The following is a 144,179-nucleotide window of genomic DNA, read 5'->3' as shown; positions in this document are numbered from 1 at the left end:
TCCATGTCAATTGTAATTGGTGGTGTTCTTACCACTTTTGGAGAGGTTAGGAAGGCTGTAGGGGAGGAGGAGGCCTTAGGTAGTCCTGAATGCAACTAGTAGTTGTGTTCTAAACTACCAACAATGTCATTTTCCCATAACCACAAAAGTTTTTGTTTACAAATTTAATTTGTGGTTTGTTAAGGCAAGGTATGTTCTTGTTGGCAGTTGTCTGAAATTTGAGTATATTTGGCTATGTCAAGCGATTTTGTGGTCCTTTTGAGCATTGGCTCTTATAGGTTTGGTGACAGAACGTCAGACTTAAAATGGATTGAATGAGCTCATTTTTGAGCATTAATTTTTATTTTTGGTGTCTCTTAGCATTGTGTTACATTTTTTTATACCACATTATCCGTGTCAATTGTAATTGGTGGTTTTCTTACCACTTTTGGAGAGGTAAGGAAGGCTATAGGGGAGGAGGAGGCCTTAGGTAGTCCTGAATGCAACTAGTAGTTGTGTTCTAAACTACCAACAATGTCATTTTCCCATAACCACAAAAGTTTTTGTCCATAAATTTCATTTGTGGTTAGTTAAGGCATGATATGCTCTTGCTGGCAGCTGTCTGAGATTAGATTATATTTGGCTATGTCTAGCGATTTTGTGGTCCTTGTGAGCATTGGCTTTTAAAGGTTTAATGACAGAACGTCAGATTTAAAGTGTATTGGATGAGCTCATTTTTGAGTATTAATTTTCAGTTTTAGTGTCTCTTAGCACTGTGTTACATTTTTCTATACCACATTGTCTGTGGCAATTATAATTGGTGGTTTTTCTTACCACTTTTGGAGAGGTTAGGAAGGCTGTAGGGGAGAAGGAGGCCTTAGGTAGTCCTGAATGCAACTAGTAGTTGTGTTCTAAACTACCAACAATGTCATTTTCCCATAACCACAAAAGTTTTTGTCCACAAACTTCATTTGTGGTTAGTTAAGGCATGATATGCTCTTGCTGGCAGCTGTCTGAGATTTGATTATATTTGGCTATGTCTAGCGATTTTGTGGTCCTTGTGAGCATTGGCTCTTAAAGGTTTAATGACAGAACGTCAGATTTAAAGTGTATTGGATGAGCTCATTTTTGAGTATTAATTTTTAAGTTTTGGTGTCTCTTAGCACTGTGTTACATTTTTCTATACCACATTGTCTGTGGCAATTATAATTGGTGGTTTTTCTTACCACTTTTGGAGAGGTTAGGAAGGCTGTAGGGGAGGAGGAGGCCTTAGGTAGTCCTGAATGCAACTAGTAGTTGTGTTCTAAACTACCAACAATGTCATTTTCCCATAACCACAAAAGTTTTTGTCCACAAACTTCATTTGTGGTTAGTTAAGGCATGATATGCTCTTGCTGACAGTTGTCTGAGATTTGATTATATTTGGCTATGTCTAGCGATTTTGTGGTCCTTGTGAGCATTGGCTCTTAAAGGTTTAATGACAGAACGTCAGATTTAAAGTGTATTGGATGAGCTCATTTTTGAGTATTAATTTTCAGTTTTGGTGTCTCTTAGCATTGTGTTACATTTTTTTATACCATATTGTCTGTGGCAATTATAATTGGTGGTTTTTCTTACCACTTTTGGAGAGGTTAGGAAGGCTGTAGGGGAGGAGGCGGCCTTAGGTAGTCCTGAATGCAACTAGTAGTTGTGTTCTAAACTACCAACAATGTCATTTTCCCATAACCACAAAAGTTTTTGTTTACAAATTTAATTTGTGGTTTGTTAAGGCAAGGTATGTTCTTGTTGGCAGTTGTCTGAAATTTGATTATATTTGGCTATGTCAAGCGATTTTGTGGTCCTTTTGAGCATTGGCTCTTATAGGTTTGGTGACAAAACGTCAGACTTAAAATGGATTGAATGAGCTCATTTTTGAGCATTAATTTTTATTTTTGGTGTCTCTTAGCATTGTGTTACATTTTTCTATACCACATTATCCGTGTCATTTGTAATTGGTGGTTTTCTTACCACTTTTGGAGAGGTTAGGAAGGCTATAGGGGAGGAGGAGGCCTTAGGTAGTCCTGAATGCAACTAGTTGTTGTGTTGTAAACTACCAACAATGTCATTTCCCATAATCACAAAAGTTTTTGTTCACAAACTTCATTTGTGGTTTGTTAAGGCATGGTATGCTCTTGCTGGCAGTTGTCTGAGATTTGATTATATTTGGCTATGTCTAGCGATTTTGTGGTCCTTGTGAGCATTGGCTCTTATAGGTTTGGTGACAGAACGTCAGACTTAAAGTGGAGTGGATGAGCCCATTTTTTAGCATTCATTTTCAGTTTTGGTGTCTCTTAGCATTTTGTTACATTTTTTATACCACATTATCCATGTCAATTGTAATTGGTGGTTTTCTTACCACTTTTGGAGAGGTTAGGAAGGCTGTAGGGGAGGAGGAGGCCTTAGGTAGTCCTGAATGCAACTAGTAGTTGTGTTCTAAACTACCAACAATGTCATTTTCCCATAACCACAAAAGTTTTTGTTTACAAATTTAATTTGTGGTTTGTTAAGGCAAGGTATGTTCTTGTTGGCAGTTGTCTGAAATTTGAGTATATTTGGCTATGTCAAGCGATTTTGTGGTCCTTTTGAGCATTGGCTCTTATAGGTTTGGTGACAGAACGTCAGACTTAAAATGGATTGAATGAGCTCATTTTTGAGCATTAATTTTTATTTTTGGTGTCTCTTAGCATTGTGTTACATTTTTTTATACCACATTATCCGTGTCAATTGTAATTGGTGGTTTTCTTACCACTTTTGGAGAGGTAAGGAAGGCTATAGGGGAGGAGGAGGCCTTAGGTAGTCCTGAATGCAACTAGTAGTTGTGTTCTAAACTACCAACAATGTCATTTTCCCATAACCACAAAAGTTTTTGTCCACAATCTTCATTTGTGGTTTAATAAGGCATGGTATGCTTTTTTTCGCAGTTGTATGAGATTTGATTATATTTGGCTATGTCTAGCGATTTTGTGGTCCTTGTGAGCATTGGCTCTTATAGGTTTGGTGACAGAACGTCAGACTTAAAGTGGAGTGGATGAGCTCATTTTTGAGTATTAATTTTCAGTTTTGGTGTCTCTTAGCATTGTGTTACATTTTTCTATACCACATTGTCTGTGGCAATTATAATTGGTGGTTTTTCTTACCACTTTTGGAGAGGTTAGGAAGGCTGTAGGGGAGGAGGAGGCCTTAGGTAGTCCTGAATGCAACTAGTAGTTGTGTTCTAAACTACCAACAATGTCATTTTCCCATAACCACAAAAGTTTTTGTTTACAAATTTAATTTGTGGTTTGTTAAGGCAAGGTATGTTCTTGTTGGCAGTTGTCTGAAATTTGATTATATTTGGCTATGTCAAGCGATTTTGTGGTCCTTTTGAGCATTGGCTCTTATAGGTTTGGTGACAAAACGTCAGACTTAAAATGAATTGAATGAGCTCATTTTTGAGCATTAATTTTTATTTTTGGTGTCTCTTAGCATTGTGTTACATTTTTTTATACCACATTATCCGTGTCAATTGTAATTGGTGGTTTTTTTACCACTTTTGGAGAGGTAAGGAAGGCTATAGGGGAGGAGGAGGCCTTAGGTAGTCCTGAATGCAACTAGTAGTTGTGTTCTAAACTACCAACAATGTCATTTTCCCATAACCACAAAAGTTTTTGTCCACAATCTTCATTTGTGGTTTAATAAGGCATGGTATGCATTTTTTCGCAGTTGTCTAAGATTTGATTATATTTGGCTATGTCTAGCGATTTTGTGGTCCTTGTAAGCATTGGCTCTTATAGGTTTGGTGACAGAACGTCAGACTTAAAGTGGAGTGGATGAGCTCATTTTTGAGTATTAATTTTCAGTCTTGGTGTCTCTTAGCATTGTGTTACATTTTTCTATACCACATTGTCTGTGGCAATTATAATTGTTGGTTTTTCTTACCACTTTTGGAGAGGTTAGGAAGGCTGTAGGGGAGGAGGAGGCCTTAGGTAGTCCTGAATGCAACTAGTAGTTGTGTTCTAAACTACCAACAATGTCATTTTCCATAACCATAAAAGTTTTTATTTACAAACTTCATTTGTGGTTAGTTAAGGCATGATATGCTCTTGCTGGCAGTTGTCTGAGATTTGATTATATTTGGCTATGTCTAGCGATTTTGTGGTCCTTGTGAGCATTGGCTCTTATAGGTTTAATGACAGAACGTCAGACTTAAAGTGGAGTGGATGAGCTCATTTTTGAGCATTAATTTTCAGTTTTGGTGTCTCTTAGCATTGTGTTACATTTTTTTATACCACATTGTCTGTGGCAATTATAATTGTTGGTTTTTCTTACCACTTTTGGAGAGGTTAGGAAGGGTGTAGGGAAGGAGGAGGCCTTAGGTAGTCCTGAATGCAACTAGTTGTTGTGTTCTAAACTACCAACAATGTCATTTCCCATAACCACAAAAGTTTTATTCACAAACTTCATTTGTGGTTAGTTAAGGCATGGTATGCTCTTGTTGGCAGTTGTCTGAGATTTGATTATATTTGGCTATGTCTAGCGATTTTGTGGTCCTTGTGAGCATTGGCTCTTATAGGTTTAATGACAGAACGTCAGATTTAAAGTGTATTGGATTAGATCATTTTTGAGTATTAATTTTCAGTTTTGGTGTCTCTTAGCATTGTGTTACATTTTTCTATACCACATTGTCTGTGGCAATTATAATTGGTGGTTTTTCTTACCACTTTTGGAGAGGTTAGGAAGGCTGTAGGGGAGGAGGAGGCCCTAGGTAGTCCTGAATGCAACTAGTAGTTGTGTTCTAAACTACCAACAATGTCATTTTTCCATAACCACAAAAGTTTTATTCACAAACTTCATTTGTGGTTAGTTAAGGCATGGTATGCTCTTGTTGGCAGTTGTCTGAGATTTGATTATATTTGGCTATGTCTAGCGATTTTGTGGTCCTTGTAAGCATTGGCTCTTATAGGTTTGGTGACAGAACGTCAGACTTAAAGTGGAGTGGATGAGCTCATTTTTGAGTATTAAGTTTCAGTCTTGGTGTCTCTTAGCATTGTGTTACATTTTTCTATACCACATTGTCTGTGGCAATTATAATTGGTGGTTTTTCTTACCACTTTTGGAGAGGTTAGGAAGGCTGTAGGGGAGGAGGAGGCCCTAGGTAGTCCTGAATGCAACTAGTAGTTGTGTTCTAAACTACCAACAATGTCATTTTCCCATAACCACAAAAGTTTTTGTCCACAAACTTCATTTGTAGTTAGTTAAGGCATGATATGCTCTTGCTGGCAGTTGTCTGAGATTTGATTATATTTGGCTATGTCTAGCGATTTTGTGGTCCTTGTGAGCATTGGCTCTTATAGGTTTAATGACAGAACGTCAGATTTAAAGTGTATTGGATGAGCTCATTTTTGAGTATTAATTTTCAGTTTTGGTGTCTCTTAGCATTGTGTTACATTTTTCTATACCACATTGTCTGTGGCAATTATAATTGGTGGTTTTTCTTACCACTTTTGGAGAGGTTAGGAAGGCTGTAGGGGAGGAGGAGGCCTTAGGTAGTCCTGAATGCAACTAGTAGTTGTGTTCTAAACTACCAACAATGTCATTTTCCCATAACCACAAAAGTTTTTGTTTACAAATTTAATTTGTGGTTTGTTAAGGCAAGGTATGTTCTTGTTGGCAGTTGTCTGATATTTGAGTATATTTGGCTATGTCAAGCGATTTTGTGGTCCTTTTGAGCATTGGCTCTTATAGGTTTTGTGACAGAACGTCAGACTTAAAATGGATTGAATGAGCTCATTTTTGAGCATTAATTTTTATTTTTGGTGTCTCTTAGCATTGTTACATTTTTCTATACCACATTATCCATGTCATTTGTAATTGGTGGTTTTCTTACAACTTTTGGAGAGGTTAGGAAGGCTATAGGGGAGGAGGAGGCCTTAGGTAGTGCTGAATGCAACTAGTAGTTGTGTTCTAAACTACCAACAATGTCATTTTCCTATAACCATAAAAGTTTTTGTCCACAATCTTCATTTGTGGTTTAATAAGGCATGGTATGCATTTTTTCGCAGTTGTCTGAGATTTGATTATATTTGGCTATGTCTAGCGATTTTGTGGTCCTTGTAAGCATTGGCTCTTATAGGTTTGGTGACAGAACGTCAGACTTAAAGTGGAGTGGATGAGCTCATTTTTGAGTATTAATTTTCAGTCTTGGTGTCTCTTAGCATTGTGTTACATTTTTCTATACCACATTGTCTGTGGCAATTATAATTGTTGGTTTTTCTTACCACTTTTGGAGAGGTTAGGAAGGCTGTAGGGGAGGAGGAGGCCTTAGGTAGTCCTGAATGCAACTAGTAGTTGTGTTCTAAACTACCAACAATGTCATTTTCCATAACCATAAAACTTTTTATTCACAAACTTCATTTGTGGTTAGTTAAGGCATGATATGCTCTTGCTGGCAGTTGTCTGAGATTTGATTATATTTGGCTATGTCTAGCGATTTTGTGGTCCTTGTGAGCATTGGCTCTTATAGGTTTAATGACAGAACGTCAGACTTAAAGTGGAGTGGATGAGCTCATTTTTGAGCATTAATTTTCAGTTTTGGTGTCTCTTAGCATTGTGTTACATTTTTTTATACCACATTGTCTGTGGCAATTATAATTGTTGGTTTTTCTTACCACTTTTGGAGAGGTTAGGAAGGGTGTAGGTAAGGAGGAGGGCTTAGATAGTCCTGAATGCAACTAGTTGTTGTGTTCTAAACTACCAACAATGTCATTTCCCATAACCACAAAAGTTTTATTCACAAACTTCATTTGTGGTTAGTTAAGGCATGATATGCTCTTGCTGGCAGTTGTCTGAGATTTGATTATATTTGGCTATGTCTAGCGATTTTGTGGTCCTTGTGAGCATTGGCTCTTATAGGTTTAATGACAGAACGTCAGATTTAAAGTGTATTGGATGAGATCATTTTTGAGTATTAATTTTCAGTTTTGGTGTCTCTTAGCATTGTGTTACATTTTTCTATACCACATTGTCTGTGGCAATTATAATTGGTGGTTTTTCTTATGACTTTTGGAGAGGTTAGGAAGGCTGTAGGGGAGGAGGAGGCCTTAGGTAGTCCTGAATGCAACTAGTAGTTGTGTTCTAAACTACCAACAATGTCATTTTCCCATAACCACAAAAGTTTTTGTCCACAATCTTCATTTGTGGTTTAATAAGGCATGGTATGCTTTTTTTCGCAGTTGTCTGATATTTGATTATATTTTGATATGTCTATCGATTTTGTGGTCCTTCTGAACATTGGCTCTTATAGGTTTGGTGACAGAATGTCAGACTTAAAGTGGAGTGGATGAGCTTATTTTTGAGCATTAATTTTCAGTTTTGGTGTTTCTTAGCATTGTGTTACATTTTTCTATACCACATTATCTGTGGCAATTATATTGGTGATTTTTCTTACCACTTTTGGAGAGGTTAGGAAGGCTGTAGGGGAGGAGGAGGCCTTAGGTAGTCCTGAATGCAACTAGTAGTTGTGTTCTAAACTACCAACAATGTAATTTTCCCATAACCACAAAAGTTTTTGTCCACAAACTTCATTTGTGGTTTGTTAAGGCATGGTATGCTCTTGCTGGCAGTTGTCTGAGATTTGATTATATTTGGCTATGTCTAGTGATTTTGTGGTCCTTGTAAGCATTGGCTCTTATAGGTTTGGTGACAGAACGTCAGACTTAAAGTGGAGTGGATGAGCCCATTTTTGAGCATTCATTTTCAGTTTTGGTATCTCTTAGCATTTTGTTACATTTTTTTATACCACATTGTCTGTGGCAATTATAATTGTTGGTTTTTCTTACCACTTTTGGAGAGGTTAGGAAGGCTGTAGGGGAGGAGGAGGCCTTAGGTAGTCCTGAATGCAACTAGTAGTTGTGTTCTAAACTACCAACAATGTAATTTCCCATAACCATAAAAGTTTTTATTCACAAACCTTATTTGTGGTTAGTTAAGGCATAATATGCTCTTGCTGGCAGTTGTCTGAGATTTGATTATATTTGGCTATGTCTAGCGATTTTGTGGTCCTTGTAAGAATTGGCTCTTATAGGTTTGGTGACTGAACGTCAGACTTAAAATGGATTGAATGAGCTCATTTTTGAGCATTAATTTTTATTTTTGGTGTCTCTTAGCATTGTGTTACATTTTTCTATACCACATTATCTGTTTCAATTATAATTGGTGGTTTTTCCACTTTTGGAGAGGTTAGGAATGCTGAAGGGGAGGAGGAGGCCTTAGGTAGTCCTGAATGCAACTAGTTGTGTTCTAAACTACCAACATTGTCATTTTCCCATAACCACAAAAGTTTTTGTCCACAATCTTCATTTGTGGTTTAATAAGGCATGGTATGCTTTTCTTTGCAGTTGTCTGAGATTTGATTATATTTTGATATGTCTATCGATTTTGTGGTCCTTCTGAACATTGGCTCTTATAGGTTTGGTGACAGAACGTCAGATATAAAGTGGAGTGGATGAGCTCATTTTTGAGCATTCATTTTCAGTTTTAGTGTCTCTTAGCATTTTGTTACATTTTTTATACCACATTATCCATGTCAATTGTAATTGGCTCTTATAATGGCTTAAGACTTAAAATGGATTGGATGAGCTCATTTTTGAGCATTAATTTTCAGTTTTGGTGTCTCTTAGCATTGTGTTACATTTTTCTATACCACATTCTCTGTGGCAATTATAATTGTTGGTTTTTCTTACCACTTTTGAAGAGGTTAGGAAGGCTGTAGGGGAGGAGGAGGCCTGAGGTAGGCCTGAATGAAACTAGTTGTTGTGTTCTAAACTACCAACAATGTCATTTCCCATAACCATAAAAGTTTTTATTCACAAACTTCATTTGTGGTTAGTTAAGGCATGATATGCCCTTGCTGGCAGTTTTCTGAGATTTGATTATATTTGGCTATGTCTAGCGATTTTTTGGTCCTTGTAAGCATTGGCTCTTATAGGTTTGGTGACAGAACGTCAGACTTAAAGTGGAGTGGATGAGCTCATTTTTGAGTATTAATTTTCAGTTTTTGTGTCTCTTACCATTGTGTTACATTTTTCTATTCCACATTGTCTGTGGCAATTATAATTAGTGCTTTTTCCTACCACTTTTGGAGAGGTTAGGAAGGCTGTAGGGGAGGAGGAGGCTTTAGGTAGTCCTGAATGCAACTAGTTGTTGTGTTCTAAACTACCAGCAATGTCATTTTCCCATAACCACAAAAGTTTTTGTCCACAATCTTCATTTGTGGTTTAATAAGGCATGGTATGCTTTTCTTCGCAGTTACATAGTAACATAGTAAATAAGGTTGAAAGAAGACAAGAGTCCATCAGGTTCAACCTAGGAGAATCCTACTGTGTTGATCCAGGAAGGCGAAAAAACCCCTATGGGGCAGAAGACAACCGCCCCACCACCTGGAGAAACTCCCCCCCCCCCCCCCCCCCCGACTGCAACGGCAACCAGAACAATCCCCGGATCAACGTATCACCAGAAATCTAATGCCCATAACTTGTAATATTATATTGTTCAAGAAAAGTATCAAGGCCTCCCTTGAACTTATTTAATGAATCGGCCATGACAACCTCATGTGGCAGAGAGTTCCACAGTCTTACCGCTCGTACAGTAAAGAACCCGCGTCGATGCTGATGATGAAATCTTCTTTCCTCTAGACGTAGAGGATGCCCGCTTGTCATTGTTACAGACCTAGGAGTAAAAAGACCACTACAAAGATCTCTGTACTGTCCATTCATATATTTGTACATTGTGAACAGATCGCCCCTAAGACGTCTTTTTTCTACCGTAAATAACCCCAAGCTTGATAACCTGTCTTGGTACTGTAACCCACCCATTCCCTTAATGACCTTTGTTGCCCTCCTCTGCACCCGCTCCAGTTCACCTATGTCCTTCTTATATACCGGTGCCCAAAACTGTACACAGTATTCCATATGTGGTCTGACTAGTGATTTATAAAGAGGCAAAACTATGTTCTCATCTTTAGCATCTATACCTCTTTTGATGCACCCCATTATTTTATTAGCCTTGGCAGCTGCTGCTTGGCACTGATCACTAAAGTTGAGTTTACTGTCCACCAATACCCCCAGGTCCTTTTCGGAAGTAGTTTTACCCAGTGTTTTATTATTTAGCACATAACTGTACTTATTATTTCTATGGCCCAAATGCATAACCTTACATTTATCCACATTAAACTTCATTTGCCATTTCACCGCCCAAGCCTCTAGCTTCTCCAAATCCCTCTGTAATATGATATTATCCTCCTTTGTACTGATTACTTTACCCAGTTTAGTATCATCTGCAAAAATGGAGATTCTACTCTGTAGCCCCTCTACAAGATCATTAATAAAAATATTAAAAAGAAGTGGACCCAACACTGACCCCTGTGGTACCCCACTAGTAACTAAAACCCAATCTGAATATTTTCCATCAATGACCACCCTCTGTTTTCTATCACACAACCAGTTACTTACCCATTTGCATACGTTTTCCCCCAGTCCCAGCATCCTCATTTTGTAAACCAACCTTTCATGCGGCACAGTATCAAATGCCTTTGAAAAGTCCAGATACACAACATCCACAGCCTCCCCCAGGTCCAGTCTATAACTTACCTCTTCATAGAAGCCGATCAGATTAGTCTGACAGGACCGATCCCTCATAAATCCATGCTGGTGCTGCGTCATAAGATTATTTTCATTAAGATACTCCAGTATAGCATCTCTTACAATCCCCTCAAATACTTTACCTACTATAGATGTTAGACTTACGGGCCTGTAGTTTCCAGGATCACTCCTTGACCCCTTCTTGAATATTGGTACCACATTAGCTATGCGCCAGTCCTGTGGAACAATCCCTGTCGTAATAGAATCTTTAAATATTAGGAATAACGGTCTGTCCAACACAGTATTTAATTCTTGCAAAACTCTAGGATGGATACCTTCTGGGCCCGGTGACTTATGGATTTTAATGTTTTTAAGGCGTTTCCCCACTTCTTGTTGTGTTAGGCAGGTGAGATTTATGGGAGGATTAACATTATCCCTAGTCATGTCGTCTGTTATGGGATTCTCCTCTGTGAATACAGTAGAGAAGAATGTATTTAGAAGATTGGCCTTTTCCTCTTCCCCCTCCACCATTTCACCCAGATTATTTTTGAGGGGACCAACATTTTCGGTTTTAAGTCTTTTGTTATTTATATAGGTGAAGAACATTTTGGGATTTGTTTTACTTTCTGTGGCTATCCTTCTTTCTGTTGCTATTTTTGCTTCTTTTATTTGCGTTTTACACATTCTATTCTTCTGTCTATAGTTGCTCAATGCTTCCCCACTACCTTCTTGTTTTAGTTGTCTGAATGCTTGTTTCTTATCATTTATTGCACCCCTTACAGCTGAAGTTAACCACATTGGATTTCTCTTATTTCTACTACGTTTATTCCCATATGGTATGTGTCGTTCACACGATTTACCCAGGATGCTCTTAAATATGTCCCATTTCTCTTGTGTACTTTTATTTCTGAAGGCATTGTCCCAGTCTATGTTCCCAAGGTCCTCTCTTAGTTTTTGGAAATTAGCCTTCCTGAAATTTAATGTTTTTGTAGCCCCTCTACTAATAATTTTATTGAAGGATAATTGAAAACTTACTATGTTATGGTCACTATTACCTAGGTGACCCCCCACCTCTATTTTTGATATTCTGTCGGGCCTATTGGTTAAGATCAGGTCCAGAAGGGCCCCCCCCCCCTCTTGTTGGTTCCTCTACTAGTTGGGAAAGGTAATTATCTTTTACTATTTCCAAAAACACGCTTCCCTTCCTGGAGCTGCAGGTTTCTGCTTTCCAGTTTATATTTGGGTAGTTAAAGTCCCCCATAATAATGACTTCCCCCTGCTTCGCTGCCACATCTATTTGTCTTATAAGAAGATTTTCTGATTCTTCCACTATACTTGGAGGTTTATAACTCACTCCTATAAGAATTTTATTATTCTTCGTCCCTCCCCTTATTTCTACCCAAAGAGACTCCACATTATCATCACATATATCCTCCCGCAGAATAGGCTTAAGGCATGAGATTCGATTATATTTTGATGTGTCTATTGGTTTTGTGGTCCTTCTGAACATTGGCTCTTATAGGTTTGGTGACAGAAAATCAGACTTAGGCTGGGTTCACAATATGTATATTTCAGGCTGTATTTGGTCCTCATGTCAGGTCCTCATAGCAACCAAAACCAGGAGTGGATTGAAAACCCAGAAAGGATCTGTTCACACAATGTTGAAATTGAGTGGATGGCCGCCATATAACGGTAAATAACTTCCATTATTTCAATATAACAGCCGTTGTTTTAAAATAACAGCAAATATTTGCCATTAAATGATGGCCATCCACTCAATTACAACATTATGTGAACATAGCCTTTCTGTGTTTTCAATCCACTCCTTGTTTTGGTTGCTATACAGCCTCAAACATACAGCCTCAAATATACGTAGTGTGAACCCAGCCTTAAAGTGTATTGGATGAGCTCATTTTTGAGCATTAATTTTCAGTTTTGGTGTCTCTTAGCATTGTGTTACATTTTTCTATACCACATTATCTGTGGCAATTATATTGGTGATTTTTCTTACCACTTTTGGAGAGGTTAGGAAGGCTGTAGGGGAGGAGGAGGCCTTAGGTAGTCATGAATGCAACTAGTTGTTGTGTTCTAAACTACCAACAATGTCATTTCCCATAACCACAAAAGTTTTATTCACAAACTTCATTTGTGGTTAGTTAAGGCATGGTATGCCCTTGCTGGCAGTTGTCTGAGATTTGATTATATTTGGCTATGTCTAGCGATTTTGTGGTCCTTGTGAGCATTGGCTCTTATAGGTTTGGTGACAGAACGTCAGACTTAAAGTGTATTGGATGAGCTCATTTTTGAGTATTGATTTTCAGTTTTTGTGTCTCTTACCATTGTGTTACATTTTTCTATACCACATTGTCTGTGGCAATTATAATTAGTGCTTTTTCCTACCACTTTTGGAGAGGTTAGGAAGGCTATAGGGGAGGAGGAGGCCTTAGGTAGTCCTGAATGCAACTAGTAGTTGTGTTCTAAACTACAAACAACGTCATTTTCCCATAACCACAAATGTTTTTGTCCACAAACTTAATTTGTGGATTAATAAGGCATGGTATGCTTTTGTTCACAGTTGTCTGAGATTTGATTATATTTGGCTATGTCTAGCGATTTTGTGGTCCTTGTGAGCATTGGCTCTTATAGGTTTGGTGACAGAATGTCAGGCTTAAAGTATAGTGGATGAGCTCATTTTTGAGCATTCATTTTCAGTTTTAGGCTGGGTTCACACTATGTATATTTGAGGCTGTATTTGGTCCTCATGTCAGGTCCTCATAGCAACCAAAACCAGGAGTGGATTGAAAACACAGAAAGGATCTGTTCACACAATGTTGAAATTGAGTGGATGGCCACCATATAACAGTAAATAACGGCCATTATTTCAATATAACAGCCGTTGTTTTAAAATAACAGCACATATTTGCCATTAAATGACGGCCATCTACTCAATTACAACATTATGTGAACATAGCCTTTCTGTGTTTTCAATCCACTCCTGGTTTTGGTTGCTATACAGCCTCACAAATACAGCCTCAAATATACATAATGTGAACCCAGCCTTAGTGTCTCTTAGCATTGTGTTACATTTTTCTATACCACATTGTCTGTGGCAATTATAATTGTTGGTTTTTATTACCACTTTTGGAGAGGTTAGGAAGGCTGTAGGGGAGGAGGAGGCCTTAGGTAGTCCTGAATGCAACTAGTTGTTGTGTTCTAAACTACCAACAATGTCATTTTATCATAACCACAAAAGTTTTTGTCCACAATCTTCATTTGTGGTTTAATAAGGCATGGTATGCTTTTCTTCGCAGTTGTCTGAGATTTGATTATATTTTGATATGTTTAGCGCATTTGTGGTCCTTGTGAGCATTGGCTCTTATAGGTTTGGTGACAGAACGTCAGACCTAAAGTGGAGTGGATGAGCTCATTTTTGAGTATTTTCAGTTTTGGTGTCTCTTAGCATTGTGTTACATTTTTTTATACCACATTGTCTGTGGCATTTATAATTGTTGGTTTTTATTACCACTTTTGGAGAGGTTAGGAAGGCTATAGGGGAGGAGGAGGCCTTAGGTAGTCCTGAATGCAACTAGTTGTTGTGTTCTAAACTACCAACAAGGTCCATAACCACAAAAGTTTTTGTCCACAAACTACATTTCTAGTTTTTTAAGGCATGGTATGCTTTTGTTGGCAGTTGTCTGAGATTTGATTATACTGTATTTGGCTATGTCTATCGATTTTGTCGTCCTTGTGAACATTGGCTCTTATAGGTTTGGTAACAGAACGTCAGAATTAAAGTGGATTGGATGAGGTCATTTTTGAGCATTAGTTTTCAGCTTTAGTGTCTCTTAGTAGAGATGAGCGAACCAGACGGATTTCTGGTTCGTATGAATCAAAAATCTCATCGGCTGACTCGTGCTGTCTGCCTGCTCCGTGCAGCGGGTGGATACATCGTAAGGATCGCCTGGAAAACTGGGATACAGCCAATGCCAATGGCTGTATTCCAGTTTTCCAGGCGTTCCTCACGATGTATCCACCCACTGCACGCAGCCGGCAGACAGCGGGAGTCAGCCGATGAGATTTCTGATTCATAGGAACCAGAAATCCGGCTGGTTCGCTCATCTCTATCTCTTAGCATTGTATTACATTTTTCTAAACCACATTATCTGTGGCAATTATAATAGGTGGCTTTTCTTACCACTTTTGGAGAGGTTAGAAAGGCTATAGGGGAGGAGGCCTTAGGTAGTCCTGAATGCAACTAGTTGTTGTGTTCTAAACTACCAACAATGTAATTTTCCCATAACCACAAGAGTTTTTCTATGCAAGCGTCATTTGTGGTTTATTAAGGCATTGTATGCTTTTGTTGGCAGTTGTCTGAGATTTGAATATATTTGAATATGCCTAGCGATTTTGTGTTTCTTGTGAGCATTGGCTCTTATAGGTTTGGTGACAGACCGTCAGACTTAAAGTGGATTGAATGAGCTCATTTTTGAGCATTAGTTTTTGGTTCTGGCGTCTCTTAGCATTATGTTACATTTTTCTATACCACATTATTAGTGATGAGCGAATAGTGAATATTCGAATACTCGATATTCATACAAATATCTCCCTAATATTCGACTTTTCTATCTAATATTTGATCCCATTAAAGTCTATTGGAACAAGTATTCAATTATTGAAAAACATCTATTCAACCACTTGGAGCTTCACCAAGTCCACAATGACACCTCATGGAAAGGGAAGGGGGATTTGAACGCTTATCGAATATTTATCGAATATTCGGAGTACTATTCGATAATATTCGATACTATTGAATACCTTACTATTCGATCAAATATTTATTTGATCGAACAGTATTAGCTCATCACTACAGATTATATGTGGCAATTATAATTGGTGGTTTTGCTTACCACTTTTGGAGAGGTTAGGAAAGCTATAGGGGAGGAGGAGGCCTTAAGTAGTCTTGAATGCAACTAGTTGTGTTCTAAACTACCAACAATGTCATTTTCCCAAAACTAAAAAAGTGTTGGTCCACAAACTTCATTTGTGGTTTATTAAGGCATGGTTTGCTTTTGTTGGCAGTTGTCTGAGATTTGATTATATTTGGCTATGTCTAGCGATTTTGTGTTCCTTCTGAGCATTGGCTCTTATAGATTTGGTGACAGAATGTCAGACTTAAAGCAACTCTGTACCCACAATCTGACCCCCCCAAACCACTTGTACCTTCAGATAGCTGCTTTTTATCCAAGATCTGTCCCGGGGTCCGTTCGGCAGGGGATGCAGTTATTGTCATAAAAACAACTTTTAATCCAGCAGCACTGTGTCTAACGGCCGGGGCTTACATTTGTATATGCATTAGGCTGGCACATCCTCTCTGTCCTTCCTCCCCACCCTCCTTATCATTAGGAATGCTCCAGGCAGATTGCTTCCTATTCCCCACCTGAGTGTATAATGAACATGGGCTGGATTGTTAATACACCTGTGCAAAGCTCAAACAGCAATAATTGTTCCTGGATCATTTCTAATGATGAGGAGGGTGGGGAGGAAGGATGGAGAGGTGGTGCCAGCCTAATGCATATACAAATGTAAGCCCCGGCCGTTAGACACAGAGCTGCAGGATTAAAAGTTGCTTTTAGGACAATAACTGCATCCCCTGCTGAATGGACCCCAGGACAGATCTTGGATTAAAAGTAGCTATCTGACGGTACAAATGGTTTGGGGGGGACAGATTGTGGGTACAGAGTCGCTTTAAAGTGGATTGAATGAGCTCATTTTTGAGCATTAGTTTTCAGTTTTGGCGTATCTTAGCATTATGTTACATTTTTCTATACCACATTATCTGTGGCAATTATAATTGGTGGCTTTTCTTACCCCTTTTGGAGAGGTTAGGAAGGCTATAGGGGAGGAGGAGGCCTTAGGTAGCCCAGAATGCAACTAGTTGTTGTGTTCTAAACTACCAACAATGTCTTTTTGCCACTATCCACAAACTTAATTTGTGGTTTATTAAGGCATGGTATGCTTTTGTTGGCAGTTGTCTGAGATTTGATTATATTTGCATATATCTAGTGATTTTGTGTTCCTTGTGAGCATTGGTTCTTATAGGTTTGGTGACAGAACGTCAGACTTAAAGTGGATTGGATAAGCTAATTTTTGAGCTATAGTTTTCAGTTTTGGTGTCTCTTAGCATTTTTAAGACCTGATAATTGAGTGGTCTGGCTTTTTGTTTCTTTGTTTTTAAACTCTTTATTATTTTAGTTTTTCCATTAACAAAGAAAAAAAGTTGGAAAGGCAGTGGTCCTCAACAACAAGGACAACTGTATGACAAACAATTCAGTACATTCCACAAAAATAAGAAGAGATTTTTTTTTTTTTTTAACGGTACTAAACATCCAGCGGCAGAGCTGAGCATCACATCAAAGGGTGATACACCGCCAAGAATCTCATACTCTTGTGCGAGACATAAACACATAAGAGGTATCCCTCCTCTGCTGCTGCCAACATATGTCAGTAAACATCCCCCACCCTCCCCACCCCCGGAGCGGCAGATGTGAGAGGAAAATAAATAAATAAATAAAAAATAAATAAAACACAAAAAGGAAGACAAAAATACACACATCCAGGGTAACGAATTCCATCCTTTTTCCTTTTATACCTCAAAAGTTCTTATTGCTTAATCTGGTAAACTAAATTCTTCCAGGCTTCCAACACTGGAGATTGCTGTGACAGCCACCCCCTCATAATAAACAACCTGGCACAGAATAGACATTTGGTATACAAAGCTCTGTTCTTTGGTATATCCCAGGACCCGCCCAAAATCCCAATTACCGCTAACCTTGGGATGTTCTGCTTGGTTATACAATTTAGAGTATCAAAAACCGCTTTCCAGAAACCCTGGACTTTCCTACATTCCCAGATTATGTGAAAAAAGTCTGCATCATCGCAACCACATCTGGGACAGTTCGCCGACTCTCTTATCCCCATCTTAAACAAAATTAAATGTGAATAGTAGTTATGGTGGAGAATTTTAAATTGAACCAGCTTGTGAGCTTCATTCATGGAAACGTGATCCATATTTGCACACATATTCTTCCATGCCTCCTCCGTGAGATTGCCAACTTCCTGTTCCCACTTTACCTTCTTACTGTTCCCACTTTACCTTCTTACTATCTAGTGCGACATACTTAATTTCATTAGCCAAGATTTTGTAGATCAAAGAGAAACCTCTTCTTGCCTTTCCCATGCCCTGTATCACGGAAAATATTCTGTGCTCATTAATCACGAAATAACTCGCACCATCTGATGCTTTACAAGCGTGCTCTAGTTGTAGAAAAAAAAAACCTGTGCTTATCTTCTAGCCCATAACATTCCTTAACCTCTTGGAAAGTCATGAGCTTGCCACTCTGAAAAAGCTGCAATACCAACTTAATCCCTTTTATGTGCCAAAATTTCCAGTTGTGAATCTTCATAAATTCCAACAAGTGGAAATTGTTCCATAATGGAGAACTCATACTACCCACTATACCACATCTTTGCTTAGTGTAGGACCATACTTTATCATATAAATTACATAGTGAATTGTTAGTTACCCCACCACCCCAGTAACCAGCTTCAATCAATTCAAATACATTGTCATAGTTACTAATCCCAACCTTGTGCTGAAGAGGGGAAATACTTTTCCATCCTGCTAATATACTTAAATGTGAAGAAATAAAATATAATCTAAGATCGGGCATGGAAAAGCCACCTACCCTTTTAGGGCCACTGAAAGCTCTGTATTTAAGTCTCACCTGTTTCCTCCCCCAGATGAGGTTCCCCAGTAGGATCTCAATCTTCCTAATCCACCTATAACTCACCCATACAGGGGAAGCTCCAAAAAAGAAGAGTAGCTGGGGAAGGACGACCATCTTTACAATGGCAAGTCTATCTGCCCATGAAACTGGTAGCCTTTTCCACACATTAATTCTCTTTTCCAGGTTTTTAGCAAATGGCTTAATATTCAACTCACAAAAGTCACTAACGTTGGGCCCTACCTTGATACCCAGATATTCCAGCGGCTCCATGGGCCCTAAAACCCTTAACTTACCCGCGACCGCGGAGGAGGAGGATCCCAAATTTAGTAAGGAAGACTTATCCCAGTTGATGGATAACCCAGACGGGATAATATACTCACTCAGTTCATCTACAATACGCGATAATTTACTGTCAGGGTCCTTAACCAACAATAGAATGTCATCGGCATACAACAGGAGTTTGTTCTTATTACCTTCTATACCGAAACCCTCATAGTCCAACCGTGTCCTGACCCACTGTGCCAAAGGTTCTATATATAGTGAAAATAAAAAAGGGGAGAGTGGACAGCCTTGCCGAGTTCCTCGGCCGAGCGCAAAGGGTTCTGAAGGGTAATGGTAATTAATTAATAAACGGGCTATGGGATCATGATATAGTGTTTTAATCTGCCCCAGAAATACCGTCCCAAAGCCAAACTTAGCTAGGACCTCCCGAAGGTACCCCCCACTCCACCCTGTCAAAGGCCTTAGCTGCGTCCAACGACAGGATGGAGTGGGCCCCCTCCCCACCCTCCAAGATAGCCAATTGGTGCTTAATGATGTTATCTTGCACTGTCTTATTGGGCATGAAACCCCCCTGCTCCTCACCTATCAGCTGGGGAATAACTCTATTAATTTTCTTTGCCAGCACTCTTGCAAAAAGCTTGGCGTCAGTGTTAAGGAGCGAGATGGGGCGGTATGATTCGACCAATTTCAGATCCTTCCCCTTTTCCCCCAGCAAAATTATATGGGCTTCTCTCATAGACTGAGATAACATCCCCCCTTTACAGGATTCATTTAATACCTCGGCAAGTGTGGGCAGGATTACGGTAGAATATTTCCTATATATCTGGAAAGGTAACCCATCTAGACCAGGTGAGGTATTTCCTGATATAGATGCTAGAGCTTCCTCTAAATCTGACAGTGTGATCTCCCCCTCCAAGCGATCCCTGTCCTCCTCCGCCACCACGGGCAGCTCCACCTCTGCAAGCTCATCCCACCCTGAGGACTCGGAACAGTACAGATTCTGAAAAAAACCCTCTAAATTCTTCAGCAATATCTGACTCATCCACCACCAAACTCCCATCTCTACCAACAACTGATGCTATCTCCTGGTTGTCGGCCCTATTTGTCAAAATTCCAGCCAGCAATTTATTGGGTTTTCCCCATGTACAAAATCTATGTTGCACTTTCTCCTTTATAAACTTCCCAAAGTCCTCTTGTGCGACTTTTAAACTGTCCCAGCTCTGCACAGAAGCCCTTTCCGCATGCTCCATGGTTCTCTGGTGTACTGCCTCCTGCAACTCCACTTCCCTAGACGCAAACCCCTTTTTACACCTCTTGATATTTTGGATTAGGATTCCCCTCAAAAAAGCCTTAAAAGTATCCCACACAACTAATAATGATGCAGACCCATTGTTGGAAGACCAAAACCCATTTATTTCCTTAACTATATGTTGTTCTTGGTCGATAATCGACAACCAATGGGGATTAATTTTCATCCTATTATGAGTACCTGACCTCTGATCTTCCCCTAACTCAACAACGAGAGGGGTATTATCAGATATGGATCTAGGAGCATAAAAAATCCTTTTAACCTGCCGCAAAGCTGGAAGATTACACAGTAACAAGTCTATGCGTGAAGCCGCATCATACGAGCTGCTAAAGCATGAATATTCACGCTTATCTGGGTTCAAGATATGCCATACCTCCCACCACCCCATTTCTTCACAAAAGTTCCGTAAAGGGGACCGGCCATAGTCACGAGGTTTACCTGAGCTGTGTCTATCCAACAAGGGGTCCATAATACACTTGAAGTCACCACCCACATATAACTGTGTAAAGGATTTGTCTTTAATAAATTCAGCGACTGCGAATAGGGCATCCATCCGGAAAGCGGTTGCTATATACAGGAATGCTAATATTGTGTTTACACCTTCCAGAGAACCATGAAGCAACACAAATCTACCCCGATCATCAACCTTAACACACCAAGGTTTAAATTTGATTTTTTTTAATGAAAGTAAACAGATACGCCCGAAGAATATGACGACAGAGCCGAGTGATACTCAAACTTAGCCCACTTCTTCTTCATGCTATCCACCTTATCAGGGGCCAGATGTGTTTCTATAAGGACAATTATGGCAGGGAGATATTTACCAATCCTATCTGCTATCGCACACTTCTTAGCTCTGTCGGCCATACCCCGGGTGTTCCAGATCACAATCCTAGTGCACATAGATCAAAATAATTAATAATAATAATAATAATAATAAAATAAAAAAATCCCCTCCCACAAATCTGTCGCTCCTGAACCCTCCCACCCCACCCTTCCCAAACCCTCCCCACCTGTCGCGCATGATACCATGCACCACCCTCTACCAGGCTGCACATTGCTCTTCCCTGCTCCACAGCATAAATGTCATACACCAAAACCATACTATGCTGCCCCTAAGGTTATCCGAACAACTAATTTTCAACACCCTCAGCATCCAACCACTCAGCCAAATCAGAAGCATTGTAAAAGAAAATAAATAAATAAAAAAAATAAAAAAACAGAATTACTGTAAATAAATAAACCAAAAATAGATTATCTAAACATAAATGAAGTATCCTCTCCTCAGGCCTCCAAATAGGAGTTAGTTACTACCCAACAGATAGAAAACCAAAATCCAGGTTTCAATTGCATTTTGTTTAATTGTATGTATTTATTTCAATTTCTTTATATAAAAATACCGGTTATGGAATCTGAAAAGTGTTGGTACTGGAAATTTATTTTCAAATATTGTATTTAGTCATTTGATTCCTATAATATTTGCTTCTCTTGGTGTTTTGAATGTTTGTTGTAAAAAAGTGAAATAACTGAATTACAGGTCCCTGTAATTCATGGCTATGGGAACGTTACATTTTTCCATACCACATTATATGTGGCAACTATAATTGGTGGTTTTCCTTACCACTTTTGGAGAGGTTAGGAAGGCTGTAGGGGAGGAGGAGGCCTTAGGTAGTCCTGAATGCAACTAGTTGTTGTGTTCTAAACTACCAACAATGTCATTTTTAGAGATGAGCGAACCTCAAGCATTCTCGAGTCGATCCGAACCCTAACTTTTGGCATTTGATTAGCGGTGGCTGCTGAACTTGGATAAAGCCCTAAGGCTATGTGGAAAACATGGATATAGTCATTGGCTGTATCCATGTTTTACAGACAACCTTAGAGCTTTATCCAAGTTCAGCAGCCACCGCTTATCAAATACCGAACGTTCGGGTTCGGATCGACTCGAACCCGAACCCGGTTCGCTCATCTCTAGTCATTTTCCCATAAGCACAAACGTTTTTGTCCACAAACTCCATTTGTGGTTTATTAAGGCATGGTATGCTTTTGTTGGCAGTTGTCTGAGATTTGATTATATTTGGCTATGTCTAGCGATTTTGGTTTCCTTGTGAGCATTGGCTCTTATAGGTTTGGTAACAGAACGTCAGACTTAAAGTGGATTGGATGAGCTTATTTTTGAGCATTAGTTTTCAGATTTTGGATTTCTCTTAGCATTTGTAAATTTTTAGCAGTTGGGGGGGGGGGCTGCTTTTAATGATTTCCTGTACTGTGTTTCTTGCCATTAGCGGTGAGCTGTTGCATTTTTTGTGTTTTCGTGTGTTTGCAGTTTCAGCCATAGCAACGTTCTCCTGCCTAGTGTGAATGGAGAGCTGACCAAATTTGTCTTTTTGCCTGTGCTACAGATGGGGAGAGTGGCTGCCTCTTCTTTGTTGTGCACCCCACCCATCCTACCCAGGTTGTTAGTTTTGCCAGTATTAGATAAGTCCTGCATGTTCAGAGCATAGGCTAATTGTTAGCCATGGAGAGGACAAAGAACAGTGTAGGGTCCATCCCGGGCATGAGGCCACCTTATCGTGGTGGGATGGTTCACACTTTTTGCAAATGGTAACCAAGAGCCTCATTATTTTCTTGAATTTTTTTTTAGCAGTTAGTGGGCTGCTTTTAGTGATTTTCATATCTGTTTTGGGTCTGTGTCTTTCCATTAGCGGTTAGTTGTTGCATTTTTTGTGTTTTCTTGTTCCCCACCTATATAGTAAATGTGCCCTGCTTTGCTTCCCCACTCATAGTAATAATGAGCTCCTGTTGTGTACAGCCCCTCCATCCAGCAGGACCCTCCATCTTCTGGGTACAGTGTCTGTCAGCCGGATGGATTCTCCAGCAAGCGTTATGACGTCATATCATTGCGCCTGCTGGAGATATCATGCCCAGGCTGCTCATAGGCTACAGACAAGAAGTGCCCACAGCCTATGACAATGAATAGAGCAGCAGGATGCTGACAGGTCCTGCTGCTCTATTCTCCTCCTTAGGCTTCGTGCACACAGAGCAAAAGCGGCGGAATTGTCCGCCGGGGAATGTCGCCACATGTTCATTCTTCAGTGCGGAGAGATGAGGCGTGCGAGCCTCCCATAGAGTGTCATTATGACAGGGAGGCTGGCGGCATTCCGTCGCTTTTGCTCTGTGTGCACGGGGCCTTATGTTCAGCCCGCTCACCCTGCATTGAGCTTGCTGAACATAGCAGCAGTTTAGGAATTGTAGTTTTGCATCACCTTGATGGCCAAAGGTTGTCTATCCCTGACCTAGAAGAAAGTGCTGTGAGTGGCGGAGTCTGTGGCATTATTAACGGAACAAGAACTACCTCAGAGGTTGTTAGTGCAGATGAACATATTTTCTATAATTTATTTTAGGTCCAATTAATTAGAAAATGTTGCCTGGACTGAACACAGTCTAAAGTCCCAAATAGCCATCCAGGACCCGATTATGTGACCATCATCACTCATGAAAGACAGACAGACCCTCCTCCATAGTGGCAAAACATCCATCTTGGACAGGGTCATGGTTACTTTTGGGGCACAACGTGACCCAATTTACTTGCATGAGTGATGAAGTTGCATGACCAGTAATTGCTGTTTATCCCCAGCCTTAAAGCGAATGTACCACTTTCCTGAATAAAAAATATTTTTATACAACCTTGTCGGCAGTGGCGCGTAGATCCCGGTGGTGCCGTCCATTTTTCTGCTCTCCGGTTACCGCAAACCTCACCAGTTCCTCTATTTGCAAATGGAGTTGCTCATTGCACTGGTGGTGGGCCCAGCGCCCCTCTCCTGTGCGCAGTCTTCTGAATAAAGTCTGGTTTTGCCTGAGAGCGTCTCCCAGGGGAGAAGATATTGGTGTTTTGGGGGCCTTCAGTGTAACAAGCAACCCCATTTGCAAATAGAGAAACCGGTGTCGATCACGGGAACCAGGCATCAGTTTGAAAAATGGCACCACCAGGATGGACGCGACCAAGTACATTTACTTTAAAGGGGTATTCTCATCTGGGCTTGTTAACCGCTATCAATAGGATGGAGGCTAGCAAGCTGATGACTGGGGGTCTAACTGCCCAGACCCCCACCAATCCTGAGAACGAGATGCAGTCCTGCTGTAGTAAGTGGAGTATTTGTTAAATGAGTTCAGCACTGAGAATTAATAGAGCATCAAGTGCTCTATTCACTGTAGGGCTATTGAGTTCCCTTTCTCAGGACTGGTGGGAATAGTGTGACCTCCAGCGATAGGATAGGTGATAACTAGCCCAGATGAGAATACCCTTTAAAGCCTTTTGGGGGAGATTTATCAAACTGTCCTATATGAGTCTCATCATTGCCCATAAAAAAAACAATACAGCTCAGTTTTTATTTTAAATTTTTTCAAGAATGTAAAGTGTTAAACCACGGCCACTGTCTAATAATGCATTATAGGCCCTAGGAGTAGCCCTTTAACTATATTATCTGAGATGGGAATACCACTTTAACTCCCTCCCCCAAAATGACATCCAGGGATGTCATGAAAAGCAGTGCCAGTCTGCCTCATGACGTCCCTGGAAGTCATGCTGTCACTGCCTCCCTCCGCTGCCGCACATTGCCTCCTCCCACTGCCACTGCCTAGAGAGGATCTGTGCTCCCCCCCGTGCAGTTAACCCCCATAGACGCCGTGGTTGATGCGACTGCAGCGTCTATGGGGAGATTTGCTGCGCCACATTTCCTCCTCCCTCCACCACTGCCTGATCCTCCTCCAGGCCCCCCTTACCCTTATGCCTCCCCCCCACTGCCCCTCCTCTCTGTGCTCCCCCCCCCCTGGATCCGGCTCCCTCTCCATGCTTTTCCCCTTGGAGTCGTGCCAGACGCTGCCTGGTGCGTCTTGGTTCACTGGGGCAGGGACCTGATCATTTAAATGAGCTGTCAGCTGTAATGCTGACAGCTCATTCACTATATAATGCATTACAGCACAGATCACGCGCTGTAATGCATTATATATATACCTGCAAAAAGTTAAAGTAAAAAAAACACACACAAATACATAAATAGTTAATTAAAACAAATAAATTAAATAATTAAATAAATACTTAAAATAAATAAATATAAATAAATATACACATTCCCCACCCCCCCTTTATAAATGAACCCACTGTAAATAAGATACATATCAAAATACACATGCACATACACATCAAAATGTCACATGTATCCAAAAGGTGTACCACTAAAAACGCCAGTGTATGCTGCAAAAAAAAAATCCCTCACATAACTCAAGTAAAAAATTTTAATATTAGAGGTCAATATACAATATGCAAGACAAACAGTTTTTATAGTATAAATGCCATAAACTATAACAAAAGCGATAAAATGGATATCACTGTAATCGTACCGACCTGACAAATAAAGATAACATGTCATATAGTAAACAGCGTACAAAAAAAATGATAAAAACAGCTGCTAAATTGTGTGTTTTATTCGTACTACCTAAAAAAATTTTATAAATATTGATCAGGGTGTCAAATGTCCCCCAGAATGGTACAGATGGAAACTGAAATAAAAAAAGACCCCAAAAATACACAAGGCCTCTGTCATGTCAGGTGACGCACTGTGGCCACACATGGGGTATTTCTAAAAACTTTGAAACATGGGGAATAAATATTGATTTGCTCTCAATTAGTATTTGCTTTGTTCAAGGAAGAAAATTAAAATGGAATACCTGCCAAAAAAATGAAAATTTTAAATTCCCCTTTAACTTTCTTAAATTTCTGCAAAACACCTAAAGGGTTAATACACTTATGAAATGTTACTTTGAATACTTTGAGGGGTGCAGTTTTTACAGTAGAGGGATTTATGGGGGTAACGAACATACAGGCCCCACAAATCCACTTCAGAACTGCACTGGTCCCTAAAAAAATCTGAAATTTTCCAGAAAATTTGAAAAATCGCTGCAAAATTTCGAAGCCCTCTAACATCCTAACAAGTAAAAGGACGTTCACAAAATGGGGTTACTATAAAGTAGACATGTTGTAGATGTTGCATTAATAATTAGTTCATGTGGCATAACTATTTTTCTCAGAAAAAAAGAATTTTGAATATAAAGGATTGTAAATTTTTCTAATTTTTGCGCAAATGTGTTTTTTTACAAAAAAAAAAACTACTGAGTATCAAGTATACCACAGACATAAAGAGGAATATGTCATGAAAAAACAAACTCAGAATAACCGCGATAGTTAAAAGTATCGCAGAGTATAACTACATAAAGAGAGACAGGTCAGATTTAGGCCCTGGGCATTAAGGCCAAAACAGACTGCAGAGGCAAGGGGTTAAATACAATTGAAAGCCATACTGGAGCCAAGGAAGCATATCCTATGTCCTGGATTATCCACAAGGTTAAATACAATCTCCTAAAATTATTAGCAGTGGACTTTGAGGGAATGAAGCCTAAATAACGGGGTATTTAGTGCACACCTTGTTCATCTACAAACTATGTTTGATTTCTGTATTTTCATATTATTTCACTTACAATGTTATCCTTTTGTGTAATATGGTTTACCATATTGCTTTCAAAGGAATATTTCTAGGATCAAAAAGCAATTTTTAACATGTTATATTCACTGTTACCACTAGGTGGTGACATTTCACTTTAAAAAAAAAACAGCTAAAGGCCCTTTTATATACAGCATAGATAGGACTAGTGTTTTGCCCATTAGATGATACTTTCAAGCATACATCCACTATTTCCCTGAACACAACAAAAATAACATTAATTGGCTCTGACAAATGAAGTTTACACTTAATAACCAGGAAAAACAACAAAGAAAAAACTGATAAAGGAAACAACAAATAACATCATGCCATGGGTTTTAGTGACTACCATTACACAACTGTAACCTTGTTCCTTATTGTTTTACAGCTGTATTTTATGATCATGACTATGGTACTGATCATGCCATACCATATATGCTACTGATATACTGGTATATCTGGTACTGCAGCTCTCCAGGGCCGATTCTAAGTTTTCTGCTGCCTAAGGTGAAACTTGAAATTCACCCCATCCCCAAATGCCTACACTGCCCTATCACCCCTTCCCCAAGCCTATTGAAGATTAAAAGTAAAGTGTGTACAGAAAACCTGCAGATTATAATAATAAGTGAGTACACACAATCCAGCGACACCATAAATCACCCTGTTCAAGCACTACCTTCCATCCTTGGTGATCACAAGACAAAAAAAAAATAAAAGTTTCCTACTCCACTAGTGTGTAACCAATTCTTTAATCTTTATTGCTTCTCCAAGAATAAAAACACCTTAGGGTGCATTTACACAGAAAGATTTATCTGACAGATTTTGAAAGCCAAAGCCAGGAACGGATTTGAAAAGAGGAGAAATCTCAGTCTTTCCTTTATGACCTGACCCCTGTTTATAGTCTGTGCCTGGTTTTGGCTTCAAAGATCTGTCAGATAAATCTGTCTGTGTAAACGCACCATAACATATATCAGTGAACGCATTGTGACTGCTCATGGTGATCTTATTCATGGTCATACTACCATTACACCTTGTGCTTCATATAAAGAGGTAGTGATCACTTGTAGTGTAATTTAGATATCTGAAGCATATAACAATACCTGCAGAGTGTTACCAGTCCTGACTTCCTTGCGTTCTATGTTTGTGTCCAGCTATCTTTTGGAGGTCGTGGGGGTCAATTAAGTCAGTGGTGTGGAGCACACAGTAAAAGTTATGGACACTCCACAATATCTGCCGCCTGATTAATAAACTAATTCGGCCTCATGGCAGAGACGGCCCTGCAGCTCTCTATAGCTCAGCAGGCAAGAAAATCATGGTCACACCTGCGATACCATTTATTTAAGAGGATTTCTCCTCACTAATACTCCTCTTTCCCTAGCGGCTTGATAAAACTTAACTTTTATTTTGAAAAGGTAATAAAATAAATGATGACCAATGTAAATCAAATATTAAAAATAAAAGCTACGTTTCATCAAGCCGATAGGGAAAGAGGGGTATTAGTGAGGAGAAATCCTCTAAAGTAAATGACAAATTTAACCCCTTAACGACAAAGGGCGTATAGGTACGCCCTATTGCCGGTAAGGGCGTTCAGAGCGGGGCCGCACGGCGACCCCGCTCCGAACCGCGGCGGTCCCGGGTGCCGCTTGTAGCCCGGGACCGTAGGTATTAGCGGACAGGGTCCGATCGCCGTGCCCGCTAATACAGTAATCAGATGCAGCTGTCAAACATGACAGCTGCATCCGATTACCGGATCCAGCGTCTCCCTGGTGTCTAGTGGCGGAGATCGCTCCTCCGGGATGTTATCCCGGAGGAGCGATCTCCGTTTCTAAACCCGGCCGGGGACCGATCCAAGATGGCGCCGTCCCCGGCTCGGCACTCGTTTACTTCCGGCTGCAGCAGCCGAAAGCAAACGAGTGCCGATCTCATGGATCTCTGCAGCATATCTATGCTGCAGAGATCTCTATGAGAGATCAAAGTGTATATACTAGAAGTCCCCTAGGGGGGCTTCTAGTATAAGTGTAAAAAAAATATATATAGTGTTGTTGTCAATAAAAAGCCCCCTCCCCTAATAAAAGTCTGAATCACCCCCCTTTTCCCAGGTTATGAATAAAAGTAAACAAATAAATAAATAAACAAACATGTTTGCTATCGCCGCGCGCGTAATCGCCCGAACTATTAATTAATCACATTCCTGATCTCGTACGGTGAACGGCGTAAGCGCAAAAAAAAAACAAAGTGCAAAATTGCGCATTTTTGGTCGCATCAAATCCAGAAAAATTGTAATAAAAAGCGATCAAAAAGTCGTATATGCGCAATCAAGGTACCGATAGAAAGAACACATCATGGCTCAAAAAATGACACCTGACACAGCCCCATAGACCAAAGGATAAAAGCGCTATAAGCCTGGGAACGGAGCGGTTTTAAGTGACGTATATTTGTTGACAATGGTTTGAATTTTTTACAGGCCATCCGATACAATATAAGTTATACATGTTACATATCGTTTTAATCGTAACGACTTGAGGAACGTGCATAACAAGTCAATTTTACCCCAGGGCGAATGGCGTAAAAACACATTTCCCCCAAATAAACAAAATGCGTTTTTTTTTTCAATTTCACCACACTTTGAATTTTTTTCTGGTTTCGCAGTGCACTTTATGCAAAAATTCAGCCTGTCATTGCAAAGTACAATTAGTGACGCAAAAAATAAGGGCTCATGTGGGTTTCTAGGTGGAAAAATGCAAGTGCTATGGCCTTTGATGCACAAGGAGGAAAAAACGAAAACGCAAAAATCGAAATTGGCTCTGTCCTTAAGGGATTAAAGGGGTTGTCCAGCGAAAAAAAATTTCTTTCAAATCAACTGGTGTCAGAAACTTATATAGATTTGTAATTTACTTCTATTTCAAAATCTCAAGTCTTCCCATACTTATAAGCTGCTGTATATCCTGCAGATGTGTTGTTTATTTACATTCAGACACAGTGCTCTCTGCTGACATCTCTGGCCGAGTCGGGAAGTGTCATGAGCAGGGGAGGTTTTCTATGGGGATTTGCTACTGCTCTGGACAGTTCCTAACTCGGCCAGAGATGTCAGCAGAGAGCACTTTTCTAAATGTAAATAAGAAAAACACTTCCTGCAGGACATACAACAGTTTGTAAGTATGGGAAGACTTGAGATTTTTAAATAGAAGTAAATTACAAATCTATATAACTTTCTGACACCAGTTGATTTAAAAGAATTTTTTTTTTCGCTGTACAACTCCTTTAACGATAAGGCAGAGGTCAAATATGCTTAACACAGCTGCAATACCAGGCTTAACCACAACACTATGTATGGTGCTGTGTAGGGGACATCAAATATTGATGGATTCTGCCTAAGGGTAGACCATCAATACTAAAGTCCCTGAAAACGCATTATATATTAGTTTATCATGATGTCTGTAGCTAGAACATTTGTGATGTCATCTGTCACCTCGGACTGTTTGCCCTTGGATTACATACTGTTGCCCTTGTCACCATTGTCATTTCACACAATAACTTTTGAGAGTTTATTTGTACAAAAAGGAAAATGAATGAGTCAGGGATTAGAAGCAGGGCAGAGACCGCAAACAAAGTAAAAAGACTTCTAAGTAGATGAGAGTGGCAGCCATAGACATGAAAGGGAGGCCGAGGTGTAGTGATGAAAACCTGAAGCTAGGTTAAGAAAAAGTGATTAGTTGAAAATTTCCTGATGTCCCAGCTTTATATACTGTGTAGTGTGAACAGACTGATTCCAACCGCGGTAGAGCTGTATATCAGCATTGTGTACAAAAAAGAAGGTTCCTATTCAAGGTCAGCAAGCACAGATCTTGATAACAGCGAGGACTTGATACAGAGAGCCCTGTATATTGAAAAATTGTAATTCCCTTTAATGGTGCGTTCACACCTACAGGATCTGCAGCTGATTTTCTGCAGCAGATTTCATTTAAATAACTGAACACAGCATCAAATCTGCTGCAGATCCTGTAGGTGTGAACACACCCTGAAGGGGTTATTTGGGATTAGAACAACATGGCCTCTTTCTTCCAGAAACAGCTCCACTCTTGTCTTCAGGTTGGGTGTGGCTTTTGCAGTTGAGTTCCAGTGAACTGAATTGTAATAGCACTGACAACCTGAGGACAGGAATGGTGCTGTTTATGACAGAAAGTAGCTGTGCTCTTTGTAATTCTGGATAAAGGAGAAGTCTGGCTGTGGTAAAATTCTGATTGCTGGCAGGGCCAATTAAGGATTGCTTACCACTCCCCGTGCCCGTGATGACCGGCACCGGGACCCCCATTGGAAGGCATTTTCCCCCTGATGATGTCACGACCCGGGGGGGGGGGATCCAATCCTGGCTGATAGACAGCCCGCTCAGCCATTCAGTGGCACCCAGTCACAATCACTGACTGGCTTAGTGGCCAGTACATCAGCCAAATCATTATGTCAACTCTGCTGGATATACTGGAGCCCGGAAGGGGTTTCGGAGCAGTGATCCAGGGCTGGAAAAGCACGAAGAGAGGTAGGTTCATATTGTTTGTTATGTTCCCCCATGCCCTGCCGTTTGAAAGAAAAAATTGCTGCGGCCAGACTTCTCCTTTAATTTAGGACAATCATCTTGGATTGGCACTTTAAGGACCAAGAACATTTTTTGTTTAAGCCTCTTCAGATTTCATTAGCCATAACTAATGAAGCCCCCTAAGTCTGCCATGAATGTACTCCTAGCCAGGGAGTGACGCAAACCAGTGGTGGAGACATTTAGCGTCTTTTTAGCGTGTCTTGTATTGTGTTTTTTGGCATTTTGTGTGATTCTTTTTGTTTCTCACCCAGTCCCTCCACGCGGTTATGGAGAATATAGACAGGTTGGGGTTGCTTTTATCAGGGCAAGGCAAGCATAAAGGGGTGGCCCTAGTATTTAGGGATAGACCCATTATGCATCCTTACTCCATCATTGTAGGTTGTCTATACCCCATCCTACTCCCTTCCTATAGTATTTTTTTTGTTTTCAGTGTATAGTAACTAGTCATAAATATAGGTTTACGGGGAACTCCAGGTAGCCTTGTTAAAAAAAACTGAAACTTCCAAATAATGCAAGGTTCTTACCCATGTTCCCCCCTGACACTCTTCATGTGGTTTTACAGTAGTCCCGCTCCTGTAATGCAGTTTTCTGCCTGCTCCTTCTCTCTTGCTGTTCCTCTTCCCCTGCACTGCAATCAGACTACATTACCTAGTAGTCTTTGCGGTGCACACTCAGAACGTTTCTCCCACCCCCTTAACCCCACCCCTTCCGCACTCTACCACCCATGTTCTGCTTCCTCTCTGCCCCCTTTCGCGTCTGCATCCTCAGTCTCTGAGGTCGCTGAGCAAACAAACTGAATGTGAGACAGTGGTCACATGATCTTTGTCTCCTGAGGGGGGGGGGGAAGCAGAGGGAGCAGGAGACAGAGTGGATTGCACAGAAGTCAGTGTTCTTCACTTCCTGGAAGTCAATCAACTATAAGTGCAGCAAACATGGTAATACACCATATAGAGACATCTATATAACTATCATGTATGTTTTAATAGAAAATAATGTGCTCTATCTCTTAAGTTTCATTTAATATCAGAGGAATAAATGTTTTAGCAAGGTTATTTCAATGAGGGGAAAAAAAATTTAAATGGAGAAGGAAACCTCAAAGTCAGCGATTGGTTAAGTAGCAGTGGGCTATATAAATGGCAGCTGTGGGGGAAAGCTCCATTTAGATGAATAGGACAAGTGCAAAATCCCCCGCATGTAATCAATGTAAATAAAAACATACAAAATGGTTAAGAAGCATTTAAGCAAAATTCTGCACATTTATTTTATATCATTTTATTCCGCTATAACAAAAAAATAATAAAAAACCCCCACAGTATGGGATATATAGACATTTTCCATGCCTATATGGTAGAAGCAGAGCGGGCAGCCAATGGTCTATAATAATAATAGTCGTAGTGATAATGGATGCATGTGGCCCGCGGTGCTCTGCTATTTCCAGGAACAATCTGCTCCCTCCACTGATGGGATATTTAAAAGGCAATGTTCAGTCAAGGTTCAGATGTAAAACTATTCATAAGGGCTATGCCCTTGAACACCTAAACCTAATCTACTTCTTCTATTACTTTTCTATTGTTCCCAGGACTCTGGCAGTGACTCACAATCACACAATCTGCTTATTAAAGATTACAATGCCATAGACTTTACACATATTAACTATTTTCAGCTACATTTACAAAGGAACGTTAAAATGGATGTTACTCTTACTGGCAGCGTTAATACAAAGCCTGGTCTCAGAGGACAGTAGAAATGGTACAGTGGCGGACATCTTCACCATTAACACCACTATAGTCAATGCTTTTTTTAGCCAAAATTAAAAGAAATTGTGAATATAGGTTTTTAAGTCATCCACTTCAGTCAGGTTGTTACAGTTTTATTGGATGTTTTAGATTTATTTATCAGGAGGATGTAAAGTCGGGTGAAAACCAAGGCATCCTTCACCTCTTCCACTGTTATGCCTTGTCCTGGGTTAAAACAACAAGAATAGCGGCAGCACCGGATCTGTTAATTGACAAACACTCACGGCATGCCAATGGATCCCAACGTCTGTTTTTTCCCCCCCACCCCTTAAAGCACAACTCCTACCAAAATCAATTTTTTATTTTGTTACTTCATAAGCAAAGATAGACAGGACTTCTGGTTGGGCGGCCGGGGGGGGGGGGCTGCAGGGATTTGGGCATGGTTGCTTAACGGCTTCTGACAGGGTGGCTAGCTGAATTTTGTGCCGAGAGAACTGGAAGGGCCCTGTTATTTTTTTCCATATAATTTCTAGATATACTGCGCCCCCTGCTGGACCCTTCAGGTATAGACCGGGTCGTGACATACCTTTTTTTTTAGAGAAATTTAAGACCTGAACTACTAAATTGGGGAAAATTATTTCCCATAATTAGTGTACATTAGGACTTTGTCTAACTTTGCTTAGGAAATGACATATTAAAAATAGATTTTGGTCGGAGTTCTCCTTTAAAGGGGTTGTCCAGGATAATTTTATATTTGCGGATTCTGTCGGGGCTGTTGGGGACACTAACACACTTCCCGCAGCCCCGGCAGGATCGGCAGGTATCAAATTATCTCGGACAACCCCTTTTAACAAAAAAGCCCAGAGTCCAGCCATAAAAAGAAACTAAAATTTGAGGTAGATTTAGGAATTATAAAAAAAATTATTACAGACTAGAGTGCATGGTGGTCACACAACATGAAGAACGTAATGTCACATTTTTACTATGAATATACCGGTCCTATGTGAACCATTGCGCAATTGATCTCAATCTTAATTTATTATAGTAACTTTGTATGTTCTCAAACGACTTCTAAATTAGCTGTTACTTTAGATCTCTAGTCTGGATTACATCCAGTTTTCAGTGAACAAAATTGCAAAGAAGTATTTGGCAGTAATATTACATTTATAAATCTGCTTGCGAAATGGGATAAGTTTTGTTGTTAATGGAAAATGTGCACCTCATTTCCTGTTCATCATGCTAGATATGTGACCTCCTGATTGGATGAAATATTATGGTATCATTGGTGCACAAAGAGTATTGTCTCTGAAAAAGGGAAGAAATGTAATGACACCTGAGGTTGAAAGCATAAAATGGGTGTCATAAAGCAAAGAAGGTAAATTCACACCACCTCCTCTCCTCATCTCCTCACTGTTGGTGTCCCCCAAGGCTCTGTACTCAGACCTCTTCTCTTCTCCATTTATACTTTTGGCCTGGGACACATCATAAAATGCCACAGCTTTAAGTACCACCTCTGTGCTGATGACACTCAGGTCTAGCTCTCTGGTTGGGATGTCCACTTTCTGCTTTCCAGGATCCCAGAGTGTCTATCGGCTGTATCCTCTTTCTTCACATCCCACATTCTAAAACTCAACATGGACAAAACAGAACTAATCTAACTAACATCTTTCCCTCATCTCCTTTCAATCTGTCAATCTCAATCAATGGCCACAATCTGTCCCCCAAGTCTGCTGCCTCGGAGTCACCTTTGACTCTACTTTGTGTTTTAACCCCTTCCCCCAAAATGACGTCAAGAAAAGCAATGCCATTCTGCATTATGACGTCCCTGGATGTCATGCTTTCCCTGCCTCCCCCCTCTGTAATTAGCGGCAGGAGGAGGCTGCCGCACATTGCCTCCTCCCGCTGCCACTCCCTGGAGAGGAGCCGCACTCCCCCCAGTCAGTTAACTCCATAGATGCCGCGGTGGTTGCGACTGCAGCATCTATTGGGGGATCTGCCTCCCGCCAATAGGGCACCGGGAGAAGGCCTCCTCCCGCCGCCACTGCTGTTATCCTCCTACAGGCCCCTCTTCCCCTTCCAGCTCCCTCTTCGGCCCAGGACCTCTGTCTTCCCTGTGTTCGCCCATCCCCCCCTGAACCTGCTAGAGCGATCGCACAACTCTGGGGGGTTACCATAGTAACCCAGATGCTGCCCAGTGCGTCTAGGTTACTATGGTTAGTAAAGATCAGGCCCCTGCACTGAGGCAGGGACCTGTTCGTTTGAATGAGCTGTCACTATATAGTGAGCTTATTCACTATGTAATGCATTACAGCACAGATTATGTGCTGTAATGCATTATATATATATATTCCTGTAAAAGTTAAAAAAAAAACACACACACAAATAACTACATAAATAATTAAAATAAATATAAATAAATATACACATTCCCCATCCACCTTAATAAATGATCCCCTATAAATAAGATACATATATTTGGTATCACCACTTCCGTAATGACCCCGTCTATTAACTCCTATTAACTCTACATTAATTATCTCGCCCGATTAATGCCATTAAAAAAACTAAACTAACCAAAATGACAATTTTTTCTTAATCCCGCCCCCTAAAAAATATAGAAAAAACGTCACATGTACCCAAAAGGTGTACCACTAAAAGCGTCAGCTTATGTCGCAAAAAAAAAAATCCCTCACATAACTCCATTGGCGAAAAAATAAAAATATTACTGCTCTTACAATATGCAAGACACAAACAATTTTTATAGTATAAATGTCATAAACTATAACAAAAGCTATATAAAATGGATATCACTGTAATTGTACCGACCTGATGGATAACGATAACATGTCATATGTAACGTATAGTAATCGGCGTACAAAAAAATGATGAAAAACAGCTGCTAAATTGTATTTTTTATTCGTACCACCTCATAAAAATTTAATAAATATTGATCAGGGTGTCACGTGTTCCCCAGAATGGTACAGATGGAAACGTCAACTTGTCTTGCTAAAATATTTTGGCACCCCAAGGCCTCTGTGACATGGTATAATGGCTATAAAAGACCCCTAATAAAAAACGGCCCCAGGATTCCCCAGGCCTCTGTCATGTCTGCGGACAGTGGTTGAGTCAGGTGGTTGAGTCAGGTTCTCTAGAAACAGGAAAATAAATTAATTGAGTTGCATTGGTAGTGTCACCTGCCGACCCCTGTCTCCGATCTTCAGTCAGTCTTCAGTCTTCTTCGGACGGACGGCGAACAGCTCTGACTGTCCCGAATGTCGGCCGCCCTCTGCAGCGTCATCCGATGCTCAGCCGCAATTGGCTGAGCATAACTGTGCTCAGCCAATCGCGGCTGAGCAGCTGATGACGCGGCCGGGTACACGGGTGGGGGTGGTGGGACACGGGGAAGGGGGCCATTCACAGACATAACATACATTACAAAGTTGTATACCTTTGTAATGTGTGTTATTCTGTGAATAATTCTTTACGGCTGCACTACCCCTTTAAAGACAAAACAGGCTGCAGAGGCAAGGGGTTAAACTGCACATTTAGGCCCTGACCACCTCCTGCCGCCTTCACCTCAAAAAACACCTCCTGAATCTGCTCCTTTCTCACCCCTGACTCCACAAAACTGCTGGTACATGCTCTCAATATCTCCCTCTTGGACTACTGTAACATCCTCATCTCTGGCCTTCCATCAAACACCTTTGCTCCCCTCCAATATATCCTTAACTCTGCCGCCCGACTAATCCACCATTCGCCTCGCCATCTCCCCTCTGCCAATACCTTCATTGACTCCTCATTGCCCGACTAATTTATTTTAAATTGCTGACTATGACGTACAAGGCCATCCACAACCTGCCCACTCCGTACATCTCTGACCTGATATCCCGCTACCGTCCCTCAAGCAACCTCGGATTCTTTAATGACCTCCTTTTGCGCTCCCCCCTTGTTCATAACTCACACAACCTTCTCCAAGATTTTGCCCGAGCCTCCCCCATACTCTAAAACTCACTACCCGGACACATCCGGCTCTAGTCCACCATGAAGACCTTCAAAAGTAACCTGAAAACCCATCTCTTCAAACTAGGCTATAACAATTCTGCTCCACACTTTGGCTGCTCTTTACCTTCCATCTCTCTCTCCCCTTACCTTATAGATTTTAAGCCCCCCCATATATATATATATATATATATATATATATATATATACACTGTTTTTAGTAAAGTAACTTACATCGTTTTCTTGTCCTGGTACACTTTTTGTATGACTTAGGGCTTGGCGTATTTTAAGACCATGTTTCCACCCAGTATTTTTGCTCAGTATTTTGCAACCAAAACCAGGGGTGGATTAAAGACACATACAGTACACACTGTTGAAATTTTGAACGTCTAGTGGCTGGCCGTCATTTAATGGCAAATAACAGTCGTTGTTTTAAAATAACAGTAATTATTTGTCATTAAATGTCGGCCATCCATTCAATTTCAACAGTATGTGAACATAGCCTTTCTGTGTCTATAATCCACTCCTGGTTTTGGTTGCAAAATACTGAGCAAAAATACTGTGTGTGAACATAGCCTCAAGCTAGATAACCCCCTTAACACTGCTCACCCAATTTCTGGATCTGATGGATTCATGGTTATTGATGAGCGCAACTGGAGCATGCTCGAGTCCGATCGTTCAGCATTTGAATACCGCAGGCTGAAGAAGTTGGATGCAGCCCTAGGGTTGTGCTCATCTCTAATTATTGCATTTTCATTTCCAATTGACAAGCAGTGTTCTTGTGTGTTGTATCAGATTAGCAGACATTGTATACATTACATTTTGTTGTATCCCAACCATGACTAATTAAACTAATGTCAATGGATCATTTTTATGTAACCAATATATTCTCGTTTTATCGCTTCCTCCTGTGACAGCTCACTAATCCCAAGCCTTGTATGAAAATCTGAGAGCTGACATTCTGTGATCACTTTCATTGAGCTGTATGTACTTATACCAGGAACAAAGAACAGGATTTATTTCTATACTTTATGAACAGGAACATCATAATGCAAGTTCTTTATTCGTAACATTATTGCTTTTCTTTTGTTGTGCTGTGCAGCCATTACACATTTACAGATGGCTCCAACAAGCAAATACAGCAGCAATAACAATAGTATATTATATTCTAATAGTAAGGCTTTGCTCACACAACCTATTTTTTTATATTTCTACAGCCATTGTTGTTGATTGCAACAACGGCTGTAGTTAATACGAAAAAATACGTTGGCGGGCGTTGGCAAGGATGCGCCCGCATTAGAACTCTGCGGGCCGAAAGATCATCCGGCCGGTACTGCAGTACCAGCTGGGATAATCTTTTTAGAGACCGGACACTCTGTGTCCCGGCCGGGTGACGGAACGGCCGGTCTCTTACACCATGTGAACATGGCCTAAAATTGAATAGTGAAAAAATGTAGCATTTGTAAATTTTCCAAAAGGGAGACTTGATCCATGCATCAAACAAGTCATACAGAGGATGATCTTCACCCTGTCCTTTGTCAAATCCATTAAATTACATACATTGTATAGGACTCCTTAGGGCTGCATCCAACTTCTTCAGCCGCCGGTAATCAAATGCTGAGATTTCAGTTTTGGACAAACTCAAAGATACTAGAAGTTTACTCATCTCTAGTCATCTTCTCCAATGACTACGGTGATGGACAAATAAAGAAGTCGATAAAATGAGGAGCAAGTGCTGGGATATTTCTTCTTTTTAGATAGAAACTATAAAACTTTGGCTCTTTTTCCCCACTGCTGCAAACCTGTAGTACCGACCATCTGTAGACCATGAATGTTCCTTGCTGATCAATCGCCTCATCTTAAGAGGGTAACTCTGCCTGGTTCCCACTGCTCTCCTGTAGACACAAGGAAGTGCCCACTCACTGATTGAGGCAGGTCACCACTGTGACCAGGCTTTTCCTTGTGTCAAGAGGAGACCAGGAAATGGTGAGCAGCGGGGATCAGCAGCAGCAGGGGATCAAAGCAGGTAAGTATAACTTTTTTTTTTATTGCTTTAAGTCCAGCCTGGCCACTTTTCAAACACAATCCCAATCCCTAAGGACTTGGCAATATCCAAAGATCCATATTATAGACCCCTTGGCACCATATTCTCTCCTAGAAAAAATTCTCTAATATAAATATATAGGTGATGGCATAGACCACATGTTTTTATGTGGATTATATGTATAACAAAGATCTGTATTATGGCAATATACATGACATTGTATGTATTAATTTTCTTCTTTATGTCAGAGGGCTACTGCCTTACAAATAATAGCAACACCTTGTTATGTAAATACTGAATCTACCATAGTTGGACAGGTTAAGGGGATAGTATACAGATCCTGCCCTTCACTTTTCTGTTCAGTTTAATATTTGTAATATTTTTGATTGTGTTCAGGTAAGTGACTTTTGCCATGAGAAAACAATGTAAGTGTGAGTAAATACCAAATACAGAACAGGAAGGTGATACAATAAAGAATGTACATTGGTAGTGGCTATTCACAAGTATAAAGGCATACTAAGACATTCTAAGGCATTATAGTGCAGTGTAAATGACAGATCAGAGGAACATCAAAACAAGTTATCAATCGTTTCCCTACTGAAAAGAGAAAAGGGGAATAAAATAGACAAAAACCTGAAAAGACGGAGAAACACAATACATAGACAAACAAAAAGGGGGCTGAATAGCCATACACAGTCACCTCTTAGCCTATGAATGGAACAACCTGCAAAGTCAACGTTAAAAAAACAAAAGTTAGTAATCCCTTGGATCAGCACCCATACCCAAACAGTGAATGCCGCAACCATGGTGTCAGTGACCCTGAAAATAAAACAGTATCTTATATTAATTTTTGCTCCCAAACATGCCTTAGGGGATGCCTTATTTTTCCATGAAGAATTAACACTTTATGTTGACCAAAAAAAATTTAACATTTATTATAGTGTATAGTAGTTGTCATCACAAACCAGCATAACCAGACATCCCCCCACCCCTTAGTGGCAGGTTGGTGGAGGGTGGCAGGGGTCCTACTTTCGGGGGATGCCTTATTTTAAGCTGTCCTGTAAATCTTCCACTATGCCTTATTTTCAGAGGATTTCTTATTTTCAGGGAAACAGGGTAGGAGGACCAAGTGCTAGTAAACAGCAGATTAAGGCCATGGTCCCACACAGTATTTTTGCTCAGTATTTTGCAACCAAAACCAGGAGTGAATTGAAAAAACAGAAAGGCTATGTTCACACACTGTTGAAATTGAGTGGTTGGCTGCCATTTAATTACCCTTTTTTTTTTAAAACAATGGAATTTCAACTCAATTTCAACAAAAAGCCGTTATTTCAAAACAAATTCTATTGTTTTAAAATAAGGGTAATTAAAAGACGTCCAACCGCTCAATTTCAACAGTGTGTGAACATAGCCTTTCTGTGTTTTCAATCCACTCCAGGTTTTGGTTGCAAAACACTGACCAAAATACTGAGGAAAAATACTGTGTGTGAACATTGCCTAAAGAGGTTATCCAGGTTTAGAAAAACATGGCTGTTTTCTTCAAGAAGCATCACCACTCTTGGCCTCATCTTGGTGGAGAACAGGGGTGGCACTGTTTTTGCAAGAAAGTAGCTGTGCTTTATCTAATCCTGGACAACCCCTGTGTGTACGGACAGCTTTATAGACATTAAATAGTGCAGAAAGGCACATGACCAACCACCGCTCACTACAGCCATGCCTATAAGGAGCAAAAGGGGGCACGCTCTGGGGAACAATTTCTCGCTGCGGATCCCTGCCCAGTAAACTCTATAGGCACATAGAGTTTGTCCGCAGCCTGCCCCGTTAACCCCCCGCCGCCGGAGACTATACATCACCTGGTCCCCGCTCCTGCTTGCTTTGGGGCTCCAGGTGTCTTCATGTCCCGCTCAGCCAATCAGTGCGCTGCAGCGGGGCAGTGCACTGATTGGCCGAGTGGGACATGTCGGGAACCCCGGAAGCAAGCCGGAGCGAGGACCAGGTGAGGTATAGTCTCCGGCAACGGGGGGTTAACGGGCAGGCTGCGGACAAACTCACAGCGGGATGTGCATCCTGCTGCGAGTTTGTCTGGCCATAGCGTTTACTGGGCAGGGATCCATAGCAGATACGCAGTGAGAAATCCACTGCGGATCCGGTACGTGTGAATGTTTCCTTAAGTAACAATTATGGCACACTTTTTTTTTTTTTTTTTACAAAGCTGTCCCTCTGTTTTCCTTCTGTAAATATATGGATAAATTGACAACTGGGCATTACCATTCCACTCGTCAATGGAGTGTGTACCCACACAGTCAGTAATGTAACCAAACACCCCATTGACATGGATCATTCTAACTTTAATTTTAACCCCCAATTATCAATTTATTAATATTTTTCAGAAGTGTTAAAAAGTCAAATAAAAAGTAATACATGATACAAAGCATTGATACAAAGGAAATGATCCCACATAGAAGATAAAACGATTCTTTTCATTGTTTCCAGGTTTTTTTTTGTTTTTTTTTTAAAGAAAAAAAAATTTAAACGGAAAATCGCATTTAAATTGCGACATGTGGACCGAGCCTAAACCTATCACCCGCCAAATGTCTCCTAAAAGGATTTCAGCTGTGAGGCTGTATAATGAGGGCAGTATTTCCTGTCCGTCCACTATACTGTCATAACACTTGCACTGCCAAAATGTACTTAGAAAATGTTTTAGCATACATTTGCTTTGACCATTCACACCTCTTTAATGAATAGAAGGCGTCCGCAATGCTTTATTGCAGTTTACTTCTGCTCTTAGAAAAATTACTCCTTGATGATGACTTAAAGGTGGAAACATGTTGATAAGTTATAACATTTTGTGTACAGTGCACCTCCGTAGTCTGTATATTACTTCAAGTTTTGCCTTCTCCCCGTGTTTATGACAGCGCTTAACACTTTGAACTATGGGATATTTTATCTGCAGTAATGGATGATAATGTACTTCCAACAAGGCAGCCATCCTCTCTGAATACATTACACTTCTTGCTTGCAATGAATTCAGATACTTTAGGTGACTGGGAATATGTTATGGATTTATTGTGGTATGAACTGAATTAGTAAGTGCGTGAATGGAGATGAGGTTGGGTAATTACTTGTGTAGCCTGTTGACGGAAGATGATATATAGAAATAGAAGGCTGGGATCACGTGACTAATGAAATGGTAATAAAACAGAGGGATGAAGACAAACAAAACTTTTGGCTTTAGGTTCTAGAACATTTTCAACCTTCAGATTTAAAGGACACTTATATTAACAATACTTTTCAGTAAGCTCTGTTAGATAGGGCCTTGAGATGTCATAAAATCCAGCACCTACCAATGCAATCTGCCTTTACAAACATTTGTGAAAGAATGGGTCGTTCTTAAAGTGTCACTGTCATTATGACTTTCAAAATCTAAATCAACAGTAGATATGATAGAAAGCAAGTTTGCAATATACATTCATTATTTTCTTGGTGTTATCATGCTGTAAAACAAATCTGAACTTACCAGAAATCCAGGTCCAGTTTCCCTAAGGCAGATTTTCTGACTTGTGCTTTTTGAAAGAAACAGACTAAACACAGGAATTCCGGCCAGTACAGAGTCACGGCTCAATGTGTCCATCAGTCACATGACTGCCTTCTCTCTGTGAGCGCTCAGATGGCCTGGGATACACAGGACTTCCTATTGATTTGACGGTTTCCTGATTTTTGAGAAAAAGAGTCAGAAAACTGGAAGTGCTGTGTTCTCCATGATAACTAAAAAAAAAGAAATAATGAATTTATATTGCAAACTTGCTTTATATCATATCTACTGTTGATTTAGATTTTGAAAGTTATAACGACAGGGACACTTCAAGAACCCTGTAATAAGATGCCCCTATAGATAAAATACAGGCTGTATCCAACTTCTTCAGCCACCGGTAATCAAATGCCCAAACTATCAAATTGCACTCATCTCTAGACGTCACCACTATAACATGTCTGTTTATGATTTTTTTTTTCTCACCTGGATCTTGCCGCATCAGCTGTGACTTGTATTCTTGAGAAGTGGAGATATTTAGGAACCGAGGCAACTCAGTGACAAAGTTGAGACCATGTAAAGTTACAAAGCGGGGCCAAGTGCTGATGCACATAGTGCAAAAGTTCGCAACTTCTCACCAGTCTACACTAGGCGAAAAGAGACCTTGATAAATGTCACCCAAAACTGTGCCCCACCAGGAGCTTTATGGCATGGGTTTCATGGTCAAGTAGTGGCATGTACATATGATCGAACAGCGCAAATTTCAGGTTTGTTCAAATTCGAACCATTGGCATTTGACTCCCGCTGCCTTCCCGTTCCGTGGGGAAGGTGGAGACAGCCCGAGTACTGCCTGTCTCCACCTTCCCCATTGAACAAGAAGGCAGCGGGAGTCAAATGCCGATGGTTTGAGTTCGAACGAACCTGAAAATTCGCGCTGTTCGATCATCACTAGCGGCATGCAGGCCTTACATCACCAAGCGTTAAATGGAGTATTGCCACTGAACTCTGAAGCAGAGGAAATTTGTTCTGTGGAGTGACTGATCACACTTCTCTAGCTGGCAGTCTGATAGATGAGTCTGGCTTTGGTGAATGTCAGGAGAACATTAGCTGTCTGACTGCATTGTGCCAGTTTGGTGGAAGAGGGCCCTAACATGGGGCTGTTGTTCAGGGGTCTAGACCATGGGTCTCAAAACTGCGGCCCTCCAACTGTTGCTAAACTACATTTCCCATCATGCCTGGACAGCCAAATCCAAAGCTTTAGCTGTCCAGGCATGATGGGAGTTGTAGTTTCGCAACAGCTGGAGGGCCGCAGTTTGGAGACCCATGGTCTAGACCATGGGTCTCAAACTCGCGGCCCTCCAGCTGTTGCAAAACTACAATTCCCATCATGCCTGGGACAGCCAAAGCAAGCTTTGGCTATCCCAGGCATGATGGGAATTGTAGTTTTGCAACAGCTGGAGGGCCGCGAGTTTGAGACCCCTGGTCTAGACCCTCTACTTCCACTGAAGGTAAATCTTAATGTTGACTCATACCAAGACATTGTGGACAGGTGTAAGCATCTAACTTTGTAGAAGTTCCAACTTTGGCTGCAGAGAGCCCTGACCTTAAAGGGGTTATCCAGCGGAAATCTTTTTTTTTTTTTCATATGAACTGGTGTGAGAAAGTTATTTAGTTATGCAATTTACTTTTATTAAAAAAAATCTCAAGTCTTCCCATACTTATTAGGTACTATATGTCCTGCAGGAAATATTGTTTTATTTTCAGTCTGACACAGTGCTCTCTGCTGACATCTCTGGCCGAGACAGGAACTCTGTCTTGGTTTTCTTTAAATCCCCATAGAAAACCTCTCCTGCTCTGGACAGTTCCTGTCTCGGCCAGAGATGTCAGCAGAGAGCACTGTGTCAGACTGAAAATAAAACATTTCCTGCATGACATATAGGAGCTAATAACTATGAAAAGACTTGAGATTTTTTAATAGAAGTAAATTACAAAACTATATAACTTTCTGACACTGGAAGTTTATGATCTGCCTTACACACATGGCATTTTTTTGGGGTGGAGTTTTTCTCTCCTCTCTGTCATCTTTGAGGCTCTTTGGCATTTTTCCAAAATGCAGTATGCTGAGGGTGTGCCATTTCTTTGGGCAAACTGTGGCGTTTTTTTCTACCATAGACTTCAATAGGATTGTTCTGGTTGTCTCAAAAACGTCATTGCTGTGCATATGGCGTGTTTTTTTTGTTTTGTTTTTTTTTGTCAGCTTTTGTGGTCCAGCAACTAGGTCATGTGATGGCAGAAGAAAAAAAGGGTTAGCACAAAAAAATGCCTAATCAACAAAAAAGATCATTCACACCTTGGCAGAAAAAATGCCAGAAAAACTCCACACAAAAAGCATGTGTGAGGGCACCCTCAAGGGAGGACCAGCTGTATATTAATGCTGTCCTAAAAGGTATAATGCAAAGATGTCATAGTAATTTTTTTCTATATTGTGCACAAAGGTTCCTATCCCCCCCTCCCCTCCCACCACTAAAAAGGGTTTTATAACAAAAAGTACCCTTCCTACCTATAGGCTGTGTGAAGCAGACTAAAACACAGTTCAATTCCCTTTTTTTTTTTAAACTGATTCTGTTGCTTTTGTGAACTTTTGACATGCCTAGAGACAGTCTGGGTCAGACCCCAACCAAATGCTCGAAAGAGCAGAAAGGGAAGTGTGTGGCTTCTCTTTTCTCTAGCGTGTACTACGCCCTGCTCTGTTTAATAATTGGCTAGAGTCTGACCGCTCTATGACACATAGAAACATAGAAGATTGTCGGCAGAAAAAGACCACTGGGTCCATCTAGTCCGCCCTTTTAGTATTTTCTTCCTTATTATCTTAGGATAGATATATGTCTATCCCAGGCGTGTTTAAATTCTGTTATTGTAACGAAAATGCCCATTTAAAGGGGTATTCCAAGAAAAAAGAACTTTTACCCCATCCACAGGATAGGGGAAAAGTAGATTTCGGGGTTCTGACCTCTGTACCCCACGCTGATCTTTGTATCAGGCCCAGCTTCTGTATTATTTATTTCTATGGAGCGACGGAAAGAGCAGAGCACAGTGCTCTTCCAGCGTACTTGTCTCTTTCAGTCGCTTCAAACAAATTAATAGAGTTGCAAGTCACCTGCTGTACGCATAACTTTATTCATAATAAAGAATCTGGGGCCCGATGCGGAGGTCAGAGGGCAGTACAGAGGTCGGAGGCCACCCCGCGATCTCCCACTTTTCTCCTATCCAGTGGATTAATTCTCTTTTTTGATGTTATTAAGGACCAAATAGCTTTAATGGAGGAGCCATTACAGCAGGTTTCCATAAAGTAAAACATCTAGTGGCTGATTGTAAAGCATTGTATTTTATATAGAAAACAGGCCAAAAATAAAGTTAATTGCAAAGATGTAGTATATCACCTCTGCTGCTGATTTAACATTATTTCTTTGTAACCAGGGCTGTGGAGTCAGTGTTGGAGCTAGTTTTGGGGGGAGTCAAAGCTAGTTTTGGTGAGAGTCGGAGCTGGGAAAAATTTACTGACTTACCAACTTTACTGAAAAATTCTTTCAAATGAATTCTATAATTGTTCCTCATTAATGTATTTTATATTCTCTCAATCTAAGGGCCTTTATTAAAACCAGAAAAACACTTTCTCACATACATTACATACATATAGTTAGTTACAAAGGGTGAAGCATTTCCTCCATATAGCAGTAATTAAACACTGGCCCTATTAGATGAGAGTGGCCAGGCAAAAGTTGGCGGTCACTATTTGGCATCTTGTTTCTGAGCTGGAAGAGTCCATAGAGTGGGGGGAGATCTGTGCTGTTCTTTTTCTGGATGACTGTATAAGAGCAGCAGTGTAATATGAAGATTTTCTGTGTAATATAGAGGAGGAGGAAGAGGAGAAGCTGCAGCCATAAGAAGTGCAGTAAGACAACTCCGTCCTCAATGTGGTGTTTTCTCTCTGGGAGACGATTGTGTGTTTTTCTTCAGTGTGCTATGGCAGCAGCAGGCTGTGTGTGTTTGAGAGAGAGGCACAAATAAAAGGAAAAATCTGTGTAACAATGAAAAAACAAGGGGGCGGTGAGAACATAATAAAGAAGTCCTATTTACCCATCCCTGTGCCCCAGCATTGCAGCGTCATGGCTCATGGTCCCCCTCTGGCTTCCCGATCCTGTGATGTAACGGCGCCGCTATGATTCACGGAGAGCTGATAAATCTGGGCCTATGTCTGACTTCTATATCACAGGGATCTGCCATTGTTAGCAGTTTTTCTTTGTGCTTGGTGAATATTTAGATAGAACCATAGAAGACTGTCAGCAGAAAAAGATCACCTGCTCCATCTAGTCTAGTTTTGAGTTCTTTAGGACATGGTGGCTAGAGACTAGCTACATCCAATGTACACACACAGGAGAGTCTGCTTTATATCTTTGCCTTATTCACTCTGAAGTCGCCCCAGGATCATGTAGGACATTATGAAGAAGCTGCTGAGCCAGGTCTACTTTACACTAGTTTGACAAATAACTTCCCTGGTGTCTGATTGGCCATTCATGAAGGAGCTGGAGCCAGAGTCAGACCCAGTCCCTGATAAAATTCAGGAGTCAGAGTTGGAGTCTGAGCTGCGACTTATCGACTCCACAGCCCTGTTTGTAACAATAGTGCCCATTTATAAGGGTATAAGGTCTTACCAAGTACTGTGGGATAAGCGCTGCCCTTTTAGTTTACAACTGACAAATACTGACAGAGCAGATAAGTCTGAAATAATATTTAATAGATGTTACCATATATTCTCCTCCATAGCTATGACAGTGGATTGTACTACATGACAAAAAAAATTATTGATAAAAAAAAACCTGTACAGTAATGTGAACTGAAGCAAAGTAATTTTTGTATATTCACAACTTTATCATAGTCATCATGATGTACATTGTACAGAAGCACTTAAAACCCATAGTCCAGCCTCTCCGTAGGGGTCTTTTAATAGAAAGAAAAAAATAAAATACTAGAAATAACACTTGATGTTGCCAACCAGCGGGGCTGATAGTGAAGGGAACACGATAGACAGAGTTAAAATTCTTGTACTTTTTCTGATGAAGGTAGGATTGGCTGCAATGCGACTCTTCTTTTTTTTTTTTCTCGTTGGCAGAGGTGTCTGTATTCTAGATGATCCGGACCCTGTTTTATGCCTTTATGGTACCAGTCAGCTGGTTGTATGGACATACTGCCAGCTTCTGGAGGTTGTCAACCCAAACAGCACTAAGCCAAGTGATCATCTTTGGTTAATTTTTGCAGACTGGTGACATTATTTGTATAGTGCTTTTATTTCTGGAAAATTGTTTTTAATCAAACAATCATTTTTTTTTTACTTATGAAAGTTGTTGGTAAAATCTCATATCTGCTATTGATGTAATTAAGCCAGGATTCCTGAAACGTCTCCATTTCATGGGGAATTCTATTTAGGCACCAGTTTCCGATCCCACGTTGGAGTTTAAGCCCAACTCAGCTCAATTCAAAGCCAGCAGCACATTCTATAGCATAAAGCAGTTTACTTCTCATAAGATTCTCATCATAAAACTCTGGAAGCTTGAGGAGGTTCATGCAGGTGCTTGCGGTAGGAAGTCGCTCTAGATCAGACCCTCCATTATGGATACAGAAGGCAGGATACAGCTCCTAGAATAGGGAAGATAAGAATGGGATTTTGAAACTCGCTATTAGCACAACTCTGTGTAGGGATGTGCCCCCCACTCTGCACAACTAGACATGGTCTACAAATTATCTTAGTTGTAGGATCTAACTAAAGGTAATAGGTCTATCAAGCAGGCCCTGATCTCATAGAATGAAGCTCGTTTGATAAGCCTTTTTAAAGCCCAATCACAATGCAGGTAGGGCCACATGAACGATCGCTGAACTTTTCTTTATTTGTTGGATACAAATTCTCTATTCTCGATGAACAAGTTTGCTTATTTGTTGGCTGTTTGCTGGCTGGCAGGCAATCGCCCATAGGTAGTGTTTATCTGAAAGGCCTAACTTTTTGGGTTCCATGTTCTCCAGGACTCCCTAGGGAGGCATCCAAACTTTTTAAGCCACAGGGAGTCAAATGCCGAGTGTTCAGGCTTGGAGAACATTACAGAACTCTACTCAACACTACCCACAGGCAATGCTCCATTGGATCAAAATACTGTCTACAACTAAAATCCTCCATAACATATCTCTCACTGAGACTCTTTTGTAATACACAAATCTTTAATGGGTCACCAAAACATCTCTTTAAGCAGTTTATCAGGTTCTCCAGTTTGGCCACCCCCTACAATCACGACCCCCCTACCACCACCATCACCCCCTTACATACTGAGATTAGTCAGTGACTAGTTCACCAACCTTTACTTGCTCTATTTTATTCATAAAAGATAGTCGGACCATTGTAGAAATGTAGCACCTTAGGCCCTCTGCCTTTTGTCTCTTCATAGATTTTAAGCTCTTCCAAGCAGGTCCCTCACTTCTTCCTCATTTTACACTTGATGCTTAAATGTACACATATAAATATCAGTAATGTCATATTGTATCTATATACGTACCCCCAACATTGTAAAATGCCACAGCATGTTGTCACTATGAAAATCGAATTATTAGTGCACTACCTGTAAGACTCAATACATTGAATTTCCCCTAGCCAACCAGTACACCACTCTAGCAAAATTCTTAAAGGGGTTAGTTCATAAAAAATTCTTTCAAAAAATTCTTTCAAATCAACTGGTGCCAGAAAGTCCCAGAGAGTTGTAATTAACTTCTATTAAAAATACTTAACAGCTGCTGTATGTCCTGCAGGAAGTGGTGTATTCTCTCCAGTCTGACAAAGTGCTCTCTGCTGTAAACGTCAGGAACTGTCCAGCACAGTAGTAAATCTTCTTGAGATTTTTAAATAATAAATGACAAATCTCTGCCACTCTCTGGCACTAGTTGATTTGAAAGGGAAAAAAATTGTGTACTACCCCCTTTAAACAGCTGCTTACAGATGGCTGCCAGTTTGCCTAACATGTTTCAAGGCTCTGTTATGGGTTGAATACGGACTTAGAGGGTAACTACCTACAGGTAGCACTAGAGAGACAATTTTCTTGCTTGTGGAGGAGACCTAAGTTGCTTATCTATTTTCCATAAACCCCTGCCTGTTAGGGTGCTTTTACATTAGAAGATCTTCCGCCATCTGCGGTTGCAAACCTCGGCACTCATTTGCATGATGAGAGGTCGGGCCGCAAAAACAATCACTGTATCGTTTGTGTGGCTATATAGTTTCCACATTCTATTGCCATTGGCCGCACATCCCGTTTACACAGGGGGATGTGCAGCCCACAGCGATAGATTTTAAAGCCTGCATAAAAGATGTGAACAGCCATTGCAACAGCCGATACTCCTGGCCAATAATCAGCCCGTGTAAAACTCACTTTGGCTCCAGATGAAACTCTCCTACAAGAACCAATGGTAGGAAAAGACCAAAAAAATTATATATATAATTTTTTTTATGTGCCTAAACCCTTTTAAAGGTGCACTATGCCCTTACAGCAGACTATGTGTTGGAGGCATCCTTCACATTTTGCATCACAATTGTCAGGATGGGAAGTGGAGGGTTACGCTTAATACCTGCCCTTCTTATCCATCAATTATAAAGAGTTATTTATAAGTGCTAGATAATGTCAATACTTAACAGCGATTTTCTGTTACCGGCAATCCAATTTCCCCATTATAAAGTGTTATTTAGTCTAATACTGACCCTATGAAACTTTCACATAAAAGGCAGAGTTTCCGCAAGGTTATTAGCACAGGAGGAGGCAACCATTTCAATACATCCCGCTGCCAAATTGCTGCGTTTCGTGGCCATCTCTACATAGGTTATTGGCTTTTTCCACTTTAAAGGTTTAGTAATGTAACAGGATGAAGTGCTACCGTAAAACGAGCGGCTGGCCAAAGTAAAAACTGCATAATGAAAGACATTACAAGCGGGAGACAACAGTTCACCAGTGGAGAGAAACCATTTATTATTCTGACCCGACTGGAACTTCGCTATCTTACTCACTCGAATACAAATGTAGTTTTTTTTTCCCCCTGTAGCTACGGCAACCTAATTTATTAAAGTTATTAAGCTTTAATTAGTTTTAGAAAATGCTATCTTGTAACATTTAATCTGGCTCCAAATGGGCTCTTAATTTGTTAATGGTCTAACCTTGTGATATCCAGAGTCTACAAACATTAAATAATGTCTGGGATTTGTCAGGGATGCGGCTCTGGATGGCCTTAGAGTAGTCACTACTGCCAGCTGTTTAAGAGGAACACTTAATATTCATTGTACGGAAGGGCTGAGCACCACATAAGTGCCTTACAGTAAGACAAGACCTTTTTTTTTCTTAAATAATCACTCTCAAAGCCGAAAATAACATTTGGTATAACGTAGGACAATTCCAAGACGTTAGGATTTTAATGTCTTTTTAATGCCGACTACATGTCCAATCACTTGCGCCCACATTCCACTTCGTTTGCAGCTTTTTTTTTTTAGGGGCCCCAGTAACCAGACTTCCACCAATCATATAAAAACATTTATTACATGTCTAATCATCATTTCCAAATATCCCCATTTAATATGTATTTGGCAAACATTGTGATTCCTGAAGAACAAATCCATCTTGTGAGGAAGTGATAGATCCTTGCTCCTCGCATCGCTGAATAACTAAACAGATTTAACACTAAGACTAAGAAAGCAATGAAATAAGTAATGATGGTCATCGCCACATTTTATTACATTTTTTTTTTAAAGAAGTCCCATAAAACAAAAAAAAATTAGAGGGGTGCGGGAACATAATAAAGAAAGCATACTTACCCAGCCACATGCCCGCTCAGCCAATCACTGACTGGCTGAACAGGCAATACATAAGTGAGGCCTTGACGTTTCAGCAGCAGGAGCTATGTACGACACATCTGAATGCCTGCTGAAAACGACATAAGGCGGCTGGCACAGGAACAGTTAAGTATACTTTCTTTATTATGTTCCCACACACCTTTTTAACTACTTGTTGTTGGTGATTTTTTTTTTATTTTAAGAGGAACCTTGCTTTAAACAGTATCTGTGACTAGACTGTAAAAGTTTGCCATTGAAAAACTCATTCACACAGTGCCTGAACGGTGGGGGGCCATCTACTGTGATCCCCATCAATCACAATAATAGAAGTCACCCTGGTTAAATGGAGTGGTACACGGACATCTGCACTGCCACTCTGTTCCATTCTATTGGGACGCTTGGCTATCTCCATTGTACACATTGGGGGGGATTTATGAAGATGTCTTACATTAGGCCTCGCCCCCTTTCCCCCGGCAGGATTCACTAAGAGGCGTCCAGCTGGATGGGCGCCCGAACCTGCGAGCAGGCATAAATGATGATAAATGAGGGGGGAGGCCTTGTCACGCCGCCTCAAGCTCCCCCAGCCTGCCCATCGGGCGAGCGGGGAATACGGCAGGCGTACGCCAGGGAGAAGGAGTGAATCTGCACCTTCTCCCTGGTGTACGCCTCAGGCGGACGTTTCATAAATGTCCCCATTGAGTTGGAAGGAGCAGCGCATATGTGCAACCACCCATGATCCCGAACCTCGGCCGCCTTGCTCATCTGTACTGATAATGCAAAATTGGGCAATCCCTATTGATGCTCTTCAGTAGTGTACAACAAACTGCAAATTGCCCATAAATAGATAATAAATAGCGTAGCCACAGACTACAAAAGCCAACACTGCAGGCTATATTGACAGGATATCTCCTGGCAGTCAGTGTGCTGTAAAAAAGCAGAATCTGTTTAGGCAAACAATCCATGAAATAACTAGAGATGATTATAGGGGTAAATAGGCCCAGCAATATATATAGGTCTCCCAAGTGGATATATCATTGGGGAAAAGGGTTTGATATGCTGTGATGGTTCTTCTCTATGGTTTTATGCAATATGTGTTGATTCCAGTTCCAGCTCACACATGGTAAGAAATCGTCCATCAGGCCCTCCACAAGCCCAAACACCTTTCCACACCTTTAAGGAATATTTGTATATGGCGAACAATAATTATTGAAAAATAATGACCATTTTAACAAGGTGACAATAGGCATTAAGATGTCCCCTGTGTGCGCTACAGTACCCATTCATGTGCTTTAGATAAACTGTGTCAATCTTTACACTTGTGATACATATTGTCGGCTATATTTGGCCTGGCTATTATTTATAGGGGCGGCGGGTTAGTCACAGATAACGTTGGGGCTTTATTCACAACTCATTTAAAACTATTTAGACAAATAAGACATCCATAAGGGATTAGAGCAGAACAAACATTCTCACTTCTCTATTTATCCAGCACATAAATAGCCGCTCTTGTCCACACCCCGGGCTGAATGGAAACCGTCTAATTATTCACTAATCACTGTCTAGTGGGCGCTTTCATGTTCAATTTCAATGCTTCCTATAGATCTAATGTGTTCCTTCTGCTCTATTCACATTTATTTATCTGGGGTTAGAGCCAAGCTCCCCCCCTTTTGGTAGTTCCGCTATGACTCAAATTGCCTTTTAATCTTGAAGGTCGTGAACTATAAGGATAACTTGTGGGGTGTGACGATTAGGACGTCTACTGAGGGTCACTACACGTGTCCATGGTAAAATTGCAATGTGCCTTGTAGATTCAGTTTGTTATAGACGTAACATGGCTAAGGGTCCTTTTACACAGGCAGATAAGTACCGTATTTTTTGCTTTATAAGATGAACGCCTGATTTACACAACTGAAAATATTTTTTTAATGTTAATTAAACTTTCCTGGGGAAGGAGTCAAAGTTTACTGAAATGACAGGGCCACTAACACTCAATGACCATACAATATACAGTACACATACACAGCTCTGCTGCATGCACAATACACACACAGCTCTGCTGCATCATACACATCCAGCTCTTCTATATCAAACCACACACACACAGTTCTGCTACATAAACATACTTACAGACACTCACACACACAGCGCTACTACATCAATATACAGACGCACACACCTCTACTACATTACCATACACAAACAGCTCTGCTACATACAAACATACAGACACACACATTTTAATACAGATTGTCCCTACCTACAGTATCTGTACACTCACATGACTGTGACATCACTGAAGGTCCTGCAGGTCCTTCAGCCCCGTTCTTGGTACATTGCTATGGGGCTTCTACATGTGGGAATCTGGATGTGATGCGCATTACTTCTAGATTGGTAGTGACTAAATCCCATACTGTAAAGGGACCTTGCTGGGTGCGCGCACACAGATCTCCAGGCAAGCCCTGCCCCGGACGGATTACATCCACTACTGGATTCCTAGCAGCCAAAATCAGACCCTGCCGGACCCCCGACCCTAATCTGTACGTTTAGTTTTAGGGTTGGGGGTCGGAATAGGGTTACTACCAAACTACTTAACTATCCCCTGCCCACAAAACAACCCTAGCCCTCGGGGTTGGTGCTAATCAGGAAGGTTAGGGTTAAGGTTGGTGCTGTGGGGAGGGTTAGAACATGACAGATCAGTAGAACGTAACCCTAATTCGACCCCTAACCCTAAAACTAAAGGTTCAGATTAGGGTCGGGAGTCGGCAGGGTCCGATTTTGGCTGCTAAGAAGACAGGAGTGGAGCAGCCAATAAAATCCATCCGGGGCGGGGCTTGCCTGGAGAGCCATGTGCGCGCACCCATCAAGGTCCCTTTACGGTATAGGATTTGGCAACTTCCCTTCTAGATTCCTCTTCTACAGGGCATTCATCTTACTGATCAGTGTCCGGAAGGAGAAGGGAGAGGACTGTGCAGCTATGAGACACTGCACAGTTTGCTCAGCAGTCGTACACAGCGCTGAATCAGCGATTTACCCGAACATTAGGGAAGCAGTCAGAGTGGTTAGCAAGATTCCTTTTTTTTTTTTGCTAAAAACTGCATCTTATAAAACAAGAAAAAACAGGACCCAATATGAGCATTGACCAACTATGTACAAGTCAACTGGCATTGGAAGGACCATTGTAATTACTGTGAGCAGCATATTCACTATTCATGGAGATGTGCTACCAAATAACAATGCATTATAGGGAATTGCTAGGACAGAACATCTCTTTTGCAGACCCTACATAGTGGTGCTCCGGCTTTACGTGTCCTTCAACCTGCAGACTAATAAAAAATAAATCTGCTGGCACACAGAAATTAACAGGACTTTAACTTACTTTAAAACCTAATAATGGAGGCCGCGAACAGCTTGTCACAAATTTCAGTAGTTTTCTCTTTTCCTCATCAGTAAAGTTTTCCACGACTCTCCAAAAAATCTTGATCACTGGATGATCTGCAGAGTATCCTCCTGAAATCGAATAGTCAGCAGAGACAATAAACCTGGGCCTAACACATTATACACTTGTATATGTACTTACATAGCATCCACTGGCTGTACCATCACCAGTATTTGCAATAAGATATATTGTATATGTTAACAATACAACATTGAAAGGATATTTAGATTTATGGGGGGGGGGGGGAAACTGTGTTAAACAGGGGTACTCCAGCAAAAATGTTTTCCTTCAAATAAACTGGTGTCAGAATTTTATATAGATTTGTAAATTACTTCTATTAAAACATTTCAAATATTACATTATTTATCAGCTGCTGTATGTCCTGCAGGAAGTGGTGTATTCTTTCCAGTATGACACAGTGCTCTTTGCTGCCACCTCTGTCCATGTCAGGAACTGTCCAGAGCAGTAGAAAATCCCCATAAAAAACCTCTTCTGATCTGAACAGATCCTGACAAGGACAGAGGTGGCAGCAGAGTGCACATTGTCAGATTGGAAAAAATAGACTACTACCTGCAGGACATACAGCAGCTAATAAGTACTGGAAGATTTGACTTTTTTTAATTGAAGTAATATACAAATCTGTATAACTCTCTTTAAGGGTACAAACCCACTTGACGTATTTGCTGCGTGAATCAGTCTTAAAAATAAGCAGGCAAAACGCAGGTTGGCTTTATACAATTGTTCTGCGTTAAAATACGCAGTGAAGCGTGAAGCTACATGCGTTTTTCGCACAGGTTGTTAACAACTGATTCTTTGCTAACAACAAGCTTCACGCTTCAAAAATACGCAATTGCGTATTTTAACGCAGAACAATTGTATAAAGCCAACCTGCGTTTTGCCTGCTTATTTTTAAGACTGATTCATGCAGCAAATACGTCAAGTGGGTTTGTACCCTAAGCAATATTCCATTTGCAAATAGGTATTAAATAAAACCATATATCCCCCAAACTTGCAGAGGGCATTTCTGCCTTATTTAGCAGATAATCACTCTTTGTAATAGGACCTTTAAGGCGACCGATGTGCTTATCTGTATTTTACATCTTAGGTTAAAGTCACTGTTATTATAAATAACTTTTGACATCAGGCTCGTTGCAACACTAAGGGTCCTATATGTCAGAACTAGCAAGCGGCCAGGGAGTCAAGCCCACTGCTGCCCCGCTCTCTCTCTGGCTGTATCTTCGTATCGTAGCAGGTCTCAGCAGTGAGACCCCCTGCAATCAATAACTTTTGATATGTCTCATGACATGTGAAAAGTTATGTATAATGACAGTGACTCCTTAAGGTTGGTTGTCTTTTTTCTTTCTTTTTGTCCTCCATCGAATAAATACCTGAATAATTTGTGAAAGATTTCAGATCATCAAGACAGATTGGAACTTGTGCTCCTGAAATCAAAACCTGGAAACAGAAGAAATTCATTGTCAAGCACATACAGTCACCCAGGAGAGAAAAGAGGGCAAATAAACTGGGAAAGTTAAGGTGTATTGAAATGAGTCCCCTCATCTCAGACAACCCCTTTGATCTGGGAGCTGTTGCGGCGATCAGCTGATCAATACAGGCCTGGCACACAGCTGACAGAAGAAGAGGAGAAACTGTAAACTTTAGCCACGCTCCCCCCACTTCACCAACTTTACTGGAACGTCTTGTGACTGCAGCCCACAGAGTAGACCTTAGGAGGATCAGGCAGCCAGGATTATGTGCTGATCAGTGTAACATGGCTCACACTGACAGCATGGTGCTAAGGGAAAAGAGGGGAGGGGGTCACAAATTCAGGACTGTCCCCCTGGATCAGGGACAATGAGGAGGTTTGACCCCTACAGGCAGATGCATGGATGAGACATGCTGTTACTATCATCTAGGTGGGTTATATCAAGGTCACATTAGGATGTGCTTTAGCAGTCCAAGAAAAAGATTTAATTCCAAACCCCTTCCAAATATTGGGATTATTGGGATTTACCTGTATTACAAACTCACTGCTTCCTCAGATGTAGAAATGGTTACACATATTAATTTACTTTGGCAGCTAAACAGCACACAACTGATACCGTACCTGGATTTCCTGCTGATCAAACATCCTGAGCCATTCCAGATTAACCACATTGGCAAGACCTTGCCTGAATGCCAGACAATGCTGGCGGATCTGCTTGTTTAACCTATAGTCAGCAACAAGATGGATGTATGCAATTCGGTTGGCACTCGTGACAGGGATATCTTTGCCTCCGAGCTTCAGTTCCACCACCTGATAAGAAGGAACATAGCAAATGGATCATGAGATATCTGTATATGTCATATTACAATGGGTAAGAAGAAACTAGAGAACACACAGCCCTAAAGTGAGAGCTGCATGCTTTCTGTCACTAGATGGCGCACTCTTGCAAGTACATTACATACACAGACAGATGTAACCTGCACAGTTTCTGCTCTAGTCCCCATTGCACAACTAGCTCACATGCCCAAAGCTGCCTATAGTGTAAGGTAGGTTCCATAAAAAATATTACTCCAAATATACTAAACTAAATAATAATGTAAAATTTGTATACATTTTAGTAAAGTGCAGCAGGTTGTACGATTTGAGTGTGTATTGAGAGAGATGTCAGTCATGGATTAGAACCGCCCACAAGACTCTTAATCCCAGAATGAGCAGAGATTTGAATGATTAACCCTAAGGGGATACGACACAGCCAGTTTTCAGTTTAGTGCTTTTGCTTTTCCCTTCTTGTGTATATAAGGCCAAAGCACTTGCATTTTTCCACCTAGAGACCCAAATGAGCCCTTATTTTTTGTGCCACCAATTGTACTTTGCAATGACAGATGTAATTTTTGCCTAAAATATGCCGTGAAACCAGAAAAAAAATTATATGTGTTGTGAAATTGAAAAAAAAAAAAAAAAAACGCAATTTTGTTCCTCGAGTTGTTACGACCACAACAATATGTAACTTGTATAAATTTTATTTTATTTGATGGCTTTTAAAAAATTAAAACTTTAAAAATATAAATATATAGCGATATAGTGATATGTTCCTTAAAATTGCTCCATACCATGCTTAAAGCGCTTTTATCCTTTGGTCTATGGGGCTGTGTGAGGTATCATTTTTTGCACCATGATGTGTTCTTTCTATCGGTACCTTGATTGCGCATATGCGACTTTTTGATTACTTTTTATTACAATTTTTCTAGATTTGATGCAACAAAAAATGCCCAATTTTGCACTTTGGAATTTTTTTGTGCTTACGCCGTTTACCGTGCGAGATCAGGGATGTGATCATTTATTAGTTCAGGCGATTACAAACGTGGCGATACCAAACATGTTTATTTATTTATTTTTATTTACAAAATGGGGAAGTACCCCTAGGGTTAGGGTTGTTCCCTCTGGGGGACTTCTAATATCGCTGCTCTGATCTGTCATTGAGATCTATGCAGTATAGATATACTGCATAGGTCAATGAGATCAGTGATCTATTGCTTTCAGCTGCTGCAGCCGGAAGCAATAGAATGCCGAGCCGGGATCAGCGCCACCCCGGCCCTGAGCAGATACGGGGGGGGGGGGGGGGGGGATGTTGGCGATCCAGAGCAGGAGGAACCAAGCTGTTTTTTTATACATCTTTATGGGAAAATATTTAGTATAACTTGTTAATTTATTGAATGAAATCTCTGATGTTTCCATGATAAAAAGTCCAGTCCATTGAGTGACCCCGCCCACTGGGCTCTATAACACAGAATGATCAGGGATTTTAATCAACAAGTTACAAATTATACTGAATATTTTCCCACAAAGATACATATCAATCTACTCAGTACTTTCTTCTCTATAATATGATTAGATTAGACAAGTCTTGGTGACAGGTTCCCTTTTCTTACCCCGATCATCAGCACTATTTTCAGGAAATCTTGACTTTATCAACTATGCAAATGAAGCGGATTGGTGCACTGGGGGTGTTATTTTTTATATCCACCCCCTCCCTGGGAATTTTGAAAAAATAGTTCCCGGACGGAGTTCTTCTTTAAGTGGGTTATACCAATATGGGATCTGAACGGTGAGGCCCCCAGTGATCGTAAGAATAGATGTCCTTCCCCCCCCCCCAAATGAAAGGAGTGCCTGGCAATGTTTGGGAAGCCCATCTGAGAACGACTGGCATGCTGGCCACCTTTGAAGGACAAAGGACATTCATTCTCAGGTCCCAGTGCAAAATTCTAATGCAGAAGCCGTTACTCTCTAATTGTTCTGCGGCCAATAAAGATTTTATTTAGTTATCACTTATTCTATGGATAGGGGATAACCTCTGATCCTGATGTTAGTTGTCACTTATTCTATGGATAGGGGATAACTTCTGATCCTGATGTTAGTTGTCACTTATTCTATGGATAGGGGATAACCTCTGATCCCGATGTTAGTTGTCACTTATTCTATGGATAGGGGATAACCTCTGATCCCGATGTTAGTTGTCACTTATTCTATGGATAGGGGATAACCTCTGATCCCGATGTTAGTTGTCACTTATTCTATGGATAGGGGATAACTTCTGATCCTGATGTTAGTTGTCACTTATTCTGTGGATAGGGGATAACTTCTGATCCTGATGTTAGTTGTCACTTATTCTATAGACAGGGGATAACTTTTGATCTTGGCATAACCCCTTTAGCGCAATGCTCTTCACCCGCTTGGCTACCACACACCACAGAGTCCTTTGATGTAGCTCCAACCATATAAAACTGTTGCTCATTTCATCCAGAAAATCTTTATAATCTATTTTGGCTGCGGAACAATTACAAAGTAACGGCTTCTGCATTAGAATTTTGCTCGTCGCCTCAGCGAAAGTTTTAAGCGTGCGTTAATGCCCTCGACATCCGGGATTATTGCTTTATTATTACCTAGCTAAATACAAATTGAATACAAAAAGGGCTACTTAACGCCAAAAGCAATTTTAGGATAATGGCTCATCTTTACGGTATCTTCTAACTGTAATTATTGTAAGGTTTAGGTCACCCAGGCAGAAAATCTGAGATATATACAATGTCTGCTCAACAGACACTCTCACAAAAGTTGGACACAAGAAATACACGCCGGATAAGGGTCAGGGAACAGATGGGTTTATACATGCGCCAGTCTAATAACACAATCCATCAGAATCGGCATGATGGTTGTCTAAGTGGTAATTACATTTAGTACACGGCGCAGAATAAGAGTGCAGACATACTGTTATCTGCACACCCAAATAATAGGAAGGCGACAATGGAATTAATCATTGGCAGCCGTCCTGAAAACTCACCTGCGCTTCCCCTAGATCGTTGTTCACCACAGTAAAATTTAACCCAAGTTCTTCCACATCACCTTCATAGCTCTTCAGGAACAGTAAGTTCTTGTACATTTCTGGATCCAGAGAAGCCAGGTGGTGGATGTCTACATCAGCGCTGGTGCCCAGTAACTTTGATAGGAAGAAACTGGCAAAGGGCAGTTCCACGAGCATGTTCTCGTACAAGGCCTGCAAGGTGAGGACAAAGAACATTAACACTGGCCTGAAGGAATATTATATTTCTGATTCAGTATTCACTTCATGATTCACTTCAGTATACATGGTATATTAATATAGCCTAAAATACTGCTATGCACCTTCTTCTGCATTAAAACAATAAAACCTGCATATTTACCTTCCCCGGCACCCCCAGGCGCTACAGATGTCATGTCAGGCTTAATGCTGCCCTATCTAAGAGTAGTATAAACTAGTGACACAGAAGCTCAACAGAATGATGTATCACTTACATTGTTTTGTGCAGCTGATTCAGATACAAGTCATCTCCAAAATGTGTGTGTGCTCAGTAGTCCTTGATATTCATAAGCACCAGCTCCCTCTGCCCACCAGCCATTCATTGGCAGTTGTCTATCTATACTGTGTATAGGCAAGACAGCTTTCAATCTGCAGCTAGAGGGTAGACTGAGTGGTGAGCTATGAAGTACATTCTCCTGCATATCAGGAGAACAGCTGACCAGTATGATGAAAGTTATACACTGTTCTGTTCAGTATTTCTGTCACTAGTTTATGCTGCCCTCATTTAAAGGCAGTATAAACCTAGTGACAGGTTTCCTAGTGACACACAGATGCATTAGAACTGACCATGATCATGTCAGGCTGTACCAGGGACATAGAGGAAAAACAAAAAAACCTGTTCACAAAAAAAAATAGAAATTAATCAAATTTTCTACAGGTTTTTTGAAAAGAAAAAAAAAAGTTGCAAATCCATCCAACTTCAGGAACTGAAGGATTACCATAATAAAATAACCAAATTCCTTTACTGCGACTTTGCCAAGATAGGGCTTCTATAGAGAGCAAAGGAGGCGAATCTGTACCATCTATCACCTACAGCACCTCTGTTCTCACATAGCAGGGGATAATACCGAGGTCGATCAGACATTTTTTCTTTTGTGAGCTAGAATTATCATAGTCCACTATTACTGCACTGAAGTCTTTTAGCCAATGGAAGAAAAATGCTTGATAAATAAATAGCTATGTAAAGGTATGACATCCCTCTGTGTGGTGTATATTGCTCTATAGGCTATAATGACAAAAGTGACCATACACAATAGTGACCATAGACAGAAAAGATGATACAGTAGTAATATGCCACCAACTTATCAATGACTACACAGCAGAGCTGTGCATCCATTTTATCTGATCTGTTACTTTCAATGCCTACAACTTACATACAAGACTTCAATAATGTCTGAATTAGCTTAGCAGTTGTTCAGCTATCATTAACCCTGCAAAGATGCCAAGGTCTACACACTCAAGCTGACCCCAGCATGTTTGCACGACTGCAGCCTTGTAGGAAACAAAGCTAATAAGAGCTCATTTATGACCATTGAGATGTTTGGCAATGGGGGCACTCATTACTTCTCTCAACGGGATTTGCTGCAATGGACAAATAGTCATGTATGTGTTCCGACCCAAACCTGTGAAGCCCGAGCGTCCCGAGTTGTGCAGATTTAAGTGAGAAGTATTTAATCTGTAGAGGAATATTAGCAACGGCTATAGTGGTTAAGTGTTATAATGGGAAACCATGTGCCCTATATTCTGCATTGTAATCGGATCGCCCTGTGTAATAGTAGCTGGTGGTAGTATTACAAACAGGACAACCATAAGGAAATCATATTCCCTCCATCCGATCATTACCACAGTCAAACAGTAAACTACTGTAAATTGTGTTCTTCTACACACTCTAAACACACTGCTGCTATAATGTGCCTGCACTAACACTCAGCTATACACACTGCTGTTATAATATGCCTGCACTTACATTCAGCCATTCACACTGATGTATAGATAAGCTTCTGTCACTGTCCTCCTGCACAGCTCTGTGATTTTCACTTCCTGATTGGTCCATGCTGAACACACGCCCCTTCCCTATTGCTGTCATGTGACCACAAACACCTCTGACAGCAGCCCTGCTTCTCTATTCTAGCCTGTTGTACTGCGCTACTGCATTATGGGGATCTGCAGTTCCTTCCCGTATCTACAAACTGCTGCTGTTATTTCATTCTAATGCACTTATTATACACTTCACATGCTGATTGCTATACTGTACAGTGACTTATAATATGACATATTCAGCTGTTTCTAAATGTTTGTTTCATTTGTTTTACATTTACTTAAATTTACTTTGGTTTAAGAGTAATTTGGATTAGAAGCATGGTCCCGGAACAAATTATGCTCGCAATCCAAGGCACCACTGTATAAGAAACTCTGTAGTATATCTTATCAGAAAAAAATGCTTCCATATCTTGATCAGGTTAACTCAGGGTCCTTTTACAAGGCATGATTATTCACATGGCCGGGCTGCACAAACGGTCACTGTATTGTTTGTGCAGCCATTTAAATGTTTAGCTACTGCCTGCACATCCCCTGTTCGCACAAAAGATGTGATCTGCCATTGAGAGGCGTTTTCCAGCTCCTTGGCTGAACGCTTATACTTCTACACATGCCGATTATGAGCCGAAAGGGCGGTTTTAGCAATGCTCTTTGCTGAGAGTGTAAAAGGGCCTTTACTTATCATCAAGTCATGGCATATCCTAGTGAGAAGGGAAAACCCCTTTAAGTAACCACAGTTACCACTGACAAAATATTAGTAATAACAACCAAAGACGAATAAAGCTCCGAGTCGGAAATCACGGTTTATTCAAGGTGTGTTTGCGAAATTCCTGAGTGTGCAAAGACAAATGGGGAGTGTGAAGAAAAATGTCATTCTCCAGCCATCACAAGGTCGCCGTTTGCTATACGGAGAACAAAGCCCTTATTGTAACCAAATGTATATATTCTACATATAAAGCTACCTGGATGAAAACTACAAATTACCTCCATGACTCAGAGTCTAAAAGCAGAAAACAACCCCACGTTGCCCTTCCCTTTCCACCTCGGGGAAGAAAAAAAAAAGTCGGGTTTAAAGATTCAATAAAATAAATGATGGTGTTAAGCGGCATGACCGCATCAGCGAAATGGATTATAAATGAAATTTCCATAATGTATGCAACACAAATATCAGCCCGGGCATAAATCAAGGTAGTTTCTAAACACAGGTTAATTGTACAACTCCGCAAACTGTCTATTTTTTATGCAAAATAATCCACTTAACATTTGTCATATTGGGCTTAATCCGCAGACACTTGCATCAGATGCCCTTACGGGGCCATCAATAACTCGGCTGCCGCGGAGAGAACGCCGTAGGTAGATTGCAGAAACTTGTATGTTATTTTTCAAGTGTCCGTCTCCTGCGAGTGTTTATTGCCAGGGATTGTGCCAAAATGATTTGAAATAAAACGGATTAATTATGGTAGAAGCCTTTTAATATAAGAGAGTGAGCCGCGAATGTGATTAATGCAAATTGTGTTGCTATCACGAGAATGGATGGGGGGACAACATTGCGGGCCGTATCTGCCGCCTGCCAAGTAACTTGGGTAATTTACGGCATTAAGAATCAATAAAAAAAATAATGCTTTTCAAATGCATCACTATCAATCTGGGGGTAGTTACACAGCAAACATTTATATTTCCATCTAATAACTATATAAACTCGCCAAACCCTATTTTACACCAACTTTCCGGAGATTAAGTGTGAAGAGAGTCACTACATTTCCACTTTCAGTAATTTTTATTGGTTTTGATATAAAAATCTAAAAGCCGCACCAATTAGAAACGGGGCTATTAAATGGACACGGACCACAAAATGGATATATGGAGAAATGAACTTAAAGTGCTTAAAGTGAACCGATCTGAGCAGGCGGAAAGAGCGAATACTAAAAGAGGGGCTTGTGCGGAAGGCTGCGGTATGGGGCGCATTGCTTGGGCATTGTGGGTTGTGTCTGAGCCCTGAATTAGGTGTATACACTGGTAAAACCTGCTAGCATATAGTTGATAAGGGTAGAACAAGACAAGAGATGAAAAAGGCAGATGCCAAGATGCCTAACGGATCCCAAAACCAGATATGGAGTCAGAATAAATCCCTGGAACATACTAGCATACTACCATAACCTGTAATATTTTTCTCAAGAAAGACATCCAGACCTTTAAAGGGGTTATCCAGAAAAAGCACAGCTACTTTCTTGCAAAAGAGCACCAACCCTGTTAGTGGGTTGTGCGTGGTTGCAATTCAGCTCCATTCCCTTCAATGGAACAGAGCTGCAAAGCCACACCCAAACTGAGGACATGAGTGGTGCTGTTTCTGGAAGAAAGCGGTCATGTTTTTTTAAGCCTGGACCATTCCTTAAACTTGTTCAGTGAATCAACCACCATAACACTGTGTGGTAGAGATTTTAATACTCTCACTACTCTTACAGTAAAGAATCCCTATCAATGACTGTGGTTGATGACAAGATTTGGATGCCCCCTAGCCATCGTTCAATAACTGTCAGCTAAATGTTCAGCCAACAGTTATCTACCTCTCCACACATAAACTTTTGCCATGGCTGAGCCTTTCTGTGTTCTCTATGATGAGGGGTAAAACGCAGCCAGACTGCTCTGGAGGTGGCTAATCATTCTAAGAACAAAGCGGTCGGGAGGCGATTTTGCAACGTGCCTGAGCCCTATATCCACCAGCATCATCTGTCGGTAGAGAATCCCATACACTGTATACTGACAGCAGAACCCCCCATAATCGATGGGTACGGCCAACAAAAGTATGAAGGGTATGGGGACCTTTACAGGCAAGATTATAAAGATTCCTGTACTGTCCATTCCAATATTGCCCCTAAAATGTCTTTTTTTTTTATAAAATAACCCTAAATATATACACAGAGCTCTATTCACAGCAGTCTGTGCATTCCAAAAAAGCTGGCTAATGCAAAAACATACAGTATAACGTTTATACTAATTCACACACTGGCGTCAAAGGTGCACACTGGTATACCTCTGATGGAAGGCTTGAACACTGTCTACACAAAGCCTTACTTGTGATAAGAGTGCATTTATTACAACAGGACATGTTATCGCAGATAGGGTCTAGTACGCACAGCCAAAAAAATCATTGCCTAAATCAAAAGATACATCTAAACTAGGGAAGTACAGTATGTTTAAAGAGGAGCTGTCACCACTCCTCGTCCGTCTGTAATAACAAATACATGCAATGCCTCTGGCTCTGTGATGTGCCGTTCCTCTTTTAGGGTATGTTCACACTGAGCAAATGTGGTGGAACTCTCCCCTGCGAAATCCCGCCTGCCTCAGTTTGATGCTGTTTTTCTATGGGAGGGCTTGCGCGCCTCTGTGCCCTTTACCCTTAATCTTAAAAGTTAAACAATCGGGTGTTACCAGTTGGGGGCGTGTCCCTGCACAGTGACACTATCCAATCAGAGCTGACAGTGAAAGACTGTGTAGGGACACGCCCCCAATTGGTAACACCCAGTTGGTTATAGGGTTATAGTAGGAATAACAGAGGAACAAGACAACACAGATTTTAAAGAATAGGTGATCCAGAATTGTTATTTCATGGATATTACAGAAGTCAGGTAACTAGTATAGACGTAAATCAACTGGTAACCACTAGAAAGATAAATGCACATATGTAACACTATGGAAATGCCACCATACACAGCACCAAAGAATGATCTGTCACCCTATTTTGTTCACTGTTTATGCCATTTATTTGCTTTACGCTGGGTTTGCTAGTCCCTATCTTTGATAACAGCAGCAGAGCATTGATCTAGACTGCACTGATTATTCTTGTCCTACTTATCTCTGGGTAGGAGTTCCCACATAGAATCAGGGAGGATATGTCTCCAGCTTGTATGTTGACCGTATCAGGGCTGGGCCAGTTCTTAGGGTGAACTAGGCCTTTTTCCTGCCCATGTATGCAGTACAGCTATATGTTAGTTCTAGATAACCTATAGTGATCTGGAAATGTCAACAAACAGAGGACCTATTATCCAATACGTAGTGTTAGATCAGAGGTTCTCCATTCGCAGTAATCCCCAAACCACCTTGCTTCCACCACTCTCCCTATTCTACGTATCCTGAAAAAGTCTCAGTGCCAGATAAGCAGGAAATTACCAGATGATCTTTTTGTCAGATGAAAAGCTTCCAGGAACTCCAGACCATCACGTTCCGGATTAATGGAGTATTACTGTTCACAAAGTGGTAACCAGCCAAGCCCCATCTATCCGCCGTGATTAAGAGCCGCATCATTGCTGTAAAATGACACCGATTTTACTCCGTTACAGTCTGGACAAACAACCCTGGCGTAATGGTCGGCGGATCTGCCCATAAATGTTTCCATAAACATAAAAGAAATTACAAATAAGAAATTACTATTGAATTTCAAGGGAAAAAAAAAACTATGTTTACTGATATTATATGTTAATATTAAATCACAAAAGTCACAGCAAAGCAAAAAGTTCAGCCGGTGCCATAATGGAGGGGAATTAATTCTGATAATACTCTTAAGTTAAGTAGGCAAAGCTTTCTGCAGAAGATTGCGATGTTATTACCGTATACTGTACTTTAACTGTTTATTTATTCGCTGTCCGCGGGTCTGATTTACAGGCAATAAAATGCAATCACTTCACAGGCCTAAAGTAGGAATCATTTGCTAATGGAACTTTTAGCAGATATGGGACCACTGACATGAGGTAATTCTTCTCAGGAAGGGGCCGCGTTCTACTTTATCACGGTAAACATTCCCTAACGTATACATTAAGGAAAAGTTAAATACATTATGACCTCATAAATATTCCAAACAGTCAATAGGCTACTTAGTGTTAAAAGACCAGACTCTATCCGTCATTTAATACTTAGGTAATTATTATATAAATTTAGGCTGCAGGGACGCAGTGATGATCGGAGGTGCCCGGTAAGGGAGGAGGACTCCCATTAACTTCACAGGCAGGTGGTACAGCAGATGCTGCCAATAGGCTTAGTATATAAAAACACAACAGACAACAAAGGTGACAAATCCCACTGAATATAATAGGTTTCTGTCTAGTGCTCCCGTACCCTGCTAGGTGTCCTCCTCTCCCGGTTTCTAGTACGTCACAAGTGGGTGGAATTTAGCCTGGTCCGCCAATCAGTGACTGCAGCGATGTCCCACCAGAGTCAATGACTGGCTGCGTGGGGCATCTGTAACCAGGTCATGACGGCTTAGCCAGAGCTAAGAAGACAGCCGGCTGGGATCCAGGAGCGGGACGCAGCACTACGCAGGCACCGGGACAGGTGAATAACTTATTTTTTATGTTCAACCACTTCCCAGCCCGGAATAATTTTTACACCTGGTGCCGAACCTCTCCTTTAAATGGAACGGAGTTCTAACACAAGTGTGAATACAGCCTAATAATATTGTTGTATATATCTAAAGGGATATGTGTAAATATTTAAAGCGAATTTATTTTTTTCAAATCTGTGTCTATTTTCTCACAGTAATTTTTTTTTCTTCTTTTTCTTCTATCTTGTCTGACCTTTTTGATCAGCATTAAGAGATATGTTTTACAGCAAACCCCAATGAACACAGGAAACCAAAGACAAGAGCTGACATAAAAGAAAAAGGTGTCTAACTGTGCTGTGTGACCTTTGCGGAGGTCATTGCACAGCAAGGGGGCTGAGCTGTGAACATCAGCTATTGTCTTCTCTATCTAGTTGTGTCACCTTTCACTGCAATGCTGTATAGATCACTTTACAGCATACTCTTCCTTATCATCACAGACAGTGATAAGCTTAGCTTTAGGCCTAATAGCATAAATAAGAACTGAAACGAACCCCTCCCACAGACCTGCCTCCTGCCCGGCCTGTCATTACGCTGGGACTTCGGCGCAATGTCAGGATGGGCCGGGCAGGAGGCGGGGCTGTGAGAGAGGCTAGAGGTGTGCCTGAATGAGAAGAGGAGGTGTGTTTCATGACGGGGGGGTTTCTTTGATTGCCCGTGCTGGGCCGACCTCCAGTGTACAACGGACCTCATTAGTATATCGGATTACAGGCAAATATAATGGGAACCAGGTGGCCACAGATTGACCCGACGGCGCACAGGGTGGTATGTAAATCTTATTACCGAGCATGAGGTCATACATTCCCTTTAAATAGAAATTATTTAGAATTTTATTTAACTTTCTGCCACCAGTCAATTTGAAAGAAAATGTCGCCGGACTACCCCTTTATATACCCAGAGTTTGGCACCTTGAAAGTTGTTAAATAGGATATAAAATATTTGTGTGGAAGTTCAAAACTTCCAATAGTCTGGAAAACATCAAGCCAAATCCAGTACATTGAACCTTATTATCAATTCACTACAAATTTCTGGTGTCACGGGCGAGTGTCTAAACCTCCTAGAAATATACAGCGTCTTTATCTCATTTTCTGTCAAGATGAATTCGCAGATTAAGATGGAAGAGGGACATTATGTAGTTCATTGTGATAATTATTATGCAACAAATTTTCTTCCACTTTTGAAGAAAAAGAATTTAATTGTGTAGCTGGAAACAGAAGGGAAGGCAGAAATTTATATTGCTTCAAAAAGAATCCTCTGCCATATATCCAAACGCTCAAGTGACGGCCATTAGCTTTGCACTATATCAAACCTGACTAGATCTGGCTGCAGAGAAATTCATATTTCTGAACTCACTTTAATTATCTTGGGTTCTACTATTTGAATCTCTTTCCCATATACATTTGGCAGAAATTTACTTAAACTCATATATAATGGCCTGTAGTCCAGATATGGATTAAATGTAGATCCTAAAATCAAATCAATTCAAACACAATTTTTTTCACTATTAAATCTTATAACTATGAATCATCCCCGAAACATTAAAATTATGACCTCATCTGAAGCCGTCCAGATTTTCTCAGTTTTAAAGTGAAGCTCATTTGCGCCAAAGCAACGGAAGCTGCTGACTGGTAGCCCTGGCCAGTTATGAGCATCTATCGTCTCACTATGAAACCCAGCCTGATATACTGGCATCCATCAGTCCACCAGCCATTGATGGTAGATGCTGTATTAATAAGTACCACCACTGCACATGGCTGCATCTACCAATGGACGATCAGGTGGTACTTTAGACGACTGTATGATGCTGAAGAAGGAAGGGAGAGGCCTCGAGCTCCATGCAGTTGCCTCGTTGTAAATGCTATCAAACCTGATGGTTGTGTCTTCTGCTATAAGATTCTGTCAGAAGACGCAAGACACAGCCAGGAGCAACAATTGAGAATACTTTATGTAGCACAATAATTATGATTCACTGCAGGTCCATGGATGATTCTAGTGTATAACTTTAAGCTACATTCACACGTTCTATAATGTTGTCCGTTTTTGGGAATTCACAATCAAGGACAAATTTAGGGCTCACTGACTTTAATGGACCGTTTACACTGTCCGTATATTTACAGATACACAATCCACAGAAATCGCATCCACAAAAATTACTGACAAGCTCTATTACAGACTGAATTGTGAAGTCTATGAGAGCATCTGTATTTTTTTTTGTGGATCTGTAACGGATGAAAGGTCCATAACATCAGCAAATAAATATGGAGTAATCATGTTAAACCATTCCCACTTATTTAACTTCCCCTTCTCCTTTTTTGCTGATCTGCAAAAAATATGGGTTACAGATGCATTATGGACAATTTTTTTTGTAGATGATTGCAGACATCATATATGGTCCTGAAAAACTAATGAACATGAGAGTGTAGCCTAAGTATCTGGTCACATGTGTATGTATTTGTTCCTTGCACAGGCACACAATACAAGACACACAAGCTCACCTGTCCCTTACATAGGGTTGCATATTATGATGACAGATTAATGCTGAATTTCTGAAACTGATAAATGAAAGCAGCCTGGCAGTAATGTAGATGAGTTAAATGGCTACAGTGGTACTTTACTGTATTTTTAAGCTGGAAGCCCCATCAGTGCAGATCATTCATCATATATAATTTGACTTGCCAAATCCCACAGTTTCTGCTGTATGGACTGTAAGGGGCCATTCACATGTCCGCTATATACAGTTCCATACTAATTATCTTTTCTGTCTTCTTCCCCCAGCTCTGATCCTGCTACTTTCTGCTGGAGGCACAGAAAACTGTGTGAGAGCTGTTCTCTCCATCTCCACTCCAAACCCTTTCCTCCTTTCCGAGACAGCTCATGTAAGCAGCATCCCTAGCCGGCTTTCTCTGCACTCTGTAAAGTCGGCAGGATCAATCACATTGAGGTCACCAGCAAGTTGACCACAGATTAACGATCCAAGCATTTCAAGGTGCAAAGACAGCTGGCTAGGGATGCTTTTATGAGCCGGCTCAGAAATGGGAGAAGGAGACTGAAAAAATCATAAGTACGGAACGGATTGTTAATCTCCACAAAAGGTGGATGATTCAACATATTTTTTTTTAAGCAGCATACCCCCTTTAAAAAGTTTCGGCGCTCCTAGTATACAGTCTGTGTACAGACCATATATAGCTGACGTGTGAATGGCCGCTAAGTCACATTCACTACTTCACTAATTTTTATAGAGCTGACATCAGGTGTCCCATAGAAATAAATAGTGAAAGTGACTTCTGTCTCCCAATCAGCAATCAGGAAAGTGAGATCGGTGATCACGTGATGTAAGAGTCACAGAGGGGCTGCTAGCTTAAAGATGAAGTCATCAGTAAGTGAAGTGAAGGCCATTTAGCTAATCTGCAGAAAAACCAACTAACTAAATAAAAAAAAAAATAATTGATTTCCCCAGAGTGCTGCTCAACATCCAAAAAGAAATTCGAGCCTGTGACGTAAGTGATTGGTTTCCTTTAATATGTCAATATTCTGTACAGTTGTATTATAATCACTGATGTCATTTATAACCAATGATGTTTCCAGGTTTTACCTTCCATCAGTGATTACCATTTTCTAGCTCAATACTATGTGACAAGTGAGCAACACACAAAGATTGCCATTTACGTCAGCTTTTTAGATCGCTTCTCCTTTGTCAATATTCTGCCGTCAGTTTATAATTTTCGTTTTCTCAATTGCTAATTTGTACATTACCTTCTATGTGCTTCTGGACTAAGCGCCGGAAAGGGAACCAATCAGCCTAATCGGGCTGATATGGTTCTCTGAACTGCTCTTTACAGCTTCTGCAGCAGCCACGGGACATGCCGGCCGCGGCTGCAGCAGTAGCTGTATACCCGAAAAAAAGGACTTTAATCCCCTGGGTGTGTGATAGGCAGTGGCGGGGAAGTAGTCATCTGGGCGGCCGCCCGTATCTAGTCACCACGCTCTGCCTGTCAGTGCGCTCAGAGAGGATGAATGACAGGTAGAGAGGTCCGTTGCTGCGGCTGCTGCAGGAGCTGTATACAGCAGTTCAGGAACCATATCAGCTCGATTGGGCTGATTGGTTCCCTATAAGGGGTTATCCAGGAATAGAAAAAGCAAACAGCTACAAAAACAGCACCACCCCTGTCGACTGTGTGGTATTGTAATTCAGATACCTCAACTTTGTGATAGATATATTGCTGGTTGAGGTGGAGGTATCAGTCCACACAGTAAGGTGAATATTATTCATCATATGACTAAATAAAACAATAGTTGTAATGATATCTGTTACCTTTCCCAGCATCCTGCCTAAGAAATAGTAGTGCCTGGCAAAGGAGTCCCCGACCAGCATCTGCGCTGCAGGATTGGGGTACAGCAAACCTTCGTTAGTAGTCTTAAAAAATCCCTGGTTGGGATTAAATCCAGACTTCAGGAGCTCATTGAGGAACTCCCTAAATATTCCTCCACCGTCAATCCCGGCCTCGTCCAGACCATGCGTGTTTAGTAAATGGACACGGATTCGCTTCTTCAGATCGGGCTCTGCCGAGACAGATAAGGTGGTTGTAATAACAATGTCATATCCACACATAACAATACTGAAACAAGGGCAACTGTAGAAGGAAATTACTTTAATCAAGCAATAATACATCTGGCACCTAAACTGCAAGATAATTTGGAATTAGATGACCGGACAAAGATCAAGCACAGGAAATTTTAATAGGTACAGTCACTTAAAAAAAAACTCCTGACGCGTCCTTGGGATATGTCAAAAGTTTTGATCAGGGTGTTCAGACCCCCAATAATTGTTGGATAGCGCCAGAAGAAGACCACAACTAAGCGCTTCACTCCCCACCTTGTTGGCTTTTTCATATGACTGCATGAGATAATCACCACTGTTAGTGTGTGTGTGCTCTTCTCCCAGCTATGTCTATTATCGCTGGGGATCTGAACACCAAGAACCAAAATAATCTAAATTTTGAATGTCTCTAGGACTCGTGAAAACTTCTTTAAAGTGATTGGGATACTTTAAAGGGAATGTGTTCCCAGAATGGTAAAGTGCTGCGGAATCTGTTGGCGCTTTATAAGTAAAATAAATAAATAAAAATAATAATAATAATTAAATATATATATATATATATATATATATAGATATATAATTATTATTATTAATAATAATAATGTGTCATCAGAAAATCACCTATTGTTTAAATTATGTTAAACATAAACTAAGCTGAGACTTCCTGTTGTATCTGTGGTGATAAGAGGAGGCTGCTGTAAAGTGATCTGTACAGCATTGCAGCATCATGTGACACCATTAGATAGAGGAAACAATAGCAGCTCCCTGTGGAATTACCTCTTCAAACGTCACAGAGCACGCTCAGTAATGTTTTACATTCATCTCAAGGGGGCAAACTCTGTCTATTGTTGTCTATGTCCATGAGTCTTGCTGTAAAGCATATGCTGTTAAGAACAGCCGAGGCAAGATGGCTCCCCCATAATAATGTACAAGAAGTGAAAAACAATGTTACAATCAGAAAACAGAAATAGATTAAAATAAAATAACAATGTTTATTATCTGACTCTAGTCAGTAAAAAAAATGTAAGTGACACATGCCCTATAAAGGAATTTTCATCAATTTGTCATCAGTTTGGGTGTGGGTTTTTCAGCTCAGTTCCATTAAAGTGAAAGGAGCTGAATTGCAGTACCACACACGACCTGAGAACATGGGTGGTGCTATTTTTGCAGGAGACTCACTCCCATCCTGTAAGAGCTGGTGTGTCTACCATAGCAGCAATACAGTGTATGTACCATAACATCTCTCACTCACTCTGTAACAAGGATTAACATTAATAAAACAATGAATAATGACTTCTAAATCAGAAATAAATCTGATACTGACCATTCTCAGGTGATAATTTATCATATGCGTCCTCATATATATAGTTTCTTCTAATGGTAACGTTAATACCATCTAAAAACGGTCCGTCCCCTTGTACCTCCTGCTTGTCCGCATAGATCAGTCTTTGGAAGATCTAGAAATAATGTGCAATATGGGTAATTTATGCTGCTGTGTAGTCTTTCTTTATTCCGCCAGAACAAATAACTTTGTAACATAACCTTATGAAAGAAAACGTAAACCATTTTTTTACATTTTAACATTAAGTAGCAGCAGTAAGGGACAACATGGCCCCTCTGCTGCTGACAATAACTGTGTCAGGAACTGCAGAGCTGCCCAAGCCTGGTTCCCAGCACAGTTACTATATCTTGAAGATACTGAGCGTTCCCCAGATGTCTATACTAATGTATGTTATCATTAAAATACAATTGGGGAAAAAGCCTGTGCTAGAAGCAGCTCCCCTAAGTGCAATGTCTATTACAATGCTAAAATACATGAGAATAAAAATCAAGGGAGACTCTGTATTGTATGCAGCTGAGCTAGCAATATGTAAATGTGCTAAAATCCGGGCTTGCACAGCCCTGCAGTTCCCAGAACAGCCTCTGGGGGCAGCCATGTCACTCCTTGCTACTGCTGCTACTCAATGTAGTAAAAAAAAATATATGCATTGTTTTTGATAGAGATATAGTACAAAGAGCATTAACTTTTTAAAAATAAAAAAAACCTGAATATGCAATAATAAGATGGAATGGTTTCTATCCTTTTCGTAGCCTATGTTTGTTTAGTATAGTTCTATACAAGGTTATGTTAACACTGGCACTGTTTGCCAATTTGTCAGGATTTGCTATGTTTTTGACAAAAAATAAATTACAGTCTCTTCCGCTATGCCTGCCATCAAAAATAGCTGAACCAATGGGTAACATCCAGATCCAGTGCCATTTGTGTGCAAATGGATCCTGAATAACTGCTAGGGCTCAGTTATAATAGAAGCTGTGTGAACAGAGCCCAAATAACACAGGACTCTGATGTTGTCTGCCATGTGATATAAGAATATAAACTGTTCAGTCTGCTATGGCATCAATGAGAGAAGCATAACTACCCATTACCATAATCTATGCTTAATCATTATGTGTATCATTCAATAACCCAAATCAGTATACTGATGTCTACAGGGTCTAATATGCTGCCAATGGTGATATAAACTAGGACTATTACCTTTACTCTTTCTTCAAAAGGAACAACAAAAGGGAGTTCAGTCAATATGGCTAGCTGCCGCTCTTCAGAGACAGACAGGGGTGCCGGCTCCATACCCACTATGAGAGAAGAGAAAGGAGATGTTATGTTCATTAGGAAAAATGACAAACAGATTAATAGCAATTGTATCAAGGTGCCAATGTGATCTGTCAGTGTCGCTAAGGGCCCTATTACACGGAACGATAATCGGCCGAATTGGCCCTATCCGTCCGATTATCGTTCCGTGTAATAAACACAACGATCAGCCGATGACAACGATCATCGGCTGATTGTTGATATAGGTTTGGATCTATAATTGTCAGGCACCGACCGGGCATCGCTACGTGTAAAAGACGATTTGCAAAGTGCATACACTACGTATCCATGGTCCAGGGCTCCTCTTGCGCACTGCTTCTCTCCGGGTCCCATGCGCAGCAGCTTCAGAGCATCCTGTCTCCTGCCGTCCTTCATGCCGGCCCCCCTCTGCCGCGTCATAACTGTGCTCAGCCGCGATTGGCTGAGCATAACTGTGCTCAGCTGCGATTGGCTGAGCATAACTGTGCTCAGCCAATCGCGGCTGAGCAGCTGAAGACGTGTGCCGCGTCATCAGCTGCTCAGTTGCAATTGGCTGAGCATAACTGTGCTCAGCCAATCGCGGCTGAGCATAGTTATGACGCGGCAGAGGGGGGGCAGCATCGAGGACGGCAGGAGCGGGTCGGCTGGCCTCCCGAAGATTACATCACTGTCAGAAGACGGCGGACGGGGGTCGACACGTATCAGGTATGTATAATGCACTACACTTCCGGGTCCACGGGCGGGGGGCGGGGAACACGGGGAAGGGGGCCATTTCCATACATGACATACATTACAAAGTTGTATAACTTTGTAATGTGTGTTGTTTTGTAAATAATTTCTTAGCGCCGCACTACCCCTTTAAGCAAGGGCTGCAAGGACATTAGTATCAATGTCCATGCAGCTCTTGTTAACCGATTATCAGGCCATGTAATAGGCCCAGTCAACGAGTGCTGATCTAGCAGATTTATGGGGCTCCCATCGGGCCGTGTAACAGGACCCTAAGACTACATTCACATTGTGTTTGTTCTGTATGAAGGAGATATACATTACAAGAACTCCCTAACATGTTCCATATGGTCAAACAGGTGCAGTGTACACTATGTCTGAGCTCTAAGAGTAACATTTACAGCGGGAAATGTATTATATGCAGCATATAACTTTATACCATGAAAAATAGCATAAGGCCTGAGCACTGCGAATACAGAGCCTTAGTTACTAGCTTTGTATAGTATACAGAAGGAAAAGGGGAACTGGTCATACCCTCTTAAAATGTAATATTTACTCCATACAGGAAATAAGGTCATTGCTGGGACTACTATCATGGATGATGTTATGAATCGTACATTGATCATGCATGACTAAGAACAATGTTGTTTGATATCTGGCAAGTGCCTAGTAGGCGGGCTCTTCATGCTCGGTGCCCAGAGATCTCTGTAGTGAGAGCTCCCCTGACCCCTCCTCTCGGCTCTGGTGTCAAGGATAGACAACCGCTAGATCATAAAAGGAGGAGCCAAGGAAGTTCTCAAATCTGGGCACCAAAAAAGAACAGCCCGCCTCCTGGGCACTTGACTGAGCATTGAGCATGACATCAAGCATTGTTTTCCTCACTCTTGCAGGTTGCTTGAGGACTCCAAACTGCTGAAATATCCCTTTTACCAGCTTTGATTATAAACACAAAAGATCCTCTTTTAACAAGTGCCCTACAGTAACTCTTTACTGTCTCATCAGCGACGGGGTAAGGGTTAATAGCTGTATAAACACAGAACTGCGTGTACAGCAAAGGTAAGCCTCGATTAGAAAGCTGGAGCTCAATTACTCCGGTCTATTAGTCACGCTGATCTACATTTCACCATCAAGATCTCAATATGTGGAGAGAATGATGGGCAGAAGATGTCAATACACACAGCATTAGAAGGCCCAGGAATTCCACTTAGCCGAATGAGGGGTCACGAGTAAATACGGCCAGCTGTTCTCAGGCTGGACTTTCCATATCAGCGTCTGCACACAAAACCTTTTATGTTACCATTGAAGACGTGGTTTTTTTATAAAAGGAGTCAGCACAAAGTATGGAGCTCAGACAAACAGAGCAACAAAACCAGATGAGGCGAACGATCTGACCGGTCAGAAGACAAATGATATATGTACATGATCTCCACAATGGACACAAGAGATGAATCGGAGAGGAGATGGCTCCTGGAGTACATGTTCCCTCATCTGATTTTACATTCAGCTTCTTCCTTACTGAACTAGTGAATTGTTAACGGAATCCAATCACTTATTGTCACATATAAACTTAGGAGCGGAATCAATCATTGTTCTATACTGTACGTCTGTATATTTGTTGTGAATTTTTGTGCTTGTTTTGGCACAGGACAGCTGAATACTTAGGCCCAATTCCCACATCCGTATCCCAGGAGCAATGCTTAGTCCAGCAGGACTAATGGCTTTCAAAGACGTTCAAAGTTAATATTAGGCCCTCTATTAATATATTAAGCGTATACCAGATTTACAAATCAATGGGATCCATTAGGAAAGTAGTTTCCCTTCATTGTAAGGCAGTGAAAAAAATGTACATGAGTATAAGCAACAGGCAAAACATAATACTGCAACAATTATCCAAGCGTGCCCTCCACTCCTCGTCTATATGCTATGGCTATAAGACTTTTGTCAGTAAATCTGTGTAAATACCATCTAAAGTAGATTGTAGAGGTCCTATCCTCCCCATTCTCCGGTACCTCCATACGTGTCTTGCAGATGGGACATAAAGTTGTGTAACCTGGTAAACAAAAACAGATAATAAGGCATTAGATCATTATACCTATACACCATACACAATCTTATAAAGGGAAAACCCTAATGAGCCTGATATTAGCTCTGTAAAGGCTTTGTGATTTATACATAGTGAGATGACAAGAATTCTGCAGGTATACACAGTAAAAAAAGTAAGTATTGGAAAATGTCAATGTGATATACTTTATTTTTAGAATTTAAAAAGGGTTACTAGGAGAAAAAATAGTTTGGTGTCAGAAAATTATACAGATGCGTACGTTACTGCCTTTTCTTATCATCATGTCATGTTCTACCAAATCAGACCCAGCTCTAGGACAGCATATCAGTTTTGCTGAAAGGTCTCACTCACATCCCATTTGGACTGTAAAAAAAGTGACCCCCTCCTCCCTTTCCAATCAGATAGTTATCCCCTATTGTGTTTATGGGGAATAATATTGATTGGATGGGATGGGAATACCTCTTTAAGAGGCCACAGTGCTCACACAAGCATATCGGTGGGGGTGCACATTGATATCCAAGAAAATCCCTTAAAGGAGAAGTCCGGCGAAAATTTTTATTGAAGTATCGAATTGCTCCCCAAAAGTTGTACAAATCACCAATATACACTTATTACGGGAAATGCTTATAAAGTGCTTCTTTCCCTGCACTTACGACTGGATCAAGGCTTCACTTCCTGGATAACATGGTGATGTCATGACCCGACTCCCAGAGCTGTGCGGGCTGTGGCTGCTGGAGAGGATGATGGAAGGGGGACACTGAGGGAGACAGGGCACTGGAGGGACACTGAGCATCCCTCTGCCATCATCCTCTCCAGTAGCCACAGCCCGCACAACTCTGGGAGTCGGGTCGGACATCACTATTTTATCCAGGAAGTGACATCACCATGTTATCCAGGAAGTGACATCACCATGTTATCCCGGAAGTGACATCACCATGTTATCCAGGAAGTGACATCACCATGTTATCCAGGAAGTGAAGCCTTGATGCAGTAGTAAGTGCAGGGAAAAAGCACTTTAAAGGCATTTCCCGTAATAAGTGTATATTGGTGATTTGTATAAGTTTTGGGGGGCAATACAATACTTTAATAAAATTTTTTACTGGACTTCTCCTTTAAAATGAGATGGATAAGCCAGTTCATGGAATGATTGAACTATTCACATAGATGATATTTCATGCATATCTCTGCCAGCACGGGCACTGTGTAGATACACTACATACTGGCAGTGTAATTATCAGACACCTGTTATATTCCTATTGTGGATACTGGTTACATATTGGAAGTGGAAAAACATATATATGAGGCAGAAACTTACTTTATCAGCTTTAATGTTCTCTTGTTCAGAAAGCCAATGATTGAGGGGGCAAAAGTTCCTCCTGGTGTCCCGAGACTTTAACATCTTTACTAAGTTGGTGATTACCTGCAGAAAACAAGAAGTAAAAAAGCTTAGAACAAAGTGACAAAGCTCATCATCTTACCTTACACACCTGAGCAGCAGACATGGCTCCTAGTGCGTGATGATGCCTAGTGGTGGTTCCTTGGTTTTATCCAGAATTAGAAAAAACATAGCTACTTGAAAAAACAGCACCACCCCTGTGTGGTTTTGTGATCATTTCAATGACACTGAGCAGCAAAACTCACAAATAAACTGAGGACAAGAGTCTTCCTGTTTCTGGAAGAAAGTGGACATGTTTTTAAAGCCTGATAACCCTTTAGGCTAGAAACACACACAGTAGTTAAAAAAAAAAAAAACTACCACTGCAGTTTTTGTGACAAAACCAGAAGTGGATCCTCTAATGCAGGGGTGTCAAACTCAGGCCCTTCAGCTGTTTGAGAACTACAATTCCCATCATGCCTGGACAGCCAAAGCTAAAGCTTGAGGTTCACTCATCTCGATTACTGAACACTCAGACCATGACTGATCACAACATCTTCAAATAACAGAGACACTTCAACAAGGTTTTGTTTTTTTCAGGCAACCTCTGATTCTTTAGGTCTTACTTTTATCTACAGTTTTACAACTATAAGTAAAACAACTACAAGTAATTCCCCATTTAATTCAATAGGAAAAAACTACCACTACCAATGTCTATATTATATATCTATATTATATATTTTACATGTTATGATATAGGCCACGGCTCGCATAGTTTTACTATTATACCATTGCGCTCTGTGTTTGTACCAGAAGATAATACGGTCTTTGATTTTTTACTTTTTTTTGTGTGATTTAAAGAGTAACTGTCTTTTTTTTTTTTTGCAGCAATCAGTAGTATAAGCAATTTTAAGAAACTCTATAATAATTTTTATTAGGCAAACAAGCCTCTTTCTGCTCCAGAAAGCAATATCCCAACCTCCCCCCCCTCACTTCTTATCTGTGCATTATCAGGCAAACCCGTCTTTATTACAGAGAAGCCAGTGAAGACGGGTTCTGCTGTGTCAATTATTACCTATGGAGGGGGGAGGGGCCGAGGGGGATGAGTGAGCAGGAAGAGGAGACATGGGGGTCAGCTGTTTGTAGACTGTCTGGGCACCTAAAACGCTGGATTCAGGGGGAGAAAGGTCAGTGCTTATCTAAGAACTTGCTGAGAGAAGATTGCCGGGTGTTGTGCTGTGCAGGACTGCTCCATGCACGCCTCTTAGCCCCTCCCCTCTCCATAGAGCATAATGGACACAGAAATCTTGCTTCTTCTGAAGTGATGGGGGACCTAGGAAAACTGCTTTTTCAGTACAGAATGAAACTTTTTGGTAAATAAAACCTATTACAGAGTTTCTTAAAAATCAATACTTGACCCTGAAATGACAGTTACGCTTTAAATGCATGATATAGGATGGTGGGTGCCCTAAAATAAGCTGCATGCAAACAATTACATAAAAACCGGCTCTGACTGGAGGCCTTCTGCAACTTGGCTATACCATATAGGATTAATGCTAGTTTCCTATCCTCCCAAACTGCAGACTACAATATGAGACAAATCTGCCAGCTCGGGCTTTTGTCTAACTAGAACATCAGCAGATTATTTGCTCCTATTTTAAACTTTTAAGTGGAACTCAAGCAGCCTGGCAGCAGAAAACCGGAGTATATTATGACACATTAACGCTGTATTCCCCCCTAATGAAAACATTATCATTTAGGCTCAATTCTGTTAATGTTCATCGGGCCCATGCTTGTAAGTGAAATGTGTTGTAAAATCAGGCCGGATGGGCCGGATCGAGGCTATTGTAGGCTTGTTGAATGAATAAGCATTGCTTAATTAGCCCATCAGGTTAAGTGCACGCATTAATGGGTCCTTCTTAAAGTCTAGCGTGACATCTTCCTCCAAACATGGCCAAGAAGAAAGTTCCATTAGCAATATTAATACAAGCTTAGTTGATCATTTTCATTCAATTAACTTCTTTCAATTAAATAGATAGCTTGACAAAAGCAGTGATAAAAGACCTGGAGGGACAGCTGATGACTCAAGCCGAACATTACTGTGCGAGAGGTCGCCGGTATTAAACGGACAGTAAATCTAGCATTCAATTTGGAAAAAGCATTTCTGCTGCTTCTGTGTCTTTAATGTGAAGGGCTTTTTTTTTTATTAGCTGACTGGATCTGTTTGCCTGGGAGAAGACGTGAGCACCACTTCTTTCCCGCACTAGATCCATTTGGGTCCCATACCAATACTAGGCATTGCTCCCACCTAGCCAGAATCCTGCTCCACGCTGATGAGGGGCAACACCCCGAAACAGCTGTATGTGGATGGATACCTGGCCTTGGTTTTTCCCTCGTCATTACATTGACTAATAAGGCCACTTAATATGGTGGTTTCCTTACAGGAGCCACCCCTTGGCTTGGTCCTTTCCGGAGGGATATCTGGCTAGTCCTGTGTTTTCAGACTCTTAAATGAGGCTCCACGGGCTCTTCTTTTGCATGTTCAATTTTTTGGAGAGTGAGACCGGAAGTAAAAGAGAAAAAGACGACAAGAAACAATAGAGAGATGGAAAAGACGCGTCGCAGGTTTGTTGCAGAAAGTTTTGCAGCTTCGAGATCAAATAGGAAAATGTGCAGGGGTTTCTGCAAGTCCTATGGATGCATTGGACAATGGTAGAAGTTTCTGCCAAGTGTGAGAGGAAGAGAGAAGACAGTGCCGGGAGAAGAACAACCAGGGAGAGAAAGGGAAGATTTATACTGGTGTCAACCGAAAAGAGATTTGCCCTCCATTTGGTCCATTAACACCAAAATTATACAAGTCCTGATGAGATACTAATTAAGCGGAATTTTAAGACATTAATGCTTCTTCCTCATCAGAAAAAAGAGCTGAGTATAATCAATCAATCTGAGCGTCTTTCAGCAGTTTTATAAGTCTTTGTGATTTGAAGCCGTTTCCAGGCAAACTTGTTGGTGCACAAAGACTATAAAATTAGAGATGAAAACTTTCCTTAAAGAGAACCAATCACGGAAGAAATTAATTTTTTTTTTATTTTCTAATTCAATGTAATTATTTATTTAATTACATTTGTAAATACTTTTATTTTTTCGGCCGCGTTTTTGTTTTATTAACTTTTCAATTCACTGTCTCGCGCCGGCTCTTTTCAAAAGAGCCGGCTCGAGACAGGAAGCTCCCGTCATCCACAGCGGCAGCAAGGCCGGCCGCCGCCATCTTGATTACGTCATTTGCGTTCCAGTGGTGGAACGCAAGTAACGTAATCAAGATGGCGGCGGCCGGGCCGAACAAGAGGAACAGGTATAGTATAAGATACAGACTGCAACAGCAGTCTGTATCTTCATTTTGTCTATTTATGAAGATACAGACTGCCTTTGCAGTCTGTATCTTATACTTTACCTGATCCTCTTGTCCGTTGCAGTCTGATGCCGGGCGCCGCCATCTTGAATACGTCACTTGCGTTCCAGCGGTGGAACGCAAGCGACGTAATCAAGATGGCGGTGCCGGCCTTGCTGCAGCAAACAAGAGGAACAGGTAAAGTATAAGATATCTTCATAAATAGACTGCCTTTACAGTCTGTAGCTTATACTTTACCTGATGCTCTTGTTCGGTGCTGGAAGGCCGGGCGACGCCATCTTGAATACGTCACTTGCGTTCCAGCGGTGAAACGCAAAGTGACGTCATCAAGATGGCGGCGCCCGGCCTTCGTTCAGCTATCAAGAGAATTGGGTAAAGGGATAAGATACAGACTGCACAGGCAGTCTGTATCTTCATAGATAGACTTAGGGAGAGATTTCCTTTGATAATAGGGACAGTGATTTTTAGGTGATTGGTCCTCTTTAAAGGGTCCTTAAACTGAACGAAGACTTGATAAGGACAAAACGGGGGGAAAAACTAAAATAGCGACAATTATTTTATCTTTACATTAAACATAGGGGTGTACAATGCATAAGTACACATTCTATCAATGGACTTTTAACATTCAGCGATTATGTGCAGTATTCCAAGAGTGTGCACAGTCCTCAACCCATTGTAGGGATCTTAAGGAGTAGTATAAAAGCAACTGTATCCTCCCCAAGAAGGAGATGAGACTTTCTTCAGTCACAGCGGAATAACATATGTTAGTACCTTAAATAGTTGAATCCATCGTTTCTGCTCAGTTTGAATTCGCTGCTGCATCTCTACGTTGGTAGTTACTCCAACGCTTCGAAAAGCCGCCATGTATTCTTCTCGTACTTCTGGTTTTGTCTCTGGGTACGCCAGCTTGATGATTCCTAAACAAGCATCTCGCAAGCAGCGGGAGAGTACGACCAACTCTTCTAACGTGAAAGGCATCATTGAAGATTGTCTCTGGCCAACTACTGTTAAGAAAGAAATACCTTTAGAATTCTCTCTCTTACAGTCACACAGTACAGACAGGCCACAAAACAGATTGAGTGAACATTGTTAGTGATAGGAAAGCGACCCATATGGGGTTTCTGTCATTTATAGGGTTTTTTCCTCTGAACATAACCTTTGACCATTAAATTACTAGAGCATAGTTATATGCTAGATAGCATTCCTTTGTTTGGGGCTAACCTCTTTAAGCCAAAGTGAAGAGCCAGTCTATAATAGTCCAATGCTTGTCTACTGCTGCTGGCTTTCGATACTGGATGCAGCATGGAAAAACATGGTGCTAATGGGCACAGAAACACTTTTTTAAGCCTTTATATTGCAAATCTACCCCATGTTACTTTTACCTATTATTGTTTGTGGAATAACCGCTCTGCAGGTGGTACTGCCAGATCTCTACTGCATATACACTCACCGGCCACTTTATTAGGTACACCTGTCCAACTGCACGTTACCACTTAATTTATATTCAGCCAATCACATAGCGGCAACTCAGTGCATTTAGGCATGTAGACATGGTCAAGACAATCTCCTGCAGTTCAAACCGAGCATCAGTATGGGGAAGAAAGGTGATTTGAGTGCCTTTGAACGTGGCATGGTTGTTGGTGCCAGAAGGGCTGGTCTGAGTATTTCAGAAACTGCTGATCTACTGGGATTTTCCCGCACAACCATCTCTAGGGTTTACAGAGAATGGTCCGAAAAAGAAAAAACATCCAGTGAGCGGCAGTTCTGTGGGCGGAAATGCCTTGTTGATGCCAGAGGTCAGAGGAGAATGGGCAGACTGGTTCAAGCTGATAGAAAGGCAACAGTGACTCAAATAGCCAACCGTTACAACCAAGGTAGGCAGAAGAGCATCTCTGAACGCACAGTACGTCGAACTTTTCACTGTACTCAAATGGCCTCCACAGTCACCAGATCTCAATCCAATAGAGCATCTTTGGGATGTGGTGGAACGGGAGATTCGCATCATGGATGTGCAGCCGCCAAATCTGCAGCAACTGTGTGATGCCATCATGTTAATATGGACCAAAATCTCTGAGGAATGCTTCCAGCACCTTGTTGAATCTATGCCATGAAGAATTGAGGCAGTTCTGAAGGCAAAAGAGGGTCCAACCCGTTACTAGCATGGTGTACCTAATAAAGTGGCTGGTGAGTGTAGATACCAAAGGTGACACTCGCTACTCAGCAGTATAGCTGATGGACCATTATGTTACAAGCTATAAGACTTTACAAGGGACATCCAGACAGAAGCTCTTACTACAACGAGCTTCCTTCTCTGTGCATGGGCAAGAGATGCACTTTATATGTTCCTGTCATTAGAAAAATCTTTTGACATGTCATAGTGTCATCTCAAAAGTTTTGGGCTCTAATTGTTCAGACCACTACAGATCTCTAAATCGAGCCAGGTTTAACTCCCAGCCTTGGTGCCTTCTCCGTCTCACTACAGAAGATGAGCACCATAGACTTAGAATTAAGAGGGATGGAGAGGGCAAGTCAGGGAATAAAGCGCATACCCATGCAGTTTTTCCGGCACGGTTTACAGATTGGTGAGGGTCTCAACACTATTGATATGTCTCTGCAACATCAAGAATAGAAAGTCCAACAGCATCCAGTGGCACAAGATAACTTCAACAAGGTTTTATTACATATCCGGGTGCAAGCAACGTCGGATATGCTGTTGGACTTTATTTTCTTGTTGTCTATTTGCTGGTAATGCAGGATCGCCAACTATCCAGTGTTCATTAGAGATGAGCGAACCTGGAGCATGCTCGAGTGGATCCGAACCCGAACTTTCGGCATTTGATGAGAGGTGGCTGCTGAACTTGGATAAAGCCCTAAGGCTATGTGGAAAACATGGATATAGTCATTGGCTGTATCCATGTTTTCCAGACAACCTTAGAGGTTTATCCAAGTTCAGCAGCCCCAGCTAATCAAATACCGAACGTTCGGGTTCGGATCGACTCGAACCCGGTTCACTCATCTCTAGTGTTCATCCATCTATTCATTTCTCTACAATTCTCTGGTGCTGTTGGACCTTACTTCCTTTGTTGTGTCTCTACGACGAGTCAAAAGATGTTCTTAATGACAGGGACACGATAAGGGAACATTCACACATGTGGATGCAGCATAAAATGTGAAGCATGAAATCCACAGCGGATACAGTACGATGAAATGTGGAAGTTCAATTCCCTTACCTTCGATGGGGTCACCAAAGAATTCATTATCATGTATGGAAATAAGGGAATGACTAAAGAGCGAGCTAAAAAGATAAAAGAGAGGGATGATGCGATTGGAGTCCTCTAGTGACATGGGAGAGCCTCTGGATATAACCTGGAGGAGCGGCACCATTGACCTAAAAGAACAAAACTTAAATCATTACAGACATCCGGGAAACACAGAATTCATTCATTATGAAATGGATAACCTCTATTATACTAGAATATGGATTACATTACAGATATGAGAGGAGACAGGCATTACAGTGGTTTAATATGCAACGGCTTACCCTGTAATCATTTTTGTTGTCATAGAGGAGATTAAGTACCAAAGATGTCGTAAAAATCTTGCATTAAAGGCTAAACTGTACAGGAGCCTGTAAAGAGAAACAGAAGACTATGAAAATCAGCCGCCAACTCTAACTATGGGGGTCTGACACTGGGAACCCACTACCCCTAGAATGAAAGAGTCTCTGCACCTTCAGCACTCTCTGAAGTGAAAGATGTTTGTACTTGCACAACATCTGAACCACCAGGACCCATACAGATTATCAGAATGGAGGTCAATTGTCCTTTGGGTGAATGGAGCAATGAATTTGGCTATGTTCAGAAGTCCCATACAGCACATGACCCAAAGCTTTATTCATCCTCTATGGAACAACAAGAAAGAGAAAAGTACTGTAGTCATCTCTCTCCGGTGGCTCCCTAGAGAATTAATGGAGCCGCCGGAGAGAGCCGAATACAGCACTCTGCTCTTTCCGCCAGCTCCATAGGCATCAAGTTAGTTTTAAGTTGGATCCCTCTTTAAATGTTTTCTAGGCACAGCTTGGTATATTGTCTATTGTCTGTGCCTGGTGCTACAACTCTTTGAATCTTAGTTTTATTAAACTGATATTAATACCAGGTATACCTGCTACTGAATCTCTAAAGCTGTGCTTAGTGAACAATGAAGCACTCGCTGCCTGCTGAAATTCTATGACCCCTTCATTCACCTCAAGGGCTGGGGTCCCCATCTAGCCTTTGTACAGGCCATCAAATTTTGTAGTCCTAAAAAAAAAAAAACTTTAAAATCCTGTCTAGTTTAACCATAATAATCTGATGTGGATTCCTCTCACCAGACACATATCGGGGATTGTAACTGAAATCTTAGCCCATTACTTGAAACTATAATATGACAATTATTTAAAGATTTGCAGAAATACTGGCAGGTTCCTGAGCTGGTCAGTAACAATGGAAAATAAATTCCTTGGATTATGGATAAATGTGTCACATATAGGTAATATAGTATAGGAGGAAGTAATATCTGATGTCTCAGTAGCTATCCTGCAGAATAATTATACGTATGCAAAAATCATTTCTACTGCAGTCACCCATTGAGCCAACTTTTCTTACAAAAGTTTTTTTTTTCTTTGCTGACATTTATTACAAATGAATGAAGAAGAGGATAATCTCACAAATGGGTCTGCCATATGTAACCTCCCAATACACTGGAAGAGTCTGGCCATAGACTTCACAGGAAATGGCTGAGCGACCTCCTGCGATTTCTACTCTCGCCGAAGGTCCTTGGCAGAACGCCTCAGGGTCCCTGGCGACACCTGCCTGAAAAAAAGATCAACTTTGCAAGCGCAATTACAGAACGCCTAGGGTCAACCTGAAGTGGATAAACACTAGGGGCAATAAAACAAGCCATTTCCTTTACTAATGGACCATGGAGCATTTTATCACATCCATAGAGGTAAGAGCTTTTATATGTATATTGGTATTGTTTGCTCACCATTCCAAGATTTTATTCTGTAGCAAAGTGAATGTGGCCAGTCTGTATGTAATAGCTATATATTGTGTATTGAAACAGATGACATAACTGTATATCTCTTGAAAATATACAGGGAACTAATTAACATGGTCTTCGATACAAACACTCGTTCACACTTGGCATGCTATTTGGAATCTAAATTAAAGGGGTTAATCAGGATAAAACTTTCCACAGAATAGGCTATTAATAGTTAATTGTTGGGGTGCAGACACCCAGCACTCCCTCTGATCAGCTGTTCGGCACTAATAATTTATACCAGGTGTTAAAAGAAAAAGTAACAAATGCACAATGTTTAGTTTACATTCACACTCCTGCTAGACTGGGCAGAGCTTGGCGTATAGGGAGTGTGGCTACAGCTGCCCAGCAATTTTCCATCAGTAGACTGGCGTAAATCATAGCTGAAGATAGCAAAGATTGCCAAGTGTGGTGCTGGGATAGCCACTGAAGTCCCAGATATTTTAAGAGGCCTCCAAATGTTAGCAAGTCCTGCAAAATCTACCACAAGTGGGAATTTACTTAAAGGGGTTGTTCAGCGAAAATCTTTTTAGTTTAAATCAACTGGTGTCAGAAAGTTATTTAGATTTGTAATTTACTTCTATTTAAAAATCTCACGTTTTCCCATACTTATTAGCTACTGTATGTCATGCAGGAAGTGTTGTTTTATTTTCAGTCTGACACAGTGCTCTCTGCTGACATCTCTGGTCAGTTTTCTATAAATCCCCATAGAAAACCTCTTCAGCTCTGGACAGTCCCTGTCTCGGCCAGAGATGTCAGCAGAGAGCACTGTGTCAGACTGAAAATAAAACATTTCCTGCAGGACATACAACAGTTGATAAGTATGGGAAGGCTTGAGATTTTTTTAATAGGAGTAAATTACAAATCTATATAAATTTTCTGACCACAGATTTTCGCTGGACAATCCCTTTAAGACTGGCATGTGAAACACTGATATTAGTAATCTCCCCATAGTATTTGGTCCTCATTTTACTCCCAATACTACTTCAACAACTGCTACTACTCCTCCCACTATAGCTACTGCTACTTCCAATACTACTCCCACTCCTGATACTATTTCCATACTACTACGCCCACTACTTATGCTACTAAAAACTCCCACTACAACTACTACTGCTCTACTGATGCTACTACTACTCCCACTCCTGATACAACTACTCCTACCACTCCTGAAGCAACTACTCACACTACTGCTACTCTCCATATCTACTACTACTACACTCTTCATCTACTATGCCTCAACTACTACACCTGCCATCATTAGCAAAAAATAAAAATCGAGATTTAAATTGTGATTCGAGAATAATTATTAAAAAAAAAAAAAAAAGAATTGAGATTTAATTTTTTTGCTATATTGCCCAGCCCTCAAATGTCCATGTCCGGGTAATCTCACTAGCACTTCGCACTCATACACTTTTCTATTAGCAAATGCACATGTGTGTATTATGGCTGTGAACAAACTATGATATAATGATCGTCACAAATACCCAAGTACTTCTACAAGGCCCTACTGTGATCTTCATAGGACTCCGATTGCCCGATGACGAGGAGGTGAAAAGAAAAAAAATCACGCCATGCTTTCGGCCTGTAAACAGAAGAAGTGTGAAATTCCTTCCAGGCAAAGATTAAATGACTCATTAAGCTTTTATTTAGAAGAAACCCCAATAAAACTTCATTAGCTGAAAGCCAGATTCCCCTCCTCATGCCTCCGCCATAAACACCTCCCTGTTTCCCATTACAATCATTGAAGATAATGAATTTAACACAATAGGTTTAGAGAAAGGTGTCACAATATTGTCACCTCTATCAAACTTTACATGACGTCCCTGGCAGAACATGACACCCAATGTTATCCAACCTATTCACGAGTCCCATCACCCAGCAATAAATGAAGGTTGTTCTGGTCAATACAATGCATGCTTGTCATCGCTGATAGTGTTTCACTGATAAACCAAAGAGATAAAAAAAATTAAAATACAATGGTCGATGTGTTGGAAAACACAATCAAAGGGCAATTACAAGGAATACATGGGAATTAGGTTTACTCTTTCATCCTGTGAAAGGAAGGTCACCGAACGCAGTGTTGACACATGAAAGTTGGGAATAGGAATGCACGGTCTTCACATAAAGTCCTGTGTGGTATGTTCAACATCACACCTGGGTGTGAGTATCCCCAGCTTAGTTAAAGGATTAGTAGTGGATAAAGGCATTATCGGTGTTAAACAATAAGACAAAAAAATAGCAAAATTTCAACAATCCAAAAAAAGTCAAGCCGGTGAGGCCAAAAAAGAAAAAGGAGCAAGAATAAGCACTAAAGTGAAGAAACATTAAAGGGGTTGTCCAGCGAAAATCTTTTTCTTTCAAATCAACTGGTGTCAGAAAGTTATATAGATTTGTAATTTACTTCTATTAAAAAATATCAAGTCTCCCCATAGTTATCAGCTGCTGTATGTCCTGCAGGAAGTGGTGTTTTATTTTCAGTCTGACACAGTGCTCTCTGCTGACATCTCTGGCCGAGACAAGAACTGTCCAGAGCAGGAGAGGTTTTCCGTGGGGATTCGTAGAAAACCGAGACAGAGTTCCTGTCTCGGCCAGAGATGTCAGCAGAGAGCACTGTGTCAGACTGAAGATAAAACAACATTTCCTGCATGACTTATAGTAGCTAATAAGTATAGGAAGATTTGAGATTTTTTAATAGAAGTAAATTACAAATCTGTATAACTTTCTGATATCAGTTTATTTGAAAGAAAAAGATTCTCGTTGGATAACCTCTTTAATGGTATTGAAAGTTTACAATTTGTTATTATCTATTCTGGTGTGCACAAAAACTTGTTATAAAAAGTGAAGGAAAAAAAACATACTTACCCTACCTTTGGTCCCCCACTACTCGACTCTTCTGCCTGCTTCTGAGACGAGAGATATTTATGAATAAGAAGGGACACTGCTGCACCCAGTGATTGAGTGGCAGGTCCTGCCCATGACCTCTCATCTCTCAAGCAGGTAAAAAAAATAAAGATGAGCATTGGGGACCAGAAGCAGAAAAATGGAAGCTGCCAGGGGAAGAGGGGAAGGTAAGTATTTTTTTCCCCACAGCCCAACATTATATAAGGTTTTAAGGAAAAGTCAAACTATTCCTTTAACTTCCGTTTTGCAAGAAGGTATCTGTGCTTTTCTAATCCTTTAATTGTTTATCATTCTTATATACAATATGTACAGCATAAGACAAAAGTTCAGACTTGTAAAAGTCCAATGGGGCGCTGGTATTTTTAACAGCAGGTCTAAAAAAAAAAAATTTGAAAAAATCCCTTGCCATCCCATGTATTGAAACACTACTGGATGCTAGTGAAACTTAATTTAGTAAGAACAGAGAAACCTACAGCATCTAAAACTCCAAAAATCCCAGTTAACTCAATGGTGTACGTGGACGACCGCACTGATTCATTAAATGACAAATCCATCTAAATGGATGTAAACGTCAAAATTTTACAGTTATTTTTGTGAAAAAGTCAGGAACAGAGAGTGGCAGCTATAACTTATAAATGAAAAAGTCGATAAAAAAAATAAAGTAAAAAAATCAGTTAATTGCAGACGAGCCAATGAGTGCTCGATGAAGGACTATTAACCCAAGGTAATGGTTGGGTGTGAAGAAGTGCACAAACTATCGATCAATTACCCAAAATGAAACTCTAAATCAGGGGTCCCCAAACTTTTTACACAGGGGGCCAGTTCACTGCCCCTCAGAGCAGTGGAGGGCCGGACTATATGCTACTGCTGTATCTGGTCTGCAGGGAGCCGTTCCTGCTGGAGGATGACACAGTCTCTGCCCATGAGGAGGAGGTGGAGTGGAGGATCATACTGCTCGTTTGTCTCTGGTCTGGAGGAGGAGTATTGGGGGTGGCTTAGGATGGTGGATATGTAGTTCTACCACAGCCACACAGGAGCATGCTGGGAGTTGTAGTTCAACCACAGCCACACAGGAACATGCTGGGAGTTGTAGTTCTACCAAAGCTAAACATGATCATTCTGGGAGTTGTAGTTCTACCTCACCTTTTTGGTGATAGGCAAATCTTGATAAAAGCATCCCTAATGTCTCCCTGTGGTGTCCCCCCATTGTAATAATGTCTCCTTGCATTTCCCCCATAGTAATAAAGTTCCCCTGCATTGCCCCCATATGTCCCCCTGCATTTTTCCTATAGTGATAATGTCCTCCTGCATTGCCCCAACACATAAAAAAACAAAACATTATACTCACCTAATCCTGGCATGGAGCCAGCCTCTCTCTCTTCTGGCTTCTTCTCACCTCTCCAGCCGCTGTAGAGATCCCCCCCAGCAGGCGCAATGACGTCATCACTGCCAGTGTTGGACTGGGGTACCTGGGGCCCACCAGAGGAAATAATCCTTGGGGCCCACAAAAGAAGAATCAGTAAAAAGCGACATACTGACCCGGCCCTATTCTGAATTCATCTGGATCTGCGACAACTCCCTTGTCCCCCCACTCAGAGCAGGCTGTGGCTCAGAGATAGTTCTACTGACTGACTGTATATACTGGTAGTTTGTGCCCATATGATGCAGCTGCACCCCATATAATCATTTTATTACCCCCTTCATCCTCCTGCCCCTCCATCATCATACTACTACCCCTTTCATCCTCTTGCCCCTCCATCATCATACTACTACCCCCTTCATCCTCCTGCCCTCCATCATCATACTACTACCCCCTTATCCTCCTGCCCCTCCATCATCATACTACTACCCCTTCATCCTCCTGCCCCTCCATCATCATACTATTACCCCTTCATCCTCCTGCCCTTCCATCATCATAGTAGTTCCTCTCTCATCCCTTTGCCCCTCATCACCATACTACAGCCTCCATCATTCTCCTGCCCCTCCATCTGTATTTAAAACAAAAAACAGCTATACTTACCTCACCTGTATGGTTGCTCTTGCCCCCCAGCGACTCCTCTCCCTCCTGTATATCAGTGACATCACTCGCGCTGACAGGGGGCGGGGCTTCCCGAAGCGGGGGCGGAGCTTCCCGGGACATACCCAGGACATGGTTGTGACAATAGGGCCTGACAGCTGCTGCAGCATCTAACGCTGGGGCCCACTGAGGACAGACAGCATCACTCTGCTGGATGGTCAGTGGGAGTGGGGGAGGGGCCCAGTCCGACACTGATTACTGTGCCTGCTGGAGGATCCCTTTGCTGAGAGGCTGATGTGAGAGGTGAGATCCAGGGGGAGGGGGGCGGCGCCGAGGAGTGGGGTCCGTGGGGGGGGCGTTGCTGTCGCTGGCTGCGATGATGCTGTGAGTCTGGGTGGCCGGGCACCGCCTATAGGAGGTGGAGAGAGGGAGTTTCTGCTACACTGAGGCGGGGGCCGGATAAATGGCCTCAGAGGGCCGCATGTGGCCCGCGGCCCGTAGTTTGGGGACCCCTGCTCTAAATTTTTGGATTTGCACAAATGCTGAATTTTTGGCAAACCTGGAATGAATATGATTTGTGGAAACTAGATGTGCTATCCCGTAGTCTATTGATAATTTATATTGAGGGACGAAGTAACACTGATTCTGAATACAGTTACATACAAGAAATAAATCAGATGGAGACCATATCCTAAAGTTTTCTGTGGGAAATCAGAAGTGATTTTTTGATTCGGCACTGATGTTCTATAGAATAAATACATACTAAACAAGCTGTAGTACATCCGTAAGCTTCTGTTAATACTATGCGTAGCTGACAGTATCTGGATTCTCCTAACTATTCCGTTATCTGTAGATAGAAATACATTGACAACTCGTGAGCAGCTACTTGACGGACCAATCAAAGGTAAAAAGCCTCTGAATGAAAACCTGCCTCTCAATAAAGCCACAAATTAATAGAGCTGCTAAGTAGCCTTAGACTTGTAATGCACTTTAAAGATTAGTGGAATCAATAGTGCAGACCTGACATGCCCTGGGGAGCCACAACAAATATTGGTTGTTTGTAGCAATGGATAAACCAAGGTTAAATTGACTTCTAAATTGAATCAAACAGTAAATCTTGGTGTTACTTGTAATCCAGAAGGTTTTTTGTTTTGTTTTTTTAAATAACATTTGCCTATGGAGCATGATCATCAGCAAGCTGGGGATCAGGAGGCGATGTGCCGTTCTAGCCTCAAAAAAATAGAAAGAAAAAAAATCAATAAGGGAATAAGTAGAAATAAATGAGCTGAAAGCTGGAACTATTTATTAAACGGAAACATTTCAACATAGCAAATTGTGACAAATAACCTTGACGCTACTCAGCTGCACAAATCCTATTGATTTGTAATGAGTTAATGTGGGGAGGACCAAGCACTTCATACCCCTTCTATACAGAGTCGGTCACGCTCACTCCCATAGTCCATAGCTGCTGTATAGTCAAGCATGCAATTTTTTTTTTATTATAGGGAGTGAATACTGAACAAGAAATAAAGAGGAATGTAAAAATCCTGTATTTTGGATCTTTTAGTATTCTCTGGTTTAATTGAGATTTGTCTGTACCATCATGACTCATCCAATAACATACTGATCAGATTACTGGAGGCCCGGCTATTAGAACTACCACTATCACAAGAGTGGGGGCTCTTTTTACTTTCATGGGAATGAAGCACAAGTCAAGGATTCCCATGGCCACTCCAATGAGATACTATGAAACTGAAGAACATAGCCGTGCACTGTGACCACCAGCTACCTTCGGCAGTCCTATAGCAAGTGAAAGGAGTGGCAGCATACATACTGGACCACTACTCCTTACACACGAGCCCGATGCAGCGCCGCAAATGAGCGAGATTGTCTCTTATTTGCTGAACAAATTGTGTCGAAGATTGCTGCATTGTTTGTGTGGCCTATTAGCTTCATAATAGTTGTCCACACGTAGCCATTAAAACAGGGGGATGTGCTGGTGACGATCAATGTGATCAGCCAACAAACAAGATGAGCTACCGTGAGGGGTTTTGCCTGCTGTTAATCGGCCCGTTCTTGTGACAGTGGGGTTGTACCCCACCAATCAGATAGTTATCACTTATCCTGTGTTTTCATGATTTTATAAGTTATAACCTTGAAATAACCCAGAAATGCAGATAAAGTTTGTAGATATCTGAATTAGCTAAAGAGGCTACCTTAGGGCCCTTTTACACGGGTCGATTATCTTGCAAAAAATCGCCATATCGTTCGAATTTAAACAATAATCGTTCTGTGTAATTGCAGGCAATGATAAAAAAATCGTTCATGTGTCGTTGATCGTTTATTTAGATCTGAACCTAAAATTATTGTTAATTGTTCGCTGTAATTCCATATTCGTTCGCTCAAGTTCCACATTTTTTCACTAATCGTTCAGTGTAAGGGTGCGTTTACACAGAAAGATTTATCTGACAGATTTTGGAAGCCAAAGCCAGGAATGGATTTGAAAAGAGGATAGATCCCAGTCTTTCTTTTATGACCTGATCTCTGTTTATAGTCTGTTCCTGGTTTTGGCTTCAAAGATCTGTCAGATTAATCTGTCTGTGTAAATGCACCATAATTGCACATTGTTCATTGTTTTGCTGGGATCAGAAGGAGTAATGGTGCGTTTACACAGAAAGATTTATCTGACAGATTTTAGAAGCCAAAGCCAGGAACAGACTATAAACAGGGAACGGGTCATAAAGGAAAGATTGAGATTTCTCCTCTTTTCAAATCCATTCCTGCCTTTGGCTTCCAAAATCTGTCAGATAAATCTTTCTGTGTAAACGCACCCTAAACGATTGTTGTAATGATCGCAATAACGATCGTAGTAACGATCATTTCTAACAACCATCGTTCTGTGTAATATGGTGAACGATTTCAGGTTAACGATAAACAATCTTGTTTGCCATCATACATTGCATACATACCATTAGCGATGCCGTGTGATCTGGCATCTTCAGTAAAATCATTCTTTATTGTCAGGCTGACGGTGCCAGAGAGGCGGGTCTGTGACACTCTAAGCCCCCGCCCCACTCTCCAGCCGCCACTTTGTCTTTAGGCCGCCACCCATCTAAGCAACACAGCTGTCAGAGAACAGGGCGGGAGCTGACAGTGTCACTGACGCGGCTCCTTGCTGTCAGCGCAGACTAAAGAACATCTTTACTGAAGATGCCGGATCACACAGCATCACTAAAAGGTATGTTTGTTACCGAGACATTCAACCATCTTGTCCTGTGCCTTCCTGGGTCTAGTAGTGTTGTACTGGTATGTTCTTTTGGTAGAAGATTCCCTAAAGGTATGTATACGATGCTTGTGTGATTCATACCCCTGATGTCAGTTTCCCTTGCAAGGGGTATTACAAAACCAAACATGTGGCAGGCAAGGGGAACCTTTGACCTTCCAACTGTTGCAGAACTACAATTCCCAAAAATGCTTGGACACTCAGTGCTTTAGCTTTGGCTGTCCGAGCATTATGGGGATTGTAGTTCTGCAACAGCTGGAGGGCTGCTGGTTGGACATCCCTGCTGTAAAGGTTTGATAGGGTGAGCGCCTATCACCGCTGCTGTGTAATAGAAGTACTTTTCTTCCTTATAACCCACTGAAAGTATGGAAACAGCTAAGCTTGGGAAAGATCCAGCAATGAAAAATGTTTCTTCTCATGCCCTTTAGGATCTACTATAAAAACATAAGTATGAACATTGCCTTCTCTACACGAGAAGACATGAGACCCATTTTCATCTTTACATTTTATCGACCTGCCGCCGTGTGTACGTTACACAGAGACTCTCAGGAGGATGACCACATGACGTCTATACACGGAGGAATCAATGACACTTCATCTGGCTCAGATATCTCGGTGGTTTGAAGGATCCTGAGATTTTATCAATATTCGGACTTTTAATTAAATATAATGATCTGCATTACTGTTCATTGGGACGATGTTCCAGCTCTCGCCGCCACCTCCACCTGATAAAACCACTAAACTCTCAATTATTTTATTATTTATCTTTTGATTATTTCATATACAGTGGTACCTTGGTTTAAGAGCGTTTTGGTTTAAGAGCTCACAGTTATGACTTGGTTTAAGAGCATTGCTTTGGTTTAAGAGCTCCCTGTACTGGGTGGGAGGGTGAGTGGAGGAGGGGCATGGTCTGCATAGCGGGGTCTACAGCACAGTACTCTGACCCAGGACGTCTCCCTCACCTTCCAAATCATAGCAGATCCACCTCAGGCTGGGGCTTACATCAGGGGACAGGACTGTGGGGGTAATCTCTTCATAGCTGTAACCCCTCTCTCCCCGGACAGAGAGCTGCATGTATGTGCCCACATCTGCCCTGCTCATTCCTCCATGCTCCCTGCAGTCTCTGTCAGTCCTTGTGTTTCCCATCCTCTCCATTACTGTACAGTAACTTATAATATAACATATTCTGCTGTTTCTGAATGTTTGTTTCATTTGTTTTACATGTTATTCAGAATAATAAATCATTATTTTTGGGGTGTGGAACCAATTGTTTGCATTTCAATTATTCCTAATGGTAAAATTTGCTTTGGTTTAAGAGTGGATTTGGATTACAAGCACAGTCCTGGAACGAATTATGCTCATATCACGTGTGTGTATGTGTGTATGTAGCGGGGATATAAGGTTCTTTGTATACCATTACACTACTCTGTGCTTAGCATTTCTGTTTTAATATACAAATAAATACTTGAATTCCTTGCTTTTTTTTTTTTTTTTTGGGGGGGGGGGGATTCAGATGGTCGTGTCTTCCAAAAGTCTGCTTTGTCAGCACTTTCAAAAAGGGAAAATTCTTCACTACAACTGAGGATGAAATGCTGGAACAGGAATCCATATTTCTGCGTCACATATGCGGTGAATGCGGTTGTGAATATGACACTAGGGAAGAAACTTCACCCACTGATCAAACAGTAACAAGGTGAATTTACAGACATTAGCTCACCTTAACCCCATGACCCAGCCCAAAATGGTGTACATGACCAGGCTGATTTTCATGTTTGTCATTTAGCTTTTTCCTTCTCGTCTTCTAAGAGCTATTACACTTTTATTTCTCCATCTACAGGTCCATGTAAGGGGTCCCGATCGGTAAGTGATAAGAGATGCACCTGTCACTTACAATTAAACGCCATTATCAAAGGGTTAATGGCAGGCCGAAGGGTCAGGACACGGCTGCTATGAAGCGAGCTCTGCTCCTGAGCTCACTTCACAGTGCAACAGCAACTCAGGACATATGGGTACGTCCAGGGTTGTCTAGGGGTTAAAGGGGTATTCTCGTGAATTTTTATTTTCTTTCATATCAACTGGTGTCAGAAAGTTATAAAGTTGTAATTTACTTCTATTTAAAAATCCAGTCTTTCAGTACTTATCAGCTGCCGTATGTCCTGCGGGAAAGAAATTGCTGTAGTACCCCTTTAAGTATATTGTCTTCTTCATGGGCTTTACTACACCTTGCTGCTTTATTAGAGAAGGTACAATCAGAAAACAAATACTGACCGCAGCTCTATTTAAACAAATGGGACCATCTGCAGTTCCTTGCAAAGCCAGAAATAGTGAAGGAGCTGAAGAACTGAAGCAGCATTGCAAGGATTTTGGGGGGTCCCAGAGGTTGTTTATTAAATACGAATTCCCCTTTAAGATTACAGTTCTCTACAAATAGAGCAAATTCATGATCATTTATCGCACATCCTGTTAAGCTGTTAAGGACAAGCTAATGGTCCTAATCTTCAGGATGATGGCTTCCCTGACATTTTACTTCCTGACAGCAATAAACGTCAGCGAGCCAAGACGGACTGATGAGACTGCAGTGGCGCTATTTGCACCTCAGTTGACTTGGATTCACATCACTGATTTACAAAAAAAAAACTTGAAGTTGAGTTTTATGGTCTCCTAAAGTAGCGATGATCAGGACATGACTTGTAATCGCTCATGTATAGCTGCTAAAGTGCCAACAATCCACCTGGCTTCTTCACCTCGGGGCCTTAGCGTAAAAAGATCGGAATTACAACCCACTCAGGAAGCCAAATATTGTCATGTTTTCTATTCGCTTTTACTGTCACTGACAATAAGCTATTATGTTATAGCAACAGATTGCTGCAAAAAAAAAAAAACAACAACCAGAAAATCGGACAATTCAGCAACAGAACTAAATATAATATAGAATGTGACAGGACCAGAAACAGAAGACCGAGCAAAACACATGGGAAACTATTCTGATTTAGCGGTTTGCAGTGTATTTTGTGCTTACATTATATATCCGGCTTTGTTCCTGAGAGGAAGAAGGAATTTTGATATTGATGGCCACTTCAGTGCTTAGAAGGCAGCTCAGTTATTGCAGCTCAGTCCTATTCACTTGAGATACCTCAGGACAATCCCTTTAAGGTATTAAAGGAGTCCTACAGCCAAAGTTGAAGAACCCAGGGGGGTCGGGGGGTAACATAGAAAATAAGCTGTACATCCGACGCCCCTGGGCCCCGAGAGCTTAAAGACAGCCACCAAGTTCCTGCAGCTCCTGTCTTCCTGTTTCATCACGGCACCACTGGAACTCCTGCTCAGTCAATCAGTGACTGGAGTGGTGTCCTGCCTCAGTCACTGATTGGCTGAGCGGGCATTTCTGAGTGGGGACCTGACGTCACTAAACCAGGAGCTTTAAGAGACAGGGGCATGGGGATAGGCAAGTAGAGCTTCTTTATTATGTTCCCACATCCTCCTGCTCCCCTGGCCCGGAGTACCCCTTTAAAGGGGTTTCCAGAACTTTAATATCTATGACCTCATTTTGGGCTAGGCCATTAATGTCAGATCTGTGGGGGGTTCAGCCTCTTGGCAAACCGGCTGATCAGCTGACTGAAGAGGCAGCGCATTAGTAAGCCCTATAGCCTTGTCATTAGTTACAAGACACTGCAGCTCAGTCCCATTCACATCTCCTAAGTGCCGCAGTACCAGGCACAGCCACTACAACATGTCTGGAGCTGTGTCTGGTAAAAACAAAACAGCTGGTCGGAAGTTGGTCCCACACATTTCTAAAGCTAGGAAAAGCCCCCTAATCAGCTCCAGATTTCAATTAATTATAATGGATGAGATCGCCATGCTTCTAAGATTATTCTCCAATAAGAATAAGAACAATCGATTCTTGCAGACAACTTGTCAAATTAACAAAATTCTGATCTGATCAATAATGTGATTGATACCTGGCATGGGCTTATTAGCTTTACACAAACCACAACTACTGCTGGCGCTATTGAAGTCTGTGCGAGGAGCTGATGAAATGTGATCAGTGTGTGATTACAGACCTGGCACTGACAGCCCACACATCACTGATGTTCATTTACATTTCCAAAACCCGACATAACTGGTCAGCAAAAATGGCAAACTCTAATGTGAGTTATTGACAGGTCTTCATGCAATCACATAAGATGTGCACTGGACTACCAAAGCTTTGGTGAAAAGCTCATTTGTTTTCCATATTGATTTACTATGAGAAGCCCCAGAGTGTTGGGCAGATGACATACAATTAACTACAGTTCATAAAAGAACCAGCTTCATGTTTTACCAAGATCATAGCAAAACAATTGCAGTTTTGCAGGTTAGAGTTGGTGTCCCCCATTCTGGTTGTCTTTGTGGGCCCCAGTGGTCAGATCACCACTTGTATATAAATGGCCAAGTAATTCAGAGTTTACACCTACCGATAAGGTCCACTAGTAACCAGCTCCGACTTGTGTGTAACAAAGCCCACAAAGTATTCTCAGTACTTACCTTACTTTAGGAACCATCATACGGTGCTGTACCATTAGTGTATGGCAGATGGAGGCCATAAGAGTGAAGACTTCCTCGCTGGCAGAATCTCTCCACACCATATTAAGCAAGGTGTTTGTTTGCTGTTTAGTATCCAGTTTCTTTAGGCACTCTTCTGTGATGTATTGCACAGACATCATGCCATCACCCTATGCACAAGAGTATACCAAATTAATTATAAAATACAACTAACAAACAGTTAGAGATGCTCTATGGGAGTAATGACAGTGATGTGAACGCAGCCTTAGAAATGCTGACAAAGTTTAAAGCTTTTCGTTCATTATAAAATATCCGCTCCTCGAGGTGGCTTGAATTTCCCAATACTGGTCACAATATTACTTAAAGGGTTTGTCTGAACACTGTATAGCAAAGGTGGCACAGCAGTTAAAAAGTATATTTTCTGACCACTGAACAGTACAGAATTAATTGAAAATTCCCCAATGAGCTATTCATCCAAGGGATCAATACAGTTCTCTAGTGCTTTATAGTTTTGAGGCCTCTGTGGATATTCCAGAGATGTGCGGCCCATAGTGTCAGCCATTAGGGAACTCACTTTTATATGAATTATATATTATATATTTACTGTATAATCACTTACCACTGAGGTGACCATTTTGCTGATATCTTCATCATCATCTTCAGAGTCACTTGCAAGCTCCTGATGATTTGCAACAGTGGAGACTGGTAACTGAGAGAGAAAGGCCTGCAGTACTCTCAGGTACACAAGCATCCCTTCTTCTGTCAGAGTGCCTGAAATAAAAGACATGTTGTATACTTGCTGGCCCCTAGGGGTGGGAGAGGGCACCATGACACACATCTGGTGGAGCTGCCCCCGGCTAACGTCACTCTGGTCTGTGCTGCTCAAAACTATTGTAGACATCACTGGTGTGGTGGTGCCCCACACACCCAAAGCTGCCTTGCTTTTTATGTTCCCTATGGCTCAGTCCAAATTCAAAAAGTCCTTGGCCCGCCACCTACTGCAGGCAGCCAAAACCATCATCCCTAGACACTGGAGGTCTGTGGACCCGCCGACCCTTGGGGGGTGTGGTTCGCTGAAGTCACCCATATCCAGCACACGGAGGACCTGCTAGCTTCCTCCCCCCTTGACGTCTCCAAATACATTGCCACCTGGAGCCCTTGGCTCCTTTTCCTATCCTCCCCGCAATACCGCTCCCTTACCTGCTAGGCCTTACTAACCCCCTCCAAGACAACTCTCCCTTTCCTCTCTTCTTTTCTTTTTCGCCCTCCCTCTCCTCCTTTCCCTTTATATTCTGCTGACGTCTGCTACCTAGCCTTTACAGTTAAAACCTCTTTTTGCTCTGCCTCACAGCCGCTGACCTGGCCCCACCCGGCTCAGGATTCACTTATCGCTCATTGATACACATTGTGTTGTATTGTTTATGCAGTTCCAACCAGACCACGCTTCGGGACTAGTGTTGCACTTGCAGTGGGTTTACATCGTTCTCATTACTGTACTCCGATCCCCCTTTTTGTTCACACTCTGTACTGTGTTATACTGTAATTTCAATAAAGCTCTTTGGAATTATAAAAGACATGTCGTGTTCAACTTCTCACACTTTACACTTCCCTCCTGAACCTTATTTAGTCCTTTTGTAAAATAAGTGGATTCGATCATGTCCCCCCTTTCCCTTCTTTCCTCCAGACTAAACAGATTTACATCCTAAGCTCTTTCCCAATATGTTTTATGCCTCACACCCTCCACCATTTTGTAGCCCAACTTTGGACCTGTTCTATTTTATCAATATCCTTTTGTAGGTGAGGTCTTCAGAACTAGACACAGTATTCCAGATGTGATATCACTAGAGCTCTATACAGTGGAATCACAATCTCCCTCTTTCTACTAGTTATACCTCTAGCTAAACAGCCCAGCATACAATTTGCTTTCCCCACCGCCTGGTTGCAGTGTCTCATTTTAAGGCTGTCAGAAATTACTACCCCTAAATCTTTCTCCTCTGAAGTCTTTGCTAACACAGAACTACCAATACGATACTCAAAGATTCATTCTCCCTGTATATGTTATTCTACATTTGAAATAATTAGAAAACTGCCAAAGTAATCTGAAAGTCGCTACGATAAATGAAAAAAAAAAAGATTTACCACTTACTTAAGTACGTTTCCCCAACTGTGAGCACAAAATAAAAGAGCCAAGGGGTCTGGTCATATCTTAGCGGGTTATGAACCTGTTCCCCTAGTAATGCATTTAGAAATAGTTCATATGGGAAAGCGGTGTGTGCGTCCGCCAGTGCTGGAATGATGAAGTGGAAGATTTGATCGGTGTAAGGTGCAGCCAGAAACTCTCTGGTAAAGGCAGAGAAAACCTGTTGCCTGGACATAAAAATAATATATTGTATTCATGGAGAAAGCAGAGAATTAGCCATACATAACTGAAAAGTAAACTACGATGTTCATTATACATTGTAAAGCACAACATTTTCCTTGCACAAGTTTTTACAAACCTATCCTAGTATCTGCACAATACTTAAAGGAGAAGTTCAGAGAAATTTTTTATTAAAGTATTGTTTTGCTAAGACCCCAGCAATTGCTAGAACAAGCAGGGAGAAGCTCATAGATAAGTGCTTGTCCCTCCACTGTCTTCTTGCTGCAAAAGACAGGTGTCAAAAACTTAAAGGAGAAGTCCAGTGAAAATTTTTATTAAATTATTGTATTGCCCCCCAAAAGTTATAGAAATCTCCAATATACACTTATTACGGGAAATGCTTATAAAGTGCTTTTTTTCCCTGCATCAAGGCTTCACTTCCTGTATAAAATGGTGATGTCACTTCCTGGATAACATGGTGATGTCACTTCCTGGATAAAATGGTGATGTCACTTCCTGGATAACATGGGGATGTCACAACCTGACTCCCAGAGCTGTGCGGGCTGTGGCTGCTGGAGAGGATGATGGCAGAGGGATGCTCAGTGTCCCTCCAGTACCCTGTGTCCCTCAGTGTCTCCCTGCCATCATCCTCTCCAGCAGCCACAGCCCCCACAGCTCTGGGAGTCGGGTCGTGACATCACCATGTTATCCAGGAAGTGAAGCTTTGATGCAGTAGTAAGTGCAGGGAAAAAAAGACTTTATAGGCATTTCCAGTAATAAGTGTATATTGGTAATTTGTATAACTTTTGGGGGGCAATACAATACTTTAATAAAAATTTTCGCATGACTTCTCCTTTAAAGGGGTAGTCAAGAGACTAGTTTTTTAAGAACTATGGGTGGAAAATAGAAAAACAAAGTAAATGTACCAGCAGGTACATCGCTTTAAGATTTTAACATCAATAGACCGGCGCCGGGATGGGGATGTTGGTGCTGTGGACCTTTTTTGAACTGCAGCCCGGGTCCCGTGCACAGGAACCGGGCCATGGTTCAAAAAAAGGACCGCGGCACCAGCATCCCTGTGCAAGTGCTGGTCTATTGATGTTAAAATCTTAAAGCGGTGTACCTGCTGGTACATTTGCTTTAAACCGTCATAAGGCTCCTGGTGCCAGATTTATCAGTGTGACCGGTGCAGTCTTAAACTAGTCTTAGTTTAGACCAGGGGTACACAACCAGTGACCCTCCAACTATTGCAAAACTACAATTCCCACCATGTTTGGACACCTTTTGCCTGTTCAGGGGGACACTGCAGTTTTGCAACAACTGAGGGGCTGCATTTTGTACACCCTTGGTTTAAACCAACTACTAGTTGACTTATTTTACACAGAATTGTAGCACATATTTGGCACACAATACCAGACCCAAATCATTTCCTAATAAGCCTCACCCCTTGTTTTACTATTTATTCCAGCATATTTTATTTATTAAACAAAGAGGAAGACAAAATTCTGGCAGCAGCAGCCATAATAAACCTGGGGCATAGACTGCAACATGAAGTACTGTAGATCATAATGACCCCCAGCTATCATTTGTTTTGGGCCAACTCATACGGATTCACTGACCGATTCACCGCTTCGGAAATAGTTGACCGTGTGCAGGGACAGCGCTGGTAAAAATTGCAAATTAAATTAAGGATAATAATTCTCTGGATGAAAATCTCATTGCCAAAAAGCTGCCAGGCCGCTGCCTTAGATACACAGAACGTATGTCTCTTAATCTTCTCCCCTAAAGTAATCAGTATAAATTGTGTAGTGTTTCAGGCGGTGTAAAACATGAGGATTACTCATCATTTATAACTTTCAAGCTAATATTAAAAGGAGGTTCAGGCTCAAGAAAATGCAAATACACAGCATGGCAGCCAGAATTACTTTATAAGTCTATGCAAAGGAGGAGGATAAATCACAGAACTGGGAACTCTGGAAACAAACACCATCTTCAAGGTTAAATTCGAAAATCAATTCCTAATTTACAAGCAGCTTCCTATGTGCAGACTATGCACGCAGAATATAGTCATAAACTGAACTGTTTATGCAAAAGACTCTGCATGCATATTAGACATGTGCAGACTGTGCAATGGTGATAGATGTTAACAGAATGCATGTCTGTGACAAGTATAAAATAATAGTGTATGCGGGTCTCATCCATCAAAAGGGCCCGTTCACATGGAGTAAAACAGGTGGAAATTCCGGTTTCGTCATGGACTCCGCTCGGAATCCCACCTGCCTCAGTGTCTCAATGTAATGTGTTGCGTGCCTCCGCTCAAAGAATTGACATGGCAATTCTTTAAGTGGAGAGCACAACGCGTTACATTGAGACACTGAAGCAGGCAAGATTCCGAGCGGAGTCCGCGGAGGGGGTTCTGCTCGGAATTTCCACCTGTTTTACTTAGTGTGAATGGGCCCTAACAATAGAACTGACCTGCACTTATTTTACATAAAACAATGTATCAAACAGGATAGTTCCTTACCTTGCACCATCAAAGCAGGACTTGTAGGTAAAGTGCAATGGTTTCATAACATTCTCTAATAGAATCTTTGCAATAGGAACTCTGGAGACGTCTGTATATTCAATGCTGGATGGAAGTTTGTTGTTAATCAACAAGAAAAGTGACCTGTAGTAACCTGACAAAATAAAAGTTTGAGATAAACAAAAGTTTTCAAAAGGAAGACTAGTGACTTTCAATTGTGATCTGATTACATCAGGATTTTTTTCTAATCCAAAAACACATCAGTCTCCTACTGTAAAGTTCTGATGCTAAAGACCTTACATGGACTTTAAAACCGGGCCCCTGCCATTTAATAAGGACTGCCTAACTTGAGGACAGGACATGTATTTTTAAAGCTTCGATAATTCCTTCATGCATTCCTGCATTAAAGTGTTCCTGACATTTCATTGTGCCTGGTTTTATCAGATTAACCCTGCAGAACGATGGCCAAATTATTTTAGACAATCACAGGACATCCTCTTTGCTCTGCTGTGACATCATGCTGGTCAAAGTGCACTGAACAGGCCGGCATTGTGCTGTGCTAATGATTCATATTGGAGTAGAAGGGGTTACATGCGAAGAGAAGGGGTTACTGGTGCACTGGGCTTGAAAGGTGTCATGTTAGCATAAATGAAATACGCAGCAGCAGTATCACAATAAGAATACACCCTAAACTGTAAGTCAGTTGCACAGTACGCTATTATAGAAGGCATGTGGGAGAGAAGGGGTTACTGGTGCACAGGAACTCGGGAGTGTTAGATTGGGGGTTTGCGAGCAGGCGTAAATCATGATAAATGAGGCGCGGGAGGAGGCCCCACACCTCCTCCCCGCCTTGTCACGGCCCCTCCAAGCTCCCCCAGTCCACCCATTGGGTGAGCGGGGCGTACGCCAGGGAGAAGGGGTGATTCTGCACCATCTCCCTGGCGTACGCCTCGGGCGGACGCTTTGCAAATGTCCCCTATGAGTAATCCTATGCATACTGTGCTGAGAAAAACTGAATGATTTCGAGGGATCCTGGCAGCTAGATAACCTAGAGAAAGCCATCACTTCCACTGGCTTCTTTATTGCAGAGGAATGGCAAACTGCCCTCCTCATGACAGAAGAGGATGGAAATTGATAGGAAAAAAGCAAGTCATCAAAAAATAACTTCATTCTCAGGACAATAAAAATCTAAAGCTAAAGCTTCGGCTGTCCAGGCATGATGGGAATTGTAGTTTTGCAACAGCTGGAGAGCCGAAGGTTCCCCATCCCTGCTTTAATAGATCCGGCTGTGGGCTGTGGTTTCATTACAACGAAAATCACAGTGCAAGTGTGAGCAGAGCCTATAACCTAGCTGTGTATCAAACCGGAAAATAGAAACCACTTGTGCAGTTTACCAACCTTTCTGAATCATGTAGTGCAAAATTTGTTCAACTAATGAGGCCACAGTCCCGGCATCTTGTAGGACAGGTAAGTAAGTGTTTTCTGATGAAAAAACTTCAACCATTCTCATGGGTAGTGCAACATTGAGGCTGTCATCATGGCAATGCTGTAATAACCTACAAAGCACAGACAATTAAAGTGATGTTAGACATGAACATTTCTTCATGTGACAGGAGATACAGAACCTAAGGAGGAGCAAAAATACAAAGCACACATTTACTATGGATCTCCCTAAAGAACTGAGCTGTACCAAAAAATCCTGCAGAGATCCATAGTTGGTGTCTGATTTCTTCTAAAAGACACAGGACAATTTCCCTACAGACTAGCAGGTTTCTTTTGGAAACTGCTTATGCTACAGACACCCCGTAAGGACATAAGGTGTAAACATATGCCATAGGAGCCTGTCACTTAAGGACCCATGGCACAAATGTACGTCATTAAGTCTAGGGGTCAGCAGCCAGGTCCTCACAGTCAATGATGGGCAGCAGCAATCGCGCTGTCACTTGTCACTAACCCCTTAAGCACCAATGATTTCTAGATTTAAAGGGAAAACCGAAAAATTGAGTGTCGGCAGGGGGTGGGGGAAACATAATAAAGAAAGTATACTTATCGGACCCTGTGCACATGCAGCGCCACATCACTGGGCTCCTAGACCACACCGGATGTCATTTTCTTACAGATTCTGTGTACGTCATGACCTGGAGGAAAAGGGTGGGATATAGCCCACTCAGCAAGTGACTGCAGAAGTGTCCTGATCCAGTCACTAACTGGCTGAACGGTGCATCCATCAGCCGGGTTGTGACGTTGAAGTAGTAAGATGGAGAATGCCGGAGGAGACCTGGAGCAGGACGTGTCGCTGCATGGGCACTGGTAAATATACCTTTTTTATTATGTTCCCCCACCCTCTGCCCAAACTGATTTTTTTTTTCCCCCACTGAACTTCACCTTTAAATGTCAGTGACAGGAGCGGCTCCTGTCACTGTCCGATCGGGACCGCCCCAGCGTAAGTGCGGACGTCGCAATCTGTTTCTCTGTTTACTCGGGTTATAATACTTACCTCCATGAAGTCTGATCAGTGATCTTCTCATAAAGTTTGCCAAAGGAAGGCTCTATGAGATTGAGCACAGATGTCACTGATCAATGCTTTGCAATGGCATAGTATTGACCAGTGTATGCAATCTAATGACTGCATGTAATAGTCCCTTAGGGGGACTTAAAAAAAAAATCTTTAAAAAGAAATCTGACAAAGGCCCTCCCCCAAAAAAAGTTGAAATCCCCTTTTACCGTTATACAAATAAAACATAAAAATAAACATATTTGATATCGCATGCACAGTTTTCTGATCTATTAAGATAATAATATAATATTCCTGTACACCTATATTAAAGGGGTTGTCCGGCGATAAAAAATTATTCACAGAATAACACACATTACAAAGTTATACAACTTTGTAATGTATGTTATGTCTGTGAATGGCCCCCTTCCCCGTGTTTCCCCCCACCCACGCTAGACCCGGAAGTGTGGTGCATTATACTCACCGCATGTCGTGTCGTCCACGGTCTCCGATCGTCAGCAGTGACGTCTTCTTCGTGAGTCCGGCGGATCTTCCCGAGTGCTGGCCGCCCTCTGCAGCGTCATCCGAAGCTCAGCCGCGATTGGCTGAGCATAACTGTGCTCAGCCAATCGCGGCTGAGCGGCTGATGACGCGGCCACGTCATCAGCTGCTCAGCCGCGATTGGCTGAGCACAGTTATGCTCAGCCAATCGCGGCTGAGCTTCGGATGACGCTGCAGAGGGCGGCCAGCACTCGGGAAGATCCGCTGGCCTCCCGAAGAAGACGTCACTGCTGAGGATCGGAGACCGTGGTCGGCACGTGACAGGTAATGTATAGCGCACCACACTTCCGGGTACACGGGTGGGGGTGGTGGGACACGGGGAAGGGGGCCATTCACAGACATAACATACATTACAAAGTTGTATAACTTTGTAATGTGTGTTATTCTGTGAATAATTTTTTTCGCCGGATAACCCCTTTAACTGCCTAAATGAAAAGTGGAAAAAACAAAAATGAAAATTGACCCAGTCCTTAAAGCGAATGCTCCTGAGCTCATCTACCTTCCCCCAAACAAGTTGAAGTGATTTCTGAATAAATGTACTAATAAATGTACTATGTTGCAGTCGGTGAGTGCTAGCTCTTTTTTCTCTTTTATTCATTAATTTGATTTCTGTACTCAGCTTTAGGCACCTGCCTTTTGTTTGCCAGATTGCCCTCACAAGGACTGTCCTAGCTCATGAGTAGTTGGATTTGTCACGCATAAACTCTGGTGCTAGCTCTTTTCTTTTTTGGACACATTAGCTTTAAGTTTTTCACATGGATGGAACGGCGCTGGCGCAGGGAAGCCAGGGAAGCAGGGAAGCTTTTTTTGGATCGCGGCCCAGTTCTCGAATGCGGCACCATTCTATTCCAGGGCACTGGCTGGGGCTAAAGCACTGAAGGCGCTGAATCAATGGAGCCGCATCACAGAAGGGAGGGGGTTTCCTCCCACAGGGAGCGGGCCGGCCCGCCTCCACTGTTTCAGCCCCGGGCAGTGCCTGGGAATTAAACAGCGGCGTATGCAGGAGCAGGACGAGGTTCAAAAAAAGGACTGCGGCATCGGTTTTCCCACGCCATTCTATCCATGTGAAAAACTTAAAGCCAATGTACTGCTAGTTAAGAGGTTAAAATCCAGTAATAGCACTGTATTAGAACTTAAGAAATAAGAAAAGATATAGGTCCTCAAGACAAGACAAGGAATAATGTGATGTAGTGATTATGATAGTAATTGGTAAACAAGATCATTATCACTTTTGCTGTTGAGAAAGATACTAAGAAAGTATCGAAACGCGTCCAGCTATAAAGAATATTCTCATTTATATCCAGCATGCTAAAACTGCAAATTGGCTAACTTCATTGCAAGCCATTCTAACTCTGATTTGGCGCCAACTCAGCCACGAGGTCTCGCGGGCAACACCAACCACTGCGCATGACCGGAGCTCCGATCTTCATTTATACCAGGGCTGAGCGCGGCACACGCTTCCAGCGGCAGGAGCAGCTTACCACACAAGGGACCACCGCTCTGAGGATCCCCAGCTCGCAGGACGGGTGAGAGGTGTATCATACACCATACAAACTTTACCTCCTGCATGCACGTTAATTACACAAGCGTGACAACTAATTCAAGCTAACCCAATCCCGTCAGCCCAACCTGCTGCAAATAGTCCTACACATTGTCGGCTATTCTTTTCCAGCTAGACACAGTGGGCATGGATCATTGATATCCAATATTTTTTATTTTTTATACTGATTATTGATGAACTTTGGTGATCGAGTAAATACACCGCAGTCACGACTAAACCATCAGATGTCGTTACAATTAATACAGGCTGCTGTAGTGTATATACCATATTGATGAATATTGATTGCCAATTAACACAAATTACTGCAGTATATACAGTCTGATAATACGCTATTTATTGATGAACTTTGATACTTGATTGCCAATCAAGCCAATACACCACAGCCACGGATGAACTTTATATTCATGATTTATTCAGTTTTTATATATTGCATGTGTGCTCATTACTGTTTATGATTCGTTTACTACTTCCTATCTCCTATTTTTCCTTCATTTTATTTCTGTATATAATTTTGTTATTACGTACTGTCAACACCTGGTAATCCTTATTACATTTTTCAGAATTAGGGTCTAATGGCTTGTTTTTATACATTAATGAACTGCTTTTATATATGATTCGTATATTAGATTGTTTGATTATTTATACTGACTGGTTATGGTACCATAGTTTTTAATCCCATTTTCAATTTACCTAGTAAAGCGTTTTATATTTCATTATTCTCAGACTACCTCTTGTTTACCAATTACTATCATAATCACTACATCACATTATTCCTTGTCTTGTCTTGAGGACCTATATCTTTTCTTATTTCTTATTTATACCTAGGTCTGTAGGGTACAGACACTCCATAGGTTAACCTCGACAAAACATCAGCAGTTGAACTCACACTTACCATTTTCCTTTACTGTATTAGAACTTGTCTGTTCCCGGATACAGCAGACCAAACCTTCATTGTAAGCACTGTTAAAAACTTTTTTTTAATTGTGATTTACTTACCTACAACATAACCCCAGGAGCCTCTTGATCTGGTACAGACAGGTAAGTCTGTCTGGACCGGTGAGTTGCTTGACAAACTGGGAATTATGTTTTATCAAGTTCTGACATATCCATATCTATAGGGAACAAGAAAAAATACTAACTGTAAATTATTCCAGTAGCGATAACAAAAACCTGTAAATCTAAAATAATTTTTTGTTCATAAAATTTCACAAGTGAATCTAGTGGAAAGTACTTGCCATTACAAACTGATAAAAACTACATTTAGGCTACAAACCCACTTGGCAGGTCTGCAGCGAGCCCCCCCCCCTTAATGGCAGACAAACACGCAGCAGGGATGTACATCCCTGCTGCGAGTTTGTCTGCAGCCCACCCCATTAACCCCCCGGTGCCTGAGCTGATACTTCACCTGATCCCGGCTCCGGCGGTTCCCGATGTCTTCAGCAAGCCGGAGCGGGGACCAGGTGAAGTATATGCTCCAGCCAGCCGCCCGCAGCCCCGGCCGCCCGATCGCCCCCCCCCCCCCCGCAGCACCAATCGCACGCCCCCCCCGCAGCACCGATCGCACGCCCCCCGCAGCACCGATCGCACGCCCCCCCGATCGAGCGGCCGGGGCTGCAGGGGGGCGTGCAAGCGATCGGTGCTGCGGGGGCCGTAAAAATGCTAAATATACATAGGTAGGCTCAATATTATTGATGCTGAATAGTACCTACAAGAAATGAAGTGCAATCATATACATAAGTGAGTGTGTGAGGTGCACATAATACAGTTGTATATGATTACACTTACTCACCAGTGGTTGTATTACTTCCTTCATTGTTTTTATGGGTATATTGCAGCCAATGGGTCCTTGTACGCTAAGTAAAAGAGGCTGAATTTACGAGTCTGCGTGGCAGATTCTGCTAGAAATTCTGCCTGTCCTATTTCTTAAATGGGATTTCTCTTGCGCCTCTGCTCTCTGCTCAAAAGAATAAACGTGATATATGTGATATATATATATACATATATATATATATATATATATATGTATATATATCTATCTATATCTTTTACTCAGTGTACAAGGGCCCAATAGCAGTATGTTTAAGTGAGGCACAAATGATGCAATCAGCCGAGGATCGGGCGCTTTCTCACTTTCCATCTGATCAATGACACTTCTACACACACGTTTCTAGCAAAGCTCCTTGCCGATATTCAGTCTGTATAAAAGGGCCTTTAGTTATACTCTAAAATGCTACAGCATTTCAGAAGGAAAAAAAAACTAAAAAAAAAACAAAAGTAAAAACAAGATGTGGCATTCTGGTAAAGATGGGTGGTCTATCCCTGGCTTCTCTCCTTCCAGCTGTGATATACACTCAATGACAGAAAAAACATGACACAAGAAAGGGGTTTCTGGTGTTGAATAAGAGTCCGCCCAGAGACAGGGCATAATGAAGGGGACACCTAAGTCTATTTCACAGCGATCTGAAATCTCTATGTGAGTGTCCTATCAATGTTTAGAATAAACAACTATAGCAGAAAACTGTGTAAAACCACAATGTTGTACGGATGTACTGCTAACAAAAATGAGTTATTCTTAATGTGACTGAGAATGGACGGCTTTACAATGGCCCTTACCAAACGCTTTGAATCTTCAGTCTGTCTGTAAAAAAAGAGCAGTTTCCGCACGAGAAGTGTAAGGTTTCTTCCATCTGCTGAAGGTACACTGGAAGTAGCTGAGTTAGCATAGAAATCAAACTCGCTTCTTTGGATGGTGTACTGCGAAGGAGAAAGAATTATTAGGACATCAGCATCAATTCTGTCAGAGGGGGTGAATGGTAGACATTACAGGAAGAGGCTTGTGAAACCACAGAAAGCCTTAGAAGTGTCACCTATACTGTCACATCAAGAACTATATTCAGCAATAAGGGGTTCCCTAATCCAAATGTATTTATTGCTGAAAAACCCAATCCGTATGTCACAACCAACGCGTTTCAGGCACACTTAACCCCTTAACCAAGAGTACAGCTGGAAAACAAGCTAAACACAATAAGGCCTGGGAGATAAAGTGATACTGCTTAGGGGGACCGACTGCATCCTCCACAATACCATCACAGTATAGACTCCACAAGGGTGGTGGGGAGGGGACAAGTTATCATATAACTTTAACTCATCCAATAGATGGTAATAGAGCTATGGGCTCTGGAGCGACAGTGATGACATAAACCGGAACAAGTAGTATACCCAATTTTCTTTTTTGCTACATACCAGTTTCAATTTCAAATTTATATACACAATAAATGTTGGATTTCTCAATGGATTTACAGCAAAGTGGGTGGTCAGTGAGTATGTATGTGGTTACATGGTTAAGAGACCTCCAGAGAGGGAGTAAGATCAGAGCAAGAGCAAACACACTAACTAGTTACATTTTGTGCTTTAAAATAACTTCACTGAAAACAAAACCAAATAAAGACAAAAAGTAATTTTATAGTGCAGGAGCTGGTCTCTGAATGCACATTATATTCCAGGAGAAGCCAAGACCCACATACAGCACCAGGGCATCTGGACAATGCATTGTTGCATTTATGTCAAGGGACTACTTTTGTTCCCTGGTGACAGGAGGAGGTATCCCGCTCCCGCCTCTATCCATCTTGTTGTGGAAGTTGGGATTCTCAGACCTATAATGGCGCCCGTCCCAGGCTCAGCCAATTGCTGCTCTCAGCTTAACCCAGCCATCAGTGGGAATAGGAAAACCCAGACCCGACCGGTCAAAACATTTGACCTGTCTGTGCAACATACATAATTTTTTTTTTTTTAAATGACAGTAATGCTTAAAACAATGAATATAACAGTACAGGAAAATACATACTTGCTGTTTTCTATCCTTGTAGCCTCTTATATAAGATTGGATAATTATTGCATTCTTGAGCCTTCTCCTTTCTTCCTGTAAAGACAAAACATTAAAACAACTTCACATGAGCGCACACATTAACATTACCTTGTAGAATTCTTTTTAGTGCCGCAGTTTTGATGACTGACATGACTATGCATGTTGCATTAAAGTGCCATCGTTAACATTTTTTTTTTTTTTGCAGAAATCAATAGTCCAGGCGATTTTAAGAAACTTTGTAATTGGGTTTATTAGCTGAAAAATGCATTTTTTATCATGAAAAAGCAGTTTAAAGCCAGGGCTGTGGAGTCGGAGTCGTGGAGTCAGAGCTAGTTTTGGCTGGAGTCGGAGTTGGAGCTAGCTTTGGCTGGAGTCGGAAAAAAATTTACCGACTCCGACTTTAAAAAAATCTTTAAAAAATGTAGAATTAAATTTTGATATGAATTTTACAGGTTTTGCTCTTGAATATATATTATGAGCAACATTCTAATAGGACACTGGCCCTATTACATAAGGGTGGTCGGGGAAAAGTTGTCGGTCACTATTTGGCAGTTTGTTTCTGAGCTGGAAGAGTCCATTGTGTGTGTGTGGGGGAGATCTGTGCTGTTCTCTTCTTGGATGCTGGATGACTGTATATGAGCAGCAGTGTAATATGAAGATATTCTGTGTAATATAGAGGAGGAAGAGAAGACATAAGTAGTGTAGCAGTAACCTCTGTCCTCAGTGTGGTGTTTTCTCTCTGGGGGATAATTGCGTGTTTTTCTTAAGTGTTCAATGGCTGCAGCTGTGTGTGTGTGTGTGTGTGTGTGTGCGCGCGTGCTATGGCTGCAGTAGGCTGTGTGTGTGCTATGGCTGCAGTAGGCTGTGTGTGTGCTATGACTGCAGCAGGCTGTGTGTGTGTGCTATGGCTGCAGCAGGCTGTGTGTGTGCTATGACTACAGCAGGCTGTGTGTGTGCTATGACTACAGCAGGCTGTGTGTGTGCTATGGCTGCAGCAAGCTGTGTGTATGTGTGCTACAGCAGGCTGTGTGTGTGTGTGTGTGTGTGTGTGTGTGTGTGTGTGTGTGTGTGTGTGTGTGTGTGCGTGCGTGCTATTGCATGTCCCCACAGTGACCTTCTATATCACTGTGTGACCTCTATATCACTATGTGTGACCTCTATATTACAGTGATCTGGCATTGTTAGCAGTGTTTCTGTGTGTATGGTGAATATTTAGTTAGAAACATAGAAGACTGTCAGCAGGAAAAGACCAACTGCTGGAGACCAAAGGCTGGAGACTGGCTGCATCCACTGCACACACAGGAGAAGCTGCTTTATATCTTTCCTCATTCCCACAGAAGTCGCCCCAGGATCATGTAGGACATTAGGAAGAAGCTGCTGAGCCAGTGTGATAAATAACTCCCCTGGTATATGACTGGCCATTTATGAAGGAGCAGGAGTCGGAGTCGGAGCTGTGGCTTACCGACTCCACAGCCCTGTTTGAAGCTCTGCCCCCTGTCTTCATTGTTCTCTATGAAGAGGGGAGGGGTGGAGGGAGATGCGGCACCAAAACAGCACAACAAAGAGTTAATTTACAGCTACATCACCAGGCTCTCTCCTCTGACTTAGCACGGACATCTCTGACCTCTGAATAGCAGCTTTCACACAGGTCCCGCTGTGTAATCCTTTCTTATCTGCTCTCTGCTGCCAACTAATCTTCCTCCTCCCCTCTCCATAGAACAGACAGGGCTCGACTGATGTAAAACAGTCGAGATTTCCTGATAATGAGCAGTGGATGACAGAAAGGAAAGGAGGGGGAGGCCTGGGAAAAGTCTTTTTAAATGAAGATAATGGCATATTTGCCTAATAAACACAATTATAAAGTTTCTTAAAATCGCCTTGACTATTGATTTCTGCAAAAAAAATGGTGACACTTAAAGATGGTAAAAAGATGAGCCCACACAAAAAAATCTAACTGAGCCAACATTATAATAATTTGCCTTTCCATAGGGTTAAAAACAGCATGTGAGACCAGTTGGGCCTCTCAGGCCTAAAGTAATTCACAGCAAAAAAAAAAAAAAAAAAAAACACACTAAGTCCTCTTCAGAATACAGAGAAAGATTCCAAATTTCTACACAAAATAGCCCCAAAATTAAGAATGGCCTAACCTAGAGACACATAATATTATACATAATAATCCAGAAACATTGTACAGCATTACCCTACCTCCCTCTTTCGCCTTTCCTCCTGGGTTCGGTGAAGCAGAGATGCTTTTTCTTCCTAGAGAGTAAAATAAAGTATAAAAATATATTATAAAAAATACAAAGCTGAATTGTTATAAAGCTCACTTCATAAAGGGAACACACATACAGCTGAGAGATTAATAGAAAACCTAGTTTGATAAAGTTTTTTTTTTTCCCGGTACAAAATTTTAAATAGTACTGAAGCAACAAAATGGACTGTAAGGAAACTCGCAATGTACCACTGGTTATAGTTCCATGTCGCAGTCTCCCAGCCTGTGACACTGGTTATAGTTCCATGTCGCAGTCTCCCAGCCTGTGACACTGGTTATAGTTCCATGTTGCAGTCTCCCAGCCTGTGACACTGGTTATAGTTCCATGTCGCAGTCTCCCAGCCTGTGACACTGGTTATAGTTCCATGTCGCAGTCTCCCAGCCTGTGACACTGGTTATAGTTCCATGTCGCAGTCTCCCAGCCTGTGACACTGGTTATAGTTCCATGTCGCAGTCTCCCAGCCTGTGACACTGGTTATAGTTCCATGTCGCAGTCTCTCAGCCTATGACACTGGTTATAGTTCCATGTCGCAGACTCCCAGCCTGTGACACTGGTTATAGTTCCATGTCGCAGTCTCCCAGCCTATGACACTGGTTATAGTTCCATGTCGCAGTCTCTCAGCCTGTGACACTGGTTATAGTTCCATGTCGCAGTCTCCCAGCCTGTGACACTGGTTATAGTTCCATGTCGCAGTATCCCAGCCTGTGACACTGGTTATAGTTCCATGTCGCAGTCTCCCAGCCTGTGACATTGGTTATAGTTCCATGTCGCAGACTCCCAGCCTGTGACACTGGTTATAGTTCCATGTCGCAGTCTCCCAGCCAGTGACACTGGTTATAGTTCCATGTCGCAGTCTCCCAGCCTGTGACACTGGTTATAGTTCCATGTCGCAGACTCCCAGCCTGTGACACTGGTTATAGTTCCATGTCGCAGTCTCCCAGCCAGTGACACTGGTTATAGTTCCATGTCGCAGTCTCCCAGCCTGTGACACTGGTTATAGTTCCATGTCGCAGTCTCCCAGCCAGTGACACTGGTTATAGTTCCATGTCGCAGTCTCCCAGCCAGTGACACTGGTTATAGTTCCATGTCGCAGTCTCCCAGCCTGTGACACTGGTTATAGTTCCATGTCGCAGTCTCCCAGCCTGTGACACTGGTTATAGTTCCATGTCGCAGTCTCCCAGCCTGTGAAATTGGTTATAGTTCCATGTCGCAGTCTCCCAGCCTGTGACACTGGTTATAGTTCCATGTCGCAGTCTCCCAGCCAGTGACACTGGTTATAATTCTATGTCGCAGTCTCCCAGCCTGTGACACTGGTTATAGTTCCATGTCTTAGAACAGGGATCCACAAGTTGCGGCAGACCTACAGCTCCCAGTAGTTTTTCGCGCCGCTTGTATTCCGCCAGAGCTGACAAAGAGAATATTTCAAGCAGAAAATTTTCCTCTTCAATTCCTCAGTGTGAACATACCCTCACACAGATTTAATTTTGCTGCATTCTGCCATAAGTTGCACTAGAAACACCTATAAATGTTACAAACTTCCAAATGCTTTCATGCAAAACCAAGAAACTAATCTAAAACTGTTGTTGAACATGGTTAAATGTCATTCTACATGATCAGGCCAGTGGGAAATACCTGAAAGGCCACGGACACCTGTTCATCAGTGTATGTGACCGTATCCCAGGCCAACTGCTATATTTGTGCTGCTCTGACCACACTTGGAACAATGCCTGCAGAGCTCTTGTTAGGTACCGCGGCTCACAGCACGTCTGAGAGTTTATAGAATCATAAAGCTGCAGAGCAGTGTTTTTTATTCCTGTGCAAACCTAAAGGGGTATTCCCATCTAAAGAAGTCATCTACTATTCTCAGAATAAGATAGGGCATAATTTCTTACATGATGCCTAAGACAGGCTTAAAGGAGAAGTCCAGTGTAAATTTTTATTAAAGTATTATATTGCCCCCCCCCCCCCCAAAGTTATACAAATCCCCAATATACACTTATTACAGGAAATGCATATAAAGTGCTTTTTTCCCTGCACTTACTACTGCATGAAGACTTCACTTCCCTGATAACATGGTGATGTCACTTCCTGGATAACATGGTGATGTCACATCCCGACTCCCAGAGCTGTGCGGGCTGTGGCTGCTGAAGAGGATGATGGCAGGGACGCAGGGCACTGTTGGGACACTGAGCATCCCCCTGCCATCATCTTCTCCAGCAGCCATCACCATGTTATCCAGGAAGTGACATCACCATGTTATCCAGGAAGTGAGGCCTTGATGCAGTAGTAAGTGCAGGGAAAAAAGCACTTTATAAGCATTTCCCGTAATAAGTGTATATTGGTAATTTGTATAACTTTTAGGGGAGGGCAATACAATATTTAAAAAAAATTTTTTGCCGGACTTCTCCTTTAAGGCTTAGTTACATAAAGCGATTATCGGCCATATTTGGTCGATATCGGCCGTTACAGTAAATAATCGATTTGTGTAATAGAAGACAACGATCAGCCGACATGCACAATGTCAGCTGATCGTTGTCTTTCAACAGGCGGAAACGCTAACAGACTGCTGCTGTTGCTCTGTGTAATAGGCAGAAAACCCCCCCGCTGTCTCTTATGGGTTCCCTGGACGATATGACCATCACCCAGGCAGCCCCCCGGCTCTTACCCACACCTCCTCACTGACTGCCGGCGCATGAAAGTAATTCCTAATAATACGCTCTTTCTTACCTTTCGACTTGCTCCTCCCAGCGACACCTTTGGCCTGGTTTTGAAATCTCCCTCAAAGCTGAACATGGCTGCAGTTTATCCCATCTAGGACATAGGGTGATTCTGGAGGGTCACTGAAAAAAGTGAGAAAAGATCCTGAATAAAAGATACAAATAAAAAGCTAACATTGTGGAAACGTGGTCACACACTTATGGTGCGTTTACACAGATTTATCTGACAGATTTTTGAAGCCAAAGCCAGAAACAGACAATAAACATGGAACAGGTCATAAAGGAAAGATTGAGATTTCTCCTCTTTTCAAATGCGTTCCTGGCTTTGGCTTCAATAATTTGTCAGATGAATCTGTCAGTGTAAACACACCAAAAGAGTTGCTGTTCACTTGAATGGGACAAATCTGTAGTACCATGCACCGTGGCATCATAGTACAGCAATGTAATGATGAGGAAAAAAATAAACACTGAGGGTCACTTGAGTACTGCGACCCCATTCAAACAAATGATGGGCAAGGCAATAATTTTATAAAGCTGGATAACCCCTGTAATGTTATTCATGTATTTGGAACAGGAGATGAGTATATTCATTTTTTAATTTTTACAATACACCACCTACGACCATATGTAAAAGAGCTATATCCCTTAATAACCCCTTTAAACACTAATGACTTTAGGTCTCTAAGGGAAACTATCAGCAGGTTAGATGCTGATATATCTCTATTACGCACAGGGCGCTTAGGAAGAGGGTAAATTTCTTACCTTCATCCTCCACACAGTTTCAATGGTATTAGCAATTTATCTCCTATGCTATCAAGGCGCTTTGGTGCACTGGGGGCCGGACTACCCACCCCTCCCTACTGGGATTTATTAGGAGGGGTGGGCACATGACCCAGACAGTCTCATAGGTTTACATTGGGAGTAGATCTCAGAGCTGTGAGAGAATTCTCAAGGTTCATTCTAAACATGTCAAGAGTTTTTAAAGTGACAGTGCCCATTTAAAAGGAGCCGGCCATCTTCTCTGACCTGTCTATTTACTGAATATATGTGTTTCTTTTGAAATAACAACTCTTCTGCTGCAGGACCGCATTGCTCTCAAAAATGCTTCCATATGAAGGACTGACGTATTACATTAAATGCTGGATTTACATTGGTAGCAGTCTATCCACTGCGGGAAATTAGAAGCAAAAAATAGCGGCTGGTAAAGGTACATGATAGACCTTATTTACTATAATAGGGCTCCCCTGCGTTTCTGTTATAGTTTGCGTTAGGCAGGGTTCACACTATGTTTTTTTTCATCCGTTTTTGCAAAAAAAAAAAAAAAAAAGATTGAAAAACGGATGCATTTAATCCATTTTTCCATAACACATCCTTTTTTTTTTTTTTTTTTTAACTTACACAAAAATAAGGTCAAGTGCGTTTTTGTGTACGTTAAAATCTGGGGGGTTTTTATAATGGAAGTCAATGGAAAAACGGATGAAAGAAATGGATTGCAAAAACGTAGTGTGAACCCAGCCTTATTGTTCAGGCTTTTATATGGAGTCTGTGAAAAAGTTTCCTTAAAGTGACGAAAATGTGAGCCTAGGGCTAAAAGAAGAACAAACATGCTGCTGTTACATGTGATTTTACTCCAGTGTATTTTTCCCACTACAGTCTACAGGGCGAAAAAACAGAGAAAGATGATAGGGAGATGGTTAAAAATGAAATACAATGAAAAAAAAAACCACTATCACTCTAGTTAAAGGAGTTGTCTGGAATATGTTTTAATGTTACAGTTTTCATGATACCTCCAATATAGCTACTATCCACACCTCAAAGACTCCATTCTATGCACGGGCTGATTCTTTCATCCGTCCAAAGAATTATCAAGTTCATTCTTTGGACAGAGGGGGGAATCCGCCTGTGCCCAGAATAAGGTCTATGACACGGACGGAGACATGCGCGCCTGCCGCAGTCCACGAGCTGAGAACTTTGCAACAGAGTTTCCGTCAAAATTACTCAGTGTGCACATACCCCAAGAGAATAAGGCGGCCTGCAGCGCCCTGTACAGGGGGTGACCAGGAGCATTGCTGTGAAGCAGTAAAGTGTTGGGTTTGTTGATATGATGTCATGGGCCCGCTCCCATCACTGCAACCACTGATTGGCTGAGCAGCCCTGTGACATCACATGCCTGAACCCAGACGCTTGATGCAGCAGACACCAGTGCTGTACGAGCCCGGTAGTGTGTTTTTGGGTTTGGTTTTGTTTTTTCACTTCCCATCTGGGCAACACCTTTAAGGCTACGTTCACACATTTAGGATTTGACAAATATAACTTCAATTTTAAAAAAACGTATTTAAAAATTGATAGATCTCACCCTATATCCACATAGTTGGGGATCTGAGAGAGCAAGGAGAAGCTTCCAGAGTGCACCCTGATAACTTGAGGTTCGGGCAGTACGTAAGTGATGACAGGTTCCCGTGACTCCACACCAATAATAACCATGCTGAGGATGGTGAAATCTACAGTGAGCCATTTTTAACCTTGCAGCCCTCTGGCTGTTGCAAAACTACAATTCCCATCATGCCTGATAGGAACTGTAGCTTTACAACAGCTGAAGGGCAGCAGGTTCCTCTTCTGTATGACAGAACTTAAAGGGGTAGTTCACAAAAAAAAAGTTTTCTTTCAAATCAACTGGTGCCAGAAAGTGCCAGGGATTTGTAATTTACTTCTATTATTTTCAGTCTTCCAGTACTTATCAGCTGCTGTATGCCCTGCAGGAAGTGATGTATTCTTTCCAGTTAGACACAGGGATCTCTACTGCCACCTCTGTCCATGTCAGGAACTGTCCAGAGCAGTAGCAAATCCCCACAGAAAACCTCTCCTGTTCTCCAGACTGGAGAGAATACACCACTTGCTGCAGAACATACAGAAGCTGAAAAGTACTGGAAGACTCAAGATTTCTAATAGCAGTGAATTACAAATCTCTGGCACTTTAAACGTTTTTTGTTTTTTTTTTGTGTTTTTTTGTGAATTACCCCCTTTAAATTCCAAGGGACTTGGAAGACTGTCACATAACTTTCAGCTGCTGTGTCATGGTGACCCGCAAGCTTGTGATGCATCATATAACCCAGAGGTAAGAGGTTCACACGGCACTGCTGCATGTAAAAGGCAGGCCGACATACTGTATACTGTGCCTGGCCTATTGGACCAAACCTAGTCTACTAGTGACTACATTTGTAAAAAATGTTATTTTGCAGGACTGAAATGCACTGAATGTAGTCACTTATACACAGTATGCAATCCATGAAACTCTGTAAGTCAACCATGCTATACTGTTTTTCCCTGAAAAAAAGACATCCTCCTAAAATAAGACACCCCCACTATCCTACCAAATAGCCTAAAATAAGGCCCCCGCCCCAAACTAAGGCACCCCCCAAAAGTAAGGCCGTTAACCACCCACTCGACCCACTCACCTAATCCCCTTGTGAACCTTGACAGCCTGAGCCACAGGTACACTGTTCCATGGCCCCCATGTCCGTCCGCACGTACCAAAGTAACACCACAACACCACACATACAGACGTCCTGACAACCCGCCGCACGCTCCTGGTCCTACAGGATGTTAGTAAGTATGCCGGGGAGGGGGGGGAAGAGAGCCAAAGGGGACGGAAATAAGACATGGTGGCTCTTTAGGAGGATAAATATAAGGCACTGTCTTATTTTCAGGGGAACACGGTGTGTATGCCTGTATTTTAATATATACCTCCAACACATAATGCGAACAAGACCTACGGCGATGTTCACACATAGTATTTCTTTCTTCAACCAAAACATGGAAACTGTGCAAATCTTTCCATTATAATTTTACCCTCTTCCATTCCTGATTTTGGTTGAAAAAAAAGACTGAAGGAAATACTACGTGTGAACATAGCCTAAGGCTCCGTTCACACGGAGTAAAACTGGCGGAATTAGACGGCGAAATTCTCTGCTGCGAAATCCTGAGCGCGCCCGTGTCATAATGGTAGCCTATGGGAGGCTCTCGCGCCTCCTCTCTCCGCGCTGAAGAATGAACATGTCCGTTCTTCAGCGTGGAGAGAGGATTCATTTTAAATGAAGATATACTCACAACGGGATTGACATACTGCTGCATGTATGTAAATGCCGCCTGTGAACCTCCCCCCAACCCCCAGAACGGCCGATCTCTGAAAAGATCATTAGGGCCGCAGATGATCTTTTATGTTTTGAGGTTGCCCGCATCAGAACTCCCCACTGCATGCTATGCTGTGGAGCGTTCGGCCGCAGCCGCTTGCTCCATAGTGTGTGCTGACAAGGTTTTCTGCGGCCGCTATTCAATGAATAGCGGCCGCAGAAAACGGACATGTCAGTTGCTTGCGGTGCCGCTAGAGATCCAAGCCAAAGCATATACTATGGGACGCATTTATTAAGTCCGGCGTTTTTTACGCCGGACTTAAAAATGCCCCCGCAGCTCCGGCGGTACGGGGATTTATGTAGAGGCGGACTGCCTGTACATAAATCCTGTGCGCGCCGGTGCGCACCGCCGAAAACCTACGCCAGCTGAGGACTGGAGTAGGTTTTCGGCGTACATTTGGGCGGAACGGATGATAAATCGCGCGGACTCTGAGTCCGCGCCCTCCGTTCCGCCCACTTCCCGCCCACTTCCCGCCTACTTTCCGCCCCCTTTCCGCCCCCTGGCGTACTCGGCGGAAAGTGCCGATTTGCGAATATTTTATTCGCAAATCGGCCATTTGCGTATATAAAATAATACGCAAATCGGCACTTTCCGCCAAAAATCATCCGTTCGCCGGATGATACATGTGGCCCTATGTGTATACACTCCGTCCGGGATTCTATAGGCAGCAACGTCAGGTATATTTTCATATAAATCGCGGCCGTTTTTGCAATCGGCAACAACGGCCGTAGTTATACGAAAACAAACACAGTGTGAACATAGCCTAAGTGTGCAAGAAAAATTACATGTGTGAAAAACTACAACTCCCATAAGACACTGCCAGGACACTGTGTTTAGAATAGAGATCGACAATGAAGGCAACTATCTGTCTATCAATCACCATCAGGACATGATGGGGGTTGTAGTTTTGCAGCAGCTGGAGGGCCACAGCTTGCAGGGACCCTTCTCTTTTGTGTTGTACAAATTTTCAAAATTATAGCATCACATTATACAATATTCCATTGAGTAAACAGATTCCCCATGTCAAAGTATGATGGGAGTTGTAGTTTTGCAGCAGCTGGAGGGGGAACAATGCACTATTGTGTTCTACTGTGACAAATACAAGAACAGTAATGCAGAACATGCTATTATGTGTATATAGATATATAGAATAATACAAAGACAATACAAACAGTGACAGCAATAGATATGAATGCAATAGAAGAGGGGTAGGGAACCTTGGCTCTCCAGCTGCTGCAAAACTACAACTCCCATCATGCCTGGACAGCCAAAGGCTGTCCCCTACCCCTGCTATAGACCAATGAGAGCGAGCAGCATCACTGTCCATCAATGAGAGACATGAGGATGACACCAGTGGTCACTGCACAGATAAAGAACAAAGGCTGGGGCAGGAGCTACGTCATCCATATGACGTCACCAGCGCTAGCCCCCCTCCTCATGACTGGTTCCTCCTGTAACATGGGGACTCGGGGGTTTCCCTGTCACACATGACTCAGCAGCAGCAGAGATACATGACAAGGAGAGCCAGTGCTCAGCGACATGTTGGAATCTGCCTGACACGGCGCAGCACTCTGTCTATATGGAGGCCATACACCGGCCTGCCCCCCGCCCCGGGTCCTAGCACCCCCCTGCACTGTGACAGGTGACTCGTTACCTGGGAGCTCAGACCGGGCACCACTCAGCAACAAAAACAGCAGCAGCTCCGGACATTTCCCTTGACAACGGAAGTCCCGCCCCCAGCAACCCCGGCTCAATCTGCTGAGCACATTGGTTGCTACCGGCAAGTATTCCCCAGCTCTGGTTGGAGGAAGCAGATTGTCAATCACATGTTTTTTTTCTGTTGCGAGGTGACGTCACTAGCAGGCCTGACATCTGTGTTTGTTTAATAAAGTATTGTTTAAAAAAAAAAAAAAAAAAAAAGCAGGTGACGTTCCATCTGCGTATGAGCGGCTTATTCCTAGAGAACCTTGATGACGTTCCTGCTCACGTGACCGCTCAGTGGCGATCAAACAGCTAGCGATCTGGCGCATTCGTTTAAAGGGGGGGGGTCATGTGACACCAATGTAAACCAATCACAGCTCAGGTTTTATAGCTTACCGAGCTCTGGTAAAATGAAAGCTGAACTGTGATTGGTTGCTAGGGGCAACCACAAAGCTATTTAAAAACACAAGGTCCTCTTTTATACAGCTTTGCTGTTCTTCTCCGGTGTATTTTGAGGCACAGAAACACTTGTTTTCTAAGCACAATGACCAAGTGCTTACTTTTTTTACTTACTTTTAATAATAATATTATTATTATTATTATTATTATTATTATTATTATTGTTTTTATGTATGTTTTTATTTAATTGAACCTTTTCTGTTGTATACAAAAAGTGTTTATTCACAATTTTAACCCTTAGAAGACCCGGCCAATTTCCATTTTTGCGCTTTCGTTTTTTCCTCCTTGTGTATATAAGGCCATAGCGCGTGCATTTTTCGACCTAGAGACCCAGATAAGCCCTTAGTTTTTGCGCCACTATTTGTACTTTGCAATGGCAGTTGCATAAAATATGCCGGGAAACCAGAAAAAAAAAAAAAAATTATTTGGGTTTTTTTTGTTTATATTCCGTTCTCCCTAGGGTAAAACTGACATGTTATATATGATGCTCAAGTCAGTGAAATTACGACGATATGTAACTTGCATAACTTTTATTTTATTTGATAGCTTTTAAAAAATTAAAACCTTTTTTTTTAAAAAAAATAAATGTTCCTTAAAATTGCTCTATTACCATTTTTATACCGCTTTTATTTTTTGCTCTATGGGGCTGTGTGAGGTGAAATTTTTTGCGCCATGATCTGCACTTTCTTTCTGTACCTTGGTTGCGTATATGCGGCTTTTTGATCGTTTTTTTTCACAATTTTTCTGGATTTAATGCGACCAAAAATGTGCAATTTTGTACTTTGGAATTTACCGAATTTACCGCTGTTTACCCTGCGAGATCAGGAATGTGATAATTTAATAATTCAGGCAAATATGCACGCGGCGATACCAAACATGTTTATTTATTTATTTTTATTTATAAAATGGGGAAAAGGGGGTATTACAGATTTTTATTAGGAAAGGGGATTTTTTATTAAAAAAAATATTTTTTTACACACTAATTACAATTCCCCCGGGGGACTTCTGGTATTACTACTCTGAGATCTAGATAGATAGATACTGTGTTTACTGTGCAAAGCATAAGCAGATCGAGCCAGTGGTGGTCAAATACTACAAAACATGGGCGGTACCCGGCAGTATTTTATGAGATCACAGGAGTTCCCCTTTAACATTTCAGGCTTTCCATGGACACCAGCCACACTGTCAGTGTCTCAGGATGCTGACCCAATCAGGGCTCTGGACTGTGTCCAATGTTGTTCCTCGGCGGTGTATTTGAAACAAGTTCCTACCTACAGTAATTACCTGTGATGTTTATATTTCTTAGCTTACTATGTACATATATCTTCTGGCTTCTGATTCTTTGCAGTGTCAGCCTGGTAACCCCTCATTTGCTGATTCTGTCAATACATGCGCTTCTGGTTTTGATCATTGGATTGTGTACTTGTTAACCCCTCGTCTGCTGAATCAGTGTGTATGTGTTCTCCTGACTTCTGACTTCAGGTCCGTTATTGATTACTCTTCTGCCTAATGACATGCTCTCCTGCTATTGACCCAGCTAGATGTCTATATCCTTTGTTGATTGCAGCCTTAATGACTCTGCCCTTGTTCCTTCTTCATGCTCAGCAGGCGCAACCTGGGTACCTGGCAGCAAAGTCCATGCAACCATGCATAAAGCAGCTGTGACGTTACAGGGGTAGCCTTAGGGTGTTGATACACCATCCGATGGGGGCCCGATAATAACTGTAAACGAGCGCCGATATGCTAGATCGATGCTCATTTAATTAGCCTATTACACGGCCTGATTATGGTTTAACAAGGGCTGCATAGACATCGTTACCGATGTCCTTGTAGCCCTTGCTTAAACTTTATACATTACCTATCCAGGCTGCAGGGCTCCTTTTGAGGTCTTCTCCCCGAGCCCCGCGTGCTCCAGCTTCAGAGCGGCAGTCCTAGCCAGTGATTGTCCTTCCGGCCGCTCTGAAGCTGGAGCGTGCAGGACTCGGAAGAAGAAGACCGCAAGAGGAGCCCTGCAGCCTGGATAGGTAATGAAAATCGTCAGCTGCCGGCCGCGCACCACTATTACACATAGCAATGCGCGGTCGGCGTCCAACAATTATAGGTTCAAACCTATATCAACGATCAGCCGATGATCGTTGTCATTGGGTGATTGTTGTATTTATTACACAGAGCGATAATTGGTCGAATCATGCCGATTTGGCCGATTATTGCTCCGTGGAATAGGCCCCTTAGACTCTGCTGATCATAGTAGAGTGGAATATGGAGAGACAGCTTGTTTTGATCATCATTGGCTAACCCATCATTAATCATTGTTATACCTAATACTATGCTGAAAACAAAATTTTTTTTGCAGATATACTTTTTAGTTGCTTAGCAATGCCCATGCCTATTGCTAATGTGCTTCACTTTTTTAACACAAAATTGCAGGGTTTTTTTTATGTGTTTTCATGATCACACTTTTTTAATCTCTTTATGTCCAAAGGTCATGTCCAGGTCACACTCTCCTCCTCGCCTTCTAAGAGCCATAACTCTTTTTTTCACCTACATGGCTGTTTGGGGGCTAATTTTTGGATCCACAATCTATAGGTTTCTATTGGTCTCTTATTGGTGTAGATGGGATTTTTAATAATTTAAAAAAAAAAAAATTTCTGATGTAAATGGGACAAAAAAATGCAGTCCTTTTGTGTTTTTTCTCTTTTAGTTTACACTGATTTAAAATTTTATTGTTTAGGGACTTTTATAAGCAATCTTTAGAATGCATATACTGGTCAATGCTATGCTATTGCATAGCATTGATTAGTGAGATTTTCGCTCTGTAAGGGTATGTGCACACTGAGAAAATTTGCTGGATTTGCGGAATCCGCCACTCACGCCTGCTCGCGGACTGTGGGAGGGGGCGTGCGCGTCTCCACCCGTGTCATAGACTCCATTCTATGCAAGGGCGGATTCCTTCATCCGCCCAAAGAATGAACGTGTTCATTTTTTGGACGAACGACATGACAGCTGCATTTAAAGTGACTCTGTACCCACAATCTGACCTCCCCAAAACCGCTTGTACCTTCGGATAGCTGGTTTTATTCCAAGATCTGTCCTGCGGTCCGTTTGGCAGGTGATGCAGTTATTGTGCTAAAAATTTACTTTTAAATTGGCAGCCCCGTGCCCTACAGGACTACAGGAGTGGCCTGGATTGTGTATGCATTAGGCTGGCACAACCTCTCTGTCCCTCCTCCCCGCCCTCCTCATCATTAGGAATGCTCCATGCAGATTGCCTACTATTCCCCACCTGTTTAGCACGGCACATGGGCTGGATCGTTAAAGGGGTTATCCAGCGTGGGGGCACTTTTTGGGGGGGACCGGGGAGGAGGTGGCTGAAATAAAAGACGTCCACTCACCTCCCCGGTTCCAGCGGCGGGTCACTCATCGCGGAGCTCCAATCCCCGGTTCCTGGCCGCTTCCTGGTGTCTTACACCGCCCGAGACGCTACGTCTCAGGGCCGCTCAGCCACTCAGTAAAGGAGGCGGGATCCGAGCGGACTTCAAACGGATCCCGCCTCCTTTACTGAGTGGCTGAGCGGCCCTGAGACCTAGCGTCTCGGGCGGTGTCAGACACCAGGAAGCGGCCAGGAACCGGGGATTGGAGCTCCGCGATGAGTGACCCGCCGCTGGAACCGGGGAGGTGAGTGGACGTCTTTTATTTCAGCCACCTCCTCCCCGGTCCCCCCCAAAAAGTGCCCCCACGCTGGATAACCCCTTTAAGGACCTGTGCAATGTTCAGCATGGAGAGAATGTTCAAGTGGCATTCCTAATGATGAAGAGGGTGGGGAGGAGGGACGGAGGGGTGGTGCAAAGTTAGGGAACAGATACTGCCGTAGGGCACGGGGTTGTAAGATTCAAAGTTGTTTTTTGGACAATAACTGCATCACCTGCCAAACGGACCGCAGGACAGATCTTGGATTAAAAGCAGCTATCCGAAGGTACAAGCGGGTTGGGGGGGGGTCAGATTGGGGGTACAGAGTCGCTTTAAATGCCCTGCGGTGCCTATCCGTGGTTGTCTACTGGGGGGATCCCTTCTCCTTACCTGGGTGGGCCTCAGCGTCGGAATGACGCTGATTCCGGCTCAGTATTCTATGTATCTGGTCTGCAGTCGACCAGAGTAATAGAGCACTGATCTAATGTATAGGTGCTCTATTATATACACAGCATTGAACTCAATGAGAGATCAGTGCTGTGTATATAGAAGTCCCCCTGGGGGCTTCTAATTAATGTGAATGTTTAAAAAAAAAGTGTTTTTATTAATAAAAAATCCCCTCCCCTAATAAAAGTCCAAATCACCCCCTTTTCCCATTTAATAAATAAAAATAAATAACTAAACATTTTTTGTATCGCCACGTGCGTAATCGCCTGAACTAGTAAATTATCACATTCCTGGTCTCGCACCATAAACAGCGTAAGCGCAAAAATCAGCAAAGTGCAAAATTGCGCATTCTTGGTCGCATGAAATCCAGGAAAATTGTAATATACGCATATACGCAAACAAGGTACCGATAAAAAGAACAGATCATGGCGCAAAAAATGACACCTCACACAGCCCCATAGACCAAAGGATAACAGCATTATAAGGATGGGAATAGAGCAAAATAAGGAGCATTTTTTTTTTAAAGATTTTAATTTTTCAAAAGCTGTGAAATAAAATAAAAGTTATGCAAGTTACACATCGTTGTAATCCTACTGACATGAGGAACATATATCACATGTCAGTTTTACCCTAGGGCAAATTACGTAAACATGAACCCCCCCCAAATTAAGGTTGCGTTTTACTTTCATTTTCACCACACATATACATTTTTTCCAGTTTCGCAGCATATTTTATGCAACAATTAAGTCATTGCAAAGTACATTTAGTGACACCAAAAATAAGGGCCCACGTAGGTCTGTAGGTGAAAAAATACAATTGCTATGGCCTTTTAAACACGAGGATGAAAAAACAAAAGTGCAAAAATGAAAATTGACTCAGACCTTAAGGAGGTTAAACACTGCAATTGCTATGAATCACAATGTTTAAGAAGTTAATGGCAGAAAGCAGTGTGAACAATGCTGTCCGTCATTGCACAGGTTGCTGGCACTTTAAAGAGGACCTGTCACGCCTGCCCCCCCCCCCCCACACTGTGCTGGGGCAGAGCCCGGCCGACCCCCCTGCTAGAGTTTCATATACTTACCCCGGTGCACTAAGTCCCGATCCTGGAGCCGCGCCCGCCGCCGAGATATCACCGTCGGAAGCCTGGCACGCGCGCATCAGAGATCAGAGTCCAACGCTCATAGAGAATGACGGCTCCCAGGGCCCATGTTCCCTTAGTAAAAGCATTGAAGATGGGTTAGGGCTGGGTCTTCCAGCATGACAATGACTCGGAACAAACAGCCAGGGCAACTAAGGAGCAGCCCCATAAGAAACATTTCAAGGTCCTGGAATGGCCTAGCCAGTCTCCAGACTGAAACCCAATAGAGATCTCTGGAGGGCGCTAATACTCGATGTTGCCCAGCGCCAGCCCCGAAAATTGAGAGATGTGGAGAAGATCTGTATGGAGGAGTGGGACAAATTCCCTGCTGCAGTGCGTGCAAACTTGATCAAGAACTACAGGAAATGTCTGACCTCTGTAATTGTAAATGGATCGGCACGGTCCTCTCCCTGGTCTGTGTCATGTAATGAGTTGGACTCAATGTAAGTCCATGAGGCCATCTCTTTTGACTGACACAGAGTGGGGAGCAGAACATGCAGTCCTCTTCCCACTCCTCATGATCTCACAATGATAGATTCTGTCTATCACATTTGAAATCTACCTACAATAAAAAATACACACCTCTTCATTCTTTGTAGGTGGGAAAACTTGCAAAATTGTCAGTATATCATGTAAAAAAGCGGGCTACTAAAGTTGTTTATACACATTAACGTCAGCTAAACCCATTTATAAAAGTACCTGTTACGAAAAAAGGTCAAAAGTTATTGATCCCACCAAATCTCGCTGCTGAGACCCACTGGGATCAGGAGATATAGCCATGGAGAGACTACAGCAGCTGTATCTCCATTATGGAGTCTGTCATTGAAAGTCTATGAGACTATCTAAATGAACAGAGCAGGCGGACAGCGAATAGATCCAATTGCTGCCGCATCGTTTCCCCATCACTATGTCCGGGTCTCAGCAGTGAGACCCAGTGGGATCAACAACTTCTGACATATCTGATGACATATCAAAAGTTATTTTTCATGAGTTACTCTTTAAATTGTTTTGAGACCTGACTCTTCTGAGATGGAAGATATCAAGGAGGAATGTAGTTGAATGTGTCCAACTTGCCCAATCCTTTTGTTCTCATGCAGGTAAGCCGCTATCAGAGGTATCTGGTAACGTTTTTCTCCCCTCTACCCCTTCAGAATACTAGAGATGGTCGAACCAGCTGAGGCTCTGGTTCGTATGAACCTGAACTATCGGCTTCTGATTCCCGCTGTCTGCCCGCTCCGTGGAGAGGGTGGATACAGCCTGATGACCGCCTAGAAAACTGGGATACAGCCATAGCTATAGGTTGTATCCCAGTTTTCTAGGCGGTACTCAGGCTGTATCCACCCTCTCCACGGAGCGGGCAGACAGCGGGAATCAGAAGCCGATAGTTCAGGTTCATACGAACCCGAACCTCAACCGGTTCGCTTATCTCTACAGAATACCTGCACATCCTGCTTAGGAAAGCATGTATGTGTATATAGGGATCGGGAGAGCGTTCGGCTGACCGCTATCTAAAATGCATGGGCAACTTCAATATAGAAACAAATTAAAGACATTAATCAAAAAAATGATAAAAGCTCCAGTCACCGCCATGAAGATCCCATCCTATTGATTACACCGATGAATTGTAAACATCTTTAATTGATTCAATTATTCACTTTATTGCTCCCAATTAGACATTTATAAATTCGCTCTAATGCAAAATAGCTTTTTTTTTTCTTTCCCTAAGATTGTTTACCGCCAACATTTACAACAATTATTCAAAAGAAACTTCATGACAAAACAATAATTGGTAATTAAGATAAAAGTGGTATCTCTCCAGACACCACAATAATACTGATTAACCATAGATCAAGGGTTGTCCTCTGTGGGCCCTCCGCTTTATTTCCTCTCTAATTTAATTATTTCTAGTTTGACAGCCCCGTGTTCATCGAGTAGATCTTTAACTAGCTGTTATTATGGTGACTGCTCTCCTAATTGTGCTGTTGTCAGGATCAATAATTCACCATGATCTGCTGAAGCTAATGAGTTTGTCCAATTACAGTATCTGAGCATTGCCGGGTTTAAGCACAGTGTGAAGGGCTGAGCTAATTTAGATGATTGCAGGGCAAAGGTGTGGTTACAATCTATAAGCTAATTCAATATACTCCTTGGATAATGAGAAATATGTAAGACGTGTCACCACTCCAACTAGCACCACCTACTGCATAGAGGTTAACTATCACTTTCACATTCATATTAAGCAATTCTTTTATTTTTTTGGAAAGGTGCATGGTATATTCAGTAATGGATTGGAAAGAAAAGAGGTGTCCTGCAAAAGACATGGTCACTGCTGCAGATCAGCTGATCGTCATGGGCATGGCTCAATTAACCCGTTGCAACTGACCATAACCACCACGCACTATTTATTTGCTCAACAAGGGCCAGTTCACATGGAGTAAAACTAGCAGAATTTTGCAGTGGAATTCTCCGCCGCGGAATCCTGCCTGCCTCCGTGTCATACTGGCAGTCTATGGGGGGGCTTGTGCGCCTCCTCTCTCCACGCAGAAGAATTGACATGTCAATTCTTCCGAGCGAAGAGGCACGGAGAGAGGAGGCGTGCGAGCCTCCCATAGACTGCCAGTATGAATTCCATCAGCTTTACTCCGTGTGAACTGGCCCTTACCGTTACCTTCTTGGTTTCAATGTTGTGAACGGAATGTCTAAAAAGTCCTGCTCCTGGGATTTTGGTGAAGGGTGGCATAATGTACGGTAGCCAGACCCCTCATGTCTTTATTCCAAATACATTAACAGCTCACCATTACATTGATTTGGTTGTGGTACCAGTGGTATGGCCATTCTTCCGTAAGGCTAGGTTCACACTGCGTTTTCAGCATCCGTTTAACGGATCCGTTTTTTTTTTAACGTCCAGAAAAATAGGGTCAGCAACGTTTTTTGGTCCGTTTTGATCCGCCAAAAAAAAAACGGATCCGTTTTTTTTTATAATGGAAGTCAATGGAAAAACGAATGCACACAAATGAATCCGTTTTTTGCAATCCGTTTTTCATGCGTTTTTTGCAAGTGTGAACCTAACCTTACCTGAAGTTATTTTTCAACAGGAGAACGGTGTTGCTTGTGCTACTATGAAAATCCTACAAGGCCTAAAGGACCTACAGTGGGAACGGAAGTTATTCAGACGCCTTTAAATTTGGTAGGTTCAAAAAAGTTCTCTTTTTTTTTTGCTTGTTAATGTACTGTACACTCTGCACCCGATCTTGACAGAAAAAAAAACAGAAATGTAGTTATTTTTGCAAATTTATTAGACAAGAAAAACATCTCAAATATCTCATGGTCATAAGTCCCTTTGCCCAGTATTGAGTAGAAGCACCCTCCCCTTTGAGCAGGTACAACAACGAGTCTTCTTGGTAATGATGCAACAAGTGTTTCACACCTGGATTTGGGGATCCAGGTGTGATTATTCCTTGCAGATCCAAATGGCTGCAATGAAACAAAAAGTGAAAAAATTAAAGGGTCTGAATACTTTCCATACCCACTGTACCATGGCCTGAGGCATCTCCGGACGTGTCTCCCATGCTCCACAACTGGTACAACATTGGTTAGCAATTGCAAAGGTTGTTTATGACTGCGGATCTTGATGATGTTTGTCCCAAATGATAAGCGCTGACCTCGGCAATGTTCGAAACCCTATAGAGAATAAATAGATCACTGGACGCACACAGACAATGTGTTTCATTAACTGTTGATAGTGTTTCTCTATTTTAAGGTCATTCCAGAGGTCATTTTTACTTTTTAGTTCTTTTTAGGATTCTGGTAACTTTAGGGTCAGCTTTTTCTATGGAGCATATAATTTTAGTGAATTCAATTAAACGCTATTGCCAACGCTACTGTGGCTTCTTCTAGACATTTCTGCACAATTTAGACATAGTAAACCATAATTCCAAACCAAAATTAGTGTTTAACTGAGTATCATCCTATTCCTCCTGCAAGTGCTAGCATTGAGCCGTGGATACTCCTTTCCACATATCTGTGAACAGGAACATCTGGTGATCCCTATCACTAAGCACGAGCTACTCTGCACACAAATTCTGGGTGGTTAATTATTGCCATAAAGTCTTTGGTACCATATTAGTCTTTGTAGAACAAATCTACATGTGTATGACATCTGTGTGCCACTAGCACCTAGCTCAATAGTTTCAGGCTCATCAGATCATTGTGGCTTTTTCCACAATTAGACCTGTTCAGTTACAATGACCATTGGAGTACAATTGACCTTACACAAAGGGGCTGTCAATGCTTGTGTTTGCTTGTCGGCTCTCCGCCCGTGTGTTGTGTATTGTTATACAATATTACAATACGGCTGGAGATGTAGCCATCTGTAGACACCTGATAGCAATGCGTTTCTTGCATTCTATCTATATTATTTTTATATACAATCCATGTAATGAAAGTTTTTGTTTCGATCCTACCTCCGCCAGCCTTCAACATGCAGTTTTGGTATAAGGTTGTACCAGTGTCTTCACCAGATATTGGATGGTCTTGGCTACCAGGGGCCCAGGTTGTAGCTGCAGCACAAGTAGATGCAGGTCGGGAGGGTTAAATCTACACAAGTACCTTCTAATGGGCTAAGAGACAAGCAGAGTCAACTAGCCAGGTCACCAATAGAAAGACACATTAGGGACAGAATCAAAGTCAGTAGCGTGGTCAAAATCAGAGCCTAGGTCATAAGGCAGTAGGTAACCTCAGGTCCTAGAAAAGGGTCAAAAGCCAAGCCAGGGGTCAAATAGCCAGGAGGGAATATCAATATGAAAATCCAAAAATGAGAGGATAAACCAGGTAGTCAGACAGGTCAGATTATGGCAGATTCAGGAAACTGAGAAGAAAGGAGACGCCAAGTAATACCAATCACAGGCGTTTGGGGCAGCAGATGGTCATTTAAATCCATGTACCTTGAAAAAGCAATTTACCCCGCAACAGTGGTCTAAAGGCTTTTTTTTTAGCTCACATAAGGCAGTAATCTCCTGCAAATCACACAAAACAAGCTACAAAATTATATCCCAATGACACCGCGTTCCTGCAACCCTTCATAAATGTTACCCTTAGGCTTCGTTCCCACTGAGCAAAACTAGCGTAATTGTCCGCCGCGGAATGCCGTTAGCCTCCCTCTCATAATGGGAGTCTATGGGAGGCGCGCGCTCCTGCTCTGTCCGCACTGAAGAATGAACATGTTCATTCTTCAGCGCGGACAAAGCAGGAGCGCGCGCTAGTTTTGCTCAGTGAGAACGAAGCCTTACGATTCCTGATTAGTTGCGGAAGGGCGGAGGGAACCATGACACATATCTGGTGGGGATGGCCACTTTTACAGATTTTCTGGAAGATGACCCTAAGGCACATCTATGAGGTTACAGGGACCTCAATGGAGTCAGCATACCCCATTACAGCTGTCTTGTAAGGTTGAAAGCCAACTCTTCACTGAGAAATGCATAGGTGAGGAGGGCATCAGTGTGTACATACTTACACACAATGGTTAAAAAAATACATACGCCCATCAAGTTCAACCAGGGGCTGGGAGAAGATAGGTATAAAGGAAATGGGTATGGGTAACTTAATAACTTTTTCTATATATAGCCAGTAAGGTAAGAAACTCATAAGGCATAAACCAATCTGCTGTAAAAAAGGAAATGGTTCCCATCTGATTCTATCTGGTTCCCATTTGACTTTGCCGGTCAGACTGGATCAAGATTCATATCAAGAATTGTATAAGTTTACATAAGTGTGGTTGCCATTTTGTTCTGAGAAAATAGAGCCCATCTCCTGCGTTAAGTTGGATCTGGGTGGCCAGCTGAGTAGTAAAGCATGTTTCTGGACACTTCATGCAGATGTAACTAATGGTCGGAAGAGGTGCCAGCACTAACATCGTGACCAATCTAAGCTTTCACAGCAATGGTGCTTTTTAAGGCTATGTTCGCAAAACGTATTATTTTTTAAAACAACGGCCATTTAAAAAATAGTTGTGTGCACATAGCCTAAGGTCCAAGAGTATGTGTGGTTGGGGGGAGGGGGGTGGGGTAGGGAGCACAATCTGGCATCTCTGCTTGTCCCACCCCATATGATAGCACATAAAACATCCATGTCTCTCAAGTCATAGGGACCCCATGGACAGGTTTTTGTGCATGTGGCTCAACAATATACTTGGGGCCAACACTAGATATCAACCATAAATTTATAAAGGAGGTCCATCAATCCTATACTCAAATATATCAAGCAGATAGGCATAACACGTGCGGAGAAGAATGAATGAATTGACAGCCTCTATTTCATCATTCCGGTGGTCAAGTTCAAAACAGAAATAATTTATTACCTGTGATTTAAAAATTCGCCTCCTGCCAATTAATCAATTACTCGGAGTAATCAATGTGCGGCGCTCACAATTAGTTGACATTTCACTCCCAATCTGGCAAATGCATTTGATTTCAGGGTTAAGTGTGAGATAAAGTGTCTCCCGGAGAGGAGAAAAGTGCTTCTCATCCGGCTAATGATGAAAGGCTAAATAACATAGAAATAAGAATGATTCTGACCTGATGTCCCAAAGTGAGCTGAGATGATAAAACAATGGCACATTATATAGTACTTCAACCGCTTTAATTATTTTAATTAACTTTTTTTAATATACATTTTGTAATAAGGAAAAGGTCACCAATAATTAGTTTTGGAAATTTTTCAAAAGTAAGAAAAGAAAGGTGTTAATCTTGGATATTGTACATCATGCTTAATGTGTGTTTGCCTTGTTATGGGCACAGAAAGCTCTATTGATTTTACATACAAATTTTACATACAAATGATCTACATGGAAAAAGAAAACTAATTATAAGTGGGATCTCTGACTTGTTATACGGTGTGACTCAAAATTCAATGCATTGTTTTAGAAGGTCGTCATACACACAAAGGCGGAGATTTATCAAACATGGTGTAAAGTGAGACTGGCTCAGTTGCCCCTAGAAACCAATCAGATTCCACCTTTCATTCCTCACAGACTCTTTGGTAAATGAAAGGTGGAATCTAATTGGTTGCTAGGGGCAACTGAGCCAGTTTCACTTTACACCATGTTGGATAAATCTCCCCTAAAGTCTTCTTTTTCATGTTTCACTAGTGGATTCAACACCAATTGGTAGCACAACAAAATCGTTTTATTTTGTCTATTGAAAAATGGTTGTCTTCATTCTCTGTTACTTCAGAGGCTTCATGTCTTTGTCACTCCTTCCTCGGAAGATTTGACTTTAAACATCTCACCATCCGGCACTCGCACATTTTAATGTGTTGCTGCCATATAGTAAAACATAACAAACATGTTATGCTTACCTCTCCGTGCTCCCATCGTCGGTGTCGCCAGCTGTCTATAGCGATCACCAGGGCAGCCTCCCGGCAGCTCCCACGCGCTAATACCGCTCGTTTGTTGCCCACTGTCGGCACGTGGAATAGGGCCTTTAAAGGGCTTATCCAGTGCTACAAAAACATGGCCAGCACCACTCTTGTCTCCAGTTTGAGTGCAGTTTTGTAACTCAGTTCCATTGAAGTGAATGGAGCTTAATTACAAACCACACCTGAACTGGAGACAAGAGTGGTGCTGTCTCTAGAAGAAAGTGGCCATGTTTTTGTAGCGCTGGGTAACCCTGTGCCTATGCGTATATCTTCCAACAGTCCATCCAGTGCAGTCCAACATGTTGGCACCACTGGGTACCACACCCACTGCCTTGCAGCATCTGTAAATAAAGAGAACATACATAGTACAGTACAACATTAGAGCAGTCACTTAAAGAAGTCCAGTGGATTATAAAATCCTGCAGTTGGCAGGGGCAAGGGGGAAATTGATCACAAGTACTAATTTACCCCTCCCCGTGCCTGTGGTGAGCAGCAGGACTGGCCGTGGGACAACCACCAAGTTCCAGGATCTCCCGAGCTGACACGTCGTGACCCGACTGATGGACTGGCCGCTCAGCCAGTCAGTGACTGCGGCGGGACGCTGCTCCAGTCAGTGATTGGCTGAGAGGCAAGTCCATCAGCCAGGACAGGCATTTTCCCCCCAAGTTATGACATCATTACAACTTAGGGGAAAATGCCTTCCAGTGGGGGTCCTGCGGCCAGTCCCGCCGCTCACCGTGGGTACGGGGAAAGGTAAGTTAGTACTTGTGATCATTCCCCCCCCCCCCCCCCTCTGCCAGCTGCAGGATTTTAGAATCCGATGGACTTGTCCTTTTAAGTTTTTTATTATTATTTATAATATATATATATATATATATATATATATATAAAATTTATATAAAATACATAAATAATTGCCTATTTACCTTCACCACCAGTAGCGGATTATAATATCTGGGAGGTAGCCTGGGGCCCTGAGCTCCTGGGGTGCCCATGGCCACCCAAACAGACTTGTTCTTTAGGAGTGTATTGTCTCCTGGCTACAATTCTGCCATGATTTGAAAAAAAATTGGCCGTTTTTTCCTGTGATTTTGCACAAATTAGGGTATTATGACATTATTTATCCTGTACTAAGAACACTACGCTTGTACCCCTATAGTTACAGTAGGGTGGGGGGGGGGCCAGGCTTCGTGAACAGCCCAGGGCCTATAGTAAAGTTAATCCGCCCCTGTTCACCACATTTACTAAAACGGACACATCCAGGAACGCCAGCAATGCCTATAACCAAAACAAATTTGTCCGATTTTTATTAATACAATACTATTAGGACAGGGGACAAAAGGCCCTTTGATGCATGTGCAGTGGACACACATATATATATATAATTCTGCCTCCGTGTGAGCCACACTCAATAAATATCCTCCTTTCCTAGCACATCCACAATAACATCCATATTAAAACAATATTTGTGTTTCCAATCAGACGTGAAGAAAGATCATGTTTGTTTCGGTGATCTCATAAATAACGCTGGTGACTCTGTCAACAGATTAGCTGCAAATTAACAGATCTGGGAGAAAGTACATTAAAACTTCCATTAATTTTTAGACTGAGCTAATGACATTTTTGTTTAAATAATTTCCCAGTGTTCAGCCAAGAGTCATAATTGGTTTGGACAGATTAGGGCACCGGCGGGTGACTATGGACTGCAAGGCAAATACAAATACACATCATTCTGTATTTATTACTCTGTGGGGATTAGAGGGAGAGTTCACCTCACTTACCAATTTATACGCAAATCTTGCTGAAATCCTTCCAAGAGCTGAAACCTTTAGTTTATAAATTCATTTAGCATAACATTTGGACTATGGGTTGTATATCACAGTCATACGTGTGTGTGTGTAAATAACGGCCATATCATTCAGAGTTTTAGCAGACTCGGGTAAGTGGATTATATCTATATTCGATGCAGAGGGGAAATGTACTTGTTGTCAGAGATACAGTGGAAATTATTTTTACTTATGGACTCAGTAAAAAAAAGTTATTGAGACATTTAATCTATAAATTTATGAGGGTATAATTTAATGGTTAGGGTTCTTTTGGAGCCCAGCAAGGGCGCAAGCAAGATTGGCGCCTGGAAGGTACGATTAATCATGTGGCTGGGCAGTATGAACAATCACTGTATTGTTCGTGTGGCCATTTAAATATATTGCTATAAACCGCACATCCCTATGTAAAAGGGGCTCAAAATGGAACTATCAGCAAGTTAGATGAATGTAACTTGCTGATAGCTCCCTAGTGGGCACAGGGCGCTAAGGATGAAGGTATGTCTGTTACCTCTATCCTCAGTGCCCTTCCCGTGGTGCTAGTTGTGCTCGGCAAGCCATTAGGAGCACAGGGGGTGTGACTACCGGCCCCCTCGGTTCATAATCATTAGAGGGGGTGGACCAGCTGTGGACCATAGCCCTACCCCCCTGTATAGTGATTCGCCGCCACCCCACCCCATTTTCAATAGAGAGGGCGGGCCGGAACAGTGCTTAGAGGGTTGGTAGCCACGCCCCCAGTGCTCCCAACGACAGTCACAACTAACAGCACAGGAACGGCATTGGGGATAAAGGTAAGAGACATACCTTCATCCTCAGTACCCTGTGGCCACTAGGGAGCTATCAGCAGGTTAGATTTGTCTAATCTGCTGATAGTTCGCCTTCAGGTCCACAATTCCTTGGTGTGAGTGACTGCATTTTTATAAATGTTTGGAAGAATTAACAGCTACAGCCAGTGATTGGCTGAGTGGGCAGTTCCTGCAGGGTCACTGCACCATTAGATGCAGGATAAGGTAGACAGCACCGAAGACTGGGCATTGTGGGAATAGGAGCACCCTGGGATTGGAGCAGGTGTGTATGGGTTTTCTTTTATTTTAGCACCACCTGGGAACATTTCCAAAAGAACGTTATCCCTGGACTATGAAAGTTCAGCCAACAGCTACACTAAGAAATGTTCACAATGAAATGATCCTCAGCCTTTGGATTTCCAACAGTTTCAAAACTAAAACTCCCAGTATGTGGTGTTGAAAGTGTCTGCTTTGGTAAGAATTAGGATCCCCAAGTATATGAGACCTTTCACTGATCTAAATCTATTCTTCCAGTGTGTAGCAATTTTCTTTGACTGTTCTATTCTTTATTGAGCTTTTAAGGTAGACCATTCAGTTATGGTTAGAACCTCTTAAAGTTTCCAACGAAGAGGTGCTATTATATAATTTCACCAAGTAAAGGTGGCCATACAATACTTCCGACAATTATCTCACCTGTCCTCCCCATACATATGAGGGTAAGGGTAAGTTACAGCCAAATAGCTCTGGCGGGTGCTTAACAAGGGGGTCGGGCAGTGATGATGACAGTGGAGTCTCAAGAGAGCCCTATACAATTTACAGTGATGGCCGAACCTGCTGCGAGTGGTGGGTTCGGCCAAAATAAGTATAAAGTGTATCGGGGCTTGATCTATTAGACTAAGGGATTATTAGGATTATTTAGCGTAATTAAAGAGCATACAAATGTGAAAAATGTATCTTAATAAATTATATCAATAAATCTTTGATAACAACTCCGAAACTGCTTCAGGACCAAACCATTATTATTGTTTCATCACATTTCGTTAGCCATAGCTTTTTTATTTTTCCATCATTTTAGTTTTATGATATTGAACTTTACCTTTAGCTTTATGTATTATGTATTTTTCAATGGCAACATTGTTTTTTTAATTATCTTTTATTATTTGGAGATAAATTAAACAACAATCGCTAAGAGAGAAAAGTCAACTTTATTCTACAGGCCACAATGACACTTAATACATCTCCTTCTTTCCCCTTATACTATAAAAGCATTTTTTCTGGAAAAAAAAAAAAGTCCTAGAGCCTTAACCTTTTTATTTTTGCATTGACTGATATATATGATGGCTTGTTTTTGCAGGATGAGTTGTAGCTTTTATTGGTTCCATTCTGGGGTAAATATAATTTGCTAATAGTTATAAATTTTGAGGGGTGAAAACAGTAAATCTGTCATCTTGTTTGTTTTTACGCCATGTGCCATGTGATAACTTTTTTCGACAGGACATTATGATTAAGGTGGTATCAAATATGTATTTTATAGATCACTGTTTTACATTTTTTAAACAAAACCATAACATTTTTAATTAAAACAAGAAGTGTATTGAGGGGGGGTGGGGACTTTTTTATTAATAAACTTAATTTTACCTTTAGGGAACTTGTGTCTCTGTTTTTAAAAAAGAACTTTTGAACGGCCTAGAGAATTGTTACCTCCAGCAATTTCTTCATCTGCCCTTTTCCCAGCCACATATTCTTAATTGATAGCTTGAGCACCTCGGCTCTTAATGCAAAGCCCTGTGCTCAGGCTGCCAATCAAGCGTGGGTGGCTGAGAAGAGGGTGGAGGCCGTTGCGGCTCCGCCCTTATGCCAATGCCGGGCAAAGCATCGGAGCACTGCGTCGGCAGCTGTAAAGTACTGGTGCCAAGTCACACTTCTTCAGGGTGACTGGTTCCCTTTAATTGACTAACATTACCTGAGCAGCACAATTGAATATTTTATTGTACAACTACTGGTTGAAAATATAGTGCAGTCAAGAAGAGATGGCACCCCATAATGTAGCAGTCCTGGTTCTGAATATAGTGATATTATAAAAATTGTTGCATAATCTATAAGTAAAATATCCACGGATGGTTTTACTTTGTTTGGTAATATCACTCATGCAAGCCTGGGAATGGAGATGTTAGGATCTTAAAGGGGTACTCCGCGCAGGCTTTATTTTTAGTGTATGGCTGGGGAAGGGGTGAAAATAGAGTCTGCCAGTCACTTACCTCCCTGGTTCCAGCGCCAGGTACCGTTCTCCCGTCGGGCTGCCGCTTCCTGGTCTGAGCTGCGGCTTGAGACGTGACGTCTCAAGGCAGCTCAGCCATTCAGCGGTCGGAGCGGAGTCCCACCTCGGCCACTGAATAGCTGAGCTGCCTTGAGACGTCACATCTCAAGCCGCAGCTCAGACCAGGAAGCGGCAGCCCGACGGGAGAACGGGGTCACGCGATCCGGGACCTGGCTCTGGAACCGGGAAGGTAAGTGACTGGCAGACTCTATTTCCACCCCTTCCCCAGCAATACCCTAAAAATAACCCCCTCCCGGAGTACCCCTTTAAGTCTAATATATGGAAAGCCAGGATTGACTTGTATACTGACCAGTAGACTGACCAGTAGAGATGAGCGAATCTAGAGCACCGAACCTGAGCGTGATTGCCAGTAGCTGCAGAAGTTGGATGCCTGAGAAACATGGATACAGTAATAGGGCATAAGCCATAAGCTATATCCATGTTTTCCAGGATGCTCTAGGGCTGCATCCAACTTCTTCAGCCACCGGTAATCAAATGCCACAAACCCAAATGTGCTCATGATTGGCTCATCCCTCCTGACCAGTAATGATGATCTTTTCACTATGTGACATACCAGAAAATTAAATGTCTTGAATTTTCTTTCCTTTTTTTCACCAAAAGGATACACGAAAACAACCACAGACCTGTTAATTAAAACCATATTTATTTGCTGTCTCTGTGTTGTTGTTGTTGTTTTTTTTTGTGCACTTATTGATTTATTGTATGAAAGAAAACTGAACTAATGTATTTCCAGACAGTCGGAGGATTTGTCGCATCGCCCTTTACCTCAGATTATCCAGGTGATTATGACTCACAGCACCACAAATCTTTTTCCAAGTTTTTTAAAACTTGGGAAATTAAAATTCTATTAGGTAATCAAAGGCATTACTAATACATCACAGATCACAGATCAAGTCATGACTGGTGCACAGGGGATTTATATTCCAAAATAAATAGATAAATAAAATAATCATCATTTGGTTCAACCAACAGGTGAAGTCACACTTTTTAAGTTTGTCACCTAAAATTCTATTATTTTCAACAAACTATACCAAGCACCCTTTAATGCCATTACTAGGTTTCTAAGGGCCCTATTACACGGAGCGATAATCGGGCGAATCAGGCAAATTATCAGGAGACAACAATCGTGTCAAATGGGCTGTGCCAATGGACCGCCGTGGCTGTGTGTAATAGCAATGTACAGCCGGCAGCTAATGGTTACATACACTGTTAATACATTACCTCTCCTCGCTCCTGATCTTCTCCAGTCTTCTTTTAGACTGAGATTTCTCCTCTTTTCAAATCCAGTGCTGGCTTTGGCTTCCAAAATCTGTCAGATAAATCTGTCTGTGTAAACGCACCATAATAGGACCCTAAGGTTGCGTTCACATAGTGTACACAATAGGTTGTTTTCTGATGAACCATTCCCTTTACATGCAGGAGGAAGATTTCCGATATATTCTGGGGAATCTGTTTGGTGTTTGGGGGGGTGTTTGCCTATCTCTGCTTATTAGCATGTTTATTATTTCCTATGCTGCCACAGCACTATATCAAACTATTTAAATGTTCAGGGTACCCTTTCTGTACTGGTTACAGCTATGAAACTATTCACCTTAATGCCCTTAAAGGGGTACTCCGGTCCGGGGGTATTTTTTGCCAAT

At 41.8% G+C, this 144,179-nt stretch overlaps 1 protein-coding gene across 2 annotated transcripts; it reads right to left on the bottom strand.

Moving 5' to 3' along the window:
* Positions 1 to 47,432: 47,432 nt before the first annotated feature.
* UBE3C (ubiquitin protein ligase E3C) lies at positions 47,433 to 124,505 on the bottom strand. 2 transcript variants are annotated; one of them, XM_069958892.1, is made up of 24 exons: positions 124,403 to 124,505; positions 118,568 to 118,680; positions 115,773 to 115,826; positions 113,547 to 113,621; positions 112,316 to 112,456; positions 110,699 to 110,814; positions 106,485 to 106,642; positions 105,087 to 105,240; positions 102,350 to 102,570; positions 100,823 to 100,974; positions 100,186 to 100,373; positions 85,920 to 86,006; positions 85,609 to 85,766; positions 83,150 to 83,382; positions 78,910 to 79,014; positions 77,495 to 77,582; positions 74,714 to 74,811; positions 73,502 to 73,634; positions 71,893 to 72,140; positions 60,116 to 60,328; positions 56,899 to 57,087; positions 56,180 to 56,246; positions 54,732 to 54,862; positions 47,433 to 48,141 (listed from the first exon to the last, which is right to left on the bottom strand). In XM_069958892.1, the coding sequence occupies exons 2-24, from the start codon at positions 118,631 to 118,633 to the stop codon at positions 47,971 to 47,973; spliced, it is 3,246 nt and encodes a 1,081-aa protein (XP_069814993.1). In that variant the 5' UTR covers positions 118,634 to 118,680; positions 124,403 to 124,505; the 3' UTR covers positions 47,433 to 47,970. The 2 variants fall into 2 exon arrangements, with proteins under 2 accessions (XP_069814993.1, XP_069814994.1); XM_069958893.1 differs by having other exon boundaries at positions 83,150 to 83,379.
* Between the last annotated feature and the right edge of the window lie 19,674 nt (positions 124,506 to 144,179).

The sequence above is a fragment of the Dendropsophus ebraccatus genome, chromosome 2, assembly GCF_027789765.1.
Source record: "Dendropsophus ebraccatus isolate aDenEbr1 chromosome 2, aDenEbr1.pat, whole genome shotgun sequence".
In the NCBI taxonomy this organism is placed as follows: Eukaryota; Metazoa; Chordata; class Amphibia; order Anura; family Hylidae; genus Dendropsophus; species Dendropsophus ebraccatus.
This window is presented reverse-complemented; position numbering and strand designations above follow the sequence as displayed.

Excerpts from the sequence above, each read along its gene's own strand:
- UBE3C (XM_069958892.1), bottom strand. The coding sequence starts at position 118,633 with ATGTTCAGCTTTGAGGGAGATTTCAAAACCAGGCCAAAGGTGTCGCTG. Across the intron at positions 110,815-112,315 it reads CTGAAGATTCAAAGCGTTTG|ATATGGATATGTCAGAACTT; the intron begins GTAAGGGCCATT and ends TGTTCCCTATAG. Across the intron at positions 100,374-100,822 it reads GCAAAATGGTCACCTCAGTG|GGTGATGGCATGATGTCTGT; the intron begins GTAAGTGATTAT and ends TCTTGTGCATAG.